The 119,464-nt window shown below is 39.5% G+C and overlaps 2 protein-coding genes and 1 pseudogene across 8 annotated transcripts; all 3 read right to left on the minus strand.

Moving 5' to 3' along the window:
* Positions 1–1,592: 1,592 nt before the first annotated feature.
* phf3.S (PHD finger protein 3 S homeolog) lies at positions 1,593–48,323 on the minus strand. 5 transcript variants are annotated; one of them, XM_018265521.2, is made up of 17 exons: positions 48,039–48,323; positions 45,887–46,175; positions 36,666–36,934; positions 35,337–35,495; positions 31,636–33,082; positions 29,707–30,022; positions 23,609–23,786; positions 22,973–23,126; positions 11,966–12,122; positions 11,648–11,764; positions 11,134–11,262; positions 10,899–11,028; positions 7,494–7,692; positions 7,149–7,305; positions 6,348–6,437; positions 5,053–5,248; positions 1,593–4,111 (listed from the first exon to the last, which is right to left on the minus strand). In XM_018265521.2, the coding sequence occupies exons 3-17, from the start codon at positions 36,907–36,909 to the stop codon at positions 2,088–2,090; spliced, it is 5,697 nt and encodes a 1,898-aa protein (XP_018121010.1). In that variant the 5' UTR covers positions 36,910–36,934; positions 45,887–46,175; positions 48,039–48,323; the 3' UTR covers positions 1,593–2,087. The 5 variants fall into 5 exon arrangements, with proteins under 5 accessions (XP_018121010.1, XP_018121009.1, XP_018121012.1 ...); XM_018265520.2 differs by lacking the exon at positions 45,887–46,175 and having other exon boundaries at positions 48,039–48,322; XM_018265523.2 differs by lacking the exons at positions 45,887–46,175; positions 48,039–48,323 and adding an exon at positions 36,445–36,559 and having other exon boundaries at positions 36,666–36,808.
* Positions 48,324–53,472: 5,149 nt separating this feature from the next.
* Positions 53,473–71,918, minus strand: ptp4a1.S (protein tyrosine phosphatase 4A1 S homeolog). Of its 3 annotated transcripts, XM_018264372.2 has the most exons (6): positions 71,664–71,803; positions 62,096–62,653; positions 60,387–60,479; positions 56,802–56,932; positions 56,195–56,269; positions 53,473–55,339 (listed from the first exon to the last, which is right to left on the minus strand). In XM_018264372.2, the coding sequence occupies exons 2-6, from the start codon at positions 62,198–62,200 to the stop codon at positions 55,222–55,224; spliced, it is 522 nt and encodes a 173-aa protein (XP_018119861.1). In that variant the 5' UTR covers positions 62,201–62,653; positions 71,664–71,803; the 3' UTR covers positions 53,473–55,221.
* Positions 71,919–117,055: 45,137 nt separating this feature from the next.
* The window catches only part of LOC108718005, a 7,921-nt pseudogene continuing 5,512 nt past the window's right edge, over positions 117,056–119,464 (minus strand).

Consider the following 119,464-nt stretch of genomic DNA (forward strand, 5'->3'; position numbering starts at 1 on the left):
TTCACTTTTTTTTTTTTACATAATTTTAGTAATAATTCTGCAAACACATATAGAATTCCAACCTTTATTAACATTAAACTACTTCAGTTATGGGACATAGCTAGGGAACATACCAAGCACTTTCTCAACAAAATATATGTCTGAAATATTTTTCTTTTCATTTTAAGTATAACCTCCCCCCTACCACACACATTTTTTGTAACATAAGTTCAATAAAAGTGGCTTGTGACAGATGTATTTTGTGCCTGTTGTTTCATTAGAAACACATGTATTTTGATATTTCTTGCACTAAACAGGGAAAAATCTGTAAAATTAGCTGCTCCTTATGTCAAAACCTACCGGTAACTAAAATCAGCAGCTGGGGCAAGGGAGGGGTTTGTTTAGAGAGTGTCTCAGTGGACTGCTGATTTGTTTTGGGCTCGTAAGAACCTGAAGTAGAATGTCACTTTTTGTTTCAATTTAAAATTTTACCCTGTCTACTGCAAGAAAGGACCATAAAAATGTCCTAAAAAAAACAATAGGCAACAACTATGTTAAAGCCATTTTAATTGAAATACTTTAATACTTTTAAAAATGTTATTTCACTCAGTGAATTTTACTTTTGCTGGGTTACAGAATGAAACAAACAATGCGGTCAAAATTCAGTATGGGATTAACATTATATTAATAAATTGACATTTTTTTCAAAAAAAAAAATGTAGCCATTTTTTAAGGGTTATTAAAGGCCTTACATACTAAAAATATCCAGTACAATTCCGTGCCAAAGTAATTCATTTCCCACAGAAAGAAGCAAATTGCGCTGCCAAAAACATACAAAATACAAATTTGCAGAGTAATTTGGGGAAACGTGCCTATTCCTGTTTTTAAAGGAGAAGGAAAGTCGTCTTGCACTCGGGGGTGCCAAACGTTAACTAGAGTCGGCTATTTTGTTCTACTGCGCATGCATCTGCCCTGGGAAATTTGAAGTAAGAAGAAGCCGGAAGAGCCGTGGTTCTCGCTGGAATAACCCCAGGCCGGTGCAGTTTTCTGCTGATAAGTGCACCGTCCCAGGGTTTCAGGTAAGTCAATACAATCACTTGCACCCCCAAGTGCAAGACGACTTTCCTTCCCTTTAAAGCTGACCATAGAGTTGATGGTAACTCTAAATGCAATAAAAAATGGTCATTGTTAATAGGTATGACATATTCTAGAAGGTTAATGTTAAAAAAGATAGTATTTCAATTGTTACACAATTATAGTTATACGACAGCATTAATGTAACACATGGCCATCTTGACTTAGCTCATGAAAATCATTTTTCACTAAGAGTAAAAGCAACCAAAATATTTAAAGAAATTTCTGAAATAAAGTTTTTCATCTAACAATCCAGCACAGTATTTACATATAGAAAGACAAAATATTCGCATTTTATCATGTTTAGAATCAAAAATTTCCTTAAAATATTTACATTTAACTGTATAAAAATAGCAAAAACACAATAAAGATTTCAAGTATTTAAAGCACAAACAAAATGTCTACATTTAACTTAATAAAAAAGGAAAAAGCATGAAAATTTAAAGTATGTCCCCTACAAGTGCATTTCAAAGCTATTAAAAACTAATTGCTTACGCCTCATAATCCATGATACAATCAGCTTTGATGCTTATCAACTTTGATGCTTATTTGTGTAACATTCCACTGAACATTTTATGTTATTTTCTAAAAAATAAAGTTTTTAAAAGCACCAGTTGTAAGTTTCATAATCCAAATATTACATTTTTTAAGAACAGTGCAATTTAAAAATAAATTTGTGTAGAGGAGTTTACTTTAAAATATTAATGAAAATCTCAATCATGTCTGGTGGCATACCATGTAAAACTTTTCAACAATAATTTGAATCTTATTGCATATTCAGACAACAATGCATTGGAATATTGAACTTAGTAGTGTAAAATATCTGTTATAAAATTACTTTTTTGACAATTCTGTACCAGTAATACTTCCGGTGAATATTTGGGTTTTATAACAGATTATATTTCAGAAAAACACTAAACGCTAGGAAATTGATGGCACAACTCTAGTGGTAAAACTAAAAAGAATGGAAGCATTTATTTTCTACTCTTTATTCTGTCACTGTGATCAAGTGCCTTCTCCCTGCGCGATTTCTCTCTTTCTTTTTCCTCTTCCCTGTCTCTATTTCTTTCCTTGCTCTTTTCTTTATCATGGATTCTCTCCTCATTTTTAGATTTATCAACACTTTTACTTTCTTTATGAGTTCTGTCACCACATTTGTCACTATAAGAGGATTTTGATCTATCTTTTTCTCTGTGTGAATCATCACGGCTTTTCCTGTCTCTGTCACGAGCACTTTCTTTGTCCCTTTCTCTACGCCGACTTCTTTCTGAGTCCTTGTCAGAATCTTTTTCATATTGCCTCTTTTCCCTTGAGTGATGAGATTCACTATAATACCTTTGTCTATATTCACCTCTACTTCCTCGACTAGATGACCTTTCAGAAATTCGATCTTGTTTGTCCCACGGATCACTATGGCGCCTTTCTGGTCTATGATCTTTATGAGCAAACGTTTGCTGCATCTGGTATCTTGTTTGTTCAGGTCCCAAAAGTGGTCCGGGTTTCACCTGTCCTAAATATGGTGGAGGTTGTCTGGACAACTGCATCGCTGGATGCCAAGCTACTAATGGGTTATGAAGTATATTGTCAGTAGAAGTAAATCTAGGTGGCCTTGGAAAGCCCATGCCCAGAGGAGTAGGCAACAGAGGTGGTATGTGTGGTGGGTAGGGAAAGATAGCATTGCTTTGAAGTGAAAAGCTTGGATTATGTTGGAATGGAAATAAAGATGGGTTGTTCTTCACAGAAAGAAACGGAGACTGCTGCAGCTTTAGTCCACCAAAAGAAGGAATGGAATTTTTAGAAGTTTCTGTGTAAGGTGCAGAGGATGTTTGCGACTGAGGATTATTTAAAGTTTGGGATTGGGCTTTATTTGCAGCCAAAGCTCTTCTAAATTGTTGTAAGGGATCAGTGTCATCGATCAGGATATTCTGAAGAAATGGCTTTGTTTCACTGGCTTTTGATGGTTTGTAATCTATTTCCTTTTCCATTGTCAAAGAATACTGCAATGACTTGCCACCTTTAGATAAATCCTTTTCTCTGTATGACTGTTTTTTTGATTTATCTTTTTTATGCAATGAAATACTTTCCATATCTTCTTGATCTATACTTGTGTTTTCTTCTATGTTACTTAAATCCTGATCTTTGATGTCTGAAGAATTAATATGGTGTCCCCTTCCAGCAGCTTGTCTTGGATCCCTTTTAGTATGTGATGGAGTGGGAGTTGTGTTTTCACCAGAAACTGAATTGCTCTCATCACTACTCATTTTGTTTAAGTGTGCATATGTGTCAAAATCATTCTTATCTTCAGTGGATTGATATATATCATCATCTAATGATTCCTCATTATAATTAATGTTGGACAAATAAGTATCAGTAGAAACATCAGGTGGTTTTCCTTTGAGGGAAATGCCTTGTAAATTTGTAGCTGAAACTGTAATTAAAGATGTTGATTCCTCCACCGTCTCAGTTTGTACAATTATGTCATCTGACTTTTCAGCCACTTCTATAATACTACTTGTATCTTCTATTAATGACTTTTTAACCTGGGATGAAACCGGCTTGTGATCAAATGTATTTTCTGTAGTGCCTAAAAGACTCTGTAATATATCCTCAACAGGTAGAGGTCTGCTTGCCAAATCCAGAGTAGATTGTGGATTTTCCCAGCCAACTAATACCCCTGGAAGAAATCGGAGTGGCTTTTGTGGCCTAAGTTTAACTGTCTCTGGTACACATTCAGTAACAGCCTGTGGTTCTTCAGTATCTGAAGGTTGTGGCCTGTTTCTATTTTTATGTAATACAGCAGAACATGAGTTAAAAAAATCATTTTTTTCATCTTCTTCTTCTTCTTCATCATCATTACATTCGACCCTGCTCTTTTTTTCTGCAGGAACGCCAAGTAATCCTCCAGGAGGTTCATCATCAATGCTGATGCTATGAAGTCTCTTTACTTTTTGTCGGATAATCAAAGCCAATAACAGATTCGGTCTATTGGCTTCAAGTCCTTAAGGAAGACATGCAAGAAGGTCAGTTTAGATGTTTTTAGTTAAACCAGCATTAAGACATTTAGACTATTTTTCCCTTTTAGAGAGAACACTATAGTGGTTTTACTAATTGAATATGGGAACATGTTGCCCTACATATTTATGTAGATGAGCTGGTTGTGCAATACTATATCCTAGTGACTTCACTATAATAATACAATTGATTTCTGACCACGTTATTTCTCAAACAAGGTTTTTGACTTCCACACATTTATATAAAAAGATATACAAATATGCACTGCAATGTTATATGCAGACAATACTTACCAAAGAAACAGAAAATACTTAACAAAGGTTATTTATTATGGGTTTTTTAAAAGGTTTCATAAAATTCATATCTTTTAGTTGAGCTGTCCAACTAAAACAACAAAACTCTTGGGCCAGATGTGGAAATCCAAATAATTTGTTTAAAAGAAGGGTAACAGCAAAACTGAGTGTTTTAAAGTTATTAAAATATAATGTAATGTTGCTCTACACTGGTAAAAAATGTGTCTTTTTTCAGAAACACTACAATTGTTTATATAAATAATATGTTGTGTTACCATGGACTAGCCAGTCAAGTTCAAACAGGGCTATCACAGGAATCTAACCCCATTGCATTCTACAGAGCTTTCCGGAGAAGTAATCTGTACCTTTTTACTTTTTTTTCAGACCGATGAAACAATCCTATTGGTTTTATTTAATGTTTACATGTAGTAGACCAAAGGTATTGGACATTCAAATTATTGAAAGAGCCCTAATGCGGAAAACCCAAGCTCCCAAGCATTCCAGAAATTGTATCAATAATATGGCTACAGCAGACTGCAAAACGGAGAGCAAGACATTGTAAACAAGTATATTACAACTTTATCAAAACTTTAAAAAAAAATAATAGCTGAAAATAACTATACTTGAAACTTACCAGGTCCATCAAAAGGTACAAAAAAATGTGGAATTTTTTCTGAGGCCCCTAAAGGAATGAGATACATGTCCTTTACCTGCCTCATATTATTTGCAACTACACCATAGCGTTTCCGGCTACTAAAATATGAATACAGTAATGTATAAGTTATTTGATCTTCTTCTGCAACAGGACAAAACCGAACTACACAGGTTTCCTAAAGAAGAAAGAGAAAAGTGGGGGTTATTATTCAAAAATAAAAAAATAATGGCACCAGTTGGGCAAAGCTATTATCCCCGACCAAAGTGTGGTTGGGGGTAACCGTGTTTTTTTTTTCTTTTGTTTAAACTGTTACCCCCAACCAGAGTGTGGGCTCTATTAGCCTGCACCTTTGATTGGGGATAATATTTTTGCCCCACAGGTGTCATCCAAATATATATATGATTAGGAAACAAACTATCTTTCTGGGTGGTAACTTTCAAAACTGGCATGCAAACTTTCCTGTAATATATGCCCAGTATCAGTCCATAAAAAATATGCACCTCTCTCTATCTTTTTAAAAAGCTCTCTTAATAGATATAATACGTAATTGCGAGGAAAGGCATGAGTAGTGCTTTACTCCCAAAAGTCCTCCTTTGGCTTTCACCATGTTTATCTTAAAGCGGTTTATTTTAAAATATATAATTAAATATATAATTATATAATAATACTTTTTTTATGACACAGACTGTTTAAATTTGGACAGTTGTAAAAAAGTGAACAAGCCCTTTATTTCATGATGAACTACCCTTTTAAGAAATAGCTACGTTTGTTTTAGAAATCAGTACAAAACAGTAAAACAGGAAAGAGGAGAAGGTAGTCAAGTGCTTATAGAAGAACCAGAAAGGTTAGTGTGTTTACAACTAAAAGGAAATAAAAAAAACATGTTTCTGTTTAATTAAGGCAATGAAAGCCATCTTGAAAAAAAATTGTATTTATAAGGCTTTGTATTTATGGCTTATAAGACAGAAGTGTCTGAACCTATGGTTCGAATCAGAAGCTACCCAAGGTGAAATTTAATACCTAGTGAGTAAGTTTCAGCTTTAGGATTATAAGGTTCTGATCAGAAGGTTTCCTTCTAACAAAATGTGTGATACGTTTAATGCAGAAATTGATATTCTGCCCATATATATTTTCTAGTACAAGGAAATGCATTAATTGAGCATCATTTTATGTCCCTCTAAAAAGGTTATGCGCAAATACAAGTATCGGTAACAAAACTAGGTTAATTAGATCCTGTAATATAATGCTATGCAATTCTATATGGTAATTCTTACCTTTGTCCCAGATGCTTTAATTTTGTCTACATAATCCCAAACTGTTTGTGGAGAGATTCTCCCTCCAACTTGAATACTTTCAGGTAGGTCCTGTGTAGAGAAAATATGCACAAAATTTTATCTTTATCTCCTTAAGGGTAAGGTCACACCTGGAGATTTGGGGAGATTTAGTCGCCTGGCGAATAATTCCCTCTCCTCTGAGGCAACTAATGTCCCTGAACGGCTTCCCCATGTCTTCCATCTGCTATAATGAAAAAACGCCTGCGGCATGGCACCTGCAGCACTTCGTTTTCCGAAGTCACCAGAAGTTGCCTCACAATCATGATTAAGGGAGCTACTCCCGAAACGCGTCAGGTATTGCTGGTCAGGGTATAAGTTTGATAAATCTCGAAATTCGAATTAAAATTTTAATCGGGTTTGGGTAATTCACAATTCGAATTTGAAAAATAATTTGAAAAATTGAATTCACTTTTTGACCTTTAATAATTGTGCCCCATTATGTCACCTGCTATTGTAGACATTTACCAAATATATATTCATTCACCACCTACTTTAGGCATACAGTCTGGCACTGCTTCCAAATAAAGCATTTGAGGTCAGAGATGAAACTGCAAGCATTTGGTCCCTCACTGGATCCTGGTCATGTTAAATAGGTGGCTCCCACCAAAGACAAACTTATTTCAAAGCTTTTTTTGCTTAAATATGCTATAAAAGTGATCGACTCTAAATGGAAAGCAGAATCATTCTTTTAAAAAACAGGTAAAAGACAAGTGGCTACTTTTAATGAATTCTTATATTTACCTCGGCTAAGTGTTCCAAAGATCCAGACACTGGATAAGCTTTGATTACAAACTTTGCCACTGAAGGCATATTAAGAAATCCTTGCCAAATTAAGTTCAAACGTGCCAGAAATGTTGATTCATCCTCTGCTGTATCAGTTATATGGAATTGCTCAGAACTGTAACATAAAAAGTGGAGTGAGAAATTACAAGTTTTTCAGGCGACTAATCTCCCCAAAATGTCTTCCCGCCAGCTAGAATGTGAATAGCCAGAAGGATGGCCGAAGTCGCCCAAAGAAGAGGCGATTTGTCGCAAAATTCTGGGTATAAAACTGTAGTATCACTCAGGATAACCAACAACGGCTACCTGGAAGCAGTGGAAGATAATCTGTCATGCAGTGGCTCCTGTTTTCCTCCTTCTAGTGCATCTATTTTCAACATACTGGTGGATGAGGAAAGGGGTTCAGCTATACCGTCTGCTCCGTTATCCGACTGTTTGTGCACTAATCCTGAGGAATTAGTTGCTTTTTTAGGTGAAATTTCTTCAGCAGGAGGAGCCATTCGACCTTAAAATAAAAAAAATTTTAATAATTTTTTTTAAGTTAAACCAATATTTTGGAATACTAAATAAATATGCCTAGCTAAATATAACAATAACACTAGTCCTGTGTGTTACTGTACATATAAGTCCATGGGCCAAACCGACAGATAAAGTAAGAAGTCCCATACACAGCATAAAATAGAACAGCAGAGGAGATACAGCTCCTCTTACTCATCAGCCAAGGCATCCTGAACTGCCAAATATGGTGCATCAGCAGATTACATTTTTAAATGTAATCTGATTAACCCTTCACTGTCCATGGTAAACAGCTTTCAGTTGGGATAATTTTGGTAGCACACACATACCACAAATCTTCGTTTCTTACTATTTTATTGGCTCATCTATGGCCAGCTTAGGTGATTAAAGATCTATTAACGGTGATCGTTTATCATATATAGATATTGCTATTCTGAAACACTGGGTGATGAAGATGATAAGTGTGAATGGCTTGAATGTCTAGGCATTAGCAAAAAGCATAAATTAACCTATAAGTCTCAAAGCAAAATTACCCACATAAGGTTAAAGAGCCAAAAAGTGAAAGCAATCGCAAGTGTGGCATGCTAAAATGTCAGCAAAATTGTGCAGGCATTATTAGATTTCATAAAACATACTTGCACCAACAGATGAACCTTTCACGGGTGACTACTGATGGGAAGCTGAAAATTTTTTTTTCAACCAAAAAAATTATTCCAAATCCTATTTTATCACATTAGTCAAGCAAAATAAACTTTGATTACACTATATAAAATTATTTGAATCTTGTTTCCTTCAGTCTGGGAATTCATAATTATAGCAAGCAGACAGGAGTCTTTTGTGGACACTGTTATTAAGGCAAGCCTTGCATCATCTCAGAATCTTGTTTGTGCATCAGAATGGGGGATCCAATGTCCATCCCCATGCCCTGACTACACAATTAATTGATAAAGAGAACTGGGGAATGTGTGGAGAGCAGTGACATCTAGGAAGAGCTGAATGGAAAGTGAAAGTAATTGTCTGCCCCGCCTCTATGTCTAAGGCATAGAGGAGGGGCAGACAATATTTGATTGACAGCTGAGATTTTTAAATGCGCTTAAAACAGCTATGAATGCTTTAATGAAAAAAAATTGGATTTCATGTTTAAATTGAAAATGACTTATTATACAGCTTTTTGTGTTGAGGTGACAGGTCCACTTTAACAACAAAAGGTAATGTACAAGGTAATTAGAACAAATTTTGGGGCATCAAGTGCAGTTGAACGAAGGGCAGCATGGAACATGGTCGTAGTGGCAGGGAGTACTGGAAAAAATGCAGCTTTGTGGAAAAAAAAAAAAAAAAAAAACCTGAGATTTGTATCCAAAAGTGCACTTTGGATCATGTGCCGCATTTTGTAACGGAGACCTCAGAATTAGCCACTAATACTACATACATAAATGCGGAAAATATTGACAAGTGAGTTTTGTACTAATATTTTAAAGCATGTGGTTTTCTACTTTGTACAGTAATTTTATTAAAGGACCAGTAACATCAAAAAAAAATGTTTAAAAATAGTTAGAGCACAACGAAAAATAAACACCAAGACAAATGAAACTTTTAAATAGCAAAGCCTTTATCAAGAAATAACTTACAGAAAGTCCACTTCCTGTCCTCTTCAGAAACGGCGAAAAGGCGACCATCCATACTGCAGCGATCGATTTCTCCTCCCTGGCTATTCACTGACAGGCATCACCTTCATCCTCCTCCTGGTGTCCAGCAGCAGCAGTGTCACAGGCTCTCCTCTCCTGCAATTTCCCGGCTCCTGGTGTAACAGCGGCATCAAGTTTGTTCCTGTGTTGGCGCGATCAACCAACATCAGCGGGTCCTCTCACTTCCCTTCCACTAGAGTCTCCCGACGCACACTTGTTCCTGCTAGTAGCTGTAATAGTGCTGCCAGGACAGAGAACAAGACTTCCCCGGACGCAGTTTAGTTAAAGCCGGGTGCAGTCAGCCTTTCCTGAAGCCGCTTTGCTGCCTCTCCTCTCAGTCTCCTCCTCGCCCCAAAATCTAACTGATTCCCACACACACAGGGGCTGCTTATTTTGTGCGTCTGATTTATTTGTTTCAGCCTTTGAGTGCCCGGGAGACCGGAGTCAAGCAGATCTGTAGCACAGTCAATAACATCCAACAATGGGCCCGGGCAAAATCTCTTCATTATTTCAATGGAGAGAGAGCGAGAGAGAAATAACAGGGAACTATTCGCTTGGAAAAGATCCGGAGCTGTCACTAATGGAGAAATCACCCCCCTCAGCCGAGCTACACGGGCATCAGGAAAGTTTGGGAGGGCGTTGACTGCCCCTGGAACTAAACTGCGCCCGAGGAAGTCTTGCGCTCTGTCCTGGCAGCGCTACTAGAGCTACTACACCTACTAGCAGGAACAAGTGTGCGTCGGGAGACTGTAGTGGAAGGGAAGTGAGAGGACCCGATGCTGTTAGTTGATCACCGCTAGCAAAGGAAAAACGTGACGCTGCTGTCACACCAGGAGCTGGGAAATTGCAGAAGAGCCCGTAACACTGCTGCTGCTGGACACTGGGAGGAGGATGAAGGCGATGCCTTTTCAGTGAATAGCCAGGGAGGAGCAATCGATCGCTGCAGTATGGATGGTTGCCTTTTCTGAAGAGGACAGCAAGTGGACTTTCTGTAAGTTATTTCTTAATAAAGGCTTTGCTATTTAAAAGTTTCCTTTGTCTTGGTGTTTATTTTTAAACGTTTTTTTTTTTGTTACTGGTCATTTAATAGTTCATGCAATTATCTTTGCAAATTCCTCATCCTTCCCCATAACCTCCTCCTATAAAGCCCACACAAACAGTACTATTTTATTTAATCTGAATTGTTAGTTGTAGGTTTGGAGATTGAAATGTACAACCGTTCGTTGGACAAAGGATAAAATCTGCAGCCAATTGCGCTATAAATTATATAATGCATATTAGACCTTATATTTTCTATAAACCTATTTAAATATACCAATAAACTACCAACAAACGCATTCTGCAGAACAATTTATTTGTAGCAACTCTAAATCATCTCTAAATCCATAAAAAGAAGCCCCTTCCTTAACCTTTTTTTTTTTTGGGTGTGGGGGGGGGGTGATAGAAATGTTTCTATCACTGACACACATTCCAGCAGAAATACATTAGAGACCTTTTTCAGAAAACATACCTGTACATATTTTACAGTTTAAATCAAAGAGATGATTTTTATGATGTGATGTGGTGTCTGAGGATTCAGTGGCTAATTCTTCCTCTTTTTGAATTTCTTCCTCCTTTTCAGCAGGTTTAACACAAATTTCCTGGTAAAGCAATATATATTTATACATTTATTAAACTTTACATTTATAATGTTTATTACAGTCTTAACAAAATTATCATAAGTAAATCAAAAAAATGGAGTTTACCTCTGAATCCATGACTTCTGTTTCTTTCATGGGGGTTTCACTTTCTATTTCAATTTCACCTTTATGTGTGATTTTGGTGATTGGTCTTCGTTCAGCTTCACGCTGTTCCTTTTCTATCATCTCAATAGTCTGCAACGAGATACAGCAAAATGTATCCAATTGACCAAACAATGGGCAAGGGATCAGAGACTATTATGGTTGCAAGTGTATGATTTTTTTTCACAATGCATCACTTGTTAAAATATATCTACAATTTCTGGGAAATGTTTCATTGAAAAGTTTCTGCCATTTAAAGTTAATTGATAACTTGTCACTTGCAGTACCATGGTTCATCTTTGCTGCCACAAGACAAATCCTACACAAAGTATGCTGTGATCAACTTTTAATGAATCTCTGCATTTTAAATTAAGCATCTCAAAGACTGACATTTTAATTAGCCCTAAACTCAAGAAAAGTATACTATCTTTTTAAAACATGAATGGTCAACTGTAAAATATTTGACTGTTTATGTTACATGTCTGTTTTCCCGTTGTCTCCAAGCTGCTAATTCCCTAGAAGCCAGTTCTTCTGGGCTCATCTTGATAAGATGTTCAGGCGTGATTTCTCCCTTCAGTACTCTTTTGTACAAAACCTGCAAAAAAATAAATACATAAAAAGTACTTTAAGATAATTTCCAATACAGATTTGCTACTTTAAAGCAAATTAAATATATAGTTTAAATATATTGCTTCGTCCCTCTGGGTTTTTTCACATAACCAGTTGGTTGGGCGCTAAAGCTGAAATCAGTCAAGTTATCTGGATATGTATAGCTGCCTTAAAATACTGTACTTACTTTATTTTTAGGATCTTTAAGATTAAACATCAAGCTTCTGTATTTGTTCTTATACTTTGAATCTGTGTCTCGGTAAAAAGAAAACAGTTCCTTTTCAATTCTGGATGAAACTTTTATAGCTCTCTCCTCTGGAATCTTGGAACTTGATTCTGAAATCCTAAAGACAGAAATCTTGTAATCATGTCTGTTAAACTACACCACATCATTTAATTTTAGAGGGTAGGTATGGTATGAAAGTACAGTTTGAAAGATGCTTAAAAAGTTGCCTTTGGAAACTCCTCAAATTTCTGATCAAGGTCAAACCTAACTGCAGCATAGGTGTCTGAAACCAAAGCCGTCATGTAAAAGTGCAGAATGAATCATAGTCTTTAAAGTGATACTGCTTCCAAAATATTAATCTACATTAAAAGTTACCTGTAGGTCATGTTGATTGCTTTTCTCTGCTAGTTCTGCTTTTGTAAGTAATTGTTATTTGAAGTTCATAAACCTGACTGTTTTGCCAACCTGACTGTCCCGTCTTAACCAGTCAGTTTAGTGTTTCTATCTCTACTGCTGCACAAATATGGCAGCCTACTCATTGGGGAACATGGGGGTAAGAAAGGTAATGTAAAAGCATCAGGCAAACACTTTAATGGCAACATTATAAATAGCATTTAAAGACAATGTTACGATAGATATTAAAAAAGGTTATTTTCTGATGTCAGTGACTCTTTAAAGGACAAGTAAAAGCACATGCAATCTGTTTTATTGGTCCCTTTACCAGGTAAAGTAACTTGTATTCTAAATTCTAAAATGCCGTTAGTAGTGGGCAGGCATTCCAGTGTTTGTTGCTGACTGATCTGCATCTGCTCCGCAATCGAAAGGTAAAATAAATAGCTGCAATTGATGTAGTCCATGTGAAGAGAGATGCTTCTCAAAGAACTTATGGGGAAAGTTAAGTAATTCTGAAAGAATTGCCTGAGGTATTTTAGGTTTTACTCCTATTTTACTACCATTTGCACTGGGCAGTATTTGTGGTTTCTATGTCTGTTAATAGACGTATGCTGTGATTGCTCATGCTCCAATGTTATTCTGCTCTCAGTCCTATCAAACAATGCCAGATTGATCCTGCTCTTTTTGATTAGTGGAGCTGTGCCTTTCTCCTAAAGTCTTAAAGGGGTGGTTCACATTTACATTAACTTTTAGTAGGTTATAGAATGGCTAATTCTAAGCAACTTTTTTTTTCTTTTTAAAAACTTCAGTTTTATTTGTTCAATACAAAAGTGAGACGCAGTGGTTAGAAAGTTTTGTACATCAAACAAGGTTAACATTACTATCTCCTCACCTTAGTATCGAGAGTATCTATATAAGTACTGTATCTTTCGTTTTAAGTCAAATACATAACAAATATAACTTAAATTGAGCAGGTCAGCCATCATGCCTATATGTTGCCCAAGCCTAGTGTCTTTCGTTCGGGATGTAACTGTAATACTATTTTATTATGCCAACATTCCCAAATAAACCTAATACTCCTCAAGAGAATTCTCCCTCTCCGCCGCCACCCTTTCCATGGAGCACCTAATGTCTATATGAGATTTGCATTCCTGAAGAGTTGGTTGCGTGGAAGTTTTCCAATCAAAGTGGTTGCAGAATTAAATACATGAAATAGTAGTTGCCTTGTGGGTTTGTTGAGTTTTTTTGGATACAGCTGTAAAAGGGCCACCTCAAGGGGGGATTGTTGTCCCAATAACTCTGTTGTTAGCTGGAAGATTTGTTGCCAAAGTGGGGTGATTGACATTCCCACCACATATGTAATAGGGAGCCTTGGGCACCGCAACCACTCCAGCAGCATTTATTATAAGCTTCTCTGTGGTTTGTACACTTTGTTGCATCTTGGCATGCTGCAAGGATTTTTTTGCCATTGCTGAATGGTAAAGGTTTTTTGGAGATCTTGTTCCCATTTACACATGTATGAAAGCTTATAATTAGGATCTTGGGCTAAGAGTTGTTTGTAATAAGTCGTTTTCCTTCCAACTCTGCTTACAGAGATATTCCATAAAGGTTTTGGGTCGCATTGTTTCATAGTCCTTGTTTAGGAAGCAAGGCCAATGTGTAATTTGTAGGTAGACATATTTATCGGTAGGTCTGAGGTTGTATTTTTGTATAACGGTTCAAGAGAGTTCGCAAAGTATAAATCTGCAATTAGGAGAATTGGGGTTGGGATATGTGGGATGATTTTGGGGAGAGCTGATAGTGGGAGTAGAGGGGAGGGAAATGTACCAAAGTCCTGCTTAGTGGCTAGTTTATGCCATGTTTGTAGAGTAATTCTGTGTACCTTTCTGGGTCTGCTCTAATTTTCTGGGCCAATAGTTCAGTCACCAGAGCAAATATCAATGGGTAGAGCGGGCACCCTTGACGAGTCTCATTAGTGATAGAAAAGGCGTCCGACAGGGCCCCAAGGTACCCACCCTGGCAGTCGGAGATGAATACAAGGGCTTAATTGCTTTTATAAATGTGGGGCCAAGGGCAAACTGTTGTGAGTGTTTCATTCATGTAGAGCCAATTAACCCTGTCGAACGCCATCTCTGCATCCAAAGAAAGGAGTACAGTGGATTGTTTGGTATGTTTGATTATGTGTAATAAACTGTGGAACCTCCTTGAGCTGTCTGATCCGTCTACCCATAATGAATCCTACCTGGTCGTTATTTATCAAAGTTGGGAGCAATAAGTTTAGTCTAGTTGCTAATATTTTAGATAGGGATGCACCGAATCCAGGATTCGGTTTGTGATTCGGCCTTTTTTTTTTTAAATACTTTATTTTTATGAAGTAAAAGAGTTATCCATATCACAGATTTTCATCTTTATCTTTACATCTTAGTTCAGATCATATATATATAAACCATCTTTCGTCTTTACTTTTACTGTATTTTTATATACATTACATACATAAGACTTGTCAACAGGAACCCGTAGACACAAAAAGAAGAAGAAAGAGTAAGAAGAAAAAGAGGAGAGAAGAAAGGAGAAAAAAAAAAAAAAAAAAAAAAACCACTACATTTTATCCGTTGTATCCCGATAATATTTTCTCATATTCTTTTGACTCCTTGTTTATCATCCATAGCGCCCACGTTTCCATATATTTCTCTTGGCTCCTATTAGCATGTGCAATTAATTCTTCAATTTTCCTCGTAGACTCCACTTCCAATACCCACTCCCTCGCCAGAGGGGGTTGTTCAGATTTCCATCTCCTGGGGATCACTGCTCGGGCTGCTTGTACTGCATGTCTCATGAAGCTTTTCTTTATTTTTCTTATAGATCCTGGTAGAATCGACAGAAGCCATACCTCAGGTGTATCCGGTAAGTCTATCTTAATTACTTGTGATATGTATGTCTTAATTTGTTCCCAGTAGTTTCTGATGTTAGGGCATGTCCACCATATATGTAACATAGTTCCTTTATTTTTTTTACATCTCCAACATAAATCTGAGCTAGTTGGAAACATTTTTTTCAGTTTTGTTGGATACATGTACCATCTTGAAAGAATTTTGTAATTTGTTTCCTGGAGCTTAGATGCTATGCTCATTTTATGAGCTAAGGCAAATGTTTTCTGCCATTCACTGTCTGTGAAAGTTCTTCCTAGTTCTTTCTCCCATTGTATAGTAAATCCTGGGCTGTCTTTATATTTCAGCTCATTTAGTATCTTAACTCCTTTCGATATATTATGTTCTGGTGGTACCTTCTTATGTATCAAGTTTTCGAAGGATGTGATATTATGCAGGTTGATCTCGTTCTTCAACTCTTTTTCGTACCAGTGTGTCAGTTGCATATATTGGTATCTGTGTTGTGGTTTTTGTTCTTCCGGGACTATAAGTTCATTGAGGGGTTTTAATCCTCTATCATCTATTATTTCTGTTGCTCTTGTACATCTCCCTTCTGTTTGTATGAGGAATCCTCCTATAACATTGCCTGGTGGAAATCTGGGGTTCCCAGTTATTGGTATCAATAAGCCGTCATAATATATTAGGTCCTTGTACTGTCTTGTCATTTGGTCCCATTGTTTTAGAAGGTTTCGGGCTATTATTGGATATTTATCTATATTTTGTCGACTTGCTTTTGGTATCCATGGGAGGCCTGCCATAGTCGTTTTAGTAATTAATTGTTCAATTTCAACCCAATCCTTGGTGTCTTTTTGGTGCTGCCAGTCTAGAATCCTAGACATTGTTATTGCTTGTGAGTAAATTCTTAAGTCTGGCAGTCCCAGCCCTCCTTTTTCTTTAGGCCTATTTAGTGTTTTCACTGAGAGCCTATTGGTCTTAGTCCCTCCCAAAAATTTAGCGAACATACTCTGAGTTTCCTTAAAAAATGAGCCCGGGATCCTGCATGGTAGGGTTTGCATCAGGTACAGAAATCTAGGGAGAACGTTCATCTTAACTATTCCTATCTTTCCGAACCAAGAGAACTTGATTTTACTCCAGTCTTCTATTTCTTTTTTTATCTGATGTAGTAAGGTGTTATAATTCAAGACATACGCCTCTTCCAGCTTTTTTGGAACTTTGACTCCCAGATATTTGATATATGATTGTACCCACTTGAATGGAAAATTGGTTTTTAACTCCCTTAGAGTGGGTGCTTGTACTATTAACGGCATTGCTTCTGATTTAGACGTATTTATTTTGAAGTTACTGTATTCTCCAAATCGTTGTATTTCTCCCATTACTTCTGGTAATGAGGATTTTGGTTGGGTTATATACAGTAATAAATCGTCTGCATAACATGCCGTCTTGTATTGCCTTTTAGCCAAAGAGAATCCTTTTATATTGGGGTTTTCCCTTATTGCTCTAGAAAGATGTTCCATTGTTAGTACGTATAGTAATGGTGAGAGGGGACACCCTTGTCTAGTCCCATTGCTTATTTGGAATGGGTCAGTTAGTGTTCCATTTATCTTTATTCTGGCTGTTGGATTTGTATACAAAAACATTATCCTTGTTAAGGCCGTCTCTCCTAGGCCTATTTGCCTCAAGGTAGATTCTAGGAAGGCCCATGAAACTCTATCGAAAGCCTTTTCGGCATCTGTAGATATTATCAAAGCCTCTTCTTTTCTAGATAGCATCTGTTCTATTAATGTAAACGTCTTTAATACATTGTCTCTCCCCTCTCTTCCATGTATAAACCCCACTTGGTCCTTGTGTATTAACCTCGGAAGTATAACTTGAAGTCTCTGGGCTAGCATTTTAGCATATATTTTTATATCTTCATTAAGTAACGATATGGGTCTATAGCTTGCGCATTGTGCCGGATCTTTGCCGGGTTTAGGGATAACTGCTATATGCGCTTCAAGTAGTGCTTTTGAAGGTCTAGATCTCTTCTCAATTTCGTTGAAAGCTTGAAGCATGTTTGATCTCAGATCCAATAAGCTCTTGTAGAACACCATTGTGAAGCCGTCCGGGCCTGGACTCTTACCCGTCTGTGATTGTTCAATTGTCTGATTTAATTCTTCTTTTGTGAATGGTTGTTCTAATTTTGTTATCTCTTCTCTCATCAGTTGTGGTAGACCCGTCTCCTTCACGTATTCGTTCAGTTTTGCTGTCTCGTGTTCCTTTTCTTTCACTTTCAAATTATATAGCGAAGTGTAGTAATTGTGGAACGTCTTTCCTATTTCTGTTGTAGTGTGGCTTAATTCCCCTGTCCTATTTTTTATCATGGGAATATATGCTAATGCTTGTTTGCCCTTTAATGCTCTGGCTAATAATTTCCCACTTTTGTTACCATGTTCATAGAATTGTTTCTTACATATTAATGTTTGATATTGGTATTTTTTTTCCAGTTCATCTTTTAGCTGTTGCCTCAGTCTTGTTAGTCTTCCATATTCTTCTTTATCTCTTGAAATTTTATGTTGTTGCTCCGCATCATTTATGTCATTTAATATCTTCTCTATTTTGTTAGTTTTTTCCTTTTTAATTCTTGCCCCATGTTTGATCAGAGTCCCTCGCAGTACACACTTTAACGTTTCCCATTTAGTTAATTCTGATGTCGGATCATTTTCGTGAGTACATTGAAAATCTTGAATCGTCTTTTCTAAATCTTTTAAGCAAAGTGGGTCCTTAAGTAGTGATTCATTTAATCTCCATGAACCCTGTTGTTTCTTTGTCTTGTCTTCTTCCAAAGTTATATAAATTGGAGCATGATCTGAAATAGTTATATTCCCGATCTCTGATCTTGTTGTTTGTTCTAGCATATGATGTGATATCAGTAAATAATCAATTCTGCTATATGTGTTGTGGATGTGTGAGAAAAACGTGAAATCTTTATCTCTAGGATGTTGTATCCTCCATACATCCACTAATTTTTCCAAGTGTAATTTCTTTTTTAATGTCTTATGTGCTTGTAGAGATATTGAAGTTTTGCCTGTTGTTGTATCTATTTTGGGGTCCAGTGTTATATTCAGGTCTCCTCCTACAATGACTGGGCCTTCTGCCCATCCTGTTAGCTTATTCAGAACAGCTGTTATGAATGGAATCTGTTTTATATTCGGGCTGTAGAGATTTACTACTGTATATTGTTTACCTTGAATGTTTAACTTTATTATTATATATCTGCCTTGGGGGTCAATCCTTTTATCCGTAATTTTATGTACGAGTTTCCTGTGTATAGTTATCGCTACTCCTTTCGATTTCCCTAATGGGTTGTCGCTTAATACCCATGTCGTATAATATTTACTTTTTATTATTGGTCTATGCGAAGTTTTAAAATGAGTTTCTTGAATCAAAACAATATCTATGTGTTTTGCTTGCATCTCCTGTAAAATTTGGGACCGCTTTTGTGGATTGTTTAGGCCTTTGACGTTATACGAACATATTTTTATTGTCATTTTTTTTTTCTTTCCCAGAACTTCTTTTCGTTATGATACTTCTGTCCTTCTTCTGAATTGAGGCGTGGCTACGTGTCAAGAAAAAACCTTGTGGGTTTGATATAAAGTGCATCAGATCATAAAAAGAAACCAAAGAAGAAGAAAAAAAAAAAAAAAGAAAAAAAAGAAGAAAGAAAAAATAACATAGAAGAAAAGAACATCCAAAAGACAACGACACTTATACATATACATGAGACCCTAGCTAATCCAGGATTTCCATCAACAAACTCCATTTTCTATTCCCTTTGCAGCACTTGTTTTTGCTGCTCCCTAATCTGGGGCCTCTTTAACTACTACTTCCTCTGAACTATCTGAGGGAGAAACATATCTCCCTTCCCAATATATACGAGAAATTTTTATTTTCTTTATTACGCATTTGTTAGTTCTTATTCTTTCCAAAAAGGGGTAAAGAAAAAACTAAATGCTTATGTATGCCTATAGGAAGGAACATAGAAAGGAAGGGGGAGGAGAGAAAAAAAAAAAAAAAAAACAAACCCCAGAAAAGGGGGGGAAGGAAAACTGTAAAGGGAAAAATGTCTGGCATGGCCTATTCTATTGTTTATATCCAGATACATGCTTACCCACCCCTTATATCCTGCTTGAATATATATCCTTTATATTAGAAAAGAAGAAAAGAAAGAGAAGAAAAAAAAAAAAAAAAAAAGGGGGGGGGGAGAAAGGAAATTTTGTGGAAAAGTGAATTCGGATTGTCTTAGTGAAATTTTACATATGAAAGTCTTCTTTCTATTCTCCCAAACCGTGAAAGATAAGGGAATATCAGGTGATTAGTTGTGGTTCTAAATGTTAAATAGTGAGCGTTGTGATAAGCTAACATTCAATAAAAGATTGACCTTATGAAGAAGAAAAGGGAGGAAGTGTGGTTAAGCTAACATTCAATAAAAGATTGACCTTGTAAAAGGAAAGAAAAAGGGAAAAGTGATTAATTAGTAATGTGTATTCTCACAGGTTTTTTATATAACCTGTTTCCCTATAAAATTCAGTGTGTGAATTATATCGTAGTGACCATTAACATATTGTGATTTAAGGGGAGAAGGAAAAGAGGGATAGAAAGAAAAAAAAAAAAAAAAAAAAGAAAGGGAAAAGGGGGGAAAGCTTACGACCCTTTCCATTGTACTACTAAAACAAAGTAATTTCCAAATATGTCTGGGGGAGAACCCTAGTATATCCAATATCACATACATTGAAAATCCTTGAATATCTAACAAATATCCGTTGGTATTCCATTTCGTTTATGCTTATAAATACATCCAGTAACCCCATTTTATTTCAAATTTGTTTTAGTTAGTTTATCCCATACAAAGGAAGAAAAAAGGAGAAAGAGAAAAAAAAAAAAAAAAAAAAGGGGGGGGGGTGCTTGCAACTGTTTCCTATATCATTAAATATCCGTTGATGTTCCAATTCGTTTGTGCATTTGAATACTTCCAGCAACCTCCCTTTATATCAAGTTTGCTTTGTTTAGTTTATACCATTCAAAGGGACACACAGTGATAAAAAAAAAAAAAAAAAAAAAAAAAAAAAAGGGGAAGATATAGGGGTGGCTTGCGACTGTTATCAGTGTCCAACTAGGGCAAGGTAATTTCCAGATGTATCTGGTGGTGGGGGTCATATTCTAACCATTATCGCATTCATTCAATGTCGTTTGGTATCTCAATCCGTTTACAATTTTAACTACGTCCAATGACCCCGTTTTGTTATAGGTTTACTTTAATTAGCTTATATCACAAGAAAAAAAAAAAAAAAAAAAAAAAAAGGGGGGGGGGGAAGAAATGCTTACAGCTATTTCAAATATCCTACCAAGGCAAAGTAGTCTCCAGATGTATCTAGAGGGGGCCATAGTGTAACCCGTGTAACATTTATTAAGTATCATTAAATATCTATTGATGTCCCGTTTCACTTATACATTTAAATATATCCAATGGTCCCGTTTTATTTCAAATTTACTTTGATTAGCTCATAGCAGGAGAAAAAAAAAAAAAAAAAAACCCCTCCCTCATCCTAAGTGACCAAATAAATAAATAGATATATAAAAGTGTTCCCTTATTACATAAACATATGATTAATCGGCCTGCATTACTTTGTAAGTAACTTTATGTTTTGACCTCATTGTAAACCAAACATATATTTACAAGATGATCATATTATATTAGCTCTCTATCACAATACGTTACTTAAATTTTAACCCATTACTTCCTTTGTTTTGCACAATATATCACAGTAATAGAGGCCTATATATTATTAGTGTCTTCTCATTTCTCTACGAGTACTAAGTTATTTTTTCTCTGTATCTTCACCCAATTGCCAGTGCTCAAGTCTATCAAATCTGCTCCTCCATAAACCATCTGCTTCCATTCTTTTAAATCAGCCACCGGGACGCCCAGTCCATGGCAAAAAGAGTCTACCCCATCAGGGTCTGCCAGTGTGTAAAGTTGCCCATTGTGGTAGGCTGAAAGAGAAAATGGATAATTCCATCTATACCTGATGCTGCGTTCTGCCAGAATTGCTGTCAGTGGTCTTAGTAATCTGCGTTGCTGCAGAGTTGTCCACGCCAGGTCCTGAAAGATCTCTATCTTTTTACCTTGGTATGTGCAGTTGTTGGTGCTCCGAGCTTTATTCATTATAGCCTCCTTCACTTTAAAATTGCGGATACAGCATACAACATCCCTAGGCCCATCTGCTCTTGGATTCTTGCCTGCTGTTCTGTGGGCCCTCTCAAATTCTATTTTCTCTTCTGTCGGTTGCTGCAGCAAAGTGTTAAAGATCTCTATTATTACACTTTCAAGGTCTTCATTGGGGATCGCTTCACTGAGACCTCTTATCCTCACATTGTGCCGCCTTCCGCGGTTCTCTAGGTCTTCCAGTTTACGCTTTAACAGGTATATCTCTTTATGGTGCTCATTGGTACGGGATACATTCCTATTGACCGCCTGACGGTTTTCCGTCACCTGGGTCTCCAGCTCCTCTAATTGGGCGCCCAAACCTTGCAGCGCTTCTTTTATCTCCTCCATATCTTCTTTCTGGGCTCTCCGCATTTCATCCACCATCTCTCGGATATCGCTCTTGGTGGGCAGCCCGTCGAGCGCTTCCTGCAGCGAGCGATAAGTTCCATCTTCCTTATCTTCTGTGCGGTTCGGGCTAGCGTTGCATTCCGTTGCCTCCGCCATCTTGCCTCCACACGAGGCTCTCGGGCGCTCCATTCTGTCAAAGTATTTGGAGACTGGCAGGGCCTTAGTAGTTTGCGGTGGTGTTGCTGTAATCTGCTGGGGCTTTTTTTTCTCCGTTTTCCCCATATCAAGATATCAGGTTTTCGCTCACGTAGTAGCACAAGGAAGCTCAGGGGTATCCACAGGGGTATCCACAGTTAAATTTGGCGCAGTTAGGTTTAGCGAGCTAGCTCAGGGAAGGGAGCTCTCCCACACACGTCCTCTTACTTTGACATCCGGTCACGCCCCCCGGGATTCGGCCTTTTTAAGCAGGATTCGGATGAATCCTTGTGCCAGGCTGAACCGAATCCTAATTTGCATATGCAAATTAGAGGCGGGGAGGGAAATCGCGTGACTTTTTGTCACAAAACAAGAAAGTAAAATGTTTGCCCCTTCCCACCCCTAATTTGCATATGCAAATTAGAGTTCGGGTTCGGTTCGGTATTCAGCCAAATCTTTTAAGAAGGATTGGGGGGTTCAGCCGAATCCAAAATAGTGGATTTGGTGCAACCCTAATTTTAGAATAGATTTTCAAATCCTTGTTTATTCTAAGCAACTTTTCAATTGGTCTTCATTGTTTATTTTTTATAGTTTTTTTTTAATTATTTGCCTTTTTTTCTGACTCTTTTCAGCTTTAAAATGGGTGTCACTGACCCCATCTACAAAACAAATGCTCTGTAAGGCTACAAATGTATGGTTATTGCTACTTTTTATTCCTCACTTTCTATTCAGCACCCCCCCTGTTTAAAATCTTGTCTCTTATTCAAATCAGTGCATGGTTGCTAGAGTAATTTGGACCCTAGCAACCAGATTGCTGAATTTGCAAACTAAAACTCAGAACTGATATCAAAGCAAGGTTTAAAACTAAACATACCAAGTAAACAAAGAAAATCAAAATACCTTTTCTGTAAGATATCTTTCAGAGACTGACGGACACTTTGTCTTATCTGATCAATAGAAGGTTTAGGAGTTGGAGGAGAAGAAGTCTGCAGGTTAGGTGGTGGCCCTTTCCTTTCTTGTTTCTTCTTTTTGTTATCTTGTTTTTCATGAACACCTGCATAAATAAGGTATACGTATAAAGCATGTGGCATTAGAACACTGAAAGGTTTTCATTTTTAGAACAACATAAGGAGTATTTGATTGTTTCCAGTAAGAAGTGTGATTGGAACCTACAGGACTTTAGGCTTGACATGGGTTATCTGAAATATTTGTTAAACTGCAAAGCTAGTAAAATAAATTAAAAACAATTATTTTATATCCAAAGTACAACTGCTTATCTGCTCCATGCTGCCCCTGCTGAAGCTGAAAAGACTGTGCTGAAGTGCGCAGTCCTATCTGCATTTGTAAAAACACTTACTGGTAGGTTTGGGGAGACATTTTTTTCTTTTTAATTTCCCCCCTCCATTTTTCCTGATGCTTTTTTTCTGGGGAGAACACTGAATTATAAGTATATGTACGAGTCTCACTATTTGCAGTAAAAAAAAAAGGGGGGGGGGAATGTAATATTCATAGAGGTTGATAATCAAACAGTATTACCTAATTTTGTATTTTTTTCATCATTACACTGAGAATTTGACAACTCTTTTGAAGGCCTTTCGTGTTTCTCCTCAGAATTCTGATGTGTTTCTGTAGCACCTGCTTTCCGCTGTAACAGTGCATGTTTTTTAAGATCGCCATCTTTGCTATCAGTCACTTGCTTTCCATCTCCAGAATCCTACCAAGAAAAAGATCTTGCAATAAATTTTCTTTCTTACGATACTCTTTTTTTTCTCAGCCTGCACTCAAGTAATTTTCTAGCCAGAAATGCAGAGCAGAGTGACAGGTGGATTTTCCTCCTGCTCTGAGGAAGACCAAAAAAGGAAAGAATTACACATATGTAAAAAAAGGAAATAGAGGAAAAGAGTTAAGAGTGGAAAGGACTAGAAGAGAGAAAGGCGCTTGAGAGGAAACAGAGATAATGGTACACAGGTAGAGTGGGCATTGAGGAGAGAATGACACATGGAATGGGGGAGGGACCAGAACATAGAGTGAAGATAGAATGATAGCACATGGGGAAAATACAGCTTGGTAGAATGGGCCATGGGGAGAGGAGTAAATGTAGGTGTGGGGGATAGATGGGACAGAGAAGGAAGGCAAACAAGTTGCTGTGTAGTGTGGCAGGATACATAAATAAAAATGTAGAAAAGTACTCAGTTGAATCAAGTAATATACATATATTTTGATTTGCACTCAGAAGGTACAGAACTTTCTCAGATGGTGGGATGCACCAAATCCTTAGTTCTAGGATTTGCCCAAATCCCAACTCTTTCACCCAAGATTTGGGCAAATAGCAAACTTAGCCAAAACCCTTAGGATCTAAAACAAATAATCCACACGTTTTCAGGTGCCAGATTGCTTGACTCCTGCTGAAAATTACCTGGATTCGAGTACGGTATTCTTTATCAACTACCTGTTCTGCAACCACAAATTAATTGCATTTTTGTTGCATCTACTAAGTTTTTTCATGCACTAGAGTGATAAAAGGTTTTCATGGGTGTAATACATGGATATTACTGTTTTAAAGAAACAGTTCACTGTAAAAATAAAAACTGGGTAAACAGATTTGCAAAATAAAAACTGTTTCTAATATAGTTATCCAAAAATGTAATGTATAAAGGCTGGAGTAACTGGATGTCTAACATACTAGCCAGAAAAAAAACTTCCTGCTTCAGCTCTCTAACTCTGAGTTAGCCAGTGACTTGAAGGGGGCCACTTGGGACATAACAGCTCAGTTAGTTTGCTTTTTATCATTAGAATGCAGGTCAGATTCAAAAGCAATAGTTATGACCTATGTGACTCTCTTAAAGTCACTGAAGTAGTGTTCTGGCTATTATATTAGACATGTTGAAAACATTTTTTTTGAACAGCTTTTATTTTTATACTGAACAATTCCTTTAATATAAAAAAGCTTTCTGCTTTTCTCATTCATATCAGCCTCTGCCTCAGCGGAACTTATTTTTCCTATCACACACATGCACGAAGGTTAAAAAGAGCAGGGATATAATTTTGTGAATCCGACTTCCGAAATGCAGCTGTTCTGTGCAAATATGTCCTAACAGCTCTCACAACATCCAGTTTGTGTAGTTGTGCCTCCTTATCATGAGTTGGGTTAGGATAAATTGATTTATATGGAATCATGAAAGTACCTTAGGTAGAAACCCTGGTACAGTCCAGAGTACAACCTTATCTGGATAGAGAACCAGCCATGGTTCTTTGGAAGATAGAGCTGCCATTTCTGAGACCCTCTTTGCAGATATTATTGCTATAAGGAAAGTCACTTTTAGAGACAACCACTTAAGGTCACATGAACCGATAGGTTCAAATGGAGCTCCTTGTAGTGTCGAAAGCATCAACGGCAAATCCCAAGTGGGGGTAGGATCTTTGAAGTGTGGCCTAGCATGGAGTACTCCTTTTAGGAATTGTTGTATAGTGGCGATCTCAGCTGAAACCTGTGACTTCAGGGTATTAAGTGCGAATACTTTAGCTGAGGAAGTCGGCTTCCCAGTTTAGGACCCCGGGTATGAAAACTGCTGATATCTCGGGTACCGTCTTTGCCCATGCCATCACTTTTGCTGCTTCCTGCATCTCCAGGTTGCTTCTCGTTCCCCCTTGTTTGTTGACATAAGCAACTGCTGTGGCATTGTCTGACTGTATACGTACTGGTTGTGATTATAGCTTGTCTGTCCAACTGTAAAGAGCAGTTGTCGCAGTTGTGATTCTTGCCTTGTCCTTCTTGTCCAGCAGAGTGAGAGTGTTGTATACCGCACCCCTGCCAAATTTCTTGGCGTCGGTTGTCACCACTTCCCAGTTTGGCTGAGCCCAGCTCCTGACTGCAGTCAAATGTATATGGACTGTCCACCTGGTTGTTGTGGACAGGGGAATTGTCTGTTGAAGGCTCTGATGGTCTTTGGTCCAATGATGGACAAAGTTGCATTGCAAAGGTCTCATGTGGAACCTGGCATATGGTATGGCTTCTAGTGCTGCCACCATGTAGCCCAGCAGTTGGAGACAATCTGCTGCTGACACCACTTCCTTGTGTAGGAACACCTGAGTGTTGACAAATATTGCTTGGATCTTGTCAGTTGTGAGTTGAACAGTCTGGAGTTTGGAGTCGAATATTAGACCCAGGAACTGAATTTGCTGTGATGGAATTAGGGAACTTTTGCGGTGGTTTATTAACTGGCAGTACTGATTGAGTACTTGTAGACAAACCTCTGTGACTGTTGTTGCCTGTCGTGACGACTGAGCTCTCAAAAGTAGGTTGTCCAGGTAAGGTAGAATGTGTATCCCCATGCATCTTAAGTAGGCCATGATTGGTGCCAGAACTTTTGTAAAGACCCTTGGGGACGTGCAGAGACCGAAGGGTAAGGCTGTGAACTGAAAATGCTGGTCTGCGATTGTAAGAACGGTTGTGACTTTGAATGGATTGGTACATGTAGGTAGGCATCCTTTAAATCGATTGAAGTCATGTAGCTGTTGGGTTCCATAAAGGCTATGGTGGAGCGTACTGACTTCTTTTTGAATTTGTGGTTGTAAATTAATTCGTTCAACTTTTTTAAATTGAGGACCGGTCTGAAATAGGTCTGCCCTTGGTTGCCCCCTGGCGTGAGTTCGTGTTTCTGAATGAGGAGGACCAAAAGGAGCAGTAACTCCTATTTGTGGTTGACCATGGTCTTTTGTTTTGGAACTTAGTTAGTTAGTTTGTTCGAATTTTTTTCCCGTTGGGAGAAAGGTACTCTTGTGATTATCTTCTTTAGTTTTAGACCAAACAGGGACTCTCCTGAGTATTTTAAGTTAAGCAGTTTGTTTTTGGATGCTGTGTCACCTGACCAGTGACGTAGCCATAATGCTCTCCTGGCAACCGCTGTGCTAGCTGTAGATCTCGCTGCTAATTGTGCCACTTCTATTGCGGTGTCTGTTTAATGTCACTCGACGATCTGGCTGAGACAATTTGTGATCTATGTCTGTGATATTGCTTTAAACACTGGAAAGGAACGTGCTTTCTTTTGGTGTACTCCTAGTACTCTATCTGCTTAAAAGTCACCGTCTTATCTTTTATCTCCAAGGTTTCCACCATTGCTTTCAACAGTTTGCTAGAGACCTCTGGCCTGGCAAACTTAGTTGTTTGCTCTGTATCTGAATCACTGCTAGAGTTAGACTCTTGGTCATCTGAGGCTTGTAAGTCAGAAACACCCACTAGGTCAGTTTCCTTATCTGGAAGTGATTCCTCTGTGTCTGAGAAATCTGGGGATCTCTCTTGAGCCCTGCGCTTTCTATTAGATGTTATGCACTGTGTGGATTGAAAGGTGGATTTAATCCATTCCAGAAAATCTCCAAATTGTGCAGGAAACTGGGATGTTGAAGGTTGCTCCTGTAATATTGGAGCTGAACTGGCTTTTGTCGCCAGGGGGAGTTGGTGTGGCTCCGGTGTTGTTCCTCTTCGCTAAGGGCATTTTCTCTGAGGGTAAAATTGCTCTCTGCAGTGGTGGGGGCCTGTGGTGTTAAAATAGGGGCCTCTGTGGGCTTGCAGTCAGAACAGTAATTTTGCTCTGACTTCCTCAAGGTGTGCCTGCATTTTTTGCATTAAATAATTTTTTCAGTCTTTTTAGCAGGCTTTTTAGCTGACTTTGCAACTTGAATATCCTCCCTTAACTACCTGCGTGAATCTGACCTTTCCATGTCCGAGATTCCTCCTCTATAGAGTATGCGACTTGAGTGTAACCGAGCACCTTGTCTCCTGCTGTGTATTGATAACACTGCTTGACCATTAGTACTGAAGTTACTGCGCGTTTTTTTACACTTGCTTGAGAGCGCCGTGCAGCTTATCTGACTGCTGCGGCTCTGGAGTAGCTGGTGACAGACGACGCACGCTGATAAGCGTTAATATGCTCTCGATGCAGCCATGACGTCAGCCGTCCGGCGCTTCGGGTTTTGCGCCACTATTCCCAATGCGTGACGAAAGCTGCACCATGTTTGTAGAGAGGAGATGCAGGGGAAGGGAGTTTTATCAGCGCTCCCTTTATGCTCTTTAGGCGTTACCTTCCAGGAGCGGCCACCTGTACATCACTATGGCGCTGAAAGAAGCGGCTCTGCACTCCAGTAGTCCCTGCTTTTGCGGAGCAGGCTCTCCGGCTAATAATGCCTGAGGTAATAATTACCCCTCCGTCGCATGCAGGTATTGCAGATACGATGTCCAGCTGTCCTTACACTGTATCCCTGTCTGGCCAATTCCACTTGCTGCGAGTTGCCAGCAAGGAGGGAAAATGGCTCAGTTGGCAGATAATACAGTATCACTGTATGCCATCCACTGTGATCTTGGGCATCTCCTTCTGCTGCAACTGCCAGCAAAGAGGGAGAGCGCCATCCACTCTGATTCTGGAAATCCCCTTTCGCTGCAAATGCCAGCAAAGAAGGGGAACCCTTTACGTTGGGGGGCAGCTCTGCATGCCCCCAATTTAGTAGTGTATCTTCGGAAGAAAAATAAATTAATTAAAAGTAAAAGAAGATAAAAATAAAATTTTCTGCCCTACACCTCCGAGGCAGCACAAAGAACTGGGGATGGTAGGTGGAGCCAGATGTTATATTCTAGGGGAGGGGTCAGGGGTTAATCTTCTGTCCTGCCTCGAGAGGTGAAGATAGACATAACCCAAGCGTCTGCACTGACAGGAGGGCCGACTAGAGAAACATCCAGAATACCTGGCACCTGGGTTTTTTTTATAAGGAATCTTTCTGTAATTTGGTTCACCATGCCTTAAATTAAATCATTTTAAAAATTAGAATTGTTTCTAATTACCTTCCAGTAAATTGGGGCTTCCTGGAAAAAAGGGTTTTCAGATAAGGGATCCCATTTTTATACTGATACTTCTGCTTACTTACAGTATATACTCTAGTATAAGCCGAGTTTTTCAGCCCCCAAAATATGCTGAAAAACTCTAACTCGGCTTATACTCGGGTCAAACACATAAACGGTCGCCAAGAATAGTCGCCGGCGTCCAAGAATAGTCGCCGGCGTCCAAGAATAGTTGCCCGCGTCCAAGAATAGTCTCCAAGAATATTCGCCGGCATCCAAAAACGAGATGCCGGTACCTCCAATGGGAGCAGAAACCCTCAATTTTTTTATTGAAACTTACCAGAAGCTGCTGCATTTCTCACCCTAGGCTTATACTCGAGTCAATAAGCGTTCCCAGTTTTTGGAGCTAAAATTAGGTACCTCGGCTTATACTCGGGACGGCTTATACTCAAGTATATACGGTACTTCTATTATGAATTAAGGTGTATATGCATTAATATATATAGTATTACTATTAATAAATATTAATATTTTACAAAGTTCATTCAAGATATTTAAAGGGATTCTGTCATGATTTTTATGGTATTGTTTTTAACACTAAATCCCATTTTGCCTGGTCATGTGCTTTCAGAACCAGCACATAACGGGATACTGTCATGTTCCATAGCAATTTACAGAAAGGAACATAATAACCTGTCTTTTTTAAATTTTTCCTTTAAGCCTGTCTTTTTTAATGTTTCCTTTAAATCCAGCCTACAAGTATCAAATAAACAGCATCATATATTAACAGAGAACAATGCAATACCTTTCTTAATGCTTTAACCTTGTGCTTTGAATCCTCTCTCTGTTTTGGGTTGTCATGCGATATACCGGGGCTACTTATGGGCGATGACTTTATCGATGTTTTCTCGGATTCTTTTTTATTCTCTTGTCGCACTTCAATTTTCTGGTGATTATCATAAACACTTGAGTCATTAGCTTCCATTGCTTCATCTTCAGCACAGCACTTTGGACATAAATATTCTTTATCTTCAGTTTCCATATGCTGGGCCTGGGAAAGGCTCAGACCAACACATTCTCCATGGAACCAATCATCACATCTTCCACAACCTACCATAAACCTAAGAAAATAATAGCATACAAACAAAACATTATTTTGATTGGGTTTAAAACAAAAGTGGTCACCATAGCATCATGTATATAATGCATATTATTATGCATATAAGTACAGGACAGCATCTCTGTTATCTAAAACACCTTCTTGGTTTTCTGAAATTGATTTTCTTACTTAGATCGTTTAGTAACATTTATTGATAAGAAATTTTGACTGACACTTTAATATACACTTGTTTGCTGCCCATATACATGGTTTGTTATATTAATATTCTAATTTTCTTTGTCATAGTTATTGCTACATTATTGAACATTGCTATTGACTTAAGGCATCATCCACATTAAAGGCATTCATTAAATCTGACCAGATGGATAAATTAAGCCTGTTTATGTCAGGCTTTTCACATTTTGCGATCCTTTAGTTTAAAGCACACTACAACGCTGGTCCAACATGATTCATCAGATCAACAATCACACCTCCATTTACTGCTTAGTTTTAGTTCAAAGTAAATTCTATTAAATTCAATGAGCATTTTACTAGTTTTAATCACCTAAACTGTGAAGCCACAAGAATTAATCTCTCTCAACTCAAATAAATCCTAATGTGAATAAAGCTAAAACAACCAGTTTTAACAATTTCAAGTTATAACTGAAAAGGTAGACCTACTTTATTTCAGTAAATAAAAAGCAATGATGCGCCCAATTCATACAGTAGTTTGTATATTTGGTCAAATACATAATCCTCCATATAAGATTTGGCAAGATAACAAATCTAAGGGGCACATTTACCTAGGGTCGAATATCGAGGGTTAATTAACCCTCGATATTCGACCGTTGAAGTAAAATCCTTCGACTTCGAATATCGAAGTCGAAGGATTTACCGCTATTCCTACGATCGAACGATTAAATCCCTCAAATCGAACGATTTGAAGGATTTTAATCCATCGATCGAAGGATATTCCTTCGATCAGAAAATTGTTAGGAAGCCTATAGGGACCTTCCCCATAGGCTAACATTGGCCTCGGTAGGTTTTAGGTGCCGAACTTGGGGTCGAACTATTTTTTAAAGAGAATGGTCGAATAGTCAAACGATTTTTAGTTCGAATCGTTTGATTCGAAGTCAAAGGTCGTAGTCGAATGTCGAAGAACTAAGAAAATAGCTTGCCTCGTATTTATTTCAAAATGAAATATAAAAAATATGTTTGGTCTTTTGAAAAACAGATTGCAGAAAAGGATTATGCAGGAGGAGCGCTATTAACTTAAGTGTTTCCTGATTAAACACTACAATAATTCATAGGAATGAATAGAACATGGGTGAGTTCTAGATTCAAATCTGCCCCTTAATGTGGATTTATGTGTCACTATACAGAATCAATAACAATGCATTATTACAAAGAACAACAAAAACATACAATGATAAAGAACTTAAGTCAACTTAATAAACTTAAGAATGGAACTGCTCAAATCCAGAAGTTTCTGGATAAAAGATTATTATTGTAACAAATAGATGTAATGTACTATTATTCATTGCTTTGATAAACTTGAAGAAATTAAAATCACAATACTAATAGCAAACAAAATTATAAATGTATGAGTTAAATATTTAATAGCAGAAAACCTACTTATTGCCATGAAGTTTTCGACATGAGCAACAATGTCGGATGGAGCTTCCTGCAATCTTATCACTTGCACAGGTTAATTCTGTTCCATCTTTCTTTACAGCCGGAATGTTATCTGGAACAAACAATTGTGGTTCATCAACAGAAATGCTTTTGCTACTTCTTCTTTGTCGAGGTGGAACTGATTTTTTCAGTTTAGGTTTTTCTTCTGAAGTATCCAATGCCTCTGTCTGTTCCCCAAAATCTTTTCCTTGAAAGCTTGCTTTGGATATTGTTGATAGAAGATTCTTAGATGCTTTTTCAGTAGACTGAGACAAACTCTTGGTGCGGGTTCGAACATGAGCCTGCGAAGGATGTGCAATATCTCTGAAACCACAATGATTATCACTGAAATCCTCCATATGGTGTTTAATGGGATTATCTAAATTAGCAGTTTTTTCACCAGAACACACATTTTTTGTCAGCTTTTCATTTGAAGAACCTACAACATTCTTTATATTTTCTGGCAACATTTTCTTTACTTTGACAACATTCTGTCTTTCTGGATTGTTTACGTGCCCTGTAAAACTGTCTGCTCTTTTAAGGCCACTAGCTTTACCTTTCTGACTCTTCAAATGCATGCGGGTATTTTTTATAGCAGTTACTTTTTTAGGAGTTTTTGATGATGGCTGCAAATGAGGTTTAGCTTTATCTGAAGTAGATTTTTGCTTCCTCAAACCTTTTTTAACATTACTTAGTTTAATGCTGCCTTTTTCCTCCTGTAACATTTTTTTGCCTGATGTCAGCAGCTTTTCTTCTTCTTTCACAAGTTCATTGTATGTCGATATATTGCTTTCAGCAATATCAGTGACTGTGACTTTCTGATCAATTGGATTTTCTAATGAACCATCACTTACAGATGAGTGTGCAATTTTTTCAACATCCAAGTCACATTTAACAACCCCAGATAAGAGCGCTAACTCTTTGTGAACATTATCATAAATGACATCTGTTTTTTTATCAGTATTAAAAATCTCTTCTTCATAAACATGTTCATCTGCTGTTTGTGTTAACAACTCAGCTACTGTATGATTAGTAGTTTGTGAATGGGTTAGCACAGGTTCACTAATTACACATTGTTCTTTATCACACTTTTCTTTTGATAAAATAAAGAGGTTTGCATTTTCAGAGTGATCTTTCAGTTCCAGTGGTAAAGGATCTCTTGTTTCGTCACAAGTGTTGCTTAATTGGTTTTCATCTTTCTGCTCAGCTGTTAGGATTTTATCTGTAAATTGTTTATGTGCTGCTCTTGTTGACCTTCTTGAACCTGAAGATGATGTGTGAATTTGTTCTGACGGACTGCTGCTTCTTTTACTTCTTTTCACTTCATGCTCTGGGGGCAAGACACTTTTTACTTTTGAAGGACTTGATTGCTTCTCTGTTGGTTGCTGTCTCAGATTTCTTACACAATCTAAGAAAAGTGAAAAGAAAATTACAATACTTAAGAAGCTTCACTGAAAGTAGACAGTTCTACTTTGTTGCTTAAACAGAAGCCAGTGTAATTTTAAAGAAGAAGAAGAAAATGTTTTAGCACTGCAGGTAACAAACTGTTAGGTACCCCTCAGTGATTATACTCTCATCTTCTTCTACTTGGATTTTTTTATGGTCCAGTACAGGTGTGAATGCACAGCAAAGTAAAACCATTAGAGGCAAAAAGCTGGCTTTTCACTTTGCTGTGCACATAAACCTGTCCTGGGGCCACAAAGAAGATTGAAGAAGCGGAATAACATTGTATGCCAGTGCTCTTACAAAAATACCTCAGGCCTTTGTTTTTAGAGAATAGCAGCACCAGCCTGGGGTCTCAGGTAAGGGATTATAATTACTGTAGGGATTAATGATTAAAATCACAAGGGGTTGCTTATATACCTTTCCTTCTACTTTAAAAAACTGTCCCAGACGTTATACTCCTTTTTATAATTTTAAGTACACTAAATTTTAACCCTTACAAAGCCACATGGCAAGTTTAATTATGCAAAATTTTTTCTACCATCTACACATATCATAGCCCTTATAAGGAATATTTCTGAATGCAGATACAAAACTCCCAGAATGAGACATATAAGGGCATGCGAGGAACAAGTTTAAAAGGAAACACTCACAGCTGCAGCGGGCAACCATTATGTAATTTCAACATCTACTACAACATAAATTCTTTTTCTGGTTCATACCTGAAGCAAATTTCCAATCTTTTCCATCTAAGCGGTGGTTTAGCTTTAAATTAACTTTTAGTATGTTATAGAATGGCTAAGCAACTTTTTAATTGGCATTGATTTTTTTTTTTTAAATCATTTTTGAATTATTAGCCTTTTTTTGGACACCTCAGTTTACAAATAGGGGTCACTGACCCAATCTGAAAATCTCTGTAAGATACATGTGCATTGTTATTGATACATTTTATCTATATCTCTTTCTATTCAGGGCCTCTCCTATTCCAATTCCAGTCTCTTATTCAAATCAATGCATGATGCATCAACATTATTGTATATTTTTTGGAGAGATCGTATATCATAAATTGAGTGCATTGAGTGTTCCAAGAATGGAAATAGCCATTTTAGACTTTATACTTTTGGCCATATTTTATAGGTGAATATTAAATTAAGAAGGAACAAGAAATGTCATCAAGAGCAAAAGCTGGCAAGATATTTTTTATTACCGTAAATGGGGTTTAGATTCAAAGCTAAAGGTAACTATTCACTGAATGAGAAAAGGTGACGGTTTAGGTGCTAATTTACCAATGGATATTTGTGGGACACAAGAGCATTCTCCCCTTGAGATAATAGCAGGAGTTTTAACCTTAAAGTGTGGGGGGGGGGACTTTTTGTGCTATAAAGTTGTGGAATTCTCTCCCTAAACCAACTGTACTGACATTTACATTAGATATGAACATTAAGGGTTACTGATATGTGTATTCATGCTTTTAAAATATTGTTAATACAGGCAGGGACTGGTCTAACTGCCCTTTTGAAATCATGTATGGGACCTATTATCCAGAATGTTCCTTAATTTGGAAAGTTCTGAATAATAGGTTTCCAGGTACTATTATTTCCAGGTATTCAGTATGACTGCTCTTGCAACATCAAGGGGCCCATTTACTTATCTCGAGTGAAGGAACAGAAGAAAAAAAACTTTGAATTTCGAATGATTCAAACTAAAAATCGTTCGACTATTTGACCATTCGATAGTCGAAGTACTGTCTCTTTAAAAAAAAAACTTTGACCCCCTACTTCGCCTCCTAAAACCTACCAAGGTGCCATGTTAGCCTATGGGGAAGGTCTCCATAGGCTTTCTATCAATTATAATAAAAAAATAATTAATCAGTAGTGAATTCAGGAATCTAAGGGCTAAGGTACGTAAGCTCTTGTGAGCAGTACCCTTTGATCCTATTTTTAGCCTGTAACTCTTATTTGTTGGCACTATATAATAAAATATAATGATAGGAAGTACTTGCAACACTACTTGCCTCAGATCACTTTCCATACTGGAATGAGAAGCACAGCAGATCATATAGCAAAAGCGACTAGTGCTAAGCAATCTTTCAACACAGTAACCAAAATGTTGCGCATACCATGATCCTTACAGAAGAAAGGATAGTTAGTTAGAAAATTAGTTAATCATCAAATTTCTATCTAGTGAAGGGTGTTCACAGGAATTGTATTAACAAGTACCCTGTTCTATGAAACGTGGAGATTTTCTTAGTGGCTTCATTGGAGGTTCATGTAATCTATTAATATCTTTGTTTGGCAAAATCAGATCCTCTTCATCATTGGGGTCATTAACAGTTACTTTACCGACACCCACATCCATTATTTCATCAAGGCCAACACCTAAAAAAAAATATCAACCACAATACTTTTAGAAGACATGACAAAGAGACATTTAAAATATGCCTGGAATGGAATGCACTTAATCTCTCAAAAGAAAGTTTAGTTCAGATGTACTCTTAGTTATAGCTTGTAAGGAACCCATAGTATTATTCAACAAATATCACCAAAAGTGCAGCTTTATTAAACAAATCCAATATCATAAAATGACTGCAGCTTTGTACTGCCCTTATACACACATATCATCATTTATTGAGCATAAACAGCCAGCACAGAATCATGCAGTTTTTTTTAGGCAGGTACCCTTTTTATAAGGGTATGGGGGAGTCAGTACCCATTCCTTGCACTGTAAATAATGTATACTAGGCTAAAGTTCCCGCTGACTCTTAAGGTGGCCATACACGGGCCGATAAAAGCTGCCGACAGACCGAGTCAGCAGCTTATTGGCCCGTGTATGGGGGCCCCCGACGGGCTTCCCCGATCGAGATCTGGCCGAAAGTCGGCCAGATCTCGATCGGATGGGATTAAAAATCCCGTCGGATCGCGGCCGCATCTGTTCGTTGATGCGGTCCCGCGATCCGACCACCCGTTTGGCGAACGCTAGGATCCGATCGTTGGGCCCTAGGGCCCACGATCGGATCAGCCCGATATTGCCCACCTCAAGGTGGGCATATCGGAGGGAGATCCGCTCGTTTGGCGACATCGCCAAACGAGCGGATCTATCCGTGTATGGCCACCTTTACTGTATTTAATGTATTTTGGAGAGTCTCCAAGATGTATTTTTTTAAAAATTTTATAGAATGGCTAGAAGTTAGGCAGCTTTCATTAAGAAGAAAATGCTACACTCCATAAACCTGTGTCTTTTTCAATCTAAATTATTATATTACAAAGTGCATCGCAAGGTTTAACAGTATATTTCAGCTGACAGAGGGAAACCTGAAACAGCCCATACCTCTGTACATTTAAACTCTTTATGCTCACACATCATTGCATTATGAACATTCGATCATCAAGTGTGGGTAAGCAAAATTAAATCAAGCAAGCTGGGGTTTTTTTCTAAAGAAGATCTGTGGAGAAAAATCCCAAAATAAAATTTAAAAAAACAAAGCAATACCTGAAAATATGAGTTAAGCAAGTATGCATCAGCACCACATTGATGATGTGTATATTTACCTGATGAAGAGGACATCTGCAAATTAGAATCAGTGCTATCCAAAACTGGTAAGCAGAATTGGCTACTTGCAGATCCTAACATTGGATCCTTGTCACTCAGCATGTTCTTCAGAGAATTTTCTATGACATGCTGGCTTGTGGAAAATTCCTCGCCACCTTCACTTTCTAGGTTCGTTCCTAGAAAAATGGCATCATCTAAGTGTTCAGTAGGAATTAAATGGTTGAATGTGTCAACTATATCCATGAATACCTCCGAGTATCTATCAGTCCTGAAAAGCAAAATGATAATTAGTTCTCCATTACAAAAAACACTTTACTTGCTTAAAGTAAAAATAGTGAACCAAAGAATGCATATTATCTCATGATTGTTTTAATTTTCATAAATTAGTAATATGTATGTTTAAAGAGGACATATGATAAATAAAAATTTAAACCCATATTCTTTATGGAAAAACAATAATTTTTCCTAAATACTTAAAATTCTGCAGTTTTACAATAAAAATGTATAAGTTCTATACTGTGTATCCTGTGCTTGAATGGCTGCCCCCATTGCTACACAGCAGCTTGTTATATAAACAATAGTTGTGTTTCTGAAGCAAAATACCAGTTTTACCAGTGCAGGACAACAGTACATTATATTGGCATTCCTTTAAAACACTTTCATGTTTTGGCGTTACTGTTCCTTTAACTGTGGCAGGGAATGATGTATAATCGGCAGATATTTTTCGGCACTGTATAAGTGCCAAGAAATAAATAAGCAGTATTGAAAAAAGTCACTTATTAAAAATGACATTACAGCAGTAGACAGCTACCTAGAACTGTATGAGGAGCGAGAGAGAAATTTTTTTGAATCCCAATGTATATTACATAGCTTATTTGTTTTCTGCTGTGTAGCATGTGCCTTTTCTCCCTTTTCAACATTGAATGGCTGCGTCATGGCTACAAAACAGTTTGTTTATATAAACTATAATGGAGTGCACCAGTGCAATGCAATCAATACATTATATAGTCATTCCACTTTCATTTTTAGGTGTTACTGTTCCTATAAACTTACAGTTATAATTTACAATCTAAGGTGACTATCACATTAACATACACGCATTTTATGCATTACCTATATTTATATAGTAGATATATAGAAAGACAGACAGACAGACAGTGCATGAAAGAGCCACAACTGGAAGAAACATCTGCTTGTAAGAGCCATAACTATCATCTGACTTGATCACAAATCAGCAACGGAGCAAGATATTTTATATATAAAAAAAAAAAAAGATTACATGGGTAAATCCTTTAAATGAAGGTAGTTCATAAAATTATGCATCTTGAATCTGTGCAGCAACTACTTTGCATGTATCCTTCAGTAAAATGTGTGATTTATAGATGTTCAGTATAAAAAGCTTTCGCAAATTTAGATTTAATGGACAATGAAAGGTTAATAAAGAGTTAATAGTGGATTCAGTGCATCCCTAAGGGAAAGACATACCTCTGGTGTTGCCATCAGTGATATTCAATCCTCTCTGTTTCAATCCCCCTTTCAGATTAAGTGCCACATTGTAGGAACAAAAACTCCCATCATTCATCTCTCCTTCTCCAAGGCAGCGGAGCATGCACATAACATAGAATTTGCAGGCATTGCATGCGCATAAATAAAATTTGTGAGCGCCTCATATTGTGAACGTATGAGCGCTCCCAAGGATTTGGCTCATGCGCCATGTGGAGGAGAATGGTGAACACGAAGGTACATTGACAGATAATTGTTTTATAGGGCACAACAGAATGAAAACATGTCCTTGTCTCTTGAATAGGATACTTCAAACTTTGCCTTCTTATATTTTTATTCATGGGGCAAAAATACAGTACTTTCATTTTATTTTTAAACTAAAAAAAAGCACATCTCTTAAAATGTAACTGGCTCAAAGTTGCTTTTAAAGTACAGGTATTATTATTATTATTATTATTATTATGTGTTTTTAGCCAGTGCAAAGAAACATATTAAGTTCACTTAAAGGGGTTATTTGCCTTTATATTAACTTTTAGTATGATGTAGAAAGTGATATTCTGAGACAATTTGTGATTCATTTTAATTTTATTATTATTTCTGGTATTTGAGTTATTTAGCTTTTAATTCCTAGCAATCTGGTTGCTAGGGTCCAAATCACCGTAATAACAATTCATTGATTTGAATAAGAGACTGGAATATGAATAGGAGAGGCCTGAATAAAAATAGGAGTAATAAAAAGTAGCAATAACAATTTCTAGCCTTACAAAGCATTTGTTTTTTTCGAAGGGGTTAGTGACCTCCATTTGAAAGCTGGAGAAAGTCAGAAGAAAAAGGCAAATAATTTAAAAAAATTATACAAAATAAATAATCAAGATAAATTCAAAAGTTGTTTAGGATTAGCCATTTTATAACATGTACTCTTCAGCAACTTCAACAGTAGTTTTTTATGCTAGACTAACTATATCAAGTTTGAAAGATCATGGCAAATTCGTGCCTCAACCTCTGCTACTGCATACTTATTGGCAAATTTCCAGGTATAACTACTATCCTTTCAGTCTAGTTCAATTCTAAAAAAAACAATTTCACTTCTTCTGCACTATGGAGTGCACTTTGGTTCCTCCAGTGAAAAAATTACAATTTTCCCTTTTTTTCACAAACATTTTAATGATAAAACTCTAGAAAGTTGTATTTGTTTCAACCTCTTATTCCATCCCCATACATAGTTATGTGAAAAGCACTTCCTTATCGTTCCAGCCAAAAGTGCTACCTCATTGTGGTCACATTGCACCCAGAGAAGTAAAAAGAACATGCAAGCTGTTCTATACCATTGAAAATAGTCACCCACAAAGCTAATCTTTTGTAAGAAGAGAAAAAATAATCCCCAAATAATAAAAGCATAACATACTGTAGAAGCACAACAAAGACAAAATAAAAATGTAGCAAAAAACATCCTGTTGGCAAAAGGTCTATATCAGGGGTGTCCAAAATGCGGCCCGAGGGCCACATGCGGCCCAAGATGCATATGAATGCGGCCCAGCTTGAAACGCTTGGTTCCCAAGGAAACGTCATGTCGCAAAGGATATAGGAGGAGGGGGGACTCTGCCCATTGCCCAGTTAGTAATAATAATATAATAAGTCTATTTAATATCCAGGTGTCCCATATTCCAGTGTATAGCTCCATCTGGTTATCCAACTGGTATTGTAGTTCTTTTCTGTGTATTTCCTTTACTTTTACAAATCAAACGTGTTTGTGTATTTCATGTGTGGCCCCAGATAATTTTTATTTTTCCAATGTGGCCCGGCGAGCCAAAAGTTTGGACACCCCTGGTCTATATCATCCCTTGTGAATCAGCCTTCAAAAAGAACTATCCCTTTTCCCTATGTGAGGCATCACAGTGTTGTAAAGCTCAAAGCTACAAACATTAGCATAAGCCCAATCATTATACTTTGCACCAAGTAAAGGTGGCCATATAGTGACCCACTCATTTGGCGATGTAGCCAAACGAGCAGATCTCTGCCCGATATGCCCACATTGAAGTGGGCGATATCGGGCTGATCCGATCGTGGGCCCTAGGGCCCAATGATCGGATCACAATGCAGGAGAACAGGTGGTCGGATCGCGGGACCGCATACACGCATAGACGTGGGCGTGATCCGACTATTTTTTAACCTGCCTGATCGAGATCTGCCCGACTTCCGGCCAGACATCAATCAGGAAAGCCTGTCGGATGACCCCACACACGGGCCAATAAGCTGCCGACTCGGTCTGTCGGCAGCTTTTATCAGCCAGTGTATGGGGGCCTTTAGTGTTTCAAGGTGCACTCTGTTTGAATGCATGGAGAACATACAGATTATTGGGGAAGGATGATGGGTATATTGTAATTGCACTAAAGTACTGCACCTGTGCTAAATGATTATAAATACATGGTCCCAACGGATTTGACACATTTTACTATCCTAATAGTATTTTTGACATCTATCATCCACAGTAAGTGTTGACCCCTATTAGGAATGTATACAGTGGGCTCATTTATCATAACTGGGCAAATGTGCCCATGGGCAGTTACCTATAGTAAGCAATCGGTGATTAGCTTTTTAAAGCCAGCTGCAAGAAGAACAATGAATGCAACAATCTGATTGGCTGCCATTGGTTACTGCCCATTGGCAAATTTGCCCATGTTGATAAATGACCCCCAGTGTTCTTTAAATTTGAAGCTGCAATGAAGAGTCACAGACCTTTAAAGGAGAAGGAAAGCTACGGAGGCATTTTATTGCCAATAGATTAGCTGCAATAGTGCAAGCTAGAATGCTATATTTATTCTGTAGAATGTTTTACCATACCCGAGTAATAAACTCTAGAAACTCTGTTTGTTTAGGATAGGAGCTGCAGTATTAACATGGTGTGACATCACTTCCTGCCTGAGTCTCTCCCTGCTCTGGGCTCAGATTACAGTAGAGAAGGGAGGGGAGGGGGGAAGAGGAGCAAACTGAGCATGCTCTTGCCCAGGGCAATGAGGTTTAAGCTGAAGGCAGGAAGTCTGATACAGAAGCCCATGTGTACACAATAGAAGGAAGGAAATGTGCTGTTTCTTTTGATAGGGGACTCAGAGCAACATTACTTTGGGGGATTACTGGTATATTTAGATGGACCTTTCTGATAAGGCTTACTTAGTTTTAACCTTTCCTTCTCCTTTAAAGGACTTTTTGTGTGAGCACTACCCTTTGCCTAATACCATCACAACAAGCTCATCCATGTGGCCTTGTAGTGATAGTGTCCTGGGTTCCGTTCCAGCCAGGGCACCATCTGCAAGGATTTTATATGTTGTACTTGTACTTACATGGGTTTCCTCCTACACATTCAAAAAACAACCATACATGCAGGTTATTGGTCTCCTGATGAAGCTGTCCCTAGTGTGTGTGAATGTCATAGGGACCTTAGATTGTAAGCACCACTGAGGCGGGGACTGGTGTGAATGATGTAATCTCTGTAAAGCACTGCAGATTATGTTAGCACTACAGTTTATATAAATAAAAGATCATAATAATTCTGCTATTGAAACCAGTAAAAATAACAGGATCATGTAACTCACCCTGCACACTTTACTTGATATGAAGATAATCAGAACAGCAACATGTATTTATAGGCTTCTGTATAAACTTTCTGATAATCTTCATATAAAGTAAAGTGGGTGATTTCCATGATTGTGTGCATTTATACTGAGCAAACAATGGACTCACAGCACCACAATACTAAATACCGTGGGTGTTGCCAGCTACCATTTTAAATATAGAAACAATAACATTATACAGCATGAGGGTAATTATGGTTTCAGCAGCAGCTTTTTTATAAGTTAACTTTCTTTTCCAAGAGAATTCACAGTCCATTTAGTGCATTATCTGTACATCAGCCAGAGTGCAGACAGCATGTAGAAATGTAAAGCTGGCCATAGACGTACAAATGTCACCCTTGTATCGGAGGAACGATCGCACGTCCCAATCTTCCGACCGGTCACTAACCATTCAAATTAAATAAATCTGACAGAAATCTTTTAACCTGTCCCATCGAGTAAATGACCGATCGATATGGTACGGAAAATGTCGAGACGAACCACACACAATCCAAAAATTGTAAGACTATATTTTGGCATCTAAGGCCAACTTTAGACACTAAGAGCTAAACAACATTTAAAAAGATGGGGAGGAGCAGGGTAGTACTGTACACAACTCTGAAAGAATGGTTCATTAGTCATAAGGCTGCTGCATATCAGCTATAATCTACAGAGGGTTATACAAATATTTTATTCCATTTTAAAAAAAAATTCTATTCCAAGGAAAACAGACCTGGCATATGAACAAGAAAGCTAACACGATACATGCAGCTCAGTTGGGGTCCATGTTCTAAAGAGCTGAAAGTAGGCTCTATCATGGGTTCCTAGATGAGATTCATTGAATGTTTGCAAATAGAAGGGGGGGTTACCTCCCAAAATGAGGTAGCTGATTAAAGAGATGGGCACTGGTGGGTGGAATTTAGGAGAGTAGAAACCCCATTGCCATTGATGACATTACAGGAAAATTCAAGGCTACTAGCTACAAGTGATGGATTTAAATTGTCAAGAGCTTATGTCGCACATGAAGGATTCTCGGCCTGTGGATAAAAGCATGCCAAGGATCAGCTCCTATGCTACCGTCAGTTTTTTTCAGCCTGTGCCTAAAACTCACCCCGAGAAACAGTCCAGCCGCTCACCTCCGCTCTATGATGTGTCTGCACTTGCTGGCACAACGTTGGCATGGGTGCAAACATGTGAAGCAGATTTCAGCATTTCCACACCAAAAACTCAGTGTGTCTGCACACATGCAAACACCAGCATTTTAAAGATAAATGTAGGGGCAACCCTAATGACTATAATCACTGCCCTCCTGGTTGGTATGGCATCTTTCATGCAGAGTGCACCACCACCATCTTGTTACCAGATCCCTTATGCACAGTTCAGAACATCTACTGAGGTTCTGTACACAGTATAGTTTGAACTGGAATTGGAGATACAAGGGAGCAGTCAAAAAGATATTGGTGGCACCAACCTATGTTAAGGTGGCCATACATGGGCAGATTTGAAGTAAAAGTAACACCTGTCCCGCTGGGCAAATGCCCCTAACTTGTTACTTACCCTTCTGCGCAGGTCCAGTGTATGGAGATCACCGACACCATCTTCTTCCTGCTTTGACCGGCGCATGCGCAGTAGGAGCATTTCGCCGGTACGATCTACTGCGCATGCGACAAAAGTCACAAAGTGAAATTGGAAAACTTTGTGACTTTTGGCGCATGCCCAGTAGATCCGTACCGGCGAAATGCTCCTACTGCGCATGCACCAAAACGCCGGTCAAAGCAGGAAGAAGATCGTGTGGAAGAAGATGGTGCCTGTGAACTCCGTATACTGGACCAGCACAGAAGGGTAAGTAACAAGTTAGGGGCATTTGCCCAGCGGGACAGGTAGGCCAGGGGGGAGGAGGGAGGGTGGGCGACACACGGGAGGGGGGAGGGTTTTTGCGCCAACTAGGTTTTCTTCTCCTTTAACAAACTAGCACCCCAGTTGTTTTCCCCTTTGTTATCCATGAATAAAAATGTGGTGCTCGGAACAATGCCGGACATCTAAGAATGGCCTACCGTTGATAAAACTCTACTTATCTACCATTTTAGGATTTTTTTACAGCATGGCATTGCAATGCAATCCAATTTGGATCCAACAACCCAAATCAGGCCCACAGCATGAGCCTGTGGATCAGGAGCAGCCAGTCTATTTTTTACTTCATTATTATTTTTACAGAAAAGAAAAAAGCACCTCCATCAAAACAGTAACCTGCAGTGTGTTGTTAGTGACTATACAGTGATGTAAAAAAAAAAAAAAATAAAGTCTCCTAAATCTCTGGTTTTACATATCATACATTACAAGTCATAACTAACAATTATCAAATCTAGGACTACTTCTCAAGGGCATCAGATATAATCTAGTAGCCAACTTTGCAAAACAAGAATTGATATTTAATCAAATAACCAGTCCATGAATAACCCATCTGTATAATAAGCACCACCTTGAAAGAAAGCCTGATACTGCCTAAAGAATGAAGAAGCGAGGGTTTTATTTATATAATCATATCTATATAAACAAGACAATGAAAATGTGGATTTTTTTAAAATAAAATTAAGAGAACACATGTTCAACACAAGTCCTATTTATTGCGCTCATGTTGCGCAAAAGTGTACATATGAGTATAATGTCCTTTTAGAAGGACATCCACCTGTAACAGCATGAAAACTTTCTGACAGTGGCAAGGTGGGAAAATCTGCATACAAAAAGGTAGCCTGTGTACTCATATGTCAGTCATTCTGGAGCCTTGTGTGAATAGGAGCAGCACAGGATGTCAGTCCCACCCAACCAACCACTCCTTATCTTAGATTTATTAAAATAAATTGTTGTATGAAATCCAATAAATAAATAACTTTAAAAAAATTATTATTGTTGCAGCTTAAGTTGGAGGCTCAGCTCCTGGTTGGTTTGTTATGGCAGGAGACCAAGTATATCGATATATGTTTATCTAATAAGGTGGCCCATTGGGTTATCAGGGCTGGCTGGGTTATCAAAATGTAAGGTTATTGTTTATGGAGTTTACATTGTTATGAAACTTTGAAGAATTCTGGTTATGTAAGCTGGTTGGTAATAAAATCAGCTGCAGCCTTTTCCTCCACCAAAGAACATTTGTGTTTTAATTGTGTGTAAGTAAGTACAGGTGTGTGGTGTCTGTCCCAAGAGCACATGCTCTTTGGCGTCGAAAGGGAAAAGTGTCCTGGGTTGGTGCATTTTGGAAGTGTTCTGGCCCAGGGTCTGAAGGAAGCAACTAGTACTACCTTTCCTTGTCCTTAAAGGGATACTGTCATGGGAAAACCTGTTTTTTTCAAATGCATCAGTTAGTGCAACAGTGCTGTTCCAGCAGAATTCTGCACTGAAATCCATTTTTCAAAAGAGCAAACAGATTTTGTTATATTCAATTTTGAAATCTGACATGGGGCTAGACATATTGTCAATTTCCCAGCTGCCCCCAGTCATGTGACTTGTGCTCTGATAAACTTCAATAACTCTTTACTGCAAGCTGGAGTAATATCACCCCCTCCCTTTTCTCCCCAGCAGCCTAACAACCGAACAATGGTAAGGTAACCAGATAGCAGCTCCCTAACACAAGATAACAGCTCCCTAACACAAGATAACAGCTCCCTGGTAGATCTAAGAACAGCACTCAATAGTAAAAGCCAAGTCCCACTGAGACTGATTCAGTTACATTAAGTAGGAGAAATAACAGCCTGCCAGAAAGTAGTTCCATCCTCAAGTGCAGGCACAAGTCACATGACTAGGGCAGCTGGGAAACTGACAATATGTCTATCCCCATGTCAGATTCAAAATTGAATATAAAAAAAATGTGTTTGCTCTTTTGAGAAATAGATTTTGGTGCAGAATTCTGCTGGAGCAGCACTATTAACTGATGTGTTTTGGGAAAAACATGTTTTCCCATGAAAGTATCCCTTTAAGGAATCTTACTTTCTTGATAAGTTCCATGCGCCTTGGTGAGTACAGAGTGATCATGATCTGGAAGAATTGGCTGCATTTCTTCCTGCATCTTCTGCCATGGAATGAATAAAAGAACGACCACAGAAAAACAAAATAAACACCTGTTTGTAAAATACCAAATCCGCTCCCTTCTATGAGTGTGCAATTACAGGCAGGTGTTCAACTTTTCAGTGCAGAGTGTACTGCAGCATGGAGACAAAGTATTTTCACTCCGAAATCTGTAGTAGTTGAGGTGACCGGTTGATTCTGTGCCTTTCAATGCACACCTATACAAGAGAGTGCACTCACTTTCCGAGACACAGTGAGCAAAGTGCAATCGCCATATTTTCTTTCCACTACTGCCTTGTCTGGAGGTGGCATTAGATCCACGGTTCACCTGGGCTGCTGCATCTGTTTGTAAATGGAATGCAGGAAGGACTGAGCACAAATATATGTAAGTGCAAGGAGTGGGTTTTGATAGAAGTACCTTTAATTAAAGTGGTTTAGGTGCAATGTACTGTGGGCAAAACCTCAAGTTATCTCCTGCGCTTGCAAACATAAATGAGCCCTAAGGTGTGGGAGGGAGCAGATCGGCTTTTCTCTACTGATGCATGTAAGCAAGCAAACAAAAAGAGCCATTAGCCTAAAAGGGCAAGTTTACCTTGATATTACAAATGGGTCTATGTTTTAGGAGTTGTAATTATTTATTTCATATGGATTGGCGTTATAAGTGGTGTATAAATACTACGTTAGGCTCCTAGGCTACACTTTCCACAGCCCCCCACCCCCCAACTGCTGCTGGACCTGATTGGGTGCCATGCTGCCCCCCATGCACGGCCAGTACCTGCTTTCTGGCTGGGTGAAGATTAGGTAAGGCTCGTGTTTGTGTGCCCTCAAGCTCTACATGCTGCGTCACTGGCACTTGCCAATTCCCCAAAGCCGTTCTTGCATCCTGCTACCTTGCCTAATCCTCTATAAGCCAGCCAAAAAGCAGGTACCACCTGTGCAGAAGGGATGGGGGCGGAACAGCACCCTACTGGGCCCCAGTAACACAGTTAAAAATCTTTTTTAAAACAAAATAAAAAATTGAAAAAGCACCATGGGCCCCTCAGCACTGTTGCCCCCTAGGCTAGTCTAGGTATTAATCCACCCCTGGGCATTATTAGCTGTCATACTCTTTCCTGAACATAACCAAAACTTCACTCTGGTTGTCATGGTCACTATTGGATGGCCACAAAAAGCTGAGTAAAAGGCAGGCAAGCTGAAAATTATGGTACATAAAACTGAGGCCCCACGGCTACTATAAAGTTGATTTTAAAGTGCAAAAGTCCAATAACAGCTGCAGACAGCCAGGTGGTAAAAGCTAGAGTCTACTATGAATCTATAATAAAGAAGATTCCTAATACTCAGTGCATCACTATCATATATAGGTGATTAAGAGGAGGAATTAAAATACAATTAGTTGCAGGCCCGGGGAGCCCGAGGCAACTCCAGAACTTCTCGGTTGGAGCTTGTCACAGGCCGATAGGAAGCAAAGGCTCAAGTGTCATAACTCTGCAACAGCCATGCATTTGTTTTGCCTGACACATACAGAACGTGCTCTCCCTACATACATACATACAGCATATACGTACGTACGTACGTACGTACGTACGTACGTACGTACGTACGTACGTACGTACGTACGTACGTACGTACGTACGTACGTACGTACATACATACATACACATATATACAGCATACGTACATACATACATACATACATACAGCATATACGTACATATATACATACATACATACATACACATACATACATACACACATACATACATACACATACATACATACACACAACATACATACATACATACATACATACAGCATATACGTACATATATACATACATACATACATACACATACATACATACACACAACATACAGCATATACGTACATATATACATACATACATACATACACATACATACATACACACAACATACATACATACATACAGCATATATACACACACACACAGTGCTCCATGCACACACACTAACCACGCTCACAGCACATCAACGCGATACACACACACGCCCAGTAGCTGCGAACAGCACATCAGATTACGGAGGCCTCTCATGCTCCTGTCTGGGCTACCTGAAAACTCCCCTCAAACACTACGACAATGAAGGAGCACTTTGCATGAATGCTAATACTAATTATCATGCCCCAGCTGAACCCATTTATAGCCCTGAGTGTCAGAGGGATACTTACCGAGCTGGGGGCGGTCACGGCTGACGAGCTGTTCATGTCTACGGCCTTCCTCCTAGCGAGCTATCACCAGCCAATGCGCGCGCCCCGGCGCTTCCTTGTGCTCCCCCTCACGGGAACGTTCGTTCACGTCACGCGCTGCTATTGCTAGTGGTCTGGGTAATGAGTGACGCGGCGTGGGGGTGACCTCTCGGCGAGAAACCTGCAAAAACTCGGTGGGCCCCGCCGACTCAGATCTGCTCACCTTGTTCCCCTTAGCATCGCAAGGAGTGCCCTTGAGGTCGGACGTAGCCCTTGACCCCCCCCCACACACACTAAGCTAGGTTGAAAAAATACACACTTCAATCAAGTTCAACCTTTTAACTCTATTTCTTTATAACCTGCCTAACTGCCAGTTGATCCAGAGGAAGGCAAAAAAAAAACATCTGAAGTCTCTCCAATTTGCCTTAGAGGGGGGAAAATTCCTTCCTGACTCCAAAATGGCAATGGGACTAGTCCCTGGACCAACTTGTACTATGAGCTATCCTATATAATAAAATCCAAGTGTCTCTACGTCCAGTCCGTCCCTGTGTCCGTGGAAATGCGCTACTGCGATTGGATGATCATTTAACAGGAAGCACAACACATGATTGATAAGAGCCAGCGACTGTGCATCCAGTGCCCGGGGAGGCGCCACTCCTAGCGCTCAAGTTTGTGCTCCGGGGAGAGACACCGGGGAGAGACTTAAATTGCAGATTACTTGCAGCCAGGCAGCAGTCAGATTGACAGAATTACCCTGTGCGATCTGTGGCATGCTCAACGTCGTCGCGTGTTGTGTGCGTAGGCGCTACATGGTCACGTTCCGCGCACTACAAGGGAAAATTTTCGTTCTGACCCGGTTCCCTCTGGAGCTGCCCCGGCAGGAGGATGTGTCTGGGATTCTGCAGGGAGACCCGCGCCTGCAGCCTGCGGCTGCTGCTGCTGATACTACTGGGGATGTGGCACTATATATATATATATTTAGAGAGAGGTGACAGGGATGTGTAGGGCGAGGGACACTCAGGGAAATGAGCAGTGTCAGGGGCCGAGGGCTGAAGGGTTGTCTGGCAGCGACAATGGCTGAGACCTGAGCTCTCAGCCCCAGGGATATAGTAGCACTGGGGGGATATAGTAGGACCGGGGGATATAGTAGCACTGGGGGGATATAGTAGGACCGGGGGATATAGTAGCACTGGGGGGATATAGTAGCACTGGGGGGATATAGTAGCACTGGGGGGATACAGTAGGACCGGGGGGATATAGTAGGACCGGGGGGATATAGTAGGACCGGGGGGGAATATAGTAGGACCGGGGGGATATAGCAGGACCGGGGGGATATAGCCGGACCGGGGGGATTAGCAAAACTGGGGGATATAGCAGGACCGGGGGGATATAGTAGGACTGGGGGATATAGTAGGACCGGGGGGGATATAGTAGGACCGGGGGGATATAGTAGGACCTGGGGGATATAGTAGGACCTGGGGGGGATATAGTAGGACCGGGGGGGGATATAGTAGGACCAGGGGATATAGTAGGACCAGGGGGATAAAGAAGCAGTGGCGGATGTGGGGAAGCAGGAAGCATCAGGGGAGATAAACACATTGTCTCAGGTGACAGGGAGACTGTTGGGGGTACAATAACAATCCTATCCTATATAATAAAGTTCAAGTGTCTCTGCGTCCAGTCCCTGTGTCTGTGGAATTGCGCTACTGCGCATGTGCCCCATGGACCGTCTCTGGCGAATTTACGCTAACGTCTCTGGCGAATTTACGCTAGCGTCTCTGGCGAATTTACGCTAGCGAAGTAGATAGACGCCAACCAGAGCGTAAATTCGCACTTTAGTGAATTTGCGTAGCGCAGGCGAAAATTCGCCTGGCGAAGTGCGGCGAACGCTCGCGAAGCCTGCGCTAGCGATTTTCCGCCACCATGTGACAGAGGAGCAGCTCGAGCTGTGGGATGTGTGACCGGGGAGTCCGCGGCGCAGTCAGTAAAGGTAAATGGGGGGTCGGGGTTGAGAGAGACTTCCACCAGCTCCTCACAGAGCGTCTTGCCTCTTTACCGTCTCTGGCGAATGTTTGACTACATATGTTCTAGCGCCCGTTAATTTAACGGGCTTAATGTCTAGTCTTCCATAACCCTGTATTCCCTCACTTGCTAAAAAGCAATCCAACCCCTTCTTAAAGCTATCTAATGTATCAGCCTGTACAACTGATTCAGGGAGAGAATTCCACATCTTCACAGCTCTCACTGTAAAAAAAAACCCCTTCCAAATATTTAGGCGGAACCTCTTTTCTTCTAATTAGAATGGGTGACCTTGTGTCAGCTGGAAAGACCTACTGGTAAATAAAGCATTAGAGAGATTATTATACGATCCCCATATATATTTATATATAGTTATCATATCAATTCTTAAACAGTGTCGGACTGGGACACCAGGGGCCCACCTAAAAACCTTAGGCCAGGGGCCCACTCTCAGTATTATTATTCTTCCTCCCGTCACTCAACCTCTATTCTCCTAGTATATATTTCTTAATATACTATAATACTATAATCTATTAATTCATCTATTTAGCCTCTTTGTTCTCATAGAAATAATAATTGACCATAAATTATGCCAAATGTTTAGCAGCATGAGGGTACACTGACACTTGGGCCCACCGTATCCCGGTGGGCCAGTCCAACACTGCTCTTAAGCGCTTTTCTCCAGCGTGAACATCCCCAACTTGGCCAGTCTTTCCTCACAGCTAAGATTTTCCATGCCTTTTACCGGCTTATCTGCCCAGTAGCATCACTAGAGGGGGGCGGGCCCTGGTGCGTGACACGCAGCCAGGCCCCACCCCCCTCCGTATGGCCGCATTTGTCAGTGGTGTGTGAGCTGCCGGGGGCCCTGAGGGGGTGCGGGCCCTGGCCCGCTCGCACCCCCTGCAGTTCCGCCACTGTAGTTGCCTTTCTCTGTATCCTCTCTAATACAATAATGTCCTATTGAGCACTGGAGACCAAAACTGTACAGCATATTCTAGATGGGGCCTTACAGTGGAAGAATGACCCCTCCTCCTGTAAATCAATGCCCCTTTTAATACAGCTCAAGACCTTATTTGCCCTTGATGCCACTGACTGGCATTGTGTGCTACAGCCAAGTTTCTCATCTACAAGGACTCCAAGGTCCTTTTCCATAATGGATTTGCCTAGTGCAGTCCCATTAAAGGTATAAGCGGCTTGGATATTTTTACATCCCAGGTGCATGACTTTACATTTATCATCATTGAATCTCATTTGCCACTTAGCAACCACCCTCTGTACCTGATCCTGTAGAGTTTTTTTATTCATGTGCAAACAACTTCATTAAGCACAAAATACCTTCGTTTAGAAAGCAGTTTGTTGGACATGGTATCAAATGCTTTGGTAAAATCCAAATAGATCACTACTGCCCCGCCACTGTCCAGCATCTTACTTACCTCGCCATAAAAAGCAATCAAATTCGCCATGCTGATTGCTGCTCATAATGCCATTCATAATGCCATTCACCAGGACAACATTTTGAATGTGATCCCTTGACAAGCCTAGAAACAGTACTTCAATTTTTTGAATGGTCGAATATTCAAACTATTTTCAATTAGAATCAAAGTCAAATTTGGCCTATTCGATGGTCGAAGTACCCAAAAAATACTTTGAAATTCTACGTTTTTTTAATTTGAATAATTCACTTCAACCTTTGATAAATCTGCCCTTTACTGTAAGGGAACTTCTGTAGTAGTTTTTATTACTTGTGGTTTGAGTTTAGATTTTTATTCAGCGGATCTCCAGTTGCAAATTACCCTAGCAACCATTAAATGATGAATGATTTAAATAAGAGATTGGAATATGAATAATAGAGGGTCTAAATAGAAACAGGAGTAATAAAAAGTAGCAATAACATTACATTTGTAGCCTTACAGAGTATTTTTAATGGGGTCAGTGACCCCCATTTGAAAGCTGGAAAGAGTTTGAAGTTAAAAAACTATACAGCAAAAAATATATAACAAAGACCTATTGAAAAGTTGCTTGGAATTAGCCACTCTAACATACTAAAATTTAATTTAAATATGAACCTCCCCTTTATTTCTAGGTCTGCTGTACATGTTAGAGTTACAACACAAATTTTGCCTTGGGTGACATCTGTTTTGCATGATTAGAATATCTTTTTAGCCTAATACAATCTGACTTCTGACTTTTGGTGACAAATGGCATAGTGAAATATAATTTTTTTTTTCAAAAAAAAAAAAAAAAAAAAAAAAGAAGACTTTTGAAGGCAGCTTTAAACAGCAGAATATTTTGCAGGACAGGTATGTAACAGTAGAAGAGCAATGTCTGTATGCAGGAGGCACATATAGGATACATACACAAGTGAACCTTGATGTTTGTGCAACTTTCAACAGTGCAGGTCAGAGGGCAGATTGATTTGTAAAAGGTCTAGTTTCTTTTGTGTGTTTAGCTATTCAGGAACTATGGCTAAATGCTGACGTAGATACACAAATACCTTTTACTGCTTTACAGAGTCAGCGCATTGTCAGTGTTTGCAATTTCCCCCCCCCTCCACCTAATCCATCTGCAAACCAGTGTACAAATTGGACAACATTTGAAAAGGATACCTCTAGCAAAGAGCCACCTCCGTGCATGTAGCTTAAACTAATTCTTTACCTTCCAAATCCTTTTTGTTCCAGTTCAGTTGTTTTGAGAAGAAATAACACATTTTCTTAAATACTTTCTGTTCTTTATTTTTGCAGTTTTGGGTGGGTGGGGGTCACTGAACTAATTTAATATACATTAGTATTTCTTATCTTTTAGACATTACAGAGCAGAATCTGAGTTTCTGGTCACATCAATACAATAGTTATTAACTTGCCACAGATACTGCTAAATGTATCAACTAATGTAGCAAATTGTAACAGTTCAGAATCAGCACCTAGAGTCCTAAACTGACACCAGTGAGAGCAACATAACTGTTTAAAGGGCAGGTGAACCCCAAAATAAAAATTTGCCTAATAAAGCAAAACCCATTTCTTCGCAACTATCCAATATACATTAAAACATTTTTATTGCTTTTTAATAATTGTAAAACACGGTTGCTTTTTAAAGTAGCATTTGCTTAATTTCTAGCTGTTACCTTTTAAACAATGTTGCTAGTCTTAGTTCCCCAGCAAAGACAAGTCTGTTAATAAGCTGCCTTGTCATACATTGTTTCAACAGTCTGGGCCATTGGGCAAAGGCTAGAAAGAGAAACACTGCTAGCAATACTTTTACACAAATATCAAAATTTGTAATGCATGTATATTGCAAAGTTGCTTAGAATTGGGGTTTCTTTTATTAGGCAAAAAATATATTTTGTGTTGACATTCTACAATTTTAGAAAAAGGTCAAAAATAAAAAATTAGAAAGCAACTGTAAAAAACCAAACACTTTATTTCTGGTATACTATCGGACACAGCTGTACAAAGCACAGACAACCCCTTTAAGCCTGTAGCTACCATTCTTGATCCTGGCTGTGGCCAGGGGTGACAGACAGAAATGGTAACATCCAATTCTATATGCAATTATTTTATATTGCTAGCAACATCTACAGCAATAAATGCTAAACGGTGTTTAGTCTGTAGTCAATACCCAGTGTCAAATCTCAATGGAGGTTTGGCCCCATAACTTGGTAGTCTAGACCCCATAAAAATAATCAGTAACCAAACTACTGTACTAGAAATCAGTAAGACTGCATTACAAAGGTGGTGGGCTTACAAAGCTGTGGGTGAGGTATCTTTTAATGAAGATTTGTTAGGAGAATTAACATTGTAAAATGGTGCTAAACAAGGGATGGTATAGGAATGTACAACTCCAAATGCATACAATAATAGCCATTTATTTTCCCTCTTTATTTTGATGTTTAAGCTCTCATACTATAGATTTACAAGCTGGTGAACACTGGTAACTTATTCTCCCACAGAACTAACATCACACATTTCCAAGACAGTATAAATATATGGTTGCGCTAACAATACAGTCCACCATTTTTATCAATTACATAATAAAACAAATCAAGTGTCCAAATATCAACTTACACAGCTCAAAAAGCATACAAAATACAGACTGAGCTCTGCCTTGGAAGTAGCAGAACTTTAGGAAGGGAAATCAAGGAATTACAGAGCAATTGTTGAACAGCAATTCTCCAAATGTATCATAATAAAATAAATGATACGTTCAAAAACTGTATGATAAGAATTTACATTTTAAAAATATTTACCAAAAAAAAAAAAAACACAACAGTTATATTCTATACTTCCTGCACAAGACAAAGGCAACATTTGACTATTAGGGCACGGGGATATAGCACATATTAGGCCCTCCATATAACGGGTACAAACATCAAACTGTAAGGCTTTGTCCGAAAACTTGTACAGGATAACTGGTGTGCTTAAATATTAAACCAGGGTGGTTAGTATTAGGGCTACCAAGTCATAGGTTGGCAATCCACGAAAAGAAGCAGAAAACAAAGGTGGGGCAAAACATTGCTGAGCAAATCTTGATATTACAAAAACTGTGGGCAGGGGCGTAACTACAGAGGAAGCAGACCCTGCGGCTGCAGGGGGGCCCAGGAGGTACAGGGGGCCCCATGAGGCTCTCATTGATGAGCAATTTGAACATATATTAGTAAAACAGGACAAACACTGGATATGTTGGGGGCCCTAAAATTAATTTGCTGTGGGGCCCAGCAACATCAAGTTACGCCACTGATGTGGGAGAAGATGTAAACATACAGTGAGCAGCCAGCCAATCATGAACCAAATGCCCATGTTAATTTGTGGCAGTTTGAATTATTAAAACTGTTAGGAAGGATGTGGAAAACTACACATTAAAAATGTTGGCATTTGCAAAGTTTGAAAAAAATGCAGAGATTTAAAAAAAAAAAAAAAATCATAAACATTGCATGATTGTAACAAGGAGGGACACAGACAAGCAAATGCATTAAGCTCAATTACGGGAATTTTATTCTATGTAGTAACAGCAGTCGCAGTACCACTAGGATTGTGACCTACTCATGTTCATACTAAGTAAGCTTCACTTGACCTATAAATATGGACTAGAAGCACAAAATCGGCACAGGTCTTCATTTTTGTTTCCCCGAAGTGTATTCTGGAATGCTAATTCACTGAATGCAACAGTTATTTCGGTGTCCGTTGGATTCTTTAAAACGTAAACGCATCTTGGGACGATATTTCTCCAAGTAAAGCAGCTGCTTACTGTTGAAGGCTCCGCGTCTTTTCCTATAAAAACACATTACAGATGAGCTTTAGAAAGCAAAGGTCTTTAATATAAAAAAAAAAAAAAAAAAACCATGTTACTACAAAAGCCCTTGGAGTATATTTATCAAAGCGTGAAGTTAGAGATAACCAGTCAGGTAGCGTGAAATACTGCCTCTCTCCATTCATTTCTATGGGCTTTTTAAAATTTATCAAACGGTGAACTTTTACTTTAACCCTTTAATAAATACGCCTTTAAAAATCCCATAGAAATTAATGGAGAGGTGGTATTTCACGCTAGAGGACTGTGGTTATCTCTAACTTCACTCTTTGATAAATATACCGCTATGTGTCATGCCTGGCTAGACTGTATATGGGTACAATGCAGTTAGAGAAAAATATGCTACAATGCACTGCTCTGACTAACACCCTACTTGTGCACAACTAATACTGTAGCTGGTACATGATCTTTTCCATGGCTATTTACACTGACCCGGTGAAAACTAAGGATATCAAGCTAGCATGTAGTAATGATCTAAAGTATCTACCCAGCAAATAAAATTTCTTGGCAGCAACAGCCCTGTTTTTAAATCTGATAGTTTTGGTGTGAAATTAGCCTTTCCTATAGGGAAAATTGGAAATTTTTAGCTGACAATTTCAAAAATCAGCTCCAGGAACTGGCTTGAAATGAAAATGGTTTGCTAGAGCACCTTTAGACTACTAATGGGCCAGAGCAATGTACAATAATTTGCACACAGTGAATTGAGGGGTGAAGAGAATTGCATGTAAACACAAATACTTATTGGGTACAACCTCACACAGATTTTTAGCAGTTTGTTTGAAAGTATTTTGCAAATAAATTAAAATTTAAATACTTACTGCCTTATAAACTGCACTGCATCTTCATACTTCATTCCACTTTCAATGAGTGCAAGAGCAACAAGAACTGGAGCTCTGTAAAATGACAAGTTAAATTCAGTTAGTGTTACTGATGTTTTAACCAACATTCAGAAAGTGTTTTTATTTTCTTTACCGTTTCATGAAATAAATATTCTTTGCATTTGATTTCACTAAAGCCAGACATCTGCACCTAAGGATCTGATCAGTGGGGTGGGTGCAAATGAAGCAGTCAAAGCTGGGGCCATAGGGTAAGGGCACACAAAGCAGTTCTCAATAGTAATTAGCAACCAGTTGGGTTGCATAAGTAAACCATTATTAGACTTAACTCCAAGAAACACATGCTGCAGCACCACGAATCCTGTGAAAAGTGGATATTGTGCCACAATAAACCAGCTGCAACATGTGTTTCTTGGAGTTGGGTTCTTGTACCTGACGCTACAACAAGCCGTGAGTTAGAGCACCGCCCGCCTTTGATTGTACCATTATCAGACTTAAGCAACACTGGTGCAATTTATCACCTGTTTCCAAGGATATACTCCCCCATGTGCATAATAAGTTTAAAGTTGAGAAAGAATACAACACCTACCTGCCAAGGCCAGCAACACAATGAACTGTTATACAGCAACCAGGCTCTTCACGGAATTTCACTTTCAGAAGGTTTAACCAATCATCTACTATTTGGTTGGATGGAGGTGCACCATCATCAAATGGCCAATCCTACAAAACAAAAAAGTAAGAATTTCATTGGAAATGTTAAAATATGCAAACCTATGCTTGGGCATATTAAGATCTGGAGAATAGGTTTACTGTAAATATTCAACAGGAGCAATAACAGACAGAGCAAGAATGAGTTGAGCTTGTATGTATCAGAGGACCGGCCAAAAAAATAATGCTTATTCTATGTACACTGACATAACAGCAACCTTCTTGTTTTGCATATTTTGGAAAATTTAAGGTAAAAACCTCAACCTGTTATTTGGCATGTGGTGGTGGTTAGCAGCTGTCTGGAACAGAGAGCATAATCTACATTGCAAATATTGGCTTGGCAGGTTTCTGGTGCCAAGTTCTTCACTACTACTACTTCACTTTTAAATGGTGAGAGGCAACACTGGCCACATTCTTCGATGCAGTGCACTGTACAGAATAATTAAGGATAGAAGTATTCTTCAGACTTTCAGCAAAACTTGTGAATTGTCAAGCATGGCATTTTTTCCTTTGTGAAAAAACCATTGCCATGTGTCACTGTCAACGTCAACACAAGACTTTAGGGGCCAAAACCTGCCCTTAAGTGCAGTGACAAGTCAATTTAAAAGGCATAAGGCATTTTCCCAGCAGATGTAAATAAATGACGGCAGAGGAAACCTCACATCTGACAGTATTAGTTATGTAAAGCTTTTATTTTATCTTAAAGGTGTGGTTCACCTTCAAACCACTAGTTGTTTTCAGATAGATCACCAGAGATAACTACTTTCCAATGACTTTCTATTTTCTATGTGTGGCCATTTTTCTATTATTGAAGTGTAAAGTGTAATGTTTCACCTTCTGAAGCAGCCCTGGGGGGGTCGCCAACCCTGTAAACTGTTCTAAATGGACACATTTAGTTGATACATTTCTTATCTTTGTCCCTGCCAAGAAGAAACCCTGGGTTTCATTATAGGCAGCTGTTAGAATTGATACAATAGTTGCCAACACTCCAGAGATACTGCTGAGAAATGTATCAAGTAAATGTTGCAAAATTGTAACAGTTTAGAGTCTGTACCTGAATTAATGAGCTACCAGACTGAAACACCAGAGACTGCAACATTAATTAATACTTTAAACTTAGACTTTGGAAAAACAGTAAAAAATAAATAATGGAAGGTAATTGAAAAAAAAAAGTCTATTTTTGTGGAACATTCTAAACTCAATTGAAAAAAAAAGTGGAAGTCGAAGCAGCTTTGGGGGAGGGGGGGCTGACTCTTTAACCGTTCTAAATTGATACATAGTTTATACATGTGCTATCTTTGTCCCTGCTGAGCAGAATCCCTGAGTTTCATTAAAGGGGAACATAACTTAAGCTTTTTGAAAAGTAAACAATACCAAGCAACTTTGCAATACACATCAATTAAAAAATATGAAGACTTTTCAAGGTTTTTAATAGTTTCGGACAGTACTGTAGCCTAGCACTCTGCTCTCCTGCTGATCTTTCTGACTACTATGCTGAGCTGGCTGACTACTGTTATTTTGTATCAATAGCCAGCTGTCTTCAGCCTGCATCCTCCAAGCCCAACAATTGAAGAGCTTTTCATAGAAACTGGAAACTGTTATGGGTATATTTGGGGTTTCTGTGTTATATGGGCCTCAAATTTTGATTTGGAAGCCAGAGTTCCCCTTTAAAGGCAGCTGTTAGAATGGATACAATAGCTGCTAATGTTCCACAGATGCTACTGAGAAATGTATCAACTAATTGTATCAACTAAATGTATCAAATTGTAACAGTTCAGAATGCTCCTGGATCACGGAGCCGCCAGACGGAGACACTAGAGACTCAAACATTAAAATTTAAACTTACATTTTGGGAAACTGGTAAAAAATAAAAGATGGAAAGCAATTAAAAAAAAGAAAAAAAAAAAAAAAAAAAAAAAAGTGTATGAAGAACAATCTGAAAACAACTCAACTGAAAAAAAGTTTTTGGAAGGCAAACAGCCCCTTTAACATATTAAAAGACCAGTAACATTTTAAAAAAAATGTTAGTATATATCGAAAAAAACCACCAAGACAAATTAAACTTTAAAATCACAAAGTCTTTATTAAGAACAGTGGCGTAACTACCGGCTTGCGTGCCACTGACTCCAGCGGCAGAAAATGGCGTACGGAGGGGGGCAGGGGCCAGGCTGCACGTCCCGCCCCCTCTATTTATGTTACTGATTAAGAAATAACTTACCGAAACTCTGCTATATAAAGTCATTGGGCAATCCATCGTGCGGCGCTCGATTTCTCTTCCCTGCTTTCAGATAGCCAGGGAGGAGAAATCGAGCGCCGCATGATGGATTGTCTTTCCTGAAGAGGAGCAGAAGAGGAGTTTCGGTAAGTTATTTCTAAATAAAGGCTTTGCGATTTTAAAGTTTAATTTGTCTTGGTGGTTTTTTTTTCTATGTATACTAATTTTTTTTACTGGTCCTTTAAAGATTAAAAGAAAAATAAGTTGGAGTTAACACAATATGAAACATAAGCTAATTCTCTTAGAGACCAGAACTTTGCTAAACACAGTGCACACATCCCTCTAACTGGCAAGGACACATTCTGTCCTCATACCATGAAGTGGCCTGAAGGCATTTATGGATCTGAAGTTTGATTTTCTGAGGTATATTAATGTAGAGTCGACAATGCAGAGAACAGGCTACTGGTGTAGTTTCTTACGCAGAATGAAGTGTCTGTATTGTGGAGAAATATAATTCTATGTATTATTTTTTTAGCATCATTTCCTTATCAAGTAGCCAGCATCGATTAGAGGAAAATGTCTACCATTGTTATAAACCTGTGAAGATGGAGACATGATAAAGTGGCTTACTAATAACCACTGTAACAGAATGGCTGACAGAATAACTGGGAAAGTCCTGGACACAGTTCATGTTTGTCCCAGGTTTCTGTCAGAATGGTTCTGGGCCATGTAGCCGGTCCTGGTTTTCTTGGACTCGGGTGGGCCAATTTAAAACAGCTTTCCCAGTTTGGGACTGTGAATGTGTGAGGAGCTGGGAAAGTGACTGTTTTCAATACTGAGCTGCAACTATATGGAGGATCACCAAGTGACTGGAAGAAGGAACTGGAAAAAAAAACACTCCTAAGAGACTGTGGCTTGAAAGTTTAACAGAGGACTTTGGGACTCAATACTGTTAGTGCTGGACATTTTTGTTTCTATATAAACCAAGGGTCGGTGTTTAAGCGGGACTGCTATTCCTACAGGTGGCTGTTTTGAACTATTTTTTACTTTGACCAACACATTTTTCACTGCGCTTTAGTTCTTAACTGACCTCTTACAAAAGCAAAATGCTTTTACAAAAGCATAAATCCCAACTTTTAAAAATAACAAACGAGTAGATAAAGCTACAATGTAAAAATCAGTTTGCCATTACTGAAACACTGCTATAAGCCAACAAAGAACTGCCTTTGTACAGCTTTGCAATTTACTCACCAAAACTTGAATTCCTTCCTTTTCAACCAGAGCAGTGTCATAAGTGGCTTCACACACTCTTACTAAGGTTGTAACGCCAAATTTCTTAAGCTCCTATAAGAGATATGAGGAGAATAATGTTAATATTGAAATTCTTAAAAGTTGCATTTCTTTTGGAGATCAAAACCTATAACCCTTTCTTTGCTGGTAAAGAGCATTCTACAAGCAATCCTTTACCCAGTACCATTACCTCATTTAAAATTAATTTTAATAAAAAATATTTTTATTGGGTAGAACCAAGCAATTCGGGTAAAAACTATTCCCATGGCCAATGAATATTAAGCTTTTTGCTTTCTGGTAAATGCAAAATTACAGCTTTGAATCAGCAACTGGACAGCCTCAAGCATTTTCCGGGCTTATGTGATACCCTCCAAATAACACAATGGCATGACACAAACAGGTGAATAAGGAAGGGCTTTTTCAAACTGTTCCATTTTTAACCACCTCTTTTCTCAAGCTGTGCAGGGGAGCCTGTTGCACTCTGTACCCAGGTGGATCTGATAGGGAACCAAAGTCTGTCTTTGCTTGTGCAACTGCAGGGCTGTGATCAGCTATACCCCTTCTACAGTGCTTCTGTCAAGTACAATTGGAGAATGAAGCAGATCTATAAGGAGCTCCAATAAGGGTAGGACTTCAGACTTTTTCCGCAAGATCCGACGCGCTGCGCAAAGACGCAGGCATCAAATCGGATGCGATGGAAATTAGGTAAGCAAATGGATTGTCAGATGGTGTCACAACGTTGATCTGACGCGACAGGACTGTCGGATGCAGATGCAGTTGGATCAACGCTACGACTTCATCCGACATCGCCAATACTTACCTTGTTTCTGTCGCATCTGACGGGATGCCTGCGTCTTTGCACAGTGCGTCGGATCGTGCAGAAATCGTCCGTGAAATCCTACCCTAAAAGCCAAGTTAATGATAATCTTTTGCCCAAAACGAGCATCAGATATTCATTATTGCCTACAAGAACAGAGGGATTTTTTGCTACACTACAGTGGGGAAGAAAAGTATTGAACACAATTTTTCAGCAAATATATTTCTGCAACAATAAGGTTGCAAAGGTCTTGAGAGCTTTGCGTTTACCCCTCTTGAGATGCTTCTTGTGTGTTACCCAGATAATGAGAAACCTTTTTATAAGCCAGGCCATTAATAAAGACTAAACCGGCCAATATCAATTTGCACAGAATTGCTTTCAGACAGATTTCAGCAGGTTTATTGGCTTTCCATGCCTTTTTGCGCCTCCTTTGCTTCATGTGTATAATTATTCCTTGTGTTATTCCCTTTTATTACACAACTTAATTTATGGACTTGTTTGTTTTGAGTTCTTTGTATGCGTGGATTATTCGCGTTGTTACCGTCATCTGGTGTAAATTTCATGTCAATAGCCCCATTAGAAATAGGTTTACTGAGAAAAACGTTGACGTGTTCAATACTTATTTTCCCAGCTGTATCGGTCTCCTTTAAGACCAAAATTAACTAGAACTAAATGAGCTTGTTAAGGCTGCAAACTCCACATAAAGGTGTTTGACAGAGAACCAATGATATATAAAACCGAAGCTAAAAAACAAAATCCATATACACATTATTTACCAAGGTATATTACTGCTGCATTATGTTTGACACTGAACTTCCGGTTTTGACGGCAAAGCAAGTTCACTGTGTCTTACCTCTATAAACTTGTTTAGAGTTGCATTGGTTGGGTTGTGTGTTATAAGGAATCTCATGTTCTTGTAGGTTATCTCCACTGGAGCTGGGCGGTTCATTCTGGCCATTTTAACTTGTATTAAATGAGCACGTAAAAAAAAAAAAAAAAAAAAAAAAAAATTGTTTGGGGGCAACAAAAAGTTAATCAAAAGAAATTATGCTTGTAACTGAAAACTTCACTCTACGTGAAGATTCCCAGTGCTTGCTTGGATGGAAGCGAAATGGACCTCCTTATGAGAAGCAGCAAATCTTCAAATCAGTAATACTGAGGCAAAAGAAATGCAGTGCACCGAGATTTACCCCATCCAGATTTCAGCCCCTTAATCAAAGTGCTCTGTCAAATTCAGTTTTAATCCAACACTTCTTGTACAGGCTGACTGCTCTTAGGGGGGTTTCTTGATGGAGTAGTAATGAATTTCTTCTAGAGTTCACTTGTCAGCATAGAGCTCATGCTGTGCCTGGCAGTAGTCTCCACTGCCCTTCAGAAACTCCATAAATGTGTGACCAAAAACACCACAGAACTGCTGTTGAAAAAGAGGAGAGGAAAACATGCCCTTTTAATAAACCTAAAATATGAATAATAGCCGGTGCATTTATAAATCTTATAAGCAGATATTTCTAAAGTGAACACATTAAGGTCATACCATTGTTAAAGGACAACGAAAGCTAAAAATTAAATAAAGCTGTATGATAAGGCTGTTATACCAAACACAGAGCAGAGTTAATCCTTTGATCCTGGTGTCTAGCAGTAGGAAATTTGCACTGCTGAGAATGCGAGTACAGGACTACAGTGACGTCACTGATTTTTCATTGCGCTTCCTACAGTGCCCAAGGCAGCCTTCAGTCTCATTATGCTAAATTCTATAGTACTGCGCATGCTTTCCTCCCTTCAACAATGACGAGCGTGCAAATGGAGCTAGGCATGCGTCATTGTTGACCCCTTGGAACACACCCCCCAGCCAATCAGCTGCAAGCATCGCGTCTCTGTGGAGACAAGTGAGCGATCCTTTGCATTCACGTACTTTGCAATTGCTTATTCTGCGAGCCGAGCAGGGACAGTTTTCGCTTGAGCGCTACGTCATCTATGACATGCATCTGGGGTCAGGGGTAAAGATTTTTTGCGTATGCGCAGTAGCATTAAGGAGGAAAAAGAAGTCTCCATTACTTAAGCAAGATGGCGGCTGCGTTCTGCAAAGCAAGCTTTAAAGAAGACGATCAATTTACTATGTGTGTGTGTGTGTATATATATATATATATATATATATATATATATATATATATATATATATATATATATATATATATATATATATATATATATATATATATATATATATATATATATATATATATATATATATATATATATATATATATGAATCCAATACTTTACAAACACTGCATCCCAAGGGTCTTAATAGGGAATGACCTGTATGCCTTTATATAATATTGTTACTTATGGGTGTGGTTTGGGTCTATGTTGCCTTTAACACACATTGTATCTAGATGTAGCTAGTTAGTTCTACTAGTGGTTTCAATATTGTTATATACTTAATAATGACATATGCTGTAATATGACAATTGTAATATGTGATATGATGTTCAAAACAATATATAGATAGGTATGCACACTCAAAAGAAGGCAAGTATGGTATATTTAAAATAAAGTTTTACTTGTTTATGCAAATAATACACACAAAGCCACAATAGTAGGCCTGTATAATACAATACATAAGCTTACATGGTATATACCTAACGTTTAAACATAGCCACAATTACATAACAGTAAACAGTAAGTATTACAATTATACAGCAAGGAGCAGATACACCTACCACCAGTATGAGAATGGCCCCAACGTTTCGGCGTAAGCCTTTGTCAAGGGGATTCTGACGTTTGCCCTATCGTGTGGAGCTATAAATACCCTGTTCAATTACCACATGGTGTGTGACGTCACTTCCGCCTATGTCACTTCCGCGGATGAGTCATCCGCTTAGCAACACGGCTCTCTATATTCATTGTACTTGCCTGCACTACAGGGAAAGCATGCGCTCATGTTTACTCTGTCGCTAGGTAACCAAAACATGGGGTAACTCACGATAGTTCACATAGCAACCAAATGTCATCCAGCAACACAGGATATAAACCATACTACTAATTAATCACAGATCAAAACAAAAAAACAATTTATCATATAGATAAAACATATAAATATATGTTCTAAAGTGCTTGTGTGCAGAATTGATTGATTTATACCATTGCATATAATAAAATCGATAAAGTTGGTCATATGACCTCAAAAGTGGGTATGTGCTTATAATCATGTGTCTCAATGTATCCAATCGATGATCTGGGTCATATGACCTCTAAAGTGGGTGTGTGCTTATAATCATGTGTCTCAATGTGTCCAATGTGTATAATCGATGACCTGGGTCATATGACCTCTAAAGTTAGTATGTGCTTATAATCATGTGTCTCAATGTGTCCAATCATATGTAGGGAATTCATGTAAAAAGATTTGTTCATAAAAATACATATAGTAACCAATCATCTTTCATTAGTTCATTATAGTGACAATCAATATTATAAAACAGTCCATATTGTGCAATCTAATATTAAACAATATAAAAACAGACCCGTGGTCAGTGCAATATATTTAAAGTGACAGTGCTCATTAACATATTTCCTCGTTTTTTCGTTTTTTTTAAAAAAATAAACCTTTGGTGAGGTTAATAGGAGGACACAAAAATTCAATGGATAATCCATCACTCATTTCGTATATGATCTGTGAAGATAGTAGAAATAGTAACATATAAATAAGGTTAAAAACAATTATTAAAAACATCAGAAAAACATTACTATATAGTAAACTCATATAGGTACACAGGCTGAGGTCCTACGACTCACATCAAAATTCTTAATAAGAGTAATAAGTAAATATACCATACTTGCCTTCTTTTGAGTGTGCATACCTATCTATATATTGTTACGTTGTGGGGTACCCATTGTAGGGGTACCCTTTTGATGTTTGCACCTCTTGCACTGTTTACCTACAGCATTTGCTGAATTGGTGTGCCCTCCACCCATTACTAAATTCTATATGATGTTCAAAAGCCATAACAAAAAATGCGATGCATATAATATGGGTGGAACCTGATTTACAGTTCCTAGGATCCTGATTGGATTAGCTTTGATTTGTTTCACGTGTCAGGTGTGTTAAGGCATAGCCTTTATATAGGATGTGATGTCACTTTGATGTATACTGCTTGATAAAGAAGCGGGAGCTTCGAAACGTTGCAGAGTTTCTTATAAAGCAATATTTATATATCACCTGCTCCCTTGACCCCATACCTTCTCGCCTTCTCCACCCAATCTCTGATACACTCTCTCCTGCACTTACCCACCTATTTAATCTTTCACTCTCTACTGGTACCTTTCCATCATTATACAAACAAGCACTAATCACTCCTATCCTCAAAAAACCTTCCCTTGATCCCAGCTCTCCCACTAACTATCGACCGGTCTCCCTTCTTCCATTCGCCTCCAAATTACTAGAAAGGCTTGTTTATAAACGCCTGATCCAGCATCTCACTCACAACTCCCTCCTCGACCCCTTGCAATCTGGCTTCCGCCCATCACACTCGACTGAAACTGCCCTCACCAAAGTAACCAATGATCTTCTATTGGCAAAGTCTAAAGGTCATTATTCCATTCTAATTCTACTAGATCTCTCTGCAGCCTTTGACACAGTTGACCACACACTCCTCCTTGACATTCTACACTCAGCTGGCATTCGGGACACTGCTCTTTCATGGTTTACATCTTATCTGTCTGACCGTTCCTTTAAAGTTTCCTTCTCTAACTCTACTTCTACTACTTTCCCACTCTCTGTTGGAGTTCCTCAAGGCTCTGTTCTTGGCCCCCTGCTGTTCTCGCTCTATACAACTTCACTAGGAAAACTCATTCAGTCATTTGGACTTCAGTATCACCTTTATGCTGATGACACCCAACTCTACTTGTCTACTCCTGATCTTTCTAATTCTGTCCTTTCCCAAGTCACAGACTGTCTTTCTGCTGTCTCCTCCTGGATGTCACAGCGCCACCTGAAACTGAACCTTTCTAAAACAGAAGTCATCATATTTCCTCCAAGATCTTCCCCTGTCCCTCAGATATCACTCACCGTAAACAACACCACCTTTCATTCCACCACACAGGCACGCTGCCTAGGAGTTATCTTAGACTCTCATCTGTCTTTTTCACCACACATTCAAACACTTGCAAAATCTTGCCGTATTCAACTGCGCAACATTGCTCGAATACGACCCTATCTCAGTTCAGAATCAACTAAAACACTGATTCAGTCTCTCATCATCTCCCGCCTTGATTACTGCAACTTACTCCTCACAGGTATTCCAACAAGTCACCTTTCACAACTCCAATCTGTTCTAAACGCGGCCGCTAGACTCATTCATCTAGCTCGCCGCTCAACATCAGCTGCTCCCATTTGTATGTCCCTTCACTGGCTCCCAATCTCTTCTAGAATCAAATTCAAATTACTTACACTCACATTCAAGGCCCTTAATAATGAAACCCCTCCCTATATTTCATCTCTAATCTCCAAATACACTCCTTCACGAAACCTACGCTCTGCTTCTGATCTTCGCCTCACTTCTCCTCTGGTCACTTCTGCCCATTCTCGTCTACAAGACTTCTCTCGGGCTTCTGCTTTTCTCTGGAACTCTCTGCCACAAGCTGTCAGACTTTCTCCTTCCTTCCAAACTTTCAAGCGCTCCTTAAAGACCCATCTGTTTAAAGAGGCCTATTCGTTGTACCTTAATTAATCATTGCTGTATCAAAAATGACAAAGTGTTTATATAATCCTAATGTCTCAATTGTACCCTAACCTTTTAGTTTGTAAACCCCATTGTACTCTGTAATCCTTGTCTGTTAGCCACCATTTATTCCCTGTTTGCTATAACTGCAGTAAAGCACTGCGTATCTTGACAGCGCTATATAAATAAATGATGATGATGAAATGATGATATTTTCTTTTATTCACTACGTTGGTCTGGACTTTTTTGTTTTGATGTAGATAGAGATACATACATACATATATATAGGGGACCTGAAACTATAGCGATCTAAGGCATCAGTATGAGAGCTATTCAGAAAGGTAGTGCATAACTTTTGGCTTTCCTTCTCCTTTAATGCCTAGAAATAGAATGTAAAAATTATTAATCCAAAATATACAATTTAAATATTGTTTTATTAGGCCACACATTATGTCTGTGTTATGGAAAAGTTGAAGCCACTTGTTAGAAGGCAGACTAGTGCAAACTGTGGCAATAATGTGTTGATATGCCTAAGAAATTATCAGAAGAAGGGAATGTTCTGACAGAAGCAGCTTTAGTTTCATTAGCAATAAACCAAATAAGTGTTTGCACTGATCAGTGTTTATTGTTGAAGATTCTTCTATCACAAAATGTATTTTCAAAGGACAGAATCTTCCAACAAACAAAAGCGGCAACAGGGGCAGCCTCTTCTCAGATTGCGAAACAATTACAGGAAACAATAACGGTAATGGGAATCTCCCTTTGCTGTGGCATAACTTTAGGTGATGCCCAGGAAAAAAGGGGGCCAGTATGAACAGAGGGGGTTAGGGGCCCCAAGCCAATGGCAATATATCCCCCATTAGATAACACAAATAGAAAGGAGACACAGGCTGTTGCCCCATGCCAATTATGGACTGCAGAAATGATAGAACACATTTCTGGGTAACCCTCTCACTTGCAATAAAATGTGTTACTTTTCTTAATGCCCCTAACATAAGCAGCTCTTACTGGTTTTAATGTACGATATTACTTGATGTACTTATATTACCCAGTGTCTCTGTAAAGAGTTGCTTATTAACACACCTGCTGGTTTTCTAGCACTTATAAGAAGCCTTCCGCTAAGTTCCTGCGGAGATTGATGCTCTGATTACATAAAATAGTAAGTGGATTGAAAAATAAATGGCCATATAGTTAAAACGTTTGGTCTAATGAAAGCAGTCTAACTGCTAGTTGATCAACAGGAAGGTGAAAAATCTGTAGTCTTTTCAATTTACCATCACTCAGGAATGAATGTTTTTTTCCCCCTCTGAGGCAATCAGACCAGTTTTTTAGATAACGTTTGTTGTAAGGGCAAATTTAATTAACCCTGTATTTTCTCACTTGCTAAAAAGCCACTCAACTTATTAAAGCTAACTAATGTACTTGCCAGTAAGGATTCAGGGAGAGAGTTCCACAACTTAACAGCTCTTACTGACAAAACTTTTAAAATATTATATAGGAACCTCCTTTCTTCTAATCTGAATCACTGCTCAGTGTATTCTAAAAAGACCATCTGATGAAGATTCTCGTTATGAAATGTTTTCTGGCCGCAATTATCAGATCAGCCAAATTTAACACAGCTAAATTAGGCAGTGCTCATAATGAACAGCATCACATGGTAAAGGGATAACTTGGTCATTTGTTAAAGTGCTCATAACAGCCCAGACTCCATATAATTTGCAGAGAAGCCAATAAAAGAATGCAAATGTGACTGGGAAAACAAAAAATTGCAGGACACTTTGCAATGTATCACTTGTCTGAACAGTATGCAGGATTGCGGATTTTTCAATACCTTGTGTCACAATGTGCACTTTTCCCAGCACAGTTCATTAAACTCATAAAATTGGTGGAAAAAAAGCTGGGCAGTGACAAATGACCAAACCAGGGCGTATACTCAAGATTTAGGAATAGTTAAGTTGGCCTTATTATAAAAGCTCATCCTTGCTGACCGTTAAGGTCCCCAAAGACGCAAAGATTTTTCTTGACTAACGACCGATTTTAGCGAAGTCCGACCAATCCTTCCAAATTATCGTGCGGGTAGTGGGATTTGAATGATCGTACATCTTACAATTTTACGACCGACATCTGTCAGAAAATTGATCGGCCAGGTTAAAAAAATCTTTATTGGTCCTAGTGCAATCTATCTATGTTTGCAGAGACAAGCAGGCAGCTATCATTTGTATTCCTGGCAAATGGTCTTTTTAGTTGATGGACAATTTGTACGATCGTTTCGAGATAATCGTGGTCTCACAATGACGATCGGATCTTTTAAAAACCTTTATATCTATGGCCAGCTTTATCCATTAGCACCACTTTGAATTCTGCATACCGACACCCTCTCCGCTATTAATGTCTGGGTAACCTTGAGTCCCTATCAGCAAGAACAAACATCCAATAAATGGCTAAGAGCAAGAATGATAAAAACCTGAAACATACCATGTGTCCTTGTCAGTGCATTTTTATGCAACAAAGTGGTTTTAAATTTATAAAAAAAAACTGTACTGCTATAAGTGAATGCAGAATTGATTGGACACCAGAGTTTAACCATGGTTCATTCTTGCACTGCTGTACCAAGATCTGTGATTTAAGTCCCGCTCATGTGCCTGCTAAGCTTCAGTTTAAATTCCATAGCAATCTGGGAAATCCATGTTTTGCTTGTGTAAAATAAACAAAAGAAAAAGTTCCATAAGCTCTAAAGGACAACCAAATCATACAACTTGCTGTGAGCTGCAATGTGACTTTAGCCTTAGGTACAAACCTAGTACAACGAGTCAGACTGCCCAATAGACAAGTCTCAACATGATCCGATAGTACATACTGAAGGGATAAATATATGAATCATAGATATAAAGGAGACAATCATCCAGTCTGTACTGTATAACACACATGTAATTTTTCACGTCTTATTGAACTCCAAGCAAATAAACTATATATAGGGAGTGAAAAGCAGACAGACTATTGAAATAATAATGTGCATGCAAAAAAAAAAAAAATGTAACATCTGTACAGCTTCACCTCCCTAGGAAATCTGCACCAACACTAAAGGTGCCCATAGATGTAGAGATTCGCTAGTTTGAAGTGGGCGATATTGGGCCGATCTGATCGTGGGCCCTAGAGCCCAACCATCGGATCAGAATTGATCTGATGGGGTTGGTCTGATCGCATCCATGCGGCCACGATCCGTCAGGATTTTTTTACCTGTCCGATCGAGATCTGGCGGACTATCGGCCAGATATCGATCGGGAAAGCACTCTGTCTGTCCGCAGCATTTATCGACGCGTGTACGGGGGCCTTTAGTAAAGGCAACTTAAGATCTACTAGTAATGTCCTACCTGCCCCAGTCCAACTCCCAGCATATTAATAGCCCTGACATAAATCAGGTGAAAGTAGTAAACCAGGCCATCCGGAATAACCAGTCAACACTGGAGAGACACAATAGGGCATAATTATAGTACAATCCCAGCATGCTCAGACACAAAATGAAAGACACAGGGGGCTCATTATCATCACTGGTTCAAATTTGCTATAGGTAACTACAGTTACCTATAGCAACCAATCATTGATTAGCTTTTTAAAGGAGAAGGAAATTCCCTGTGCGCAAAAACCCTCCCTCCTCCATCGTGGCCTACCTGTCCCGTCAGGCAAATGCCCCTAACTTGTTACTCACCTCTCTACGCAGGTCCTGTCCACGGAGTTCACAGGCGCATTCGTCTCCCAATCGGTCTTCTTCCTGCTTTGACCAGCGTTTTTGGCGCATATGCAGTAGGAGCATTTACCGGGTACGGATCTACTGTGCATGCGCCGAATGTCACAAAGATTTCCAATTTCACTTCGTGACATTCGGTGCATGCGCAGTAGATCCGTACCCGGTAAATGCTCCTACTGCACATGCGCCAAAAACGGCTGTCAAAGCAGGAAGAAGACCGCTTGGGAGAAGATGGTGCCTTTGAACTCCGTGGACAGGACCTGCGTAGAGAGGTAACAAGTTAGGGGCATTTGCCGGGGGGGGGGGACAGGTAGGCCAGGGTGGAGGAGGGGCAACACAGGGGAGGGGGTGGTTTTTTTGCACCCAAGGGGTTTCCTTCTCCTTTAAAGCCAGCTGCAAGTAAAACAATGAATGCAGCAATTTGAATATTTGCCCAGTGTTGATAAATGAACTCCAGGGACCACCTAGGGGCAGTGTCATAATCCATCAAAGGGCACAAGAATACTCCCCAGCAAGAAGTACAGACTCACTACAATTGACATAAATGGCCCACACCCAGGCCACCAACACGAGGTTGATGCTAAAACACTGCAACAGTGTATCCAATGGGGTCGGTGATACTACAGGAAGTCTCAAACCCAAATATCACGGGATAAATGTAAATACGTCAGGGAGATACGATCTGAACTGACGCTTAACTACGTGTATCACAAATCACACAGAAAATGTGCCAAACCAGGATACCCTTTGAAAGCAAAAGTCTGCCGAAAAGCAACACTGGAAGCCATTAACACATACACAGCGGAGCAGCACACATAGTCCTTTGTCTGTGACAGTCAAGCGCGGCTGAGATCACCGTGACAGCCGCAAAAGGTACATTGTATTCTAATGTTAAAGAGAAGTAGGAGAAGCACGGAGTTCCCGTTGATATCGAGCAGGTACAGCAGCATACTTACAGGGCTATGCTTACTCATTGAAGATTGTATCTTAATCATACAGTCGGTCCCTAAGAATAGTCGATGGAACAGCAATGGGGCGGGCGGTGATGGCGCATATAGCAGACTGCTGTCTCCCAGGCGTAGGGCACGGTGATCCGGGCTCAGTTGACACGGCCCTAACCTCCTTCCTCGAGGTTCTTCTCCGTGACCAGTAAACAGCATGGGACGCGGATTACGTACAGTACAAAGACGCCGGGCCGCCTGCGTAAGTAGGGCGTTGTTATATATCACTCGTGACGTACAAAACGGCCTAGCCAATCAGAAGGAAAAACACAATAAGGTACGACGGAGGGACGTACTACATTGACGTCACGCCGCTGAAAGCCGGTGTGAACTGGTTCAATAAGCTGAAAGCTTCTGTCTTATACCGATGGGGGTGGGGAATAATTGATCCGATCGGTCTGTCAGTCACCTTATGTGGATGACATTTATACAGAGTCACGGCGTAACGGCTCTGTTACTAGGAATAAAGGAATGCGTGCTGTTGGAGCACAAACGACTCGCATTATTTTTTTCTTCTGTCTCCATTTCTATGCAGGGGTCGGCGCAGTGCGTCAGAATAGTTGACGTTGTGCAATAATTGTTCACGCCTGCCTACAAGAACCATTATAAGCCGTGAGGGGAGTCTCCAAGTACAGGGAAAACAACTTTAAGGGGGAATGGCAATGTGCGTGTGTTCATTGTCCCTGTGTTTACGTTTTGGCAGTATACCCGATATATTAATGGGCGACCATTGCTGCCACATATCACCTATGACTAGCACATCATGTAAAAAAACAGGGCTGCTGCAAGTAGAAGTTCTTGCTGGAAGGACTCTTGTTGTAAAGGTAGAACATGGGTCTCACCCACCTTAGGCATACCTCCCAACATTTTGGAAGTAAAAAGAGGGACAAAATTTTTTTTTCCGCATGTAGCGCAGCATTTTTTGACCACGCCCCTTTCTGTGGCCACCCCCCTAATTACCATGTTTGTTTTACAAAATTTGGCAGGTTATGAAAGTTTGAAAATATTTCTCCTTATCTAAACTGTGTTTTTGTGTCTCAAAATTGTTATAAAGTATCTTATTTGCACCTGTTAGGTGTTCTGGGCTCTCTGCTAAAAGCCAATTAAGTGAGAAACTTTGTTTCTTTTTCTGGCTGTTCAGTGCAGAGAAAAGAGGGACTTTCCAGTACAAATGAGGGACTTCGGGTTGAGCTGTCAAAAGATGGACTGTCCCTCCGAAAAAGGGACAGTTGGGAGGTATGCCTTAGGCTTGCCACCTTTTCTGAAAAAAATACCGGGCTTCGTATATATTTATCTTTTTTCCCTATTAATAACATTGGGATCAACCATGATTTGTAACGGCCAGGCTGGTAAACAGGTCCGGACTGAGAATTAAAATAGGCCCTGGCATTTCTTCTTCTGTACTGCTTCTGTACTGCTGTGTAGAAATAAAAATAGGATGCCAGAGGTTCTTGCAAACAAAGCAAAAGGGGTTTTATTGAACCTTCAACCACACAAAAAACAAGGTAACATTTGCAATCAGAAGAAACAGTCAGAAGAAGAGCTGGGTTCAGTGAAGATGCTTGGTTGTTTTTAACATACACATTTAGGTTGCCAGCTAGTGGTCCAGATCCCCTCCAGCGGAAGTTATTCAGGGCATGATATACAATTTCCTGATACCTTCAGTTCTGTGGTCCCTTGATTTTAGGCCAGTTAGACCTAAGGGAAAGCTACGTCCAGCTATCAATCCTTAGGTGGAGCACAATCTGTCTGTACTAGCTTGCCCTACTATCTTATGTTCCTAGTATTTACTTCTGACAAAGCTAGTCCTGAAATCTGACTTAACCTGGGGCCCCGGATCACTTTCACTTGAGGGGTTGTCCATCAAGGGCAAAACTCTTTATTTGGCCTTGTTGATGCTTCCCAGACATTTCCACCTAAGTCAGAAGATGGAGGCAAAAGAGAAAGAACCACACCTCTCCAATCTCTATTTGAGTTAACTTTTAGGATGATGTAGAGAGTGATATTCTGAGACAATTTGCCATTGGTTTTCATTTTTATGCAAGATAGTACAGTATTTGCTTTAGAAGACACTGAGTGACTCATTGTTTTTATCCACAAAAACTCCTAAATACTTTTCTATTAAAGGAAATTTATATCTGCAGAATGAATATTGTAAGACGCGCCGGGAGATTCCAGCATTCCCTTACCTCCCAGCGCATCTCTCTTAGATCTTCTGTGCACAGGTGCGCACTTTCGCCTGCCTAATTCCTTTGACGCTGGCGTTTGGCGCCCACCGTCCTGACACCCAGCGTCATGACAAAATCAGTAGGCGCAGGTTTGAATTTTGGCACCAATTTACTCCTTAAAGGCCCAGTCTCCATTTTGAAATTTACCCAAGCTGGTTACAGTTTACTGTTCCTGCCTAAGCTTTATTACTCTTACTGAATTCCTGTTTTTTTTACTTTTTGCCTGACTCTCGACTATGATTTCTGCCACCTCCCTTGATCCTTTTGCCCAACTTCGACTACGTCTTTTCTTCAACCCTGCCGGTACCTCGCTTACAGTTTTTCCATGCACTTCCTTGCTGGATTCCGCAGCAGAAAGCCCGGGGCCCCAAAAGGGCATCGGTGAACATCAGAATCCACAGGGTTCACCTGTGCGTCAGCAAGGTACTACCACCGAACAAGGTTCCTGACAATGTAGTCATTACAAATATTTAACCAACTGATAATTTATATCATAATGAGTGCCCTGTTACAGAATCTTACCATATATCAGTAAATATTGCCCTTTTTCATGTTTTAACATAAGCCATCACTTTGTGATAGTTTGTGTGCTCCCTTCACGATTTTGACAACTCAACCAACAGTCCTGGCTTTGTTACTGAAATGTCCCAACTTTCTCTTTGATCTCCAGCACTGAACAGTCAGAAAAAGATACAAAGTTTCTAACTTAATTGGCTTTTGGCAAAGAGCCCAGAACAGCCACCAGTTGCACTCAGATACTTTTGTAACAATTTAACATAAGCAAAGAAGCAATTGTAATTATTTAAGATCAGCAGGTCTCTTGGGGAAACAGTGATTTGCAGCTTAAAGGGCAATACACCTTCATTAGCAAAACTGTAATAACACATTAAAACCACAGAAACGTGTTCAAACTTACATAACCTGCCACATTTTGTAAAATCAACATGGTAATTAGGGGGTGTAGCCACAAAAATGGACATGGTAAAAAAACTTTCAGCAAATCTTTTTGTCCCTCTTTATATTTTCAAAATGTTGGAAGGTATGATAATGCAGCTCTATACTTGACAGTGGCAGTAAAAGACAGTACTCTGTTCATTCACTGGCTGATGTAACCTGGCTTGTATGTGTGCCCTTAGTTTGTGTGTAAGCACAGTGAATCGTACAAACCAGGGAGTGGCCCTTAATATTTAAAATGTCAGTTTGCTATGTATGATTATTCAATGGCACATACTACTATAAAAGTGTATTTTTATTAGGGATTCAGCCGAACCCCCGAATCCTTCATGAAGGATTCGGCCGAATACGATCCGAATCCTAATTTACATATACAAATTAGGGGTGGGAAGGGGAAAACATTTTTTTACTACCTTGTTTTGGGACAAAAAGTCACGCAATTTCCCTCTCCGCCCCTAATATGCATATGCAGCAGGATTCGGATTTGGCCGAATCCTTCTGCCCGGCCGAACCGAATCCTAATTTGCATATGCAAATTAGGTACGGGGAGGAAAATTGCGTGACTTTTTATCACAAAACAAGCAAGTAAAACATGTTTTCCCCTTCTCATACCTAATTTGCATATGCAAATTAGGATTCAGTATTCGGCCAAATCTTTCGCAAAGGATTCGGGGGTTCGGCCGAATCCAAAATAGTGGATTCGGTGCATCCCTAATTTTTATAGGCTTTTGTTAGATATAATTCTCTGAATTATATTTAGGATAATTTTTTTGATATTTTTGCAAAATAATCTTAATAAAATATACAAATTAATACATTAATAAAAAGGGGGATTTGAAATATTTTGAGATTAACAAAATTGTGTTCTTCATCATGATTTGTAGGTTTGGAAAAATTGTAAGAAAGAAATGTAGTAATATCTAATATTGTGATTTTGCTGCTGGAGGAAAATTGTGCGTATTTTTCAAAAGGCAATAAAACTTTTATTTTGTAGGTATGAGGGGGCTGAGAGCCAGAGCAAGGAATATTATGTTCCTATTAAACACTGGGGGGGGGGGGTTTACTAAAATCCAAATTGTTCTGATTAATTAATGAAAAAAAAATCCAGCCTAACTAGAATCCACGATTTATCCTTAATTATAATTAAATAACCATGAAAAAACTGAATCGACAAAGAAACAGGCCTTTTCGGATTGTCGCAAGAAAACCATGACTTTTTCGGATTGTCGCGTGAAAAATCCACATTTTTCTAATTTGATGCCCTGAAAAGTCATAATTTTTTGTGAAATCGTTGGAAAAGCCTGAAATGTTCGGATTATCATACAATACCCAGTGCAGACAATAATATCTTCACATTGCAAATAGGACCTCTGCCACTGACTTCTACAGGACCTGACAGTTGAAGTGGGAGTAATTTCGGATTCAGACTTTTTGCAGCCTCAGGGTATAATAAATCTCGAATAAAATTTGAGCTGTTTTTTTTCCACTAAAAATTCCAAATTTCATAGTAAAGATACTCTAATTTTTCAAGTTTCTACCATTCAGACTTTAACAAATAACCCCTGGAAAGTATGATAATTAAAGTGGACCTGTCACCCAGACACAAAAATCTGTATAATAAAAGTCCTTTTCAAATTAAACACAAAATCAAATTTCTATTTTTTATTAAAGCATTCATAGCTGTTGTAAACTCATTTAAAAATCTCAGCTGTCAATCAAATATTGTCTGCCCCTCCTCTATGCCATGGGCATAGAGGCGGGGCAGACAATTACTTTCACTTTCCATTCAGCACTTCCTAGATGTCACTGCTCTCCCCACATTCCCCCTTTCTCTTCACTGTTTAATTGTGTAGCCAGTGCATGGGGATGGACATCAGGTCCCCCATTCTGGTGCACAAACAAGATTCTGAGATGATACAAGACTTGTCTTAATAACAGTGTCCACAAAATGGCTCCTGCCTGCTTGCTATAATTATGAATTCCCAGACTGAAGGACACAAGAATCAAATAATTTATATAGTGTAATTAAAGTTCATTTTGCTTGATTAATGTGATAAAATAGGATTTTGAATAATTTTTTTGGGTGACGGATCCCCTTTATATAACTTTTGACAACTGCAGGATTACTTTTGGTATTATACTGTAAAACCTTTTTAAATTGATAGATTTTATAATAATATAAAATATTTTATGTTATATTGATAGTATTTTATAATAATAGTCTAAGCTTCATTGTTTAACTGAAAGTTTGCCAAAATGACTCATTATGCAGGAACATCATGGTACATGCACATGAACTGTAAGGCAAAGTTGTGTATTGTTAATGCAGATTGCCATTATGCTGGTGCCATAGAGTCTACATTTCTGGGTTACCATTCTATTCATGCTGGGCTGTCTTAACTGGCACAACAACATCAAGGGACCCTGTCACTTAAAGGTTAAATCTGTGCTAAAAGAGTTAACCTGTTAGCAGACTGAAGGAAAATGTGACTAGCAGCAGATCCTATTTCCAGAAGGCATTAAAGGGATACTGTCATGGTAAAAAAAATTTTTTTCAAAATGAATCAGTTAATAGTGCTGCTCCAGCAGAATTCTGCACTGAAATCCATTTCTCAAAAAAACAAACAGATTTTTTTATATTCAATTTTGAAATCTGACATGGGGCTAGACATATTGTCAATTTCCCAGCTGCCGCAAGTCATGTGACTCGTGCTCTGATAAACTTCAATCACTCTTTATTGCTGTACTGCAAGTTGGAGTGATATCACCCCCCTCCCTTTCCCCCCCCCCAGCAGCCAAACAAAAGAACAATGGGAAGGTAACCAGATAACAGCTCCCTAACACAAGATAACAGCTGCCTGGTAGAACAACACTCAATAGTAAAAACCAATGTCTCACTGAGACACATTCAGTTGCATTGAGAAGGAAAAACAGCAGCCTGCCAGAAAGCATTTCTCTCCTAAAGTGCAGGCACAAGTCACATGACCAGGGACAGCTGGGAAATTGACAAAATGTCTAGCCCCATGTCAGATTTCAAAATTGAATATAAAAAAATCTGTTTGCTCTTTTGAGAAATGTATTTCAGTGCAGAATTCTGCTGGAGCAGCACTATTAACTGATTCATTTTGAAAAATTTTTTTTTCCCATGACAGTATCCCTTTAAGTTTCCAAAATGTCCTTTAAAAAATGAAGCACTTCCTTTGTTTGACATTCACAAGTAACTAGCAACGCATCACTTGACAGCCCCACTTTTATTACAGTTAACTATGCTCGTGTGCAAATCACATCAATGTATTTACACTAGAAAATGCTGTTCTTCCAAATGTCAAGGCTTTCATTATTGTAAATGGCCTATAAATGCTGTGTATCATTTATTTCATTCTGACCTGAGATATTGCTTGGTGACTGGCGTTTGCTTGTAATGGCTAATTAAATTAATGCTGAGGTAAGATTTCCTTTAATTTTAGGTGCTCCTTTTTCAGAGAAATAGTATGCAATTCTATGCAAACAAAAGTGATTAAACATGCACTGGTTAATAACATAAATGTATTTTAGCAGCTCCCATACCTGTGTGTGTGTGTGCGTGTGTGTGTATGTATATATATATATATATATATATATATATATATATATATATATATATATATATATATATATATAGAATTGTCTGTGGTGTCCGCACTCCTTAGCTTGTGAACTCGAGGTGCACGATCAATAAATCATACATAAAGGTTGGAAGGATCAGCACACTCCATTTTGCGATGAAAAAAAGTGTTTTTTTATTATTAAACACACATAACTCCTTATGTGTGTTTAATAATAAAAAAACACTTTTTTTCATCGCAAAATGGAGTGTGCTGATCCTTCCAACCTTTATATATATATATATATATTATGGGGGAATGTAATAAAAGTTGGTAATGGAAAAACTAATCGCAATGCGAAAAGTTATGCCTTTGTGTGAACAAATTTTGCTTTGTGCGAATTTAATATAGCTTTTGCGAACCCGGAAACTGTTTAGCGACCACTTCCAACAGTGGAAGACCGTTTGCGAATTTTAAAGTTTCCACAAATGCGCAGTAAATGTAATAAAACTTCTTACTGAAAAAGTCGTTGGGGGTCATTTATAAACATTTTATGACGGCAGATCCATTCGCAAAGTGAATATATTTGCCCTGTGCATGATTATATTCATATAGCTGAATAAGTGTGGTGCAAACAGAATTGCACATTTTTTCACAATGCGAATGTCTATAAAAGCTTTTTAAATATGTCAAAAGTCGCAAACTGTGAATATTTATGCGCAGACTCTTTGGTGGCGGAGAAAATATTCTCAAAACAGTTTCGCAAAGTGCAAATTTAAGTTACTGTCAACGCTATTTTTGCGCACAACAACCGCACACATTGGGTGCACTCTCGCAAACTCGCATCTCATTTGTGCGCCATTTGTGAAAATGTATTCACAATGCGAATTTGCAAAAAACGGAAAGATAGGCAGAGCAGTGCAATATATTAGCTTTGAGGAAAAAACATGGGCAATACAACCATTCGCGAAAAAATATGCGCTCCGCGAACTTTATAGATGTGTTTGCTCCAAAAGTTTACAACACCTTCCATCACTTCTTTATCGTGCGCAATTAAAATTTGCAATGTAATAACTGTTTAAGGAACAATATTACATTGCGAGATGTGGATTTTTATTCTTATTGGTGCAAATTGTTTTGCTCTTTGTGACTTTTATTGTATTCCCCCGTTAAAATCCCAAACTAAGTGTGTTCTCCAGTTCAGTAACAAGTAGGTTCTCTCCAACCTACAGTAACATTCAAATGTTCCAAAAAGTGCTACTGATCGTACCTCAAAAAAAGGAAAACAAGAAAAAATGTAGTGCAGCATTCTTGGTAAAATCACACCTTCAATGCGATTCCATTCACACATTATCAATGTTAAATCCCCACCTCAAAACTTTAGTTCAGGTGAAATTATTTTCATATATACTCAAACACCATCAAATAAAGTGCGCTGTGGTAAATAATAAAGAAAGGTTTAGAAGAGTAGGTAGGTACCCACAGTTTTAACCCTGTTTCTGTAGTTGATTATACTCACAGATGACCAATTTGTTTCACATATCAAGAGTATGCATTGTTCCCCAAATCCTTCCTACTTCTCTCCTCATGTAGCGACAGACAATGAATATCCCCATCGACAGGTGAGGAGAGCAGTTTTGAGGTGAGGATTTAACACTGATAATGTGTGTATGCAATCACATTGAGGTGTGATTTTACCAAGATTATATATATATATATATATATATATATATATATATATATATATATATATATATATATATATATATATATATATATATATATATATATATATATATATATATATATATATATATATACATACCTCGTACAAACATTCATTTTAATGATGTTAAAACATTAAGATATTTTGTTAAAGGACCTGTTTTGAGGCAGGTGTACCAAGAAATATAGCTTTAGCTCTATTTCTAACAGTACGTTTGTTGCTTAAAGGCAGGGCCGCCATCAGGGGGGTACAGGGGGGACTGTTGTCCCGGGCCCTGGTGGTTTGGGGAGATAAGGGGGGCCCGGCCGTGCTGCATTTACTTGCACTTACTTGCATTTACTTGCACAGCCGGGCCCCTGCATCAGAGCTCCGATGACTGGCTTCTTGTGTTCTGATTCGCCTTGAAATGTAAGTCCCGGTAAAGCCACATGCGGATTGGTTGGGAGACGTTTGAACCTCCCCTCTACTTTAACCAATCACCATGCGGGTTTACCGGGACTTACATTTCACTGGCGAATCAGAGCACAAGAAACTGAAGATACCGAACTCCCTGGCTAAGGTACGTGAAGTTTTTTTTTCTTTTAACTTGTGAGGGCCCTGACCAATTGTTTATTTATTTTTTTTAAATATATGGGGGCCCTGGCTAATAGTTTTTTATAAAATTTGTGGGGAGCCTTTGCTATTTTTTTTTTTTAAACGTGTGGGGGCCCTGGCTAATTGTTTTTTTTTAAAATGTGTGGGGGCCCTGACTAATTGTTTTTTTTAAAAAAAAATCTGTGGGGGCCCTGGCTAATTGTTGTTTTTTAAAAAATGTGTGGGGGCCTTGGCTAATTGTTTTTTTTTTAAAATGTGTGGGGGCCCTGGCTAATTGGTTTTTTTTTTAAATGTGTCGGGGCCCTTTGCTAGTTTTTTTAAAGATGCGTGGGGGCCCTGGCTAATTGTTATTTTTTAAAAAAAAGTGTGGTGGCCCTGGCTAATTTTTTTTTTTAAATGTGTGGGGGCCCTGGCTCATTGTTTATTTTTAAAATGTGTGGGGGCCTGGCTAATTGGTTTTTTTTAAATGTGTGGGGGCCCTGGCTCATTGTTTATTTTTTAAATGTGTGGGGGCCCTGGCTAATTGTTTTTTTTAAATGTGTGGGGGCCCTTTGCTAGTTTTTTTTTTTTAAGATGTGTGGGGGCCCTGGCTAATTGTTGTTTTTTAAAAAAAGTGTGGTGGCCCTGGCTAATTTTTTTTTAAAATGTGTGGGGGCCCTGGCTCATTGTTTATTTTTAAAATGTGTGGGGGCCCTGGCTAATTGTTTTTTTTTAAATGTGTGGGGGCCCTTTGCTAGTTTATTTTTTAAATGTGTGGGGGCCCTGGCTAATTGTTTTTTTTAAAATGTGTGGGGGCCCTTTGCTAGTTTTTTTTTTTTTTAAAGATGTGTGGGGGCCCTGGCTAATTGTTGTTTTTTTAAAAAAAAAGTGTGGTGGCCCTGGCAATTTTTTTTTTTTAAATGTGTGGGGGCCCTGGCTCATTGTTTATTTTTAAAATGTGTGGGGGCCTGGCCACAAATGTTTTTTTTCTTTAACCACCACCTGACACCAAAACTTGTAGGAGGGGCCTGGGCACCAAAGTTATTTTTTTAACTTGTAGGGGGGCACTTAATGTTTTAATGCCTGTGTCTTGTGTGGCCTTCATACTGAGGGAAGGGTGGCGAGAGGGGCCCAGAAAATTTTGTTGTGCGGGGCCCCGTGATTTCTGATGGCAGCCCTGCTTAAAGGTGTTTACATTGAAACAAATTTGAATACATTTCATTATCTTTTCCTATTACATCAATTGTTCAAATTTACTCTTTCAATTTAAAAAGTACTATGTGATATCATTGATTTAAGAACATAACAATCCTGGATTCGGTGCTTTCCTATAACATACTCATAGATATCATAGAAAAACATATCTCTGGTTTAGTGTGACTGGCTTCCTTGTTTCAGTGTTCATATTTCTGTTGGTCAATAATTTTCTTCACCTCATATATTTGTATGAAGATTAAAGGGTGCGAGGAATGCCAGGACAGAAAGATACTGCTTCTAATAGAAATTCCAACATTAAAATCTGATATTTCCTTTACAGAACCCTTTAATAGCTTATTTTTCATTGTCCTTGTCAAAGTCTACATAGGTTTTTAACAAGGAATTGCCTGTTGATCAAATGATCTACAACAGCCTGAATGAACTCAGTTCAGGGTGTGTCTTGACAATGCCTGTTCTGCCCCAGCCACTCCATCACTCCCCCAAAGCCACCCACCCTATCAGCACTCTGTGATCTGTCTGTTCTAAAGATTCAGCTGTTGGTTGTTTAAATAATTTCACTGATATTTATTGAGATTTGAGGGCAAATTACTGACAGCTGGTGATTGAGCTTTTACTGTGGGGTTAAATTAGAGTATTGATGCCCAGGCCAGCTTCACTGCCCTGGGTTGGCAGGTTCAGGAGATTGCTTGCAATTTTGTCAGTGACATCTTTTTCCTTTTGAAGTCACTGTCCAGCTCAGCTCCGTCTGGACTTGGAGTAACATAAGCAGGTATTGGCTCTGCAAGGAAATAGCCAGGGCTCTGAGGGAACACTGGTGCTACAACCTGGTCATGAGATATAGTTGCAAAACTAGCACTCAAATTGAAACAGAAGGCATCTGTCACTATCTCACTATGGGGAAAAGTTGCACACTGCATCTGCAGACATACTGTAAATGAGTCCTATAATGTTAATCCCTAATATATAATATATATAATATAAACTCTATCTATAATATAAATTACATGACCTAATTTTCTTTTCTGCAATATCCCATTGTTGCCACTAGATGATGCCCTGGTATAATAATAGTAATGATATGTTTTCAATATATTATATTGCATTTAAAACTTTTTAAACAATGATACAATAAAAACAAATCTATTTGTTTGGTTTTTATTTGTAACTACAAAATACAGTAGGGAATTATAGGGAGTTCAGATTACAAACATATTCAATCCATATGCAGCTTTCCTTCCTAGAATTTATAATTCCAGAAAGCATATAACAGGCTGCTCAGGTCTGAGTGAGAAGGGGCTTAATGAATGGCAAAGCCTTTTTACTGCATGTTTCATGTAGCTCCCTCAAGCCAGAATAATGGTTGAACTGTCAGCTCTGGTCCTTGATAGCAATGCTGGTCATAAACGTAGAAATTCAGTCATTGAAACAATTTTTTGTTTGATTTAGGATTTTTTTGGATTGGTTTATGGTGATACACCAGTGTTGTATTTTCTGTGCTCATTTGTAGGTTGTTGACTGGGGTGGCAACCTTGGGGAGGGGTGCCATATGTAACCTCTATGAATATGTGAAGCAAATCCATGCCGTGGTAAGAATTGAAGGGGGCATCTTGCAATTTCTTTAATGTGCTTGTGTTGATCCAGTAGTAGAGATCGGATGTCATCATGAAGTGTACCCAGGATGCCAGCAGTCTGAAATTCACCATGAGAAAGCCTTATCTGATTATCAGTTAGATAATAAATTGTCCTTATGGTCCAAACTCTGTTTGTTATAGCACTCCACAACAGGTTGCAGCCCCTGTGCTAGGATGCCAAAATGCTAATGGACCAAAACATGTTGTGCAATAAACATAGAATGCGGATTTGAATATATAACGTGCTCTCCGGGTACTACTTTAATGCTACTTATCTGATTATCCATGCTGTTGCCAGGGACATTTTTTAGGGGGTGATGCAAAGTTGAGGTATATGCACAAGGTGCCATGTAGCCCAAGTTCAGCCTTGGGTACCACATCTAATAAAAGTGATTGCAATATCCTATTATTACCACTAGATGTGGTCCTCACCTAAAAACGTAATTACATTGCTTTCTACACAGTGTTTAAAAAAATATTGTACCAGCTCAAAACATTCTGAAACATTCTCAACATTGCATTGCTTCTAGTTTATTAGACAGTCCAAGAAAAATGCAAATATTTGTTGAAGGATATTCTAAATAGTGAATTGCTTCTAATTTAATGGGTGCAAAAGTCAGTCCAGCCAAACGAGCATTATCAATTTATATAATAGGTATGATAAATGTGTATGAATGATGTATAACCTCTGTTTACTGAACTGTAGAATATGTTGGTCTTCTATAAATTAATTAAAGGAAACCCCAAAAATGAATGCTTAAGCAACAGATAGATTTTACTGTATCAAATGAAATGGCATATTAAAGAATCTTACCATGTTTCAGATACTCAATGCAGCACTAACTCTTGTAGCGAGTACATGGAAGACACCAACTACTGCTTCGATACAGCAGTTAACCAAACTGATAGAATCAAGGAAATGTATGGAATTTTTGGCAGAAACCGACCCGGAAAAGAATCTTAAAATCATACAGACATGAGAACCATGGACTTCCTACCAGCTTTCCATATCCACCTAGAATGCTCAGCCCGTTCCTATAGTCAAGAAGGCCAACTCGCATCCTCTGAGGTCCACGCATAAGTGTTACGCTAGCCATTTCTAATTCCAGGTCTATATTTTCCTTACGAGTAAGGGGAGTGCTGGTATTATAATCACTGTATATTGATGCATAAAAAACAATATGACTAAAACCAAGTGACTATTGGCCTTTTACAGAGTATCTCTTGCCTTGAACCACTATTTCATAATGGTCTCTGTGCTGCCTAAGAGATCACTTGACCAGAAATACTACAGCTCTAACTGTAAAAGAAAGAAGTAGGGAAGCAAAAGACAGAACGTTGTCCATTAATTTACTCATGTGACCTAACATGTATGGTTTGTTTGTGTGCACCGTGAATCCTAGGATCCCAGGGGGCCGTTCTATTCATGATTACCCAATTGCACATACTACTTAAAAAATATATAATTATGATTTTTTTTTTTTTTTACATGAAGCAGGGTTTTACAGATGAGCTGTTTCATGCAATATATTTTTTATAGAGATCTACATTGTTAGGGGGTATAGTTGTTCTGTAATAGTCCCCATAGTGCCCATATTATTTGTATAGTATCATATGTGTAAGACATGTTCTACAAGGTATAAAACAATTGACATACAGTTTATATAGTTTAATAATGGCAATAATTAAATACCTAATTGGTGTTAATTTCAATACACAGAGTGGAATGAGGAAAAGGAGACAGACAGAAACAGAAGTATGCTAATATGTTAATATAATATGTTAATATAGTATAATATTCTAGAGAAAACTGTGAGGCTAGCTGGGCAACAAGAAAGGCCTGGTGTAACAAAACAATGATCCTAAGTACAACATAATATCTAATATCTAAAACTTAGTGGCTATAAAGTAATTAAGAATTTGGAATGGCTCAGACCTTTGAGATTGAGATGTTTTAGTTGTTAATTTAGATGCAAAAGTCCTACGCTTGGATTAAAACCGTTATTACACATACTTTATACTTTATATTCTTTATATCTTTATGTTTGGCCTTTTGGTAGACAGACAAGATAATAAAACTGGCCAGCTTTATGGGCAACACACTGAATATATGGATTTTAAGCAGAGGATTGAAATCTTAGGGCACACTATGACATTGGCATGTAGTTTTGTACAAGCAATACTGAAGACACAATAGTTACTTATTCTGATAATTGCCAGTTTTGCTTTAAAATAATAATCCCTCTGTTTTACCATGTATTTTAATATGCACAATATCATATGTTTTGAATTGCTTCACTCTGAGAAATAACACTTAATTACAAGCCCTGAACATGCTATGTTCCCCATATTTGTATATGGTCTCTAGATGGATTTTTTTCTTTTTTTTTGTTGCGACTTTTATACCAATGACGATTAGTTTCAAGAATAAAATTATTTTTGTCCTTGGTAGATACACATACATCATGTCTTTTGGGTAAATGTGGCCATGAAGATGCATCCTTGATACTGCATTTTAAAAGTGCCATATTTACATGTGAGTGGGTTAAATAAATGTACCTTCTGTAATATAGCAGTACAATGAATGGATGAAATGTATATAATTTAGTAACAACTGGATCATTATGCTGGATGTACCTCATGATAATATAAATGACAAGAAGCATCAGTTGGCAGTTAATAAAGGGCTGGGTTCCTGGTCATTTGAAATTCATTCATAAAGAGAAAGGTGAAGGTGTATACAGAGGCAAGGGTAGAAGGTCACAAAGGGTAAGGACTATTTCAGCTATCTTCAGCTCGAGTGAGGATTGGTAATGGGCTAAATATCCAGCTGGAACCCCCCAGAACAATTTGACTCTGCCTGAAGTATCCAAGATAGTCAGAGAATGACACGTATCTGAGTACTAACATTTTTATATGTCTATAACCTATAAGGGAAAGAAACCTTGATCTAAATGCTGAACCACAAAGTGAGATTTGGACTGAAAAAAACAGAAAACCCCCTAGAGAACAAGCTGCTTTGATCTTATTAGAAAAACACTATTCAGTTATACTCATTCCATGTGTTCCCATAACTTGATTGTACAGATTCTTTAACTCACTTAGACACAGCTATCATTGTCAGAATTGTTTATTGCAGCACTTTTTCTGCTTTATAATGCCATTTTTCTTTCCTCTCTACTCTAATAAAGGTGGCCATACAAGGTCGCCAAAGGAGCGGATCTTAACCCGATATGCCCACCAAAGGCAGGGCAATATTGGGTTAATTTGATTGTTTGGCCTTAGATTACAATAAAGGTAATGGTTGCCGATGGGACCGCATTCACTTACCGATGCAGTTCTCTATCACCAAAAAAATCAAACCTGGCAATCTGGCAATTTTTGTCCTGATATCGATTGGGGAGACCCATCAGAATGCCCGCTACATGGGCAGATAAGCTGCTGAAAAGGACTAAAGGACAGATATCAGCAACTTTAATCTACCCATGTATGGCCACCCTTAGTTAAAATGTCTAATAACATTAAAATGTAGCTTTACCTAGAAAAACCCCGAAAAAGCTAGAAAAAAGTAACACATTTTGTAGTAGTGTTTTATTATACTTAATGCACTATTTAGCTGTAGTTGTTCAGTGTTTTCAATATAGTTAGTTAGGCAAAAATGTAATATATAAAGGCTGGAGTGACTGGATGTCTAACATAATAGCCAGAATTGATTGGTTACCAGGCAGTAACCAATCAGTGACTTGAGGGAGGGGGCATATGGGTCATAACTGTTGCTTTTGAATCTGACCTGCATGCTAAGGATCAATTGCAAACTTACTGAACAGTTATGTCCCATTTGGGTCACTTGGGTCTGCATGGATACGTGAGCATGATATTCAGGGACACTTTTTAGAATTATGTGCTATGCGGGAGGAAGCATTGGGTTTTTCTTCTTGGGGGGGGGTTAGTTCTTCCTTAAATTGAGTTTTGGATTGTTACATGGGCAGATTTTGTCCCTTAATCAGTAACAACTCATCTGCAGTTAGGAGCCAATTACAGGTTTGCTTTTAATATCCCTGCAAGTAGAACTCACTGCAGATTAGTTGCTACTAGTTAAATGAGGCAAAATAAGCCCATTGTATTTTCTATCATTTAATGCTATAGTAAACAAGTTATGTGTCTTTTGTAGTTAACTTGAAATAAAACTTTTGATTGGCTCCTAAGAATTAATGGACTTATACAGATCTTGGTGTTTGACAACTGTTAACAAGTCCACTAAACATTAATATCACAAAGTATTTTTTATTAAGCCCACAAGTCTCTCCTTTAGAGGTTCTCATTTAAAAGCTTACTAGCCAGAAATGGGTACATTTGCATTTGGGATGAGAGCAAGAGAGTAAGATTTAGATACACGCTGAGAGGGTTGAGACCTGGGAGTGAAACAGCTTGGAGCTACTGTTCGTGTTCCGAATGGAAACCTACTCTGTAAAGGTACTGTGACTCTGTGGAGTTGTACTTTTGTGTTTGGCTGTGAATCCCAGTAGGGGACCGGTAGTAGAGAGGGAAAGTACAGTGTGTGTTAGTTAGAGCCTAAGGGGCAAATTTACTAAAGGGCGACGTGACTAACGCTGGCGTCATTTTGGTACTTTGCCGATTTACTAACGGTCGCTGGTGTAACTTTGCTAGCGAATGAGATAGCCTCTAGCGGTACTTCGCTCCCTAATGCCTGGCGAATTTGCGCCCTGGTGAATGGATGTAACTACGACTTGCCTTCACCACCTCAGACCAGGTGAAGTGCAATAGAGTAGATAGGACTTCCTCAAAATTTAGTTGAAAAAATTTCTAAGTTCCAAAAACGCTGGTGTCTTCCTTTTTTCAGGGTGATAGGCTGCAAAAGAGCGTAATTTTTTTTTGGTGTAACCTGCTTCCCCCCTACATTTCCCAACATATGGCACATAAACTATACACTGGGCTCATGTCTAGGGCAATATAACAACTCTATTTTCTTTTATTAATGTTTCTCAGGCTTGTGTAGTGTAATGTATTTGCTGCAACATATACGTCCATTGAACTTTAACTTTCCGCTGTATGCAAATTAGGCAACACTAGCACAACTTCGCTTTGCTTGGCGCTGTAACACTAGCGCAACTTCGCGAGCGTTTGGCTCCCTGGACAGAACTTCTGATTTAGTGAAGTAGCGTTGTCCTGGTGAATCTACACCTTGCGAAGTGTTGTGCTGTCAGCGAAGCTGTCGCTGGTGAATTGTAAATTTGCAGTCTATCACCCTGAAAAAAGGAAAAGACGCTAGCATTTTTTGGGACTTAGAAAAAAAAGTCCTATCTACTCTATTGCACTTTGCCTGGTCTGAGGTGGCGAAGGCAAGTCTGGCGCAAGAGGTAACGTTCAGTAAAATCTGCATCTTAGTGTATTTGAGTATTTACGTCCAGTCGCCAGAGTGCAAATTCGCCTGGTGTTAGGGAGCGAAGTACCGATAGAGTATATCTCCTTTGCTAGCGAAGTTACGAAATGACGTCACACTGACGAATTTTCACCAGCGTTAGTCACTTCACCCTTTAGTAAATTTGCCCTATAGAAGGACGCCGGATGACAGCTCTCCTGAATTCGGGAAGTAACAATAGTTCCGGTAATCTTCATGTCTTGACGGCATATTCGGTGCATGCGCAGTTGGAGTAAATTTCTGTTCCAGAACAACCACGCATGCGTCGAAAGTCACAAACGTTTCCAAAAAGATTCATGACTTTCGGCGCATGCGCAGTGGTTTGGGACCGGAAATTTACTCCAACTGCGCATGCGCCAAAACTTCCGAAAAAGAAAGAAGATGGTGCCTGTGAACTCTTAGGCCAGAATCTGCATGGAGGTGTGAGTAAAAAATTAGGGGCATTTGCCCAGGGGGGTCAGGTAGGCTGGGGGGAGAAGGGAGGGGGGGTCTACCCAGGGTAGGGGGGAGGGTATTTTTTTATTACAGGTTGAATTCTCCTTTAATTTCAGGGTTCATTGAGGTCTGGCATGGTGCCAAGAGACTGGTGAATTGCTAATGTGGTGCCTCTATTAAAAAAGGGATCCCGTTCTCAACCTCAAAACAAAAGACTAGTTAGTTTGACGACAGAGGTAGGAAAGCTTTTCGAAGGGTTAATAAAGGATAAAATACTGGACTTCATAGAAAATCATAATACTATGAGTTTGTGCCAGCATTGCTTTATGCATAATAGATCTTGCCAGACTAACTATTTCTTTTTATGAGAAGGTAAGCAGGGACCTTTATTCTGGGATGGCAGTGGATGTGATTTACTTATGTATAAGAATGCTGGGCTTTCATTTGGAGGGGTTGAACTTGATGGACTTTGTCTTTTTTCAACCCGATTTAACTATGTAACCATGCTTGTTCTCAGAACCCTTTACACACAATGAGAATGATGGGAAAGTAGGGTGACGCCTGATTTTCCCTCAACCCTTTGCTGGCCTTGAAGAGGGGGGTAGAGGAAGGTGACATGATACCTGATTTAGAGGTCTCCAGAGACAACCCCAATTCCAGAGGCAGAAACAGTGTTTCTGCACATGGCTCTGAACCAAGATCTGTTATATCATGTGAGCAAAATAATTGCAGCCGTGTTACCTATTGTAAAGGAAAACATTGTCCAAGCCCAGGAGGCCCAAAGCAGAATTTAGAATAGGTCTACAACAGTAAGGACCTTTAATCCTGGTGATAAAGTCTTGGTGCTTATCCCCACAGTTGAGAGTAAGTTCCTGGCCAAGTGGCAGGGGCCTTATGAAATTATTGAAATGGTTGGTGAAGGAAACTATAAGGTATGGCAACCTGATAAGAGAAAACAGGTGCAACTTTATCATGTGAATTTACTTAAGCCCTGGAGGCCTTAGGAGGTCCTGGTATCAGAACTGTTGCCACTGGACCATTTTAATAGTTTGATTGCTGAAGTAAAAATAGCCAAAAAGCTTTTGGTGTCACAGAAACAAGAAGAAAAAGAATTCTTAATGAGAAATAGTGCTCCCATCTTCCTGGAAGGACTACTCTAATTGAACATGATGTTGTTACTGGCCCTCAGTTAAAGTTATGGTGAAGCCAAATAGAATCCCTGAGGCATGTAGATTCTCTGATGAGGTAAGAAAAATGTTGGATCTAGGAGTAATTTTAGAGTCCCACAGTGATTAGCCTAGCCCAATTGTTTTGATCCCTAAACCTGATGGCACTCTAAGGTTTTGTAATATCAAATTTTGATATATATGTATAAAATATATTTTGATACTCAAGAAATTCTGGGTCAAATAAATATATCCTTTACTTTTTACAAGCCCCCAAAACAAACATAATGCCTTGCAAAGTCATACCATGTACAACTGTATTATTTTGGTTTGTTCAAAACTCTCTTCAAAATGATGAAAATTGTTGTTCATGTCATTTTATTACTTTGTCAAGAGTGTATCACCATGGAAACATACCTTAATGATTGTAAATGGCAAGTTGCATTTTACCCTCTCAAGGAAGCATGATTACTAAATATAGCTACAACATAATGTTCTTTAATATAAAAAAATATTTGAAAGTATGTCCTCTTTATTAAATACAGTGGAATTGAACGCACTGTGTTTGTGAAGTAGAAATAAGTCAAATCGACTGGACTTGCTGGGTTTTTTTTTCTTCCAGACATCCAACTGGTTTTCTCAATTCAGAATAATTTGTAAATAAGATATTTCAAGTATATATACTCTGGAATGTTGCTCCAGTCAGCATAATCTGTTTATGATAATCCACAAGGATGTCATTAAATTAGGTTTTGATTGTATTAGCATGATTGGAGCTTTGAGGTGTTACTAAACCTTCCAGGGAGAGGTGGCAAAACAAAATTGTATGTGGCAGACAATAGGGGGCCCATTTACTTGAGTGAAGGAATAGCTCGAGTGAAGGAATAGAGGAAAAATAGTTCGAATTTCGAATGGTCGAATATGGCCATCGAATGGGTTACTTCGACCTTCGATTCGAACGATTCGAACTAAAAATCGTTTGACTATTCGACCATTCTATAGTCAAAGTACTGTCTCTTTAAAAAATTCTTTGAATCCTAGTTCGCCACCTAAAACCTACCGAGGCCAATGTTAGAAGGTCCCCATAGGCTTCCTAACAATTTTCTGATCGAAAGAATATCCTTTGATCGATGGATTAAAATCCTTCGAATCGTTTGATCGATTATTCCTTTGATCATTCGATCGTAGGAATAACGGTACATCCTTCGACTTCGATATTCAAAGTCGAAGGATTTTACTTAGACGATCGAATATCGAGGGTTATTTAACCCTCGATATTCGGCCCTAGGTAAATGTGCCCCTAGATGTCGCACCCCCCACCTCTGTATAAAATATTTTTTTAAGTTTTTACATATATGGCTTCTTTAACACCTCTTTTTAACCAGACGCTCTCCCAGTCTGAATCTGAATCTGAATCTGAACTTGGCAGTCTTCAAAGGTGTGTCCTTTTTTTTTTAAATGTAGGTACACAGCTTAGTCCTGACTAGAGGAGCTGGCTCTTCTGTGCTGCGCCATACACTGGTGTAACTGTTGTTTGGTTTTTCCACGTACAAATCAGAACACTCCGCACTGCATACACAATGTTACTCTTCTTGTGTTTTGGGTTGGGTCTTTTGGGTGAACTAGTTGCTGCCTCAGTGTGTTGCTGGGTTTAAAGCAGACAGGGATGTTTTCCAGTAAATAGCAAACAAATACAAATGATTGGCCTGAAAAACATGTTTCCTTTCACTTAAGAACATGGTTTCTTGATGTCATAAAAGGTGTATTAGTATACACAGAGATGACATCAAGAATCTAATTCTTTCTTTCTTCTACTATAATTCTGTTTTGGTCAAAATACCATATGTGTGTATCCTTTTGTGTGACGAAGTCTTGTAAGTGTGTGTTTTTATTTTGACTTGGAATGTTTATCTCTATGTATCTGCCTATTATAATAAGAAATGCTGAGTAGAAGAAAAAAGATAAATAATTGAGGTATCTCCTGAGCCATAAATAACAGGGGCAGTGCAGCAATAGGATCAATATGGAGAAAGTGATTCTTCGCAAAATATAATGTCTGCCAGTTTTAATTAATAATAAGCAAACTTCTATTACGACATGTGAAAGGCCTTCTATTAGGTCATGTTTTAGTGCCCAAATGCCACTTCAACTTCTCTGTCAATTTTTAGTGAAATTCATTCCTCTGACTAGCAAGATAGAGAAGAAGAGAGAAATAGAATAAGATGTTAATCTTAAAATTAATTTGTATGATGCAGCTATCAGAATTCTAAGACAAATTTCAATTGCTCTTTATTTGGGGGGTGATTTTTCCACGATTCAAATTTTAGAACAAAAACTCACAAAGTCAAAATATATTTTCAAAAATTCTAACTCTAGTATGTATTAAAAAAAAACCTTGCTCTTTATTTGGGGGGTGATTTTTCCACGATTCAAATTTTTAGCACAAAATCTCACAAAGTCGAAATATATTTTCAAAAACTCTAACTCTAGTATGTATTAAGCAAAAACCTTGAGTGTAAAAAAGAAATATGCATCTATAAGCTGGCGAGTTCATGTAGAAGTCAATAGGAGTTATCCCAGGTAAAATTCAAGCCATTTTTTAAATTCGAGTTTGTAAACTCACAAATTTTTGTTTTTAAGCATATAAACTCTAAAAAAAATCAAGGTATTTGAGGATCTGGAATGTTTATGGGATTTTTGGGGTGTTTTACATTCTGTTTTTTTTTATAAATAAGCAAACATTCGAGTTTTTTTTATTCTAAGTAGAAAAAAACTCAACCTCACAAATTCAAATATGATAAATAGGCCTCTTAATGTTTTTATTTTTCATTATTTAATGATTGTATAATTACCCTAGTAGTTTTGAAATCAAAACAGAAAATTAACTAAATGGATAAAATTGCAGCATTTCCCATGACGTAAATACTTTTTACATGAGAACTGACGGGCACAGGGGGTAATTTAGCACTTGCACCACTGGGATCAGTAAATGACCCGCTCTTGATTCATAGTAAAACAAATCACATTAATTTCTTTCAGAAGAAGGTCCTAACAGGAGGAGGTAGGAACTGTAGCAGTAAATATGTTGGTATTAAGGTTACTGTACTGTGTATAACAGAATGCAAATTCCCACTTTTGGGAAATTTCCATGGAAAACCAGAAATGTTGACATAACTGGATTTATTACTATGTTGTCTACTGCTTTTTCACTCCAGCCTTTGTAGATCCCACTAACTAACTAATCAGAAACACTTTTTATTTTGTACGTGCTATTTACCTAGTTTTTTATTTTACACTGAACGATTCCTTTAATGTCAAACTACACCATTCTTATACTAATAGAAATGCTTCTTTTGATGGGAGTCTTTTGATATGTGTACATTTGTATATGCATATACTGTATATTTGTATATTGTTTAGACTATAAAAGTCATCCAGTAGCCAGCGTTTAAATACAATTGTTCATCCATAATTACACTTTTTTAAAAGCGGATGTGGCAGATGCCTCAATAAAAAACAGCCAACTGGTGTATAGACAAAACATAGTACATAAAGCATCTGTACTCATCTAAAAGGTTGACATGGTTTTATATCTTGTGCACAATATCAACCACAATTTCTACAATTAAATGCAAATGCACATTTTGTTGATTGAATTTTCTAATGTATTCATTTAAGGTACCAACTTTCTGAAGAACTTCACTATTTTGAGTTCAACACATTTCTTGCCTTCCCACTATACTTTAAAGAAAAAAATGAAACAGAAAAACTGAGCAGAGTTTATTCTCACCATCACTGTTATGTTCCTGGCATCATTACAATTAAGCTTACTAATTTCATAAATAAATGTTACATAGTATTCTACCCGGGGAATATTGTGCACTCCTCTAGATCAGGGACTTTTTTCAACCTTTTTTACTCATGCAACACAAGCATGAAGAAAGTTCCTGGGTGCCAAGTTAGGCCGATAATTGGCTATTTGTAGGCCCCTATATGGACTGGCAACCGACAGGAGGCTTTGTTTGGCAGTGCACCTGGTTTTTAAGCAACCAAAACTTTCCTCCATGCTTTGAGACCACATGGAGCAACATCCAATGGGTTGGTGAGCAACATGTTGATCACAAGCCACTGGTTGGGGATCACTGTCCTAGATGATGACCAAAGTCAAGACACAGTGAAGGTGGCTTGCCTCCCCTTTGTCTGTTTGTGTGCATTGCTGCACCGTATGACCAGTGTATCAGACAAATCATCACGAGTTTATAAAAACTCCCATAAACTCGAAATTAGAAAAAAACGACCAATCAAAATTTATTTAAAAAATTAATTTCTTTACATTTGGGTGAATAGGATCGACCCGCATACTTGAATTTGAATCGAATCTAAAAAAAAATAGATTTTCAAAGGTCCACCAAATAACAAATTGATTCATTGTAGGAGGTCCCCTATAGGTTAAAACACCAATTCGGCAGGTTTTAGATGGCGAATAGTCGAATTCGAATTATTAAAGGGACAGTACATGATAAATTTCAAAATAGATTATTTTTTTTTTAAACTTAGATTGAATTTGGACTATTCACTAGTCGATTACACTAAAATAAACTCAGAATTATAATTTTAAAATGTAAATTTTCAATTCAAATTTCAAAATGTGAATTTTCAATTCAACCCTTGATAAATCTGCCCCTTAAAGTTAACTCAAAGGTGAACAACCCATTGAAGGACCCATGTTGAGGTTATTTCATAAGGATCTACTGTGGTTTAGTAAAACATTTAAATGAATTCTTCTGAAGGAAATATAACCTACATGAGTAGTAGTAATTTGTTTATAAGAGAAATTGCTACATTACAGATTTCATAGCAATAATTACATTGTACTAATTTTCAGTAGCTATAAAAACACTACTATAATAAGCAATTATTCTTGGCAGGCTATGCACTAGAATCTGGCTTTATTTCAACAAAATTAACTTTGCGTAAGATGGATGATTGATTAGATGAATTTCTTCCGATATGGCATCCTTCAGTGGTTTCTGAGATGAAAAAAGTGTTTTGATTAGCATTGAAGTATTTTTGCATGATGTTGCACCTCTATGCGTGTATTAAAAGGAAACTTGTAAAAAATAATTTAAACCTCAAAATTGCATTTGTAGGAAAAAAATAAGTGGGAACAGCATACTGTTTTCACTTGTGTAACAACAGTGACTGATTTTGTGAGGATGTGGTCATTCTTTGAATACTAGAGAGGAGAACAATTAGAATGATATGCTTACATTGTGTTATGTTTATGAGTAGTTTACTAAATTTTAGTAATTCACTTCAAAGCAGAGCTCTCTATCTGGCATTGGTGGGCGCTGAACCGGAACGCGAGAGAGAAACAGCAAATTCCATTATTTAAAGGCACATGCATCAAAATGCACTCCTTTCACTTCCATATAGTTTCATTTGGCACCTTTGCTCCTGTTCAAAATCAGGCAGGCCACCGTGGGGACCCTGGAGATACTGTCTGGTTTGGAGGTGTTGGTAGCTGTGGGTCCCCTTAGCGGCCTGCATAATAGGCGCAACAATCCTTGATTCAATACCCACAGCAATCTACTTCAGTAGGTGCCAAATAAAATCAAGCTCACGCATCGCTCTCCCAACTGGACTTTTTTAGCACATTTGCGCCAACACAGTGCGAACACAATTGCAGCAATGCACTGGCAACAGCTGAGTCAGAAGATTTCCCACTGGGGCCACAATTACATTGGCATCATGAGTAAATCACTGCATTGTCAAAAGAAAAATCTTCTGATTGCATTTAGACATTGTAAATGACCCCTGCTGTCTTATAGCTTCTGCTGGTTGTCATATATGATATTCTAATGAGACATCTTCCATTGCTTTCCCTTACCTGTTATGTATAATAACAAAAATTGCTCGAAGGATTAGTAATATCAAAAATTAAAATTGTTTATTTTACATGGCTTAAAATGTATTACTATCCCGTACATGCAGAAGTTCAGTTTTTACTGCAGTGTGTTTAGTATTTTTTCTGCTGTGTTCAGTTGTCAAACAAAGCCCCCCACTGTTCTGTTTGTATATATGCAGCAACAAAAATATTGTATATTGGCTCATTAATGTGTATCACACACTTTACAATTACCCTTATGGCTTGCATTACACAGGACATTTCATTAAGAAAGTGAAGCACAGCAGCAAGATAAACAGGGTAAAATAAAATGAGAATTACTTTATGCAAATACATCAAACACATAACTACACAGCCAAGTTATCTTTTTAAACCAGTTGTAAGATAGCTAAATGTGATTTTAATTTCAATTTAACACAACTTTGAAGCTTATCTACTGAGAGAAATTGTCTAGATATTCTTGAAATGTTTCATCAGGGTTCAAGCCATAGGTTAAAACTCCATCTTGAATACTGGCCCATGCCATTATTTTTGTGCTAAACCATGCTGAACATGTCTGTTCTTGCTAACAGCTACAAGCCCTCCTCTCCCATGTACTCGATTTAGCATATACTTAAGAGCATGGTTTGCAGCCTCCTGCAGTGTTTCACATGCATAATACATTCTGTATACAAATATTACTTTTGAAGTAGACAAAGGGGCAGATTTACTAAAGGACGAATTGTCGCCAGTGATCGCTTCGCATACTTTGCCAGGGGTAAATTCGTTACCACTACGCTAATTTACTAAAGTGCAGCGTTGCAACCTGGGCACAGAATGATGGCGACTTTTCGTTTATTCCTAGTGAAAAGTTGCTAGTGTTCTTACGCTTAGGTCAATTTGAATAGGACAGGTACATTAAAGTTGTATGGAGGTCTTTATTAGAGATGTTGGTGCAAATGCTTAAAGTGGCCATTTTTTATTGCAAAAAAGTTAAATTTAGGAGTTTTGCAGCCAATCCCGCTTAAAAAAAAAAAAAGGAAAAGTCACGGGCGTAATTTCAACTTTAATGCATTTTCGGCAGACAGGATATGATGTAAGTGAAATACGATTGAGAAGGATGTAGCTAAATTTTAGCAGTTCGTCTGGTCTGAGGTGGCAAATTCAACTCTGGTCAAAAAGGTAACGTTCAGTAATATCCGCACTCAAGTGAATTTGCGAAAAGTAGCCTGGCAATAGAGTGTGAACGAACACTAGCGACGGACTCTTTCACTAGCGAATTGTCGTCTGCACCTGTTAGTGAATTGGCAATGTCCCTGTGGATGTGATTTCTGGCGAAAAGTTGCTGGTGTTAGCCAAAATGTTAAAAGAATGTAGCATTCATGTGAATGTAAGAATGTAACATTCATGTGTTAGAATGTTAAATAATTAACCCTGCTTCATATTGTATTAGTCCTTTGAGATTTAAGAAGCATTCATTTGAATTTGTTACACCGAAAGGCATGTTTCAGGGTAATGGGGTTTCACTTTATGTACCAGAAACAGGCCTGTAGAATGGAAATAAGAAACTCATTATTAAAGAAGACAGACTGGGAAAATACAGGACATCTCTGACTCCCAAATATGTCAGATCTCATGAAATCACATATTAAAGTATTCTAGAATTGAAAATTCTGTTCTTTAAACGTTTTAATTATTGGGGGTTTTTTTCCATCTAAAGTCTTCAAAGTGCACCGTGCAGATTTTCTTTCCTATGTAATAAAATAGCCAGCATTTTACACCTTTAAGTGGGTAACCTAAAACTGATTTTGACATAACTGCAATTTTTCTTTCTAGCTCAATTATACTTCAGGCTCAGAATTAATAATAGTTTATTAGTTCAATACCTTTTGTGGAGCATTTTAATAGTTAACTGAAAATGTACTGCAAGTAGTTAAGCTGGATGAAGAAGCAAATTCCATATTCTTACATTTATATGTGAGATTTACAGTATGAAAGGTAACATTTCCCCCATCAGTGCTAGTTAAATTAGTAGAGTGTAGAGACTAAAACCAGACTAGTTACTGTCCAGCAGATTATGGATGAGAAGAAGGCTACTGAACTCCATGACCCAAAATAGGGGCCATATTTTAGAATATTCTAGTTAGTAGCATTTTTATATTTACAATTAACTATATTAATGGAATACAAAATTTAACATTTTAGTAATATGAATTAGTAAATGCCACGGCAGAGTTCTTACCTTGTTCCATATAAAAAAGCACAAGCCTTGTAAGAGTGACTTTCATAACAGACTCCCTATGACCTGTGGTAGATACAGCGCCAACATGGTTGTCTGCATACAGTGTCGGACTGGGGTGCCTGGGGCCCACCAGGAAACCTCATCTCAAGGGCCCACCCCACCGGGGAAAAATAGCGCCCACAAATATCAAAATTAGCATTTTTATATTAAAAAAAACTGGAATGGCCGTAACAATATTAAATTAAAATATTAGTTATAAATACAAAAGCATAACATAATCCTTGTTCCCTGTAACATGCTTTTTTTTTAAAAGGATTGCAATTCAACTTCATTAATTTTTGCTTATTAAGCTTGTCAATTGTGCTAAATGTAGGATATTAGTTGCCTCTTTCAAGTAATTTGAAAACTATACAAAATATAAAAAAGACCAGTTGAAACAATGCTAAGAACTGTCCATTCTATAACATAGTAAAAGTTATCTTAAAGGGATCCTGTCATCGGAAAACATGTTTTTTTCAAAACGCATCAGTTAATAGTGTTACTCCAGCAGAATTCTGCACTGAAATCCATTTCTCAAAAGAGCAAACAGATTTTTTTATATTCAATTTTGAAATCTGACATGGGGTTAGACATTTTGTCAATTTCACAGCTGCCCCTGGTCATGTGACTTGTGCCTGCACTTTAGGAGAGAAATGCTTTCTGGCAGGCTGCTGTTTTTCCTTCTCAATGTAACTGAATGTGTCTCAGTGAGACATGGGTTTTTACTATTGAGTGTTGTTCTTAGATCTAGCAGGCAGCTGTTATCTTGTGTTAGGGAGCTGTTATCTGGTTACCTTCCCATTGTTCTTTTGTTTGGCTGCTGGGGGGGGAGGGGGTGATATCACTCCAACTTGCAGTACAGCAGTAAAGAGTGATTGAAGTTTATCAGAGCACAAGTCACATGACTTGGGGCAGCTGGGAAATTGACAATATGTCTAGCCACATGTCAGATTTCAAAATTGAATATAAAAAAATCTCTCTGCTCTTTTGAGAAATGGATTTCATTGCAGAATTCTGCTGGAGCAGTACTATTAACTGATTCATTTTAAAAAATGTTTTTTTCCCATGACAGTATCCCTTTAAGAGGTTAAAAAAACTTGGAACTTTTTTTCTGCTGGTCCCCCCATAGTAACACTGATACAAACTTTTATACACATTTTTAATTTTTATTTTAGTTTAGTTAGACCTGTCAGGGAACCGGGAGTTCCCTCTGGGGAGTTGTCCGGATATAGGAGGAAGCCCCTCAGGAGGGATCAGGATCGTGGTATCCAGGGATTCAGCAGAAGGGGTAATCAAGTTCAGGCAACAGGTCAAAAGGCAGGCAGAATATAAACAGAGTCCAAAGTCCAGGCAGGGGGTCAACAACAAGAGATCAATCAATAGAATACACAGGGATAACAGCAACAAGGAACCCAGGAATCTAATCAGGAACAAGATCCTATTTTCGGGCGCCATCTTGGCGTCTCGGGCGTCCTTTTAAAGGGGTTTTTTGGCGCCCTTGCGTCGGCGTCAGCACGTCTGCGACCGACGCGCTGCGTCTGCGTCCGTCGCACCGTTGTGACGTCTTCGCGCCTGCGCACTTGCGCGCAGGCGTCTCTGCGCCGGCGCCGCTACCCACGTGGCGGCCATGGGCGCCGCCATTTTGGGAGCGGCGTCGGAGGACGTAGTTGCGCCGCCCGGAGCTCCTGGTCCTGCTCCGGGCGGCGATCGTGACAAGACCAAAGTCAGTACACCTGCTGATGCAACTCGGAGTCACAACTGGAGGCTTCAGTGTAGCCAGTAATGTCCTCAAGTTAGTTAGGTTAGTTAGTTAGTTAGTTAGTTAGTTAGATGATGTGCTAAAATATGTGAATTACTACAACTAAGGAGCTCTGTTATTTTCACCCAAAACAAATGCTAAATTCTGTAACACAGTGAATAAGGCTTTGGGGGGGGGGGCTGAAACATTCATGAGATTCTCAGACTTTCTTATTGAGCAGAACTACCTAACTGCAATTAACCACCGAGACAAGGCTTCTGGGGAAACTTGGCGTGAAAATCCCTCACCAGACGAGGAGCGTGAACATCACGATGTCCTTCCCAGGAGCATTCTTCAGGACCGAAGCCCCTCCACTGAATGAGGTACTGAAGGGACCCTCTGGAGATCCTGGAGTCTAGGATTTTCTCCACCTCGTACTCGAGTTGACCCTCCACAGAGATGGCAGGAGGAGGAGATTGACCACCAGAGAACCGGTTGGTGATAGCGGGTTTCACCAGAGACACGTGGAACACGTTGGGGATTCTCATCTCTGGTGGAAGCTGAAGTCTGACAGCCACAGGGTTGATTATCTCCAAGATGGGAAATGGACCCACGAATTTTGGACCCAACTTGGGAGATGGGATCTTCAACCGGATATTCCTGGAAGAGAGCCAGACATTATCACCCACCTTGTAGGGAGGAGAGGATCTTCGACGACGATCCGCGAAAGTCTTATGAACAAGAGCGCTCTTCTCTAGGTTCAATTTGGTAGCAGCCCAAATAGCAGACATATGGGCTGCGGAATCGTCAGCAGCCGGGACGTCAGAAAGTACAAAGTCTTGGGGAAAAGCTTGAGGATGCTGCCCATACACCGACATGAACGGAGACCTTCCTGTAGAGGAATGACAAGCATTATTATGAGCGAATTCCGCCCATGGGAGGAGATCAGACCAGTCATCCTGGCAGAGGGATACGTGGTTCCTCAGGAACTGTTCCAGGGCTTGGTTGACACGTTCAGCTGCCCCATTCGTCTGCGGATGGTATGCGGATGAAAACTGAAGAACAATTCCCAGGTCTTTGCATAGGGAACGCCAGAATTTGGCAGTAAACTGGGTGCCTCTATCGGAGACGATTTCCACCGGGAAACCATGCAGGCGGAAGATGTACTGGATAAATAGCTGGGACAACTCCACCGCAGAAGGCAACTTCTTCAGAGGGATGAAATGGGCCATTTTGGAGAATCGATCAATGACAACCCAGATCACAGTGTTCCCACAAGAGGGAGGAAGTTCGACAATGAAGTCCATGGACAGGTGGGTCCAGGGACGGGAAGGAACCGGCAATGGCTGTAGTAACCCACTGGGGCGGGAATGGCTTGACTTAGATGTGGCACAAATATTACAAGCAGCAACAAAGTCCTTCACATCTTTGCGGATATCAGGCCACCAGACCAGGCGTCGTAATAGTTCAAGAGTCTTAGCTGGACCAGGGTGTCCGGCTTGCCTGGAGCAATGGGTCTGTTGCAGAATAGGCAGACGCAGCTCAGGAGGAACAAATGCCATTCCAATGGGAGTATCTGAAGGAGCAGAAGACTGACCAGCCAGGATTTGGTCAGCAAACTGTGGATACAGGGAGGCAATAATCTTGACTGGAGGGATGATTGGCTCTTGTCTCTCAGGAGAGCGGTCCACCGGAGTGAAGCTACGAGACAAGGCATCGGCCTTCTGATTCTTGGAACCTGGGCGATAAGTCAAGATAAAATTAAACCGAGAGAAGAAGAGAGCCCATCTTGCTTGTCTGGGGTTTAGCCTCTTGAGGGACTGGATAAACTCGAGATTCTTATGATCGGTGAAAATCTGAACAGGAATCAGAGAACCCTCCAGGAGGTGACGCCACTCTTCAAGGGCAAGTTTAACAGCCAAGAGTTCTCGGTTCCCGACATCGTAGTTCTGCTCTGCGGACGAGAACTTCTTGGAGAAAAAAGCACAGGGATGCAACTTCCCATCAGCGGGATGTCTCTGAGACAGGATGGCTCCGGCTCCGACTTCAGAAGCATCTACTTCGATGCAGAAGGGTAGTTCAGGATTGGGGTGTCGGAGGACAGAAGCGGACGTGAAGGCCTCTTTCAAAGACTGAAAAGCTTCAATGGCAGATGGGGGCCACAAGCTGGGTTTACCCCCTTTCCGGATGAGGGCCAGGATAGGTGCAATGCGGGAAGAGAACCCCCGGATGAACTGCCGATAGTAGTTAGCAAATCCGACAAATCTCTGGATTGCCTTGGTACTCAACGGGATAGGCCACTCCTGGATGGCAGACACTTTCACGGGATCCATCTCAAAACCTTCAGGAGAGATAATGTATCCTAGGAAGGGAATCTTAGACACCTCGAAGACGCACTTCTCCAACTTGGCGAAGAGAGAGTTCTTCCTCAGACGAGAGAGTACCTCCTTCACCTGGGAGCGATGGCTTTCTAGGTCTTTAGAGAAGATCAGGATGTCGTCCAGGTATACGACTACGAACCTTCCTAGGAGATCCCGGAATACATCGTTAACAAACTCCTGGAAGACGGCAGGGGCATTGCAAAGGCCGAAGGGCATAACGAGATATTCATAGTGCCCGTCACGAGTGTTGAATGCCGTCTTCCATTCATCACCCTCACGGATGCGAATGAGATTGTACGCCCCTCGGAGATCCAACTTAGAGAATATCTTCGCCCCCTTCAGCTGGTCGAAGAGCTCTACGATCAAGGGCAGAGGGTACCTGTTTTTGACAGTGATTTTATTCAGGCCCCGGTAGTCTATGCATGGCCGAAGGCCTCCGTCCTTCTTCTCCACAAAGAAGAACCCAGCCCCTGCAGGAGAGGTAGAAGGGCGGATAAACCCCCGCTGGAGATTTTCTTGGATATATTCCTTCATTGCGGAAGTCTCAGCAGGAGAGAGAGGGTAAGTGCGGCCTCTGGGGGGCATGGCTCCTGGCAGGAGTTCGACAGGACAGTCATAAGAGCGATGTGGAGGAAGGAATTCCGCAGACTTCTTACAGAACACATCGGAGAATTCCTTATAACAGGAGGGCAGAGACTTTAACTCGGTTGAGGAGATAGTTACCTTCTTGAGGGGTTTATCAGGAAGGCAATGCTGTAGGCAGAATGGGCTCCAACGAGAAACCTGCCCTGTGGACCAGTCTATGGTGGGATTGTGCAGGCGCAGCCAGGGGAGACCCAAAACAACAGGAACATCGGGACAAGAGATGATAAGAAACGAAAGTCTCTCTTTATGCAGGGTCCCAACCTGCACAAGTAGTTCGCCAGTGGTCATCGTGAGTACAGACTCCAGGGGTTTATCATCTATGGCGAAAATCCTCATGGGAGAAGGCAAAGGAAATAGGGGGATTCCCATGTACTTAGCAAAGAGAGCGTCCATGAAGTTGCCCCCGGCTCCGGAATCGAGGAAAGCATTCCCGAAGATGGTCTTATCAGTCAGACGAATCTGGAAGGGAAGGAGAAACCTGTGTGAGTTTCCTTGGGTCTTCCCCTGAGACCAATCACGAGACTTTTGAGCCGTGCCCCCTACATGAGTTACCATAGACATACCTCGGGGTACAAAACTCTTAGCCTTTGCAGGACAGGCATTAGCGAAGTGGGAATGTCCGCCACAATACATACACAGGCCTGACGTCCGTCTGCGGAGTCTCTCTTGTTCAGTGAGGCGAGTTCTTCCCACTTGCATGGGTTCCTCCTGGAGAGAAATGGATGCTTGGGCAGGCGGGGTGACAGGAGCCTGCAGGAGAGGCCTCTGGAAGCGGGGTGCCAACGTGGGTTGAAACTTCCTGACACGATCTCTCAGGGTTTGATGCTCTCTCAGAAGAGTGTCCACCTTAACAGCCAAGGCGATAAGGTCCTCAACTTGCGTGGGTAATTCCCGGGAGACCAGGTCATCTTTGATGCGGAGGGAGAGACCATTATAAAATGCAGTATGGTATGCGTCGTTGTTCCAACGAGTCTCAGCAGCAAGTGTACGGAATTCAATAGCATACTCCGCTACACTGCGACTCCCTTGGCGGATTTGGAACAGACGGGAAGCAGCGGATGTCACCCGGCCGGGAGCATCGAAAACGATCCGAAATTCTTTGAGGAATGCTTCCGCGTCATCCATCAGTGGGGACTGCTTCTCCCAGTGTGGAGATGCCCACTCGAGAGCTTTCCCTGCCAGACGAGTAATCACAAACCCCACCTTGGCACGTTCAGAGTCAAATTCAGTGGGGTGTAGGGCAAATCGAATCTGGCACTGATTCACGAATCCTCGACAGGCTTGAGGATCGCCATCGTAAAGAGGCGGAGCAGGAATGTGTGGACCAGAGGTAGAGGGCTGGGTAGCCTTGGTAGCAGCCCCTTGCGGAGGAGGTGCCGGCAGGGGGGTCGCTGGTGTCAACAAGGAGAGCTTTTCCAAGATCGCCTCCAGCGTGTGTCCCACGTAATTCTGCCGGGCTTCATACGCCTCCATGCGGGAATGTAGGCCCCGAAAGGCCCTGCCGAAATCTGGCTGAGCTTCCTCAGAGGAATCCATGGCCCGAAAATAATGTCAGGGAACCGGGAGTTCCCTCTGGGGAGTTGTCCGGATATAGGAGGAAGCCCCTCAGGAGGGATCAGGATCGTGGTATCCAGGGATTCAGCAGAAGGGGTAATCAAGTTCAGGCAACAGGTCAAAAGGCAGGCAGAATATAAACAGAGTCCAAAGTCCAGGCAGGGGGTCAACAACAAGAGATCAATCAATAGAATACACAGGGATAACAGCAACAAGGAACCCAGGAATCTAATCAGGAACAAGATCCTATTTTCGGGCGCCATCTTGGCGTCTCGGGCGTCCTTTTAAAGGGGTTTTTTGGCGCCCTTGCGTCGGCGTCAGCACGTCTGCGACCGACGCGCTGCGTCTGCGTCCGTCGCACCGTTGTGACGTCTTCGCGCCTGCGCACTTGCGCGCAGGCGTCTCTGCGCCGGCGCCGCTACCCACGTGGCGGCCATGGGCGCCGCCATTTTGGGAGCGGCGTCGGAGGACGTAGTTGCGCCGCCCGGAGCTCCTGGTCCTGCTCCGGGCGGCGATCGTGACAAGACCAAAGTCAGTACACCTGCTGATGCAACTCGGAGTCACAACTGGAGGCTTCAGTGTAGCCAGTAATGTCCTCAAGTTAGTTAGGTTAGTTAGTTAGTTAGTTAGTTAGTTAGTTAGATGATGTGCTAAAATATGTGAATTACTACAACTAAGGAGCTCTGTTATTTTCACCCAAAACAAATGCTAAATTCTGTAACACAGTGAATAAGGTTTTGGGGGGGGGGGCTGAAACATTCATGAGATTCTCAGACTTTCTTATTGAGCAGAACTACCTAACTGCAATTAATGACTTGTCTCCAATTATTTAGCGATGAACCTGGGCTACTGGCCCACTCATTCAGTTATTTAAACATTCATCACTAGAGAATTCTAGGGCTTTCTCTGGTGATGAATGTTTAAATAACTGAATGAGTGGGCCAGTATTTTGTAGAGACAGGGTTACTTAGCTTTCCCTTACCTGTCATGTGCAATGTACAGATAGCTAGAATTCCTTTCCATTGCCTTGCCTTCTGAGCATGTCTTGCTTGCTCCAAGAGGACTGAAGTGTGAAGAAGAAGACGCAGCTGAGAGTGGGAGGCAAAGCAAGCTGTAAATCTGCCCGGAGCCTTCCGTGGAAATTGCAAGGCTTGGGTAGCTACATAACCTCTGCCCTTGTATGTATGTATCATTAGCTGTTGTGTGGGAAGCAGAGGCATCTCAGTCGCAGGCAGCAGCATCCCTGGAGCTGGAGAGACTGTAGGTGAAAGGGCTGCCGCTGGGGAGAGGACCTGTAGCAGCTACTGATTTTACTCATGCTACATTTCTATCCGGTTCTCCTCGCTGCGGCTCCACTCAGCCCACTATATTCAGAGCACCCATTTTCTGCAGCTGCCAGCAACTGCTTAACTGATGCGACAAACACCCGCATCCTAACCAAAGCGGGCAACAGGCGGCAGTGGGCCCACACTTACCGGTAACCATTGTGATTTCATTTTAGAGGGGCCCACACCGCCAACTGCCTTCATATGTGCCAAATTGAATCATCAAATTAACTAAACGAATGGCCTAGGGGCCCACCAAGGTTGGGGCCCACCGGGTTTTTCCGAGGTGAAGTGCATTAAAGTAGCTAGATCTGCCTCAATCTTCTGTCACTTACATTATACTCTGTGAGCCAAAAATGCACCAAAAAAAAATGCTGGCGTCTTTTTCTTTTTTCAGCCTGTGTAAGAAACTTACCCTGGTGGTCTAGTGGGCAGCGGGGTCCACACCGCGTCCTTGGCGTGGATGCCCGCTGCGCCCCTCCTGTCCTGCCCTTGCCGGCGCCATCTTTGTTTCCTAGGGTGCGCGTGGCACGCCTGCGCGTCTCTTAAAGGCGCAGGTGCGCTGGCGTGAAATTGCGCACGTTTTGGCGCCAATTGGATCCCTATTTAAGGCCCATTCAGACTTGTAGCCAGTGCCCATTATAGGATCATATCTGGTGGTTTCCTGAGCTTTGTGCTACCTGTTCCTGAATTTGCTATCCTGACTGATTATCCGTGTTTGACCCTGCCTGTTCCGGATTACTCTGCATTCTGTATCCTGACCCTTGCCTGCCTACGACAACTCTTCCTGCTTAACCCCTTGAATGACAATCAGGTTTGACCCTTGCCTGCCTGACGATTCTGATATCCGCCTGCCTCGACCCAGCCTGTCTGACCATCCTTCTGCTTTATCCAGTCTGTCTGATTATCTGGTTTTGACCCCTTGCCTGCCTGACGATTCTGTTATCTGCCTGTCCTGATCCGGTCTGTCCTGTTTCCATTTCCACCAGACGCCTTGTCCTTGACCTTCTGCCCAAAGACTCTTGCTATCTGGTCATGCCCCTTTGCCAGCCAGAACACCTCGCCTTGTACCCCTCGTTAAGTCCAGGTGGCACCCAATTAAGCTGAGGGCTCCTCCCGAAGCCCAAAGGTGGTCACACTACTGGTGAAGCCGAGACCAGGGTCCTTGGCCTTTGTTCTGGTATTGGGTGTCGGCCGTGACATTATAACGGGCCCTGATGGATGAAGAAGGTCAAGTCGCTGCTGCCGAGGCTCCCTCCACTACAGAACTGCTTCTCTCTACTCTGTTGAAGCGTTTGGAGAGTCAGGCGCAAAGACAAGAACACCTGCTGCAAGGCTTCCGTGACCTGTCGAATAGAGTGGATGCCACTGAACAGTTGCTAGTGGGCAGGGCCGGACTGGGAGTAAAAAGCAGCCCTGGCAAAAAATCGAAGCAGCCCACATATAAATGTGCAACTTTTGCGGCCAGTCGCCCCCCCCATCAAGTTAAAAAATAAAAATTGGTGGTCGGCCCCCCCATAAAAAAAAAAATATGTTGGTCAGGGGAAAAAAGATCATTGGTGACAGCAGCTTCTTCTTCAGCTCCCATATGGCAGCTTTGACTCCTGTTTGGTGGCAATTGCTGTGCAGTGGCAGATTATCATCTGGCCTGAGTCGTGCTTGGGGACCAAATTTCCTAGGGGGCCTTGTTCCAAGAGAAGAGCTTTTGTCTTAAGTTGTGCTATCATCATTGGATGATAGCATAACCTAGGGCACATGCACTCCTGGTACTGTATCTGGCACTGTGGCATACAATAGTGTAGAAGAGGCAACCACAGTGTCTGTTCTAAGGCCTACTACTAGTCCCCAAATTAAGGGTCTCACTGCAAATGACCAATGTGCCCTTCTCTAAAATTAACCCTTAGAGACAACAATAAATATATGCGCAGTTATTAAAAGTGCCATTCAGGGCTGTAGCACTCAGAACTGAGGTTGAACAGACACATTTCTATAAAGATGGGACTTCTTTAAAAACTCTGTGCCCCAGTGTAGTAATAAGTAATCCACAGAAACGAGAGATTTTGAAACATCCATTTCCAACCTGTTCACATTTATATGGGATTATTATATATGAGATTATATGGGATAGTGCAGAAGTGCAGATTTGGCTTTGCAAGTAAAAAAAAAAATAAAGCACGGATGGTTAATGTAAGAAAGGGTTAATGGCATGTTTGTGAGAGAAAGGAAGGGCCATAGATGAGCCAAAAGGGTGCTATATATTAGGGGAGTGTTTGGGGTAGGCAGACATAAAAAAGAACAAGGAACTGACAGCATGGGGGAGGGGTGTAGGAATGTGTCGGTAGTAAAATAAACTTGGTTATTTACAACTTGCCGTCTACAAATTTGAGAGATGGGTCCCTCCACCATCCAGCCTGACAGTGGACTGCCCCTCCGAGTTTATCCAATCCCCAAGCGACTGGAGATGCACCGACTTCAGCCCCACCCGGCTCTGCTTGTGAGCTGACTGACGGCCTCAGCTGAGTTTCCCTCTCACTGCTTGCAATTCGGCTCCACTCCGCACTGGCCACTTTCTTACTGGTAACATGACGCTTTCTGCCTCAAGTCTGTATGTCCGGCTTCAGGTTTGACTCCCATTCGGTGACTCTCAGCTTCTATTTGCAGGCTCCCCGCCCCACTTTATTCAAACTGGAGCGGCCCATCGGGCAAATGCCCGATCGGACAGATTATCAGTCCGGGCCTGCTAGTTGGTCCTTCTGCAGTGTCGGGTAAAATCCATGAGCCTAAGATCTCCTTCCCCGACAAATTCAGTGGGGATAGGACCAAATTTTATGTCTTTCAGGAGGCATGTAAATTGTATTTAAGTTTTTTCCCACACTCCTTTTCTTCTGGAGAGGACAAAGTGAGGTTTATTATGACCTTATTACAAGGCGACCCACAAATATGGGCGCCAAGGTTATCCCCCTCTGACCCTGCCCGCCTTTCCCTTGAAGTTTTCTTTAATTCTACGGCAATCCTTTACGATGACCCGGATCGTGCCTCCTCTGCCGATGCCGCAATTCGTAAACTTTGCCAGGGAAAGAGGGTTGTAGAAGAGTATTGTACGGAGTTTCGCCGGTGGTCAGTTGAGACCGGTTGGAATGATGCGGCTCTTCGCAGCCAATTCCGTTTAGGGCTTTCTGTGTCTGTAAGAGACAGCTTGGTAAATTACCCCCTATCAGCTACCATGGATGATCTAATGACATTAGCCATCCAAGTTGATAGAAGACAAAGGGAGAATAGGGGGGGGAAAGGGTACTTATTCTCTTCCCGAGGATATTAGTGTAAAAACTCCTTACCCCTCTGTGTCTCTGCCTCAGGAGGAACCCATGCAATTGGGTACTATTCATTTAACTCCTGAGGAAAAGGCTCGCAGACGGACTCTGGGTCTGTGTATCTATTGTGGGGAGATGGGTCATTTCCTTAACCTGTGTCCTAAGAGGCCAGGAAGCTTCAAAAACCTAGATGAAGGTAGGGAGCTCCATTTGGGTCAAGAAGTTTCCTCTCGCCAAATTTCCTCCAGGATTGTGGTTCCTGTTAATTTAATTTGGCATTCTGGTTCTGTAAAGGTTTCCGCTTTGGTGGATTCTGGGGCGGCAGGGAATTTCTTAAATGCTAACTTTGCAAAGAAGTTTAATATTCCCTTAACACCTCTCGTTCCTCCTGTAAGGATTCTGGCCATTGATAAAAACCCTCTGAAGTCTGGGCTGGTAACCAGGAAATCTGTGGCTTTGACTATGTGCATTGACAACTTGCACTCAGAGGAGATATCCTTCCATGGGTTACCATGGCTGCAGGCACACAACCCCCACATTGATTGGGTAACTGGGGAGGTTATTCAGTGGGGTTCTGGGTGTAAGGATTCCTGTTTAGTTTCCACACTTGGGGTGGCAGCTGCTTCCCTCACAAAACTCCCTTCTGCTGAATTTTGCTCCAAGTCCTGTTCTGGGGTACATAGTTCCCTTTTGACTAACCCTGTTGCTCTGAAAAAGACAGCTGTTAAGTCCCATGGGGAGGTACCTAAATATCGGGTTGGGTTTCCAAGGGGAATATCAAGCTTAAAATACCATCTTTTAAGCGGGGGCCCAGGTTTATTGGTCCATACCCCGTAGCGGAGATTGTAGACCCAACCTCTGTCCGTCTTGAATTGCCTGATTTATTTTTGTTATCTAATTTATTTCATGTTTCTGTTTTGAAACCAGCCATACAGGTCCCTCAGCAATCCTGCCCTTCCCCAGTATTGGCTAAGACTCTGGCCAAATCAGATGTCAAGGGTAACCATCTTAAGAGACAGTCCCATCCCTGGTCTCCTGGTAAGGTTGAGGGTCCAGTGGCCCCTCTTAGAGGGGGGGATAATGTAAGAAACTTACCCTGGTGGTCTAGTGGGCAGCGGGGTCCATGCCGCATCCTTGGCTGGATGCCCGCTGCGCCCCTCCTGTCCTGCCCTTGCCGGCGCCATCTTTGATTCCTAGGGCGCCGGTTTTGACTATCTGGTTTTGACCCCTTGCCTGCCTGACGATTCTGTTATCTGCCTGTCCTGATCCGGTCTGTCCTGTTTCTATTTTCACCAGACGCCTTGTCCTTGACCTTCTGCCCAAAGACTCTTGCTATCCGGTCGTGCCCCTTTGCCAGCCAGAACACCTCGCCTTGTACCTCTCGTTAAGTCCAGGTGGCACCCAATTAAGCTGAGGGCTCCTCCCGAAGCCCAAAGGTGGTCACACTACTGGTGAAGCCGAGACCAGGGTCCTTGGCATTTGTTCTGGTATTGGGTGCCGGCTGTGACAGCCTGTTTGCCTGCAAAAGACCCAATTTAAACTTTTTTTGGGTAACCCCATACATTTGCAAACAATAGAACATTAATTTTACATGTGTAGGGCATTAGAATAAATCTATTGTCTTTATTAAGGTTCCCTGGACATGTGTTTTTAAAAAGTGTAATTTGTAAGTATATGCACCAACATTTAACATAAAGACATCCATACAACTTTACATTTCCTGCCCTATGCAAATTGACCTGAGTGCAAGATCCCTAGTGAAATTTCGCTAGGCAGAAATGAACGCTAGCACATCTTCATTATCAAATGGTCGCATTGTCGAAGTAACGCTAGTGAAAAGACACCAGCGTTCAGTGCCCACGACGAAACCCTGCGTTTAAGTGATTCAATGTAGTCTGAGTATATTTTCCCTGGCGAAGTGTTGCACTGGGTGCGAAGTGGACGCTGGCTTAGTAAATCTGCCCCAATGTCTCTGTAAAGAACCATAAATGATATTTGACCCTATATAAAAGCTAAAACCATGTACAGACATTATCTGTCCCCTATCAATCTATAAAATATCTTGTCCATAATCTATACTAATATATTTACAAAAAGTATATTTTTGTTTTTGAAACATATGCACAGTTTGTACCAGTACATCATATTTCAATGGAATGTAAAGCCATTTAATTTCATTTTTTTATTTTACTGGTTCTTTAAAATGCTATATTGAGGCAGTTACAAATCCCATCTGCTAAACAATACATTTAATCCCAGTAGTAATCGTAATCCAAGTATTCTGTTCTCAGATATAAGGCTTTTCGACTGCCAGGATATTACTCAAAGTTGTGTCATCAATAATGAAATATAAAGAGGATTAAAGGTATGAAATTAGCACATTGCTTCTTGGAGGAAATGGTAACATTTCTTATTACAGTTCTATTGAATGCTACCTTGCATTAGGTTATCACTAACACAACCCCTTGCTTGTTCAGCTTTTATCTCTATAAATTCAAGGTGACAATGAAACACACTTCTGTAAAATCCCTTTTGGCAGTTTTCCCACTGCCTACTGGTCTGATTTAATCCCATTCCATATGTCTGCAGTTTAAAATGGCATTACTATGTAATGCGGCTCAGAACATTCCTTTCTTAAATGGACTTAGTAGAAAAGTAACTTCCCGTTGTTTAATGGATACATCAAAAGTCTCAGAATTTCTTGCTCCATGTTTCCAAGAGTAATGAAGCAAATTCCCTTACTTGCCTGATGAATTTAGCTTTGCAATTTGAATGCTTACACTTTACAAGTGCTCCAGATTTTTTTCTGTAATAATCAAATCCCTTCTATATAGAAATGCCTTTATGCACTATGCACTATAGATCAGTAAAAGGATCTGGAAATGCAACATGTCTCAGGCAAATATATGGCATCCTAACAAAGAAAACTGGGCAATCTAGCAGGTGCATTGTCACAACTCCAAAAGCCTTCACTCACTTTACTCCACTGCTTTTTATATGTATAGATGTTAAGCTAAGAAATTTCAACATGCACAAAGTATGCTTTATAACATAGTAACATAGTAAGTAAGGTTGAAAAAAGACACATGCCCATCGAGTTCAACCTTTTTTTTTTTTTTTTTATTAACTACCTATCTGACAGTTGATCCAGAGGAAGGCAAAAAAAACCCATCTGAAGTCTCTCCAATTTGCCTTAGGGGGGGATAAAATTCCTTCCTGACTCCAAAATGGCAATCGGACTAGTCCCTGGATCAACTTGGACTATGAGCTATTTCCCATAACCCTGTATTCCTTCACTTGCTAAAAAGCTATCCAACCCCTTCTTAAAGCTATCTAATGTATCAGCCTGTACAACTGATTCAGGGAGAGAATTCCACATCTTCACAGCTCTCACTGTAAAAAACCCCTTCCGAACATTTAGGCGGAACCTCTTTTCTTCTAATTAGAATGGGTGACCTCGTGTCAGATGGAAAGACCTACTGGTAAATAAAGCATTAGAGAGATTATTATATGATCCCCTTATATATTTATACATAGTCATCATATCACCCCTTAAGCGCCTCTTCTCCAGCGTGAACATCCCCAATTTGGCCAGTCTTTCCTCATAGCTAAGATTTTCCATACCTTTTACCAGCTTAGTTGCCCTTCTCTGTACCCTCTCTAATACAATAATGTCCTGTTTGAGTGATGGAGACCAAAACTGTACGGCATATTCTAGATGGGGCCTTACAAGTGCTCTATACAGTGGAAGAATGACCCCCTCCTCCCTTGACTCTTTGCCTATAAATATGTAGGCAATAAAGTCTAGTGCCCACCAGTGCCCAGTGACGGACTGGAGACAACCACCCTAGTCACAGACCCTTGGTCCCTTATTAGAAAATACAGCCCTGCCAATTGTCTAGATTTTAACCCAATACCCTGTACTTTGTCTCTTTAACATCAGCAGAATTGTTTCACCTCAAGGATGGATGTATAAAGATTCACAATTAGGGACCTGCCTAGTGTCTAAAATACAGTATACAGTATAATATTGACTAAGGCTTGTTTTATAAACTTTTTTATGCAAATAAAAATATGAGCAGATTCAATGAATATATTTAAGAGCAGAACAAAATAAATAAAAGAAGAGAGGTTTACATCATTCTTATGGATTTTGCATTCATGCATACAGTTTATGCATAATAATAGGCAAAAGGAAAGCTTAATTCTTCTCTGTAAAGTATCTAAAACCCCTTCTGATACTCCAAAGAAACTATCACTTGTATTGTTTTTTTCTCATATACAGTATATTGTATACTAATAATAAAATATTAATACAAAATAAAATAGGAATGATATGTTTTCTTAACTCCTAAAAACAGCAGTGGTAGTAGGTTTTTTTACCTTTTAAGAAATTGGTGACAGTTGTTGATTATCATAAATAAATGGAACATACTGACAGGTATATTTGTTTAAGCTTTTTTATTTCTAAGCACAGAATATTCTAAGTTTACTAAATCTTAATCAGTAAAGCAAATTAACTAAATCTAATGTTGTGTGATTCTTATAATATTAGGGTTATGTAACGCCTTCTCCATACTTTTATCTTGCCATCTTGGTTTCATCTGTCCAAAGAATGTTTTTCCAGAACTGTGCTGGCTTTTTTAGAAGTTTTTTTTAGCGAAGTCCAATCTAGCCTTTCTATCCTTGATGCTTATGAGTGGCTTGCATCAAAAATTCAAAAATATATTCCCAGTCAATTCTCAAAATTAAAAAATCACTTTTTATTCATCATAAATATTAAAAAGTAGGCATACAGACCAATTGATGCTCCGCCTTACGCGTTTCGCACCCACAGGCACTTATTCATAGGCATATGAGTGGCTTGCACCTTGCAGTGCACCCTGTGTATTTACTTTCATGCAGTCTTCTCTTTATGGTAGACTTGGATATCGATACACGTACCTCCTGGAGAGGGTTGTTCACTTGTTTGGCTGTTGGGAAGAGGTTTCTCTTCACCATGGAAATTATTCTGCGATCATCCACCACTGTTGTCTTCCATGGATGTCCAGGTCTTTTTGCGTTGCTGATGTCACCAGTGCTTTCTTTCTTTCTCAGGATGTACCAAACTGTAGATTTTGCCACTCCTAATGTTATAGCAATTTCTCAGATGGATTTTTTCTGTTTTTGCAGCTTAAGGATGCCTTGTTTCACCTGCATGAAGAGCCCCTTTGACTGCATGTTGTCTGTAAAAAGCAAAATCTTCCACATACAAGCCCCCCCCCTCAAATCAATGCTGTAAATGACATGAGGAGCACATACAGTATATTGACAATAGAGAAACACAGCATGCAAGTGATTTACAGACAAATGGTTATACTTGCACTGGTAAATCACACAAGTTGCAGCTAATTTTTGTGGGTACCCCAAAATTTTACCAAAGTCTTTGGGAAAAGCTAAAGTAAAAAACAATGGCATTTTGATTGTGTTCGTAAATGAGGTGTAATGTTAATGGTTCTACTATATCATATTTTATATATAATTTATGTTTAGCATAATTATAATATACAAAATATCTCCATAGTCAAAATGGAGAAAACCTGGGTTTAGTTTTGAAGTTAGGAACACCACACATGAAACAAAATCTTCACTCCTGAGCTTCAACAAACAAAATCATTACTTGATATCCTCCAAGGGCTGTGAAGAAACAGAATACACTATCCTGAGAATTTGTGCAGGCAAAACAAAATAAAGAAGATCTTTCAAAAATGAAATGTTATGACAGTTTTATTTATACATAGACTTTGTCTCTGACGAGCTGGAAATCCTTCTGCTCTTTTTAGAATACACAATGTCTTGCATATCTTATATTTTGTTTCCCCCAGTCAAGCAGAGGATCCGTCACAACATATATTCAATGTTCACCTACCAAACACTTTTTTTGGTTTGGTTGTTTTCAGATAGATCACCAGAAATATAGACTTTTTTTACAATCACTTTCTATTGGTAAATGTTTACTAATATTGATGTTTAATGTTTTCTTTTTCACCTTCTTATGTCTTTCTGAAGCAGGTCTGGGAGGGGGTTCATCAACTAAATTGTATCTTAATTGATACACATTCCTTAACTTAGGCCCTGCTGAGTAGATTCCCAGAGTTTCTTTAAAGGCAACTGTTATTATTGATGCAGTAATTGCTAATATTCCACCAATACTACTGAGAAATCTATCAACTAATGTAGCAAATTGTAACAGTTCAATTTCTGTGCCTGGATTACTGAGCTGCCAGACTGAAACCCTCTGGTGCGTTTATTGCATCACAACATTTCGGGGGGCCTTCCCCTTCACACCTGATGAAGAGGGAATGCCCCCGAAACGTTGTGACGCAATAAACGCTTTGTGTGCCAGCTTGTACTTTTCTCTACTGGATACTGGGAGCGCCGTCTCCCTTAATAGTTTGAGCACCAAGCGGAACCTTAATCAAAGGGCCTGAGTGTGCACATGAACCTTTATACTTCCAAACTGAAACACCAGAGACAGGAACTAGCGATGTGCGGGTCGGGAAAAACCCACACCCTACCCGAACTCGCCCTCCCTCCACCCAAACCGGAAGTCGGATGACAGCAGTGTAAGGTGGCGGGCGATGAGAGCAGGAAGAAGGGCTCAACCTGGACCCGCCTACCACCGGCAAATGGGGGAGCGAGATTGGCCCGCAGCCCCCGCGGGTATTGTGCGGGCCCGCACAACACTAAACACTTTAAACTTCAATTATGGAAAAACTATTAAAAAATTTAAAAATGGAAAGCAATTTAAAAATAGTCTTTATTTCTGGTGAACAATCAGAAAACAACTCAACTGTAAAAAAAAAAATGTTTGGAAGGTGAACAACCCCTTTAGTTACTTACAGTTGTTTCTAAACCTCTTTTAGTAATGTTGTTATAAAAATAGACAGAAAAATTAATAATTGCATGTTCAAGAGCAAATGCATGTAATATTGACACTTCCTTGGATATCAGACAACTGTTTAGGGGTGCTTTGTCAGTAAATTTGCACAGCTCATTGTGGGAGGAATAGAATTCTGTACAACAGGAGCCTTTTCAACATCATTCACACTGCCATATACTACTTTAGCCATTATTCAAGCTATGCTATCAAAACAAAAATGCCAATCTTCCATCGGATTGTAGACAAATTGTTCTTTAGGAACCTTAGCTACTTGTAAATGTGTCTACAGCTTGTACATTAGACAGCAAGGAGCTTTATTTATATTGAGCATGTCACCAATATATCTGAATGCTACTTACTTTTCAGTATTAAAAAGGGTTGTGACATTTTGCTTATATTTATGGTATTTTTCCCATTCCTGAATGACATGTTCTGTCACCAACTTATCTCTCGAGACTCTGGCAATATTAGTCTTTTCAGCATATGCATCAGCTCCTTTTTCAGTCAACATTGTGTGTGGGGGTCGATGAGAATAATGGAGAATTAGGAAGTATATTTAATGCTAAACATAAACTAAATGCATGTTTTAATTTATATATGTAATATTTTTTTAAAAATCATCCAAAAAGCAAAACTTCAAATATCACTTGTTACAAAAGTACATTTCTAATGATTTCTACTACAAGGGGCACATTTACTATTGGTCGAATATCGAGGGTTAATTAACCCTCGATATTCGACTATCGAAGTAAAATCCTTCGACTTCGAATATCGAAGTCGAAGGATTTACCGCAATTCATTCGATCGAATGATCGAAGGAAAAATCGTTCGATTTTCCTTCGATCACAAATTGCCTAGAAAGCCTATGGGGACCTTCCCCATAGGCTGACATTGGTGCTCGGTAGGTTTTAGGTGGCGAAGTAGGTGATCAAAGTATTTTTTAAAGAGACAGTACTTCGACTATCGAATGGTCGAATGATTTTTAGTTCGAATCGTTCGATTCGAAGTCGAAGTAGCCAATTCGATGGTCGAAGAAGCCAAAAAAAAGTTTTTTTCATTCGAATCCTTCACTCGAGCTTAGTAATTTGCCCCCATAGTGTATACTTGTTTGGAAAACATTATATATTTTTAAATACATCTGTGTTAAATTAAGATGACTGCAAGGGCTCCCTCCTAGGGCCTGAGGGGTATTAATATTTTATTAATACCCCTCAGTACATAGCAACATTCATAGAAATTAACCAAGTGTGTTACACCATTTATACCTTTTACATGCTATAAGCCTTTATTTATATCACTGCAACCATTCAGCCGGTTAAGTAAGAAACTTCTGATTACCTACCCCTGAGAGGACGACTATGTTAAAAAGATTTCATAAGATGTGAGAGGGAGATAAAACATTTCTGCTCTCCATATGACAGTACCAAATAGCTGACATAACAGATAAGAAGCCTAACCCTTCTGGCTTGGACTTGCTAAAATTGCACTTATATTATCACATTTTTAAGTCTTTATTTGCCATGTTTACACACTATACAATCTTTAACTGCAGGAGTTTATAATATTGCATTAACCGCTGATTTTATTAACAGCAATTTTGTACAATCAGTTATTGGCAAGAATTCAACACTCTATGAACCTAAAGCCGCTCCATGTGTAGTATAAACAGCAGTAAAGTGCAGCTCAGGCTAATCACTCTGAACCTACCACTTAACCTTTAAGTCTCGATTCACCATTAAAATCTGTTAAAGATATCAGAGGCTGAGATAGGTGACAGTAATGATTGTGTACTTATATAGTCTACCTTTATCCTGCATTAAATTTGTTTTTAATGCATTATTTAACTATACAAGCTCATTAAAATGCTTATCAGTTTCTGGGTATTGCAGACCTAGGTCAAATATTCTGCACAAACTTTTCAAAACTAAAATCTGCATTTTCTCCCCTTTACTTATAATACTGATATCATGCTTATTAACCCTGACAACTGCACACATTATCAGTGGAGTAGTCATATATTTCCTTCTCTGAACATTAATACCATGGTCAAAACATGTAGCTTCTTCATATGCATATTGCGAATTTTATCATATGCGCCAGTTCGCAGTGAATGTAATAAAACTTCTTACTAAAAAAGTTGTTATGGTCGCTCCAAAAAATTACAACACAGTTTAAGGAAGTATATTACACTGTGAAATGCAAATTGTTATTCTTATTTGTGCAAATAGTTTTTCTCTTTGAGACTTTTATTACATCCCCCCACAAGTGTTTTTATTGCATGGATTTCATGCACTACATGTTTTGGCCCAACCAGCCTTCCTCTACCTCAATACATAGGTTCTTTTGTGTCTCTATACATTCCTGGCTGACTCTACCTCTGTTCCTTTCAGAGCCACCACATGGTCACACCACCCACTTCTGATGCTGTTTCCTACCTGAAAGGAACAGTAACACCAAGAAATGAAAGTGTTTTAAAAGGATAACAATATAATGTAGTGTTGCCATGCACTGGTAAACCTGGTGTGTTTGCTTCAGAAACATAACTATAGATTATATAAACAAGCTTCTGTGTTGCCATGGAGTCAGTCACTCAAGCACAGGATACATAGTAGATAACAGATACATTCTAAAGAATCCCATTGTATACTACCGAGCTTATCTGTTATCTGCTGTGTATCCTGTGTTATCAGCTGTTATCTTGTGTTAGGGAGCAGCTGTCTGGTTACCTTCCCATTGTTCTGTTGTTAGACTGCTGGG

The sequence above is a fragment of the Xenopus laevis genome, chromosome 5S (assembly GCF_017654675.1).
Source record: "Xenopus laevis strain J_2021 chromosome 5S, Xenopus_laevis_v10.1, whole genome shotgun sequence".
Taxonomy (NCBI): domain Eukaryota; kingdom Metazoa; phylum Chordata; class Amphibia; order Anura; family Pipidae; genus Xenopus; species Xenopus laevis.

Bases quoted from the DNA above. Each gene is read 5' to 3' on its own strand.
- phf3.S (XM_018265521.2), bottom strand. From the start codon at position 36,909: ATGGATATAGTTGACACATTCAACCATTTAATTCCTACTGAACACTTA. The intron at 35,496-36,665 runs GTAAATATACAC...ATTTTTTTTTAG, and splicing joins GCAGATGTCCTCTTCATCAG to GTGTTGGCCTTGATGAAATA. The intron at 12,123-22,972 runs GTATTTTGATTT...TTCTGTCTTTAG, and splicing joins AAAGATATCTTACAGAAAAG to GATTTCAGAATCAAGTTCCA.
- ptp4a1.S (XM_018264370.1), bottom strand. From the start codon at position 71,867: ATGCTGTTTACTGGTCACGGAGAAGAACCTCGAGGAAGGAGGTTAGGG. The intron at 56,933-60,386 runs GTGAGTAAATTG...TTTGTTTTGTAG, and splicing joins AGGAAGGAATTCAAGTTTTG to GATTGGCCATTTGATGATGG. The intron at 56,270-56,801 runs GTAGGTGTTGTA...GTCATTTTACAG, and splicing joins TGTGTTGCTGGCCTTGGCAG to AGCTCCAGTTCTTGTTGCTC.